The following is a 122,133-nucleotide window of genomic DNA, read 5'->3' as shown; positions in this document are numbered from 1 at the left end:
TGAAATGATATCGAAATGATATTCTCGAGTGGGTGCACATTTTTGTCTTCTTAATTTTGTTTAGTACTCTTTTATTAAAAAAAAGAAAAAATTTATTTTGTGTTCAAAGTATAATTATTTTCTTGAATATATTGTTACAAATTGATTTGTATTGGCTCATTTAAATCCGGGCTCCACCAGTATATTCATCATTGCTCATTTACTATGTGGCATAAAAAGATTTGGGTACTTTGCTCATAAAATTGTCAACACGTTAAAAAATTAAAACCATATATCATTATATCGGGAAGATTTGATTCTATGTCACTCTTGTCAAGTTGGCAGTAACAAACTTCAATTCTCCCCCTCACAAAGTGAAAAAAATGAGGGTACTGATTACACCCGTAATTCCTTTGTAATTACATACATCCCACACATCTTGATAATATTTCTCGATCTTATAAATATTGAAGATTAATTCAACAAGGTGATCTTGATTATAATCAAAGTTCACTGAAGAGCAGATTAAATGATCTACCAAGATGTTATTATCGTACATGTGCAATCACTTTATGGAGTTTCTTAAAAGATAATCATTACACTCAAGTAGAGATATACTCACTACTAAACTAGAACATAAGTAAAAAGACATTTTGTGTTAGAGCACTGCTCGGTCGAACTCGCAATCGTTGCTATCTCAAGCTTGTTGTCAAGTTTAGTTGCCAAAACTATAAGTCTTGATTTCTAGTCTACTTATAGCTAAGTCTCGGATTATCATAAAAAGTGTAGTTGAGCATTAGACTTCACGACGTTCATCGATTAAAGACGAATAACTAGTAAGGGGAACTTGTGGAACTTCATCAACAAAAGGTATGTGGAGACTTGAACTCATCTATCACTCAAAATTCTATCTATATCTCCTATTTGAGACAAAATTCGTATAGTTATATAGACTTCAATTATACACATTTGATATTTCGAGCTGAGTTTAACTCGCTTACATATTACTCGAAATATGTGTTGGTAAGATTTCGCTTTAACCAAGTTCATCTTATATTCTTGATGAAAGTCAAAAGATGATCATGTGAAAATCGCCTGGTAACATCTTACATGATTTGTGTGAGACAGTCATTTGACGTAGACTTAGAATGTTTCGTATTGATCATCCGATCACTTGGAAATTTCTTTGAAGCTAATAGTTTGTGTGAGACAGTTATTATCGTCTTCCGAGAATGTTTCAATGGTTGAAATGAGAGTTTAGAATAATTGGATATAAGCACAGTATGCCTACTTGCATATGTGTAATCCAAGTCCGGGAACCATGGTATGCATACCCGTATGCGTACTGATTGGTTTAGTCAAGGTCTCGGAACTCAGTACGCATACCGGTACGCGTACTGGCGTGAGGTTCAAATTCGGGGACTTTACTGAGTTTGTGGTATGCGCACCAGTTCGCGTACTGGCGAACCCAAACTTAGTCTGGGTACTAAGGTATGCGTGCCCATTTGCATACTTGAGTGGGTTATGTTCTAAAATCGGTTTGTTCATGAACTAAAACATTTATATAATAAGGAATGCAACCTTTTGCAAACCATGGCTATAATATTCATGACTTGATTAGAGTGAATCAAAATCTATTTTGCTTCAATTGTGTCTTGTATACTTCTATGAGAATATATACAATTGAACAACTCTAGAACTAGTTTCATTTGAGTCATTTGAACTAGTTATGGTTAAGATGAATATGGTTGATATGAAAGTATTCATATGGCCAACTTCGGTTAACTATTGTTGAGCCAACAAAGATGTACACATTTAGGTACAATTACTCATATCTAAATAAAGTCACTTTTCATTTGTGTACTAAGTTCGATCTAACAGTTGAAAGATATTAGCTTGAGTATAATCAGGTTTTAATCTAACGGTGAATATTGAATGCTTTGTTACCAAGGTAACATTGATTGCAAACCCTGATTTGAAAACTATATAAATGAGAACTCTAGCAACTGGGAAACCTAATCCCCACACCCCATGTGTTATACTAGTTGCGACTAGAGTTGATTCTCCTTTAACCTTAGGTTTTTCCAAAACCCTGTAGGTTAAAGACTTGAAGACTTCATTGGGATTGTGAAGCCAGACCCAACTATTTTCTTTGTAGTTGCGTGTTCTTATCTTGTTGTTTGCTATCGTGATTGATTACTATCTTCTCTAAGATTTGATCGAGATTTAATCTCCGATAGGCAAGATAAAAAGTAGTCACAAACGTTTTCATCTCATCGTTTGTGATTCCATAATATCTTGTTTCGCTACCATACGATTAAGATTATTGTGAGGTGATTGATATTTCTAGGATGTTCTTCGGGAATATAAGTCTGGTATATCAATTGGTTCATGTTAACCTTGATTTATCAAAATACAGAACAAAACCCATAGGTTTATCTGTGGGAGACAGATTTATCTATTCAATAGACTTTTCTGTGTGAGGCAGATTGGTTTATCAAGTCTTCGACTTTGGGTCATAGCAACTCTTAGTTGTGGGTGAGATCAGCTAATGGAATCAAGTGCGTAAAGTCCTGCTGGGATTTAGAGACGTAAGGAGCGCAACTGTACCTTGATGAGTGTGAGATTGGTTAGGGCTCAACTACATTCCAGTCTGAGGTTAACTTGGAGTAGGCTAGTGTCTGTAACGGCTTAATATAGTGTGGTGATCAAATCTGCACTAGGTCCCAGGGTTTTTCTGCATTTTCGGTTTCCTCGTTAACAAAACTTCTGGTATCTGTGTTATTTCTTTTCCGAATTATATTTGTTTATATAATTGAAACAAAACTTCTGGTATCTATGTCACTTATGATGACACTTCCTCTATATATAGATGTTGTTCCTTACATTCGATTATCTACCTCAAACACATCGTTTTCCATTTTTGCTTCTTCCCGTAGGATACTTTACTTAAATGGCTCATTCCCTTCATGGGTATGTTTTAACCTTAGCGCTTATTCCCGCGCTGGTCTCAATTTTCAAAGAGGCGGAACTGGAGCTCCTTTTGTTAGTGAAGGCCGAAGTTGAAACGCTTCGTGAACACAGATTAGCGAAAAGGGACTCCATGCGTGTCCAAATTGTGGAACGTCATGAAGCGCATCAGGCGGCTTATAGGGCCGGACACATGACATCTACCATTCGGCATGCTTTAGATGACGCTGTCACAGCTCGGTACGCTGCCAATTCGCTTCTCATGGAATCCTCACTAATGACAGCAACTATAGATCATGTTATCTTCGATTGTCGTTCGTGTACCTATGATAAAGTGACTCCGCGGCTCCCGGGGTATACCCTGTCTTTAGCGGCTGTCTCAGCGCTCGTAAACTTGCTCTATCCTAAAGATGATTTCGCGCGTCTACTAGTGTTAAGAGCAGAGGTGGAGGTACTGTGGGTTCTCAGGAGGACTCGTTTAGACAAAGCACGTAGGGAGTGTGATGAACATGAAAGCACTCTTGCGCTCGCTCGTAATGCAAGAGGTAAGGGCAAAGTTATGCGGGACATCCGCATATTAATAAGCGAGGCTAAATAGAAATTATCTCAGGCTTCCATTCAGTATGACGAGGGGCGTTTAATGGCGGAACTCATGGATATGGACATTGCCCGTTGTCGTGAGCTAATAGTCGATTAATGTTGCGTATCGTTTTGAGGCGACTTATATTGCTAGATTTTTCTTTCATGCACTATTTTTGGGATTCCGTCTCTTGTGGACTTGTTTTTGATGTTAGTACTATTTATTGCTTGTTTCTATGCTTCTCTTCCCTGTTGCTACTTCCCCTACCCTTCTTGTGTTGTGGGTATTACTCTGATGATCATTGATCTCTGAGTCCCCATGACTCATTTCAAGTTTGCCTTCCCTCTAGGGGGTACCTCGGTGCTGCATGGGAGGGGCATCATCTCCTGTACTCCATGGTCAATGTGAATTGACACGTGTCTCCATGTGTAAAGAAAGAAAATGGGGTGTGGATGGTAACTGCATCGTGAGTCACGCCCTTTACATGTATATACAGTTCTTTCTACCTAGTATGCTTACTAGTTTCTTTTTAATTTCATTTCCTCCTTCTCTTGGTCAATCGTATCTCCTGCATGGGTAACTCTCTTCATGGGTATGCGTTATCTTTGGCGCATGTTCCCATGTTGGTTTCGGTGAGATTCAAGTGTTGTGAATTGAAGCGACTTCTTCTTGTGAAGTCTGAAATCGAGGAACTTCGAAAGCATAGGAAGGTGAATAGAGATGCCAAGCGCGAGAACTTTAGGTTACAACATGAGGCGTACCATACTGCTCGACAAGCTGAACCATCAGGTCGCGTGCCATTGGAGATCCAGCGAGCGCTGGACGAGGCTACTACCGCTCTTGATGCGTCCAATCAATTATCCGCAGATTCTGTGATGCTGATGGCTATTATAGATCGCATCATTTCTGATTGCCATCTCTGGATTTCCGATCAGATAGCCTCGCCGCTTCTTGGGCATACACTGCCTTGGCGGCTACGTCTACGCTCGTACCTCACCCCTATCTTGAGGATGAGTTGGCCCGCTTATTAGTCTTAAAAGAAGAAGCGGGTTTGTTATAGAAGCTTCGATTAATTCGTCAAGATAAAGCTCGTAAAGAGTATGATGACCATGAGGACACTCTTTCGCTTGCTCGTGAAGCCGAGGCTGAGGGTGAAGTTATTCAAGACATCTATCATTTAGTGCATGAAGCTGATCAGGATCTTCGCTTGGCTACTTCCTAGTGTGATGACGGGCGTTTGATGGTAGAATCTTTGGATGCGGATATTGCTCATTGTCGGGCATTAATGGATGATTAGGTTGCGTGTCCCTCTGTAGGGTTGTCTTTTTATTTTGACGCTTGGTTACCCTTTTATGTTTGTTCTGAATCAGTATGAATAGTTTTTGCTTTTTAAGTTGGAGTATTGTTTTCTTCCCTTTCTCTCCTATTTCTTTTTCTTTTTGAATGTGCTTATTCCCTCTCTCTCATGTTCCTCTGTTTTTTTTTTGTGAGGGTATGCGTACTCCCTTCCTCTTTTATGAGGGAGTTACCACTAATAAAAGAGGGTTGATGCCCTAATAAAACGAGTTTACTTCCCCTTCTATTTATTGAAAGAGTGTTGGTTGAGGTGGGCGTTAGTGAAACACACCTACTCCCCCCTCTTTTATTGAAATGGTATTGGGTGGGGTGGGCGTTAGTGAAACGCGCCTACTCCCCCCTCTTTTTATTGAAAGGGAGTTGGGTGGGGTGGGCGTTAGTGAAACGCGCCTACTCCCTGCTATTTTTATTGAAAGGGTGTTGGGTGGGGTGGGCGCTAGTGAAACGCGCCTACTCCCCCTTGTTTTTGTTGAAAGAGTGTTGGGTGGGGTGGGCGTTAGTGAAACGCCCCAACTCCCCCCCTCTTTTTGTTGAAAGGGTGTTGGGTGGGGTGGGCGTTAGGTAAACGTGCCTACTCCTCCCTCTTTTTATTGAAAGGAGTCGGGTAGGGTGGGAGTTATGGAAACACGCCTACTCCCTCTTATTTTTGTTGAAAGGGTGTTGGGTGGGGTGGGCGTTAGTGAAACGCGCTTACTCCCCCCTCTTTTTGTTGAAAGGTGTTGGGTGGGGTAGGTAGTAGTGAAACGCGCCTACTCCTCCTCTTTTTGTTGAAAGGGTGTTGGGTGGGGTAGGTGGTAGCGAAATGCGCCTACTCCCCTATTTTTATTGGAAGGGGGTCGGGTGGGGCTTTTTGACCTTGGTTCCGTCCATGCGCCTGAGCTTATAGTATCCGCTTTCTGCTACTTTTCTTATTTTGAATGAGCCTTCTCAATTAGCGACAAATTTACTAGCACTAGCGTTTCTTTGAACGTGAGGGGGGATTTTTAGTACCAGGTCGTCTGTCTTGAAGGTTCTCTCCTTCACAGTATGGTTATAGTAGTTGGTTGCACGCTTCCTGTAAGCTTCTGCGAATCGTTCCGCACACGCTCTTCATTCTTCTATTGTATCCAGGTGGGCGAAACGACTTATCCCATCTGGCATGTTGTGGCTGGCCATCACTACTCTTGCCGATGGGATCGCTATCTCTGCCGGTAGTATCGCGTCTTCTCCGTATACTAGTGAATAGGGTGATGCCCTGGTGGAGCTACGCTTCGAGATTTTGTATGCCCAGAGTGCTAACGGTAACTATTCGTGCCAATCCCTATGGTGATCATGCACTGTCCTGCTGAGGATTCATATGAGCGTCTTGTTTGTCGCCTCATCATGCCCATTTCGCTTTGGGTAATAAGGGGTCGACGTATGAAGTCTTATATTGTATTGGCAGAGCAGATCGAGTACATACTTATTTACAAAAGACTTGGCATTATCTGCCCTGATTATTATGGGCGCGCCGATCCTATAAATGATATTCTTTTTGATGAACGCAACCACGGTTGCTCCAGCGTAGTTTTTGAGAGGTATCGCTTCTACCCATTTCGATGCGTACTCGGTAGCCGTTATTATGTATTTGTGGCGCTTTGATGACGTCGGGTTGATTGATCCTATAAGATCAAGCCCCCAGCTATGAAACGGCCACGACGTCACTATGTTGTGTAGCTGTGTGTCGGGCGCTTGGATCAGATTTCCATGCGTTTGGAAGCTCAAGCATTTGCGGACATGTTCTGCGGTATCGCTTTCCATGGTTGTCCAGTAAAACCCACCTTCATAAAGCTGGAGGAACAACTTCCACATTCCTTGATGCTCGACGTCATGTGACCGCGTCATTACGTCCACTGCTTCATGATCTGACAGGCATCGTAATATGGCCCCGCTGTAGCTTATTCGATAAAGGATACCGTCGTGTACAAAGAAACGTGCATATTTATTTTGGATATTCAGAGCCGCTTGCCTTTCACTGGGCGACTTTCCATGTTGTATGAAATCTATGTAAGGTTGTCACCAATCTACTCCCTCGGATGTATATACCTCTGTCGGTTGTGGTGGAGACTGACAGTCAGCGCAACTGTCTTGGAAGGCTGCTGCTTGTGCGGACATGCTTGGCCAGCATACCCCTAATCTCTGAAGTTTTCGATACAGGTGAACGGTGCCAGTTTGTCCACAAGTCTCTCTGTGCAATACCTGGAGTAATTTATCCGCCTCCCTCTTATTTACGCACCTTGCGAGTGATCCTCCGGCCGCTCTATAGTATAACGCCCCTTGGATCATCACAAACTGTTTCAAGGCCTGGGTGGGCATTACCCGATCTTCGTCCATCCTGGTAAGGTCTTCGATATATACTCGCTTCCAGTCGTCTGCCTCTTCGAATACCAAATCCTCTTTCCATGTGCTGGGTAGGTCTTTTCTCCATATTGTGACTGTACCCTCTTCTTCACCGTTTAATTGCACTTTGCTTGCTAAGGTTGCCAAGGCGTTTGCGTGTTTATTCCCACCTCTGCCAGTATGGTCGAGTGTTGACCCTGTTTGATTCATCAACCTTTGAGCCTCTTCTCGGTAAGGTGCTATGTGTGGTTTTTTGTCGTCGAAGTCACCATTCACTTGATTTGTCACGAGTTTTGAATCGTCTTTAACTTCCACGCTTCCAGATTGAGTTCCTTAGCCATTCGGAGTCCTAGGATTAATGCTTCATACTCGGTGACGTTATTACTACATAGGAAATCCAGTTCAAACGAATACGAGAGTAACTCGCCATGTGGGGATTCAAACACTACTCCGGCTCCCCCAACGGTGTCGTATGACGACCCATCAAAGAACATGGTCCAAGTTTTGTCAGTATTCGCGACTGCCACCTCTCCGAGTAAGTATCCATGTACCTCATCGTCCCCTTCTCTTGGAAACATAGACATTAAGTCGGCGATCGCCTGCCCTCTTACTGCTTTGCGTCGTTGATATTTGAGTTCGAATTCGGACAGTTGTAGTATCCATTTTGCAGTCCTTCCGTCTAGGACAAGTTTGGACGCCAGATAATCTATGGGGTTTGTCGCGGCTACCACGATGGTCTCATGTGTCAAGAGATATGGTCTCAGTTTCTGTGTTGCATAGATAAAGGCTAGGCATGCTTGCTCCACGGGCGGATATCTCAAATCCGCATCCCTTAGGACTCGAATGACATAATAAATAGGTGATAGCTCTTCCCCTTCCATGTCTTATGCCAGGACTGCACCTATCGCTGAATTGGTGAACACCGTGTAAAGGTAGAGGGGAGCTCCTTTAATCGGTAGCTTGAGAACCTTAGGAATGACAAGGCATTGCTTCAATTTTTCGAATACGGCGCACTGTATATCGCCCCATACAAAAGTCACTCCCTTCTTTAGTAAAGGGAGGAACACAGTCATTAGTTGCACTAAACTCGGTATGAAGCGTCGCATGTACGATATCCGCCCAATAAAGGCTTGTTGTTCCTTTGCATTTTCTGGGGGCGCCATAGCCATGATTGCCTCGACTTTACTCGGGTCATCCTGGATTCCTTTATTGGTTACCACAAAGCCTAAGAACTTTCCCAATTCCACACCGAAGGCGCACTTGAGAGGATTCATTTTGAGCTTGAACTTCCTACACCTTTCGAAAGCCGTCTTTAGGTGGGAGACGTGGTTTTCGGTTGCTTGCGTCTTGACCACGATATCATCAACGTAAACTTCTACTGTTTGATGCAGTAAATCATGGAATATGGAGGTCATAGCGCGTTGGTACGTGGCAACCGCATTTTTCAGGCCAAATGGCATTACTACGTAGTAGAAATTTCCATACGGAGTTTGGAACGCCGTCTTATTCGCGTCTGACGGATTCATTTTTATCTGGTTATACCCGCTGAAGCCATCCATGAAGGAGAATCGCCACTTGCCCCCTGTCGCGTCTAGCGTCATATCGATATTAGGAAAAGGGAAGTCGTCTTTTGGGCACGCTCGTTTTAGATCTCTATAGTCAACGCAGCACCTGATCTTTCCACTTTTCTTCGTCACAGGCACAATATTGGATAACTAGGTCGTATGTTGGATGGGTTTGATGAATTTAGACTTCAGTAAGGACTCCACCTCTTCCTTTATTGCAAGAGATGTGGCCCTGGGGAACTCCCTACTCCTTTGATTTACTGGTTTGAACTCAGGTGACACTCCGATGGTGTGAGCTACGAGATTGCTATCGAGTCCTATCATCTCATCGTAGTCGAAGGAGAAGACAACTTTGTAGTCTCTCAGTAGAGCGATTAGTGCTTCCATTTCTTCCTTGTCCAAGATTTTTCTTATCATGATAGGGTGCTTGTCTCCTTTTGTCCCTATATCAATTTCTTCTATTCCATCCATGGTTAGGTCTCTGGGCGTTCGTTCTTCTGTGGTTCTAGTAGTTGCGTCTGTAAGCTGATCTCGTAATTCCTCATCATCAACCATGTTGTAGGGTAGCTCGGCCAAGCCTTGTTTTGCACTTTCAGAGGGAGCTTCCATTTCGTTTCTTGATATTTATGCGCAATCTTGTTCATCTGCGGTCACTCCCTCAGTTAATTGATATAATCGATATACATATCCCCCATCTGGCTTAGAGAAGCGCTGGAACCTGGTCTATTCCTCTTTCTTTCGGCGGGGAATACCATCCTGGATGGGCTAAACACAGACTTTGCTGGCTTCTGTTCTTCTTCTTCTTCTCCCCATTTAGGTAGCGGGATGAGTTGCAGTTTGTGTACTTCAACTGCTTCCTTGGGTTCATCATAGAAGATCACGTCCGCCATGTAAGCTTCTCCTGGGTCAAAAGGATTGCTAGTGGATGGAATCCGGTACTGCTTTCCTCCTTTATTAGTCTTGACGCATTGGTGGTACATTGACGCCACAACCTTGTGATGGAGTAGCCAACCTCCCCTAGCAATACGTGGAACGTGGTGTCATCTTCTAGCACATAAAATGGCGTGGGCGCTCGGATAGGGCCGATCTACATGACCAGGTTAACGATCCCAATAGCTTTCTGAGCATGTCCTCCGAATCCTTTCACTGTTGTGACTCGCATTCTGATCGCGGATCTTTGCACACCTAGGATGTATAACGTATGCATAGAAATTAAATTCAGGGACGCGCCTTCATCTATAAAAGCTCTTTTTAGCGGTTGGTTATTAATGTACGGTGTCAAGTATAAGGGCCTAAGGTGCTCCCCTGGGTAGCAGATATCTTCGTCTGTGAACACGATCGCCTCTTTGGGAAGGAGACCACAGGGATTTCCTGCCGCAATAGCCCTGGATGCTTCTTTGATATGATTTTCACTGAAACCGAGGGAGTCAAATAATTGTTGAGCCAACGCTGTTTTGGCAAACTGATTAGCTATGCCTTTTGTATTCTCGAACGCTGGGCTCTCCGTCTCGGCTTCACATGCTTCCTAATTATCTTCCCAAGGACTCCAAACATCCCCGCTTGGATCATGGGAGAGCATCATGACTTGATGCTGGACCGCCTTACCATTCTCCGGGTTACCCATCTAGATCTCGCCTATATCCAGCTTTTTCTGGAACAGTCTCCGCAGATTGTAGCAGTCGATTGTAGGGTGTTGTATCCTTAGGTGGAATTGACAGTACATGGCGTCGTTTTTGTCAATGGTACTGAGGTCCGTCTTTGTTGGCGACAGTTGAGTTTCTTGATTTGCAATCCACTGCTCAAACAGACCTACGATCTGTTCCTTGCTGCATGGTAGGGGCGGATGAAACGACTGGGTACTCCAACCTTCTCAGTTATTATTGGCACGTGTGTTTCTTGGTACGGTTGATCCAGTGTTAACTGTGTTGCGCCAGATATAATCTGAGTTGTGCTCCTCAATACAATCAGCGATTCTTGCCGCTGCTTCTTCTAACTCAACGAACATGGGGAAGTGGAAATTGACCAGGCTTTTCTTAAAGGATGGAGTCATTCGCCGCACACATATTTCCACTAGAGCATCCTCCTTAACGTCTTCATGGCAATCTAGAGTGAGCAGTCAGAACCTGGTGATGTATTTTCCTATTTCCTCGCCTAGGCGCTGGTTGCATTTGCTTAGATCTATAGTCGTAACCTTTCTTTTTGTTGAATAAAACTTTCTGAGGAAAAGAGTGGACATGGTTGACCATGAGATAATGCTTCCCGACTTTAGGTTATCGTACCAGGTAAACGCTGTGTCAGTTAGCGACTTTGGAAATTCCCTTAGACATAGTTTTCCGTCGGTTGCACGGTTGTTCATGGTAGACAGAAATCGACTAAGGTGTTCCCTCGCATTTCCTTGCCCATCGTAGACTTTGAACTTTGGTGAAATATAATCCACCGGGTATTGATACTCTGTAATTTCCAAGGAGTAGGGGCTAGCCATGAAGTCATAATTATCTTGTTTGACAATTCTATAGTTCATTTCCAAGTACTTAGCCATCGCTTCTTGCACCATGGCTATAGGTTCTTCCTTTTCTTCTATAACTTCCGCCGCATCTTTAGCATTCTTCTCGGCGTTCGCTACCTTCATGAGTTTTCTCAATTCTTGCTCTCTCCGCATGTGGCTTTCCAATTCTTCCTGCATCTCTTTGAGGGAAGGTTGGGCGAGTGGTGTTTGATAGAAACATTTTTGTGTCTGATATAATCTCAATTGTATATATTGTTAGTGCTCGATTTTGTATTTATTTCGGCTTTTTATGTCTTTGTAGGTGTTTTTGGAAAACTAAGATTTTGTGGCGAAATTAGCTCGAAAAGTATTTTTTGCGTTCATGGGAGGACATTTGCTATTCGGACCCTCACTTTGGATAAGGGGTAACCTAATTACTATGGGGCATCCCATTTCCAGGCATCTGCTAATCGCACCCCTACTCTGGATTAGGGGCAACCATCTTCAACATTCAAAAATCATGTTTTGGCGGGGAAAAATGTAGTTAAAGAGCAGTTTTGGCAATCGTGATTTGGAGGAGTTTGAGGTCGATTAAACCTCTGATTTTCATAGGATAGACTCCTTATGGGTCTAGGAATCTGATATGGGTGTTTAAATCGATTAGATTGGGCTCAAACGACGAATTTTTCTCACAACAAGAAAATATGGAAAGTCACGTGTGTGACCTGTTTTAGGGAATTTTAGAATGATTAAAACGCTGTAAACCTTCCCAAAGATTTGTATCTATCTAAGGAAGAGCTTAGAATAAAAAGGAAAGCTCAGAAACGCGTAGAAATCCTAAAACAAGAAATTGTCGCAACTTGGCCGTGAAGAGAACGAAAGAGATTTTGGAAGATTTGGGAGAGATTTAATCGGTAGTTTTGATATAAATAGATGTCTTGGGTCATATAGAAGAGGTGTCGAGAGTTTGGGAACCTAAGGAGAGCCAGAAAAGAAGAAATCACAGCTTTACCAAACTCTGTTTCTGCTGCTGCTGCTGTTGAAGAAGAAGAACAGCTGAAGAACATTGACCCTCGCTAGACAGTCGCAGAAAAGTGTCACTGTTTAACAGCTGAAGAACATTAAGTTGTTCAGGGCAGTCTTAAATCAGCGACAAAGCAACCGTTTTTCTGTAACAGTTCCATTGTATCAGCTGTTTTGCAACACCAATACACTGTTGCAAACAGTCTGTGTTATTAGTTTTCACTCTTTTAATCATCTTTTGAGCAACAAACACATATTTTGAGATCGTGATTGATATGAGGAGCTAAACCCCAACACTGGGATGACGGAGGAAGCCATATTTCATACTGTGGTAACTATATTTAATTATTTTTATGACTTTTTGCATTAATTTAATCGTTTCTATGATTTTTCTTAATTAGTTGTGAAGTCGTATGATGATGTATGCTTGGTCTAAGTTCTTTTGATGCATCATGCTAGTGATTTACAGTTAATCTTTTTAAAATCTACCCTGGCAAAGAATTAGAGTCAATAAACAAGAGCTATAATTTTCTAAGAATTGATTTTTGAACCACATGGTATGAGGTTTGGTGGAATCCTGAGTCTCAGTAATCTCTCGACATTGTGACAAACCTTGTGTATATATTTTTTTTTATTTTTATTGTTTTCTATTATTAAGTCTGAAATTGAGTCTACACAAGTCCGAATTGAACGAACTTTATTTACCACTTAAAACACTACATCAATTTTTGGCGCCGCTGCCGGGAATTTGTATTTAGATTTGTTTTAGGTTTATTTTTTTTTTAATTTTTTTTTTTGTTCTTTTTTACGCGTTTTGGTATTTTTCGATACTTTTCAAATTTGGAGCGAAGCTACAAGGAAAGAAAAGTACTATAAAAGGAAAGCATCGCCACAGAAGGAAATAAAAGAGGAATCTGAAAGGAGTGAAGAAAAAGATTTTGTATATAGTTATTTTTTTTAATTTTAGAAACTGTAAATAGGGTTTTATTTTTGTAATTTTTCTTTTCCTTTTTGGACATTTTTATTTTTGGACTTGGACATTTTTATTTTTAAACCCTAAGGAAGGGTTAAAATTAAATATAAACTGTTTGCAGGGAAGGACGACAGTTACGATACTGTCTCGGCCCCTCGGGTTCGTACACTGACATAGGAGTCGGTGGCCTGAGTTGACTTCAACGGTTCATCGCCCGTCTGGGACGGGAGGTAAGACTCTATCCACCCACGAATCCCCTGTCAGTGGGTTTTATTTTGTGTGACAACTCACACCCCTGCAGTAGAATGTCGAACCATTATTACAATAGCAAATACAACGAATATCCGACTGAGTTTCAAAATGGACGTTACTACTTTGACCATAGTGTGAATAGTGGTTGGGAACATCAGCCTTTTGAAGATTATGGTCCATACCATGGTGAGCCCAATTACTATCCACATACGCACCGGTCATATGAGCAAAATTCTTATATTTCTCCTTTAGAAGAGTCTCTCAGGAAATTAGAAGAGTCGACACGTAGGATAGCTGAGATGAATAACTTAGTTTATGATGAAAGAAAACTTTCTTTAGAGGAATCCCTCAAGCTGATAGCTGAGACGAACGAAAGAATTGCTCGAAATAATCTTAATTTTCAATATAGTGTCTCCAATAATACCCTTGAAAATGAGGATAATTATTTGCATAAACAGGATGACGAGGATAAAATTGGTTACACTACTTGTTTAGATGAGGTTCAACCATTTTCATGTTATTATAATGATTATGATGAGGATAGTGTTGATGAAGAATTTGAAATAAATAGGCATAGTGATCAGGAATTTGCTACTCCAACTGAGCTTAATATTAATATTATTTCTAGTTCAAATCCAAATAATTTTAATAATTATTCACCTATTCAAAAGGACGAGGATTTGACTAGAGATACCCCCGTTTTAGATGATGTAGTATTTCCTTTTGATTACGAAGCTAATAATGGTTTAGAGGAACGAGTATATTTTGAGTCTAGCGATTTAGAAACAATAGACTTAGAAAAAGAAAATGAACTCGTCGAGATGAGTGAGGATGTACCCGACTTAGAAGAATCAATTGACCATTTTCATGAATTAGATGACCTTGAAATTAGGGAAGTTGTGACTAGTCTTTCTAGAGACACTGAAAACTCTAGGTTTGGGGGTGATTATCATTCTCCATGTGATTTAACTCTTAGAAAGATCCCTCACTTGGGACTTGACATATGTGCCTCAACCATTTTACAAGATTATCTTCATACACGTTTTCCTGAACCTAGTGATGTCTACAAGAAATTTCAGTTATTAGAAACCCATCCTCTGGTTGATGTGGTTTACCCTGGCTATGATACCCAGATTGACTTTGTTTTCCCACCAAATATTTTTCTTCCAAATGTGGGAATGTTTGATTTTCAAATGTGTCGAATATTAAGTTTTGAGACTAAACCTAATTACTTTAGGATATTAGAGTCGACATACTTGTTTAAGGAAGATCACCACTCTCATTGTGGTCACCTGTGTAAGTCAAATCTGATTGACTTAGAGGATCCTCAATTATTCAGGTTATTATTATGTGCTTCTAAGTTTTCATTTGAGTTTTTCCAGACTCTAGAACCTGAACATTTGGATCTAACCTATGAGGAAATGCAACCCATAAAAATATTTTATTTGGACCCAGTTATAGATCCTGAACCGAAACCACAACTATATGTAGCTGTCTTAAACAGGAAACTAGACAAGGGTGTGCTTTATTTGTTCATTTTCTTGGCATGTTGCAGATTCCTTTTACTTGTGATAGCTCTATTTGGTTTTGATGACCCACAGATATTTCAGCTATTACTTTATGATTTTATAAGGTGATTAATCCTTCTTAGTCTGGCTGAAGACATTAAACTTAGTACTTCTTGGGAGGTAACCCATTATCATACAACACGGTAATATCTTTCCTTATCTCTTTTGCTTCAAATGGTAACAGTTTCTCCTTGTTCATGCTTTTAATTTGATCTTTAGAACACTGAGGAAAATATTAGATTTAAGTTTGGGGGTATAGGAGAAACTTTTTAGTTGCACAATTAAACTCCAGAGCCTAGAAATTTATGCTTATTAAGGATGGCACTAACCAATCTAAGTGGATGGAAGCATTTTTGTTGTAGGAGTTGAGGAACCAATCTGACTAGATGGCAACATCTAAAGAGTCTATTCATAAAAGCACAGAGCTCAGGTGTTAGAAATAACATGATAGTTTCACCATATCTCGTTGAGTCCTTTTCACTTCTGTTTCTATTTTGTTTTGTTTTTAAACTATGTTTCTCTAAGTGATTAGGTGGGGCTCACGATTCAAGTTGTTGCCAATGCTAGGGTGAATTAGAGTGATTGAGATACAAAAAAAAAAAGAGTTGAAAAAAAAAGAAAAAAAGAAATTGAGACCAGACCATCAGACCAACTGGAATAAATTCAATAAAGTCGACCACTGGAACACTTGTATATGCCAGTTGTGTTGACCTAGAGTTAAGATTATCAATCACTGGTTCCCTTGTATATGCCAGTGTGTTGATATTAGTCAGACTAGTATCTCATTCCATTAGGATAGGTTCATTTTGGGGGAGGTCTTCAGAAAGATATGAGAAACACCGTTCACCTAGTAAACATCAAAACCATCTATGTTTTTCTATATCCATCTTCTTGATCTATCCATGTGATTAGTTTCGACTCCGGATATTGATGTCCATAGTGCAACTATCTGAGTAGAGCTCTGTCACTTCATATGAAAGTATGCTTGAGTGCAAACTCGTGTACAACAATTGGAATTTCGCATCAGGGTACTTCCTCCTGTAGTCAATAAGTATGCCAACCAAGGAGATTCTTTAGTGCCTTCCAAGGTTCTGTGTAGATAGCTAGGGTCTGGAGTAAAAAGGTTTTGTGGGTATACCTCTGGTAAGCCCTCCGGAGACAACACTTCGCCACTAGGGACACCTAGTGGTTTAAAGGCTTATTGCATACGCTAAATGCAATCGACGATGCCTGCGACAGTGAGTTAGGATTTTATTTCTATTTTATTTTTGCTCGAGGACTAGCAAATAATAGGTTTGGGGGTATTTGATAGACACATTTTTGTGTCTGATATTTGCTATTGGCTCGAAAAGTATTTTTGGAAAAATAAGATTTTGCAGCGAAATTGGCTCGAAAAGTATTTTTTGCGTTCATGGGAGGACATTTGCTATTCGGACCCTCACTTTGGATAAGGGGTAACCTAATTACTATGGGGCATCCCATTTCCAGGCATCTGCTAATCGCACCCCTACTCTGGATAAGGGGCAACCATCTTCAACATTCAAAAATCATGTTTTGGCGGGGAAAAATGTAGTTAAAGAGCAGTTTTGGCAATCGTGATTTGGAGGAGTTTGAGGTCGATTAAACCTCTGATTTTCATAGGATAGACTCCTTATGGGTCTAGGAATCTGATATGGGTGTTTAAATCGATTAGATTGGGCTCAAACGACGAATTTTTCTCACAACAAGAAAATATGGAAAGTCATGTGTGTGACCTGTTTTAGGGAATTTTAGAATGATTAAAATGCTGTAAACCTTCCCAAAGATTTGTATCTATCTAAGGAAGAGCTTAGAATAAAAAGGAAAGCTCAGAAACGCGTAGAAATCCTAAAACAAGAAATTGTCGCAACTTGGCCGTGAAGAGAACGAAAGAGATTTTGGAAGATTTGGGAGAGATTTAATCGGTAGTTTTGATATAAATAGATGTCTTGGGTCATATAGAAGAGGTGTCGAGAGTTTGGGAACCTAAGGAGAGCCAGAAAAGAAGAAATCACAGCTTTACCAAACTCTGTTTCTGCTGCTGCTGCTGTTGAAGAAGAAGAACAGCTGAAGAACATTGACCCTCGCTAGACAGTCGCAGAAAAGTGTCACTGTTTAACAGCTGAAGAACATTAAGTTGTTCAGGGCAGTCTTATTTCAGGGCATTCTTAAATCAGCGACAAAGCAACAATTTTTCTATAACAGTTCCATTGTAACAGCTGTTTTGCAACACCAATACACTGTTGCAAACAGTCTGTGTTATTACTTTTCACTCTTTTAATCATCTTTTGAGCAACAAACACATATTTTGAGATCACGATTGATATGAGGAGCTAAACCCCAACACTGGGATGACGGAGGAAGCCATATTTCATACGTGTGGTAACTATATTTAATTCTTTTTATGACTTTTTGCATTAATTTAATTGTTTTATGATTTTTCTTAATTAGTTGTGAATTCGTATGATGATGTATGCTTGGTCTAAGTGCTTTTGATGCATCATGCTAGTGATTTACAGTTAATCTTTTTAAAATCTACCCTGGCAAAGAATTAGAGTCAATAAACAAGAGTTATAATTGTCTAAGAATTGATTTTTGAACCACATGGTATGAGGTTTGGTGGAATCCTGAGTCTCAGTAATCTCTCGACATTGTGACAAACCTTGTGTATATATTTTCTTTATTTTTATTATTTTCTATTATTAAGTCTGAAATTGAGTCTACACAAGTCCGAGTTGAACGAACTTTATTTACCACTTAAAAAACTACATTAGTGTTTCCTCGACTTCTTGTTGCTTATCCTTTTCGCGCGCGTCGTCTAGCTTTCTTGCTTGTGTGATGGGCTCCGATACTATCCCTACTCTTTCTCCCTCTGTGTTAAGTGGCGGGATGTTCGGTGGACTCTCTGTCGCGATTGAGTTAACGCCTCCTGGGTGTGTCATGGTTAACTAGGCACGAGCCTCCGGGTGTGGTGGCCAAATGTTGATGGGTGAATTTAGGTTTGAGGTTCTACCCGTCCTAGCTATCCAAATGACCTCACTTTACCAAGAATAGTAAGAGAGAGAGTTGTCTTTCCATTGTACCTTGTCCTTCTTTATATAGACTTTCTAAAAGCCCATTCCTTTTATGACATCATGCCATGTGTCCTAAACTTCTTTAATTACTACTAATGTCATTCCTTCTCTAATAAAACCTCCTTCTTTCCTATTAATTCCTCCCTTGTCCTTTCCATCTAATAGACACTTTCTTGGTGGACTTGGGGTTTACTCCCTAAGTCCCCATGTCTCATATTGGGCTTGCCTCCCCTTAGTGGGCATACTAGCCCAACTAAAGGGGTAATATTTTTCATGTATGAACAAGGCTCACATATTTTTATCTGTTTGATTTGCTGATTACATTAAGAAACAGAGATATAACTCTTTGATATACTGTTCTTAAGATTGAGTCTGACTGTCTGGTTAATTCTCTTGAAAGTATATTGGAGTTAGTCCATACAGATTGTTATGCGAAATATTGGGTGTGGTTGTTAGACCCCCGCTTTTTCAATTGGTATCAGAGCAGGAAAACACTATAAACCTAATAAGTTTGTGTCTGACTGATCCCTAAAGTTTGTCCCTATGGGAAATTTCTTTGAGAAACTTGCTATTGGCATCTGTACCACACGCCAGAATTCCTTAAATATTGTTCAGAGCTTATTATCCATTAGACCTCTGGTCTCTCATGATAATCTCGTTCCATCTAAGACTTTGGAAAACTTATATGATGAGAAACAATCTAAAGGAAAAATTAAAAGTTCTTCTAAGAAAGGTTGTTTGAGAAAACGTGGTCAGCGCTCAAAGATATGGAATCTCACTAGATTAACTCTTAATCTTTTTAAGGAATACTATCGTGATGGATCAATTGACAAAGATCTATTTAGAGCTTTTGAAAGCGTTTTTAAATTCTTAGAAAATTTTAATTCCTTTAAGAATAAGAATCATTCTGATAAAAGTTTTGTACCTGTCAAATCATGTAATCATGATGTACGAACTATACTTACTAGCAATTCATGTGAAATTGATAAAAGGATGTCTGGTGAGTTTGGTGTAGGTTTTAATTGTCAGAAAAAATCTTTTCTTGGTTACAAGAAAAAGGATTCAAAAAATTCTATTAACCCTAAGTATCATCATAACTATGATTATATTTCTGGTACATTTCACAAAAATCAACCGGAAAAGTCGCATGAGAATCTCTCTGCACATCTGTCCTCTTGGTAACAAGCTTGGATTTACCTCATTTGTATATAACTTGAGATGGGGAAAGTAACGGTTTGATTTTTTTTTGTGATTTGGTTAATTTATTTTTTTAAATCCTTGTCTCTGAAAAAAAAATCCTTGACAAGTTTTTTTTCTATCCACGGTTAACTAAAGTGATATAGTTGTCTTCTACTATCATTCGGCTGCAATATATTGATCCTTTCAGTGTGCGAACCTTGGATGTTGAACACTTTAATAAATCCTGCCTCCTTTTACGGATCGCGGTTCATGAACGGGTCCAAGCCCATTTTGTTGGTGTATAAGAAGTATGGTACGCGTACCCTTCTTCTCCCCCTTCTAAGTCCGCGTACGTGAACTATTCTAGGTTTCATGTATTATCTCCATTAAAACTCTTCTTTGGAGATTCAAAAGAGACTAAAGATAGCATACCAAGTAAGTTTTTCCTTCTCCTTGTACTCTCAATTTCCAGGTCTCATGAGAAATTTCAAGGTTTCAAAGAAGGTTTCAAAAAACTTGGATTCATCATCTTCTAGCATGACTATACCTCAAAATCAAGATTCTATTAGAATTAGATTTATCAATGATTCTAGTAGTATGATCTTCGAAAGAATTTCTTCTAGTGGTTTTATTCTAGAAAAGAAATTGGATATGGTTAGTGGTCATAAAGAAGATTTGGTTTGCTTTGAAAAATTTAATCTTGGCAACATCTTTAATGGTCTTGGTGAAGGTTTTGACACTCTAACAAGAATTTTCTATGCTAACATCCATGATGTTGATCTTGTTGACATGGAATTCAAGACCATGATAAATAGAGAAGGGATTATTTTTAATAGAGAGTTTATTTAAAGAATTACCAAAATCCCTTTGGGTAATTTTCTCCTTCCTAGACCAAGGGAATAAAGACCATCCAATGAAACCATTTCTAATGGCCTTTGTGGTAAAAGTGTTGATTGGATTGATGGAAAATTTCCTACTATTATCTTAGTCTTGCCTTGATGGTCTTTGGAAAACTTGGTATATCTAATCTTTATCCCTCCACAATTGAGAATTATGGAGTCGTGAGTTTGTGGAGTTGGTCTATTTCCTTGTATTGGGTACTCAAAGTCTCGACATTTGTGGACTTTGCATTCTTCAAATTATTTCGATGACGTCTTCCAACAAGAAGTTAGGCTTTCCTTGTTTGATTGAGAAAATTTGTCGCACTTACTCCATTGATCCTATTGGAAACTCTATTGGAACTCCCAAGCTTGTTCGTCCTTGTACCTTCAAACGTATGAAGGAGAATGCCTGCAAGAGACAAAGATGTGATACTGTGGACGGTTCTTGTGATTCTACCACAAGGGTGTGTGTAAGATCAATTCCAAGGTAAAATGTGTGCAAGAACAATTATGCGTGATTGCCACCAAGTTCCCCGAAATCAAGGAAGACATGGACAAGATTCAAGCTACCTTGTTGGTTTCCGATGATGAAGATGATGCCTAAAGTTCTATTTCTCTTATCTTATCCATTTTTGTCAAGGAAACTTCTTGTGAGAATTTATTCTTTTGTTTTAAGAAGGATAACTAGGGTTTGGGATAGCCATTATTGTGAGTACACATAGCTATTTCCAACGATTTTCATCTTGCAATGTTTTTAGATTTATTTATTTAAATTCTAAAGTTTATTTGGAAGATAATTTTGCAGTATTAATCTTTATGGTTTTATATATTGAAACTTGTTATAGGATATGTGTGTTTGCGTCCGTGAACTATGATTATCCCTTATATGTCAAAAGTTAAGTCTATCATATGTCTTTATGCAAATGTTGATAAAAGATCGAATGAACTTTTGACAACAAAAGTTAAGCCTATTATGTCATTATGCAAATATTGATGGAAGATAGGATGACGTTTTGTCTACAAAGATTAAGTCTATACATGTTTATATGCAAATATTGATGAAAAATAGAAAGAATCTTTGAATATTCCGCAGTATTGGTCTTTCACTGATCCACATCTTTGTGTAAGTACTGTGTGGCTCCGTAAGTTCTCTTATGTGAGCATTTCCGATTAAATTAAGCATGGGTTATCTTGTGGTTAATTTAATTGAGTATTTTGGATACAAATTCATGTTTCATGTATTTTGTTAATGTCCAAAGAAATCCTTCTTTTCTTGTGAAAGTAAGGTCGCTCTTGTTGTTCTTTCACGAATGACATTTTATGGGGGAGAGTTCTTAATTGACCTTGTGCCTAATTGCCAAATCTTTGTGGGGAGTGAGAATATTATAGGAGTTTTCTTGTATCTTTATAAACTCCTTGATGAATGCATTTAGTTTCGGCTATATGATTGCATCTAAACAAAGTTGATATGTTCTTTTTTGGTCATGAAGTATCTCTATGGAAATTTCATTAGGATCCCACTAGTTTTCGTACCTTTGCCAATTTTTATTAACAAAAATGGGAGAATTAATGTGTAGTTCACACTACAAACACATATGGTTTAATGATCATTATGTAAGGGGGGTGGTTTTCATGTGAGATGAAGTATTGACTAAGGGGGAGTGATACATATCACCATAATATTGTTGTCAAAGTTGTGATACAATTGGACTTTGATTCTGTGTAATAATACTATGACACTGTATAACAATGTTTGAGAGCTACGGTTTTATCATTGTTATAACTACGGATCTTCAACAACTATGATGCTGAGTTGAACATATTCAGAATCACTGGAGTGCTTGGAAGTGACGAATATTTCGAGTAATGTTGAAGAACCAAGGAAATAAAGCATTTGGATTGAGAGCTACAAAGTTTATTTATTTTGTATTTTATATGTATTGATAGTTTCGTCACTAAAATTGACAAAAGGGGAGATTGTTAGAGCACTGCTTGGTCGAATTCGTAAGCGTTGCTATCTCAAGCTTGTTGTCAAGTTTAATTGCCAAAACTATAAGTCTTGATTTCTAGTCTACTTATAGCTAAGTCTTGGATTTGGATAGAAAGTGTAGTTGAGCATTAAACTTCATGGTATGATTTCAATAATGTTGTTGTAGTAAATAAATTCGAACTCTAAGACTTGTGAAGATTAAATTTAAAGATTTAAAGAAAATAATAAATGTATACAAAAATAATATAAACAAAAGCGAGAGTTACTGGGACTAGGATTCCACCGATTTCATATCATAAGGCTCAATTATTTATTCTTCAGCAATTATAGTTCAATAAATAAAAACATGGACTCTTATTTTTGCCAACGTAGATTCTCAAAATATTAGTTATAAACCGTAAGCATGGGACATCAAACATTGAAGCAAGCATGACCCATCAAATAAAATAATAACTAATTAGTTCAAATCATAAATTAATTTAAAATAAGTGCAAAAGTCATAAAAAGAATAAAATAAATTTACCCATGTATGAAATTTGGATTCCTCCGTCGACCAAGTGTTGGGGTTTAGCTCATCGTATTGTAGATACGCTCAAAATATTTATTCATCGCTCAATAATGTTTACAAGAAGTGGAAAACTAATTACACAGTGAATTTGGAACGAAAATAAGTGTTGCAGACTCTCTGTTACAAAGCAGATGTCTCAAATGTGAATAAAATATTTCAGATATAAAACTAAATGTTACAATGAAGCTATCGCAGACACTGTTGCTAAACGACAGTTCCAGTGCGTCTGTTCTTTGTGTTCTTGAGATTGACATTTCCTCCATGTCGCTGCAACTCTTATTCTTCCTGTTACTGCAGAATCACTCTGCAGTGATCTGCCGACTCTTCTAACTGCTCCCAACTCTCGATACCCCCTCTATGACTCCTCATGATCCTTTTTATACCCAGTAGCACCATCGAATCTCGTAAATAACTCAAGAATAATCCTCTTTTACTCCCCTGCCATTTACGTGAAATATTTCCTTCTTTTTCTCTGCAAGCATCTGCTGGTGATTCTCATGCGTCAGAAATTCTTCAAACACGTTTTAGAGCGTGTTAATCTTTCTGCAGCACATCATCTTCCAAGAATATCTCAACAGAATCCCATAAATATGTACATGCCATTTTTTCTTAAACCGACGAGAATATCCCTTCTCCCCCTGATTTCTCGTTGTAAACACACTCAAAACTAGTCATTAGCACGTTTTGTAAAGAGTAAAACATGATGTATCTTCATACAATTTCCGAACTAACTCAGCAACTCATGAAAGATCAACAGAAAACCAGAGATGTTGTGTGTTGTGATTTCCCTTTCTTCACGCGTATATGAGCTGCAAAAATCTATCTCAATCAATAATATAAAATCCAGAGACTATATCTTCCCTTAACTGCACAAAACTTCCCAGAATATTCAATGAAAATACGATACTTTCCTCTTCCATGTTTTCTCGAGATTGCGACAAAATCTTGTTGATTTTCAAAAATAACTTGATTACCAACCCTGTTTCATGCTAACAGGTCAATATCAATCCTAACCAACAATAAATTTCCGGAAATCTCGAATAAAAATCTTCACAAATCTTCTCAGTTTCTCAAGATAAATTCCCGCCAAAAATGCAGCTTCAAACGAAGAAGAAAAGGGGCACCCCATATCCAAATGATGGGGTGCGAATAGCAGGTGGGTGCCCCTTAGAAGTTGGAGTGCCCCTTATCCAAAACGGGGTCCCTTTAGCAGTTGTCCTTCGGGTGCCTTTCAGTATTTTCTCCCAGGATAGTAAATAACAGTTTTCGAGCAATATTCTGCACAAGAGCTAATTTCCTAGAAATGATTTAAAACAAGTTTATTAGGGATAAAATGAGTCCTAGCTAATGTAATAATGGGTGAAAATGCGTCGCACTTACGTGCTTATCAAATTCCCCCACACTTACATTTTTCTAGTCCTCGAGCAAAACAGAAATTGACCCGCTACAAAGCTGGTCATATAATAAGAGAGAGACAGAGACCCGCTTACACAGCTGGTCATATAACTTGTTTTTATTTTAATTTTAATTTTTTAATTTTTTTTACAACCCGCTACACAGCTGGTCATAACATGCAAGAAAAAAAAGAAGAAGACCCGCTACACAGCTGATCATAACCCTAACAATCATAACATATATATATATATATATATATATATATATATATTATATATTTTGTTTCCCGACACGCTCAACAACTGGTCATAACATGCAAAGAAAAACGAAAAACACCCGCTACACAGCTGGTCATAACCCTAAAAATCATTTTTTTTTTAGACCTGCTCAACAGCTGGTCATAATATATCTACAAACCTATAATAGACCCGCTCAACAGCTGATCATAATTTGCAAGGAAATTCCGTAAAAAGTAAAGTAAAAAGTTAATCGCTCCCTCACACTTAAACATTACATTGTCCTCAATGTAATCGAGTCATCCAACACAAAAATTAAGATGGGAAATGCGAAAAATAAACGAAAATATAAAAATATAAAATATAACAAATATACCTACTGGAATGTACAAAAAGGATCCCCATACTTGATAACCTGAAAATTTGGAGATCAACCCAAAATACAATATTTACAAATGACAGCTTCGCACTTTACTGAGTTTGTGGTATGCATACTAATTCACGTACTGGCGAGCCCAAACTTAGTCCGGCCACTAAGGTATGCGTGCCCGTTAGCATATTTGAGTGGGTTATGTTCTAAAATCGGTTTGTTCATGAACTAATACATTTATATAATAAGGAATGCAATATTTTTCAAACCGTGGGTATAATGTTCAGGACTTGATTCGAGTGAATCAAAATCGAGTTTTATTCAATTGTGTCTTGTATACTCCTATGAGAATATAAAAAATTTAACAACTCTAGACCTAGTTTCATTTGTATCATTTTGAACTAGTTATGGTTAAGATGAATATGGTCGATATAAAAGTGTTCATATAGATAACTTTGGTTAACTATTGTTGATCCAACAAAGATGTACAGGTTTAGGTATGGATACTCATATCTAAATGAATTCACTTTTCATTTGTGTGTAACAAGCTAAGTTCGATCCAACGGTTGGAAGATATTAGCTTGAATCTAATCAGGTTTTCATCTAACGGTGAATATTGAATGCTTTGTTACCAAGGTAACATTGATTGCAAACCCTGATTTGAAGACTATATAAAGGAGAACTCTAGCAACTGGGAAACCTAATCCACACACCTCCTGTGTGATACTAGTTGCGACTAGAGTCGATTCTCCTTTAACATTAGGTTTTTCCAAAACCCTGTAGGTTAACGAATTGAAGACTTCATTGGGATTGTGAAGCCAGACCCAACTATTTTCTATGTAATTGCGGTTCTGATCTTGTTGTTTTCTATCGTGATTGAGTATTATCTTCTCTAAGATTTGATCAAGATTTAATCTCAGATAAGCAAGATAAAAAGTAGTCACAAATATCTTCGTCTCATCGTTTGTGACTCCACAATATCTTGTTTCCCTACCATATGATTAAGATTATTGTGAGGTGATTGATGTTTCTGGGATGTTCTTCTGGAATATAAGTCCGGTATATCAATTGGTTCATGTTCACCTTGATTTATCAAAAAATGGAACAAAACCCATAGGTTTATCTGTGGGATACAGATTTATCTATTCAATAGATTTTTTTGTGTGGGACAGATTGGTTTATCAAGTCTTCGACTTTGGGTCGTAACAACTCTTAGTTGTGGGTGAGATCAGCTAAGGTAATCAAGTGCGTAGAGTCCTGTTAGGATTCAGAGACGTAAGGAGCGCAATTGTAACTTGATCAGCGTGAGATTGGTTAGGGCTCAACTACATTCCAGTCCGAAGTTAACTTGGAGTAGGCTAGTGTCTGTAGCGGCTTAATACAGTGTAGTGTTCAAATATGGACTAGGCCCCAGGGTTTTCTGCATTTTCGATTTCCTCGTTAACAAAACTTCTGGTGTCTGTGTTATTTCTTTTCCGCATTATATTTGTTGATATAGTTGAAATATCACAGGTTGTGTGTAAGTTCAATCAATTATGAATCCAACTTTTGGTTGTTGATTAAATTGATTGACACTTGGATATTGGTTTTTGATGCCGTCCAAGTTGTTTCTTATATTAATCAGGCTCACAGATTTCTATCTATTTGATTTGCTGATTACATTAAAAAACAGAGATATAAGTCTTTGATATACTTTTCTTAAGATTGAGTATGACTTTCTAGTTGATTTTCTTGAAAGTATATTGGAGTTAGTCCATACAGATTGCTAAGCGAAACACTGGGTGTGCTTGTTAGATCCCCGCTTTTTCATTTATAGGGAGAACTTGCACTTCATTGCTTGAATCTTAGAGGCTCAATTTGTAAACTTCCAATTAAAAGATTACAGACCAAGATATTGATCCAAAAGAAATATACATGTTAAAATAAATTATGATGTTCTTTTGTATATTAAGGATACCCACAATTAATTCTTATACAGTATACTACGCGGAGGGTTAATTGCAGCATGGGTTAGTTTGAATACCTTTGAATCATGTTCCCACGGCTGTAAGCTCGGACCATTATCATCCCGACCAATTTTATCTCCCAATAACGAAGAACTACTGCTATGCAATAACTTTCATTTGGGAAGATAGAAGCACAAATCTGCCGATGGATAACATTAACAAAAACATGTTTCAAAAAAAAAATGTTTATGACCATACACTTTTTTTGATCCAATTCTTTTCCAAATGAATTCGGTTCTCAAATCTAGTTCTTTCACACCCCAAGAATAATCCGATTCCTTTTCCCAATCACTGAGATTGATATGAATCCTTAATCCAAAATCAAAACCAATCCAAATTCACAAATCTGTAGTAAATGAGCCTAAAATAAGACACATGGTATTAAGTAATAAAACTAACCTTTAATTTGATTCTCACCCCGCGTTTAAACTAAAATCAGTTTGTTGTTTCTGGGTTTGATTTCTTGTATCTAATATAGTCTAAGAGATGAAGAACAATGCAAAGAAAACTTGATGACATTCTATCATTTCAATTTTCAGACCCACCATGAGAGAACGAAGAAAATCAGGGAATGATGTGTAAAATATGATTCCATCATTTTTTTTATCGAATGGGTCAAAACAAATTTGTCAGTTCCTTCATGCAACTTCAACGAAATCAAAATTCATATACCCTAGAATTCGAAATGAAATTGAGTTCCTATCATTTTAATGATAGAATGCTTTGAGATTACTTACAGTAAAATTAAAGCGACTGTAATCATCACAATCGAGCAACCATTTTTTTTTGAAGCATATCGAGCAACCCAATTGATCGAAATTCAAATACTAAATTTCAGTTCCATGAAGAAGTAATTTGGAAAAGTTAGCAGATTATTATTATTTTTCCAATAGAATCATCATGATACATTTAGAAACAATGAGTGTTTTGATCTTTTGCACATTTAATACTAATAAAGTCTATGACCTAATGAGAGTTTGAATTATGCGTTTCATTTTGTGTTTAGCATATTGAACCCTGGCCGTAGATTTATGTATTGAGTTTGAAAGGGATTAATGAGGAGAAGTAAGGTATAACAAAAGGAACTGACAAAAAAAAAAAAAAACGAAATCAAGAAATTTCGAACAAACAAAAATTAAAATTCACAGAAAAAAACGTAAAAATCCCTGATTTGTTAAGATTCCTAAGTTTATTCACAAAAAGAACAACTTACCTTGGTTGGCAGGATGAGTCATATTGGAAAATTTCTAGAGTTGGATGGTTCTTCTTTTCCCTTCGTATTATCTTAGACGTGAGGCCTATGAGAGAAATGGTTTCAATAAAAAGAAGAAAAACTGATAACTAATATCCGATCACTCAACCGCTAACTTTCCAACAGAAATCAATGCATAAAATTATCGGAGAAGTCATAATATTGAAAAATATTAGTATTCCACAAGAGGCAAATCATTGAATCATCAAAGTGGAAGAAAAAACACATTTCCGTAAGTCTAAATAAGGAAAGCAGGAAATTTAAAATATATAGATTTATTCTTCTCGGTAAGTCTGTGTTTCAAGGACTTAAATGAAAACATAAGATGATGTTGTTCTTCACAGGTCACAAACATTAATCTCCCAATATGCCATACCATCTATGTTTTGATTTCCTCCAAAACAGAAAATTAGTTTTGATTTTTGTATACACTCGATTGCCTGAAAATGGAACAATTTTAAAAGCAGCACTTCGAGATTAAGGTGATCCTTAAAATTAGATGATGCTAAGTGATAATAAGACGAATCCATTTCCAAAATAATGCCAAAAATCCTAGAATGTTAGATACCTTATCTGAACACATGAAGTCTTGAACATAGGCGATTAAAATGGATTGGCTACGATATAGATATCTTTGGGTTTTGGGTATAAATAATTATTTGAAGAAATTTCTATCTATCATCTTTCATCTCTCAAAATCTTCAATGGTAATTAATTTTTATGATTATGTAATAATATCTTATTATCCTAACTATTCGTAAATTAACACCTTTTAATTGTTATTTTACTTAAAACTGACTTTATGAGTTTCGAAAACAACATCGGTTACTAAACTTACTGATGACATCCATGATTTGGTGTAATGGAATCTCTATACTATTTTTTTTCTTAATATTATCCGAAACTTCGGATATCATTTACGAATACCTTCTCATATATTTTTCTTTGCCGCAACATATGCAATGATACCAATTTCACATAGGATCTTCATCCGATAATGTACATACAAAATAAATATTTAGTCAGAAAAATACATAAATTTTAACATTCATTAATGATTATTGTTGAAATGAAATGACGAGGTCATCGAAATTAATATGGTTAATCATTGTAAAATGCATAAACAAATAAATAAATAAACATAAACGAGGACATTGTGTGTGTTTTTTGCTTGGAATATTCAAATTATTATCAGATATTATATGAGATATTATAACCTTGTCTAGAGAAGCACATATATCAATTTTAAATATATATTGGATAATTACTGAGTATTCAAATACTCTTATCAATATGGATACAATATTGGTCGTATATCCTTTACGGTAAGTATCTTTAACACCCTTGATAAATCTGTTAGATATACCGAAAGATGTCTAATGGCCCAAGATTCTTTTTGTGATCCAAATTTTCTCACAATCTAAAGTTTGTCCTATGACTCAAAATCTACTTAATTGATGTCACGACTCAAGTTTGTTACCTAAAACGTACATTAACACTTGTAATCTACACTGACTTGGAAATTTCGGATAATACCAGAAGTTTTTTTTATAGAGATTCTACTACACTTAAATGTGCATTTTCATCAAACACTATGAAAACATTATGAAAAACCAATTTAAAATTCAAAAAATAAAAGTCGATGATACTTACTTTTCGAACAAGGTGACCAATTTTATCTGAAGTCCTAGGACCTTTTATGAATGATCGCAGATCATTTTCTTAGTATCTAAGATCTTTCACTAATGAGTTTAAATTTATCTTTACTGTTTTGTTTGTTATGAAGAAAGATTGCTTGGAATAATCTGATGACTACTCAAACAGAAAACAAATATGCAGAGAATGATGCAGAAATCTTAAACCTATATAGTGAATAATTGCAACCATTTATGAAAACATTGCAATCATTTAGAGACAGTCATGTCCTATGGAATCATGGACCTGGAGACTGGAAGAAAACTGAAGAGACGCATTTATCGAGTTTTCGCTCATCCTAACTCGAAATATTATGTTTATTTTGGAATTCATAAGACACATTGCAAAGGATGAAGTGGTGAGTCGATGGGTGACCCAATAGATTAAAGAGCGGTGTTATTTTGAGAATGAGAACATTGCACTTGCACATGAAAATATTTGGATCACTCAGTGAATCTGTGCCTATAATCATGTCTGTTGTTCTCATGAAGCTTTCTTCGTTGATAATGTCAATGCTTATGAGTTATGACGGTATCTTAATACGTACATAATGTTAACTATGAGAATGATGATGAATGCACATCTTTTGCTGTAAGATTTGTGTTTGATTTTATGTTTGTCTTTTGTTTTTGGTGTTATTATCGTACAAATCGCACCCTTTTGCACTAGTTTTTCGTCCACGGTGAACCCCTTTTCACTGTGGGTTTTTGTTTGATTTCGGATCAATGTGTTATTTTGATGTTACAATCATGTTTTTCATTCGTATTTCAACTATATCTGGCATTTGCAAATGAAGAATGAAAATTGAGTTTGCAAAAAATATGATATCTCATCCGCTCAATTCTTCTAACACCGGTTCTACCCGAATTTAAACACTCCAATTCTTTGTTGTTCTACAGTCGATACAAAATTATGTTATTTTGTTCATTTTATTTTGTGTCTCTAATATCTGAGTTTCAAAAACTACTTAACTACCTAACAGAAATATGGAATATCATCTCCCTCCTGATTCGATTTTTAAGCGTGAGGACATTGTCCTTAGCAAACAGACATTCGGTGCAGGAGGATATGGTATTATTTACAAGGGCATGTAAGTACTCAATTTTTGGGTTTAAAAAATTAGATAATCTATACAAATAATGATATAATTACTTATCATATTTTATAGGGTTAAGAAGATCCAAGAAGAAGTTGCTATCAGGTGCCTGAAAACATTTCTGATAAAAAAAAGTGCCAGAAAACACTTGATTCCGATTACAATACTAAGCACTTTTATAGAGAAGTGGAATTCTCCACAGGTCACAAGGAGAAGGAGTTGTGGAGGTAATTTAATTATTTGTGTTTATATGGTGTAGTTGAATTAATTACATCTTATTTATGATCAATATTGCAATGTAAAATGATCATTTTATGTTATTTTAATGTATTTTTATGTTTTATTCGTAAAGGTATGAAACCATAGCAAGTACTGAGTTTTGATATCGATCCAAAGAAAAAGTAAATGAGTTTTGACAGTGGTGCTTGTTTATGTTTTATATGTTTTGCAGCTAAAGGGTGTAGTTAACGATGGCAAGGGTATGTTTATCATTTTTCCATACATGTCCGGAGGTGATCTCAATCAATATCTGAAAGACTTGGACATGCAAACATGTTTATCTTTCGCATTAACTATCTCAAAGACGATGCAGCGTCTACAACTCGCAGGATATAGTTCACAGAGATTTGAAACCACGTAAGACTATCCAAATTTAAATTTTCTTACTGGTTTTGATTAGGCATTTGATTTCCTTGTTTACTAGTATATATGTGTCATATTTAATTTTGTTATGGTGCTGAATATCCTATGTGATATTGGTATCCTTGCATATGTTGCGGTAAAGAAAAATATATAAGAAAAATTTGTATTATACGAAATTTCAGATAAGAAAAATATCTAAGAAAAATACCTTGAAGTCACTTGGTGGTTCAATCATTTTTGGACTAAAAAATAAGCATACCCTTCTTTGACTCTTGGTAGATACTCGTACATCCCAAAAAGATGACAATGCTAATAAGATAATAGTACACGCAGAATCAGGTGGTGAGACTATTGCTAGGAAAATTTATCAAGGTCGTTACTACGTTATGGAAACCCCTGATGTGTCTCTTTTTAATAACATGCTTTACAAAAGGATACACGAGGAGGTAAGAGGGCACCCTAGGTTTGATTCTATTTCACTTGCTTATCGTATTCGTCATGAAATGAACGAACTAAGAGATTCTTTCTCTAAAGAAATTCTATTTAACTTGCTTACTATATTGAGTTGGGAAAAAAAATACAACATGGATGTGGGTTCGTTTTTTTTATTATTTTCCTTTTCAGTATTACAAATATGATCAGACTTTCTAGGATGTAGACGGGTATGTTGGCATGTTTCTTTATTAGCAAAGTTAAACGAATTTGGAAATACAGTTTTAACTTCCTATAAGTCAATTACAATAATATCTCTAATTACTTAAGATGAAGCATCAAAGTTTATATTCTTTCCTTCTGACGATACACGATTTTTTGAAATTAACATGTGTGATTTTTTTCTTCCAGTTCTGTGCTTCTTCGTTATTACATAAGCAAGTGAACTAAAAAAATAAATCATTCATCTTTATGAATTAAAAGAACAGATTCATTAAAAAAATACAAATTTTTATTTTCCATCGATGCTTAATTTTCATTACGCATATATCTCTTAAACTATCCAGATAACAAATCCTCAGATTGATATCGGCCATAATATATGTTATGTAAAAATTGTTGATGTTCTAATGGTTGTTTTTGTTTTAGTAGTTAATAGTGTTTAATTGATGATATGATCATAGGATCTTATACGCGATAGTACTTAAAAATGAATTACATGGATCTGTTATTTGTGTTAATGTTTTATTAATACATAATCATCAGATTTTCACTTCCCCCGAGCACTAATCAATAGTATAAGAGAGACTCGGTAGTTAGTAGTAGTAGTACTCCACCGATGATTCCCACTTTTGTTTACTAGCCATGCCTACTATTAGATCTTTAGAATAATCATCTTTTTTTTGCTTTTCGAGAGATGTAGTTTGTTTTTATCAGGTTTTGACAGCAGAAACTCAGTAGTAGTACTGCATAGACTATTGTTTTTTCGTTAGAAAAAACGAGCTTACTAACTATGCCTTTCTCATATGTTGTTCAGTATTTCATAGACAAGAACTCTGATGAAGAGAATGGATGTTTTATATTTTTTGTTACGAATCAGAAAGAGAGTGAATTTTCTCAAAAGAAAAGAGATAGGTATAGATGTGTTATAAATAAAGCTGATAGAGTTATAAACATGAATTCATTAAGATATGCATGAATTTTGGGTATAAATAGTTATTTGAAGAAATTTCCAGCTATCATCTTTTATCACTCACAATCTTCAATGGTAATTAATTTTTTTGGTTATTTATTTTAATATCTTATTATTCTAACTATTCATAAAATTTAAAAGCTTTTAGTTGTTATGTAACTTATAACTGATCTTATGAGATTCGATAACAACACCGGTTACTAAACTTATTAATAACATCTGTGATTTGGTGTAGTGGAATCTCTATAAAAAAAGACTTTGGATATTATCCGAAATTTCGTACAATACAAATTTTTCTTAGATATTTTTCTTTACCGAAACAAATGCAATGATACCAATATCACACAAGATCTTCATCCGAAAGCCGATACGATATTCTTATCAAAATGGATACAATATTGGTATCCTTTATGATAAGTATCTTCATCACCCTTGACAAATCTACAAATATACTGAAAGATGTCTAGTGGCCCAAGATTCTTTTTGCGATCCTGATTTTCTCACAACTTAAAGTTTGTCCTGTGACTCAAAGCCTACGTAATTGATATTACGACTCAAGTTTGTTGCCTAAATCTGCATTAAGACTCATAATCTATACTTACTTGGAAAATCTTAAGTGATCAAAGAATCTGCCGCTAGGTCCTAAAATTTCCACTATAATCGAAGGTCTACTTCTGTGACCTCTATGTGCTTGTGACAAAAATCTAACGTTTCGACAACTTTTTTTCTTCTTGTTACCAATATTATCATGTGACCCAAAAGTTTAGTGTCCAAGTAGCGACCTGAAATTTGTCATGATAGCCAGAATTCCTATATTGCCTTCTGGCACCAAAATCTGTATGATGGTATAAATTCTTCTACTGTGAACCAATTATATCACGTAGCGCGAAAATTTCCTACTTTATTGTCGAAAGAATAACTCCTTGACAACGTGACCGGAAAAGCTAAAATCTAAATTGTGATCCGCAGTTTCCCCCTTAACTTTAAGAGCATATTTGAATATTAGAAATAGAAGTATTTCTACTTCTTCAAGAACAAAAGTCAGTCTCAAATATCAAAAGTAAAGATATTATTTAATAGAAAATTGGATGATCAGACTAATTTCTCATCGTGTATCCAAACGCCGTATAAATTTGCCACCAATCTAGAGCCTTTCCATGACCCAAAATCGCAGTTCTGGTCCTTTTGGAGTCGAGATAGGAAACTTGGGATTGGGACAGTGCGTTCCTTTTACTACTAAGTAGAAGTAGTGCCAGTTTCAACGCGAGTAAAGAGCTATTCAACTCGTCCTCCTCACGAAAAAAGAAACTCCAGCGAAATCCCTTTGAAAGAAGAAAAGAATTTCTCCGGTCTCTAGAGGAGAGAATCCAGAGAGAAATGGAGGATGAGAAGAACAATGGTAGTAGTAGTAATAACAGTAGTATATGCAATCTGGAGATGAATAAAGCAGATAAGTCGGTCTGGTTGATGAAGTGCCCATTAGTTGTTGCTAAGTCATGGCAATCTCACTCATCTGATCCTAACCCAGTTGCCAAAGTAGTCCTCTCTGTTGATCCTCTCCTTGCTCCTGGAGATCCAGATTCTGTTCAGGTCTCTCTCTAATCCCTTTCTCTTTTCTTTGTATTACCTAATTTTTACTGAATTTCTCAAATTAGGTTTAGTTTATTTACCCATATTGAAATAGTTTAAGATAAGCGTTTTTTCAATCTTGAATTAGGGTTCGTATACGCAGATTGTAGAACTTGTTAGGATTATCCCTTTTTGTATAGTATGATTTGGGTTCTAGAAACCCTAAATTTTGGTTACTAGGAAAATCTGAAGAAGAAGAATAAGTACATATGTACAATTAAGGTTTTGATTTAGTTGGATATGATGAGGTTTTGGGATCAGATATAGTATGTATACGACGTTTAGCCGACAGGTGATTTTAGAATTAGACTTTAATCGGAATTGGATGGTAGTGTTTCTCTTACAAGGTGTTGTTCTATCTCTTTTTGAATTTCCTATTATCCTTGTTCAGTTGGGTTATACGAATGTTTGCAGTTTACGATGGAGTTGGCTGGTAGTGACAATCCAAATATGCCGAAGAATTATGCTTTGAACACGTTTAAGGATTTTGTTCCAATGTGTATTTTCTCTGAGACTAATCAAGGTGATAAGTCATTTAGTTGAAATTTTGATGCGTCGTGATTGTGAATTGCTTAAAGTCAAAACTATCTTCCTACACTCAGTTTGATGTTCCTTTTTATAAGTATTTCATTTCACACTCTGTATTGGTATTTGCAGGAAAGGTTTCGCTCGAAGGTAAAGTGGAACATAAGTTTGACATGAAACCTCATAACGATAACTTTGAGGAGTACGGTAAAATCTGTCGTGAAAGAACTAACAGATCTATGATAAAAAACAGGCAAATACAGGTTGGAGTCCTGCAACTCTTTCTCCCTGGATTACGTAGTCATGGTTCTCTGATTTTTTCCTTCGAATTTCAGTTCTATCTCATTTTGTAAAGGTGATTGACAATGATCGTGGGGCGCACATGAGGCCAATGCCTGGAATGATCGGGCTTGTATCATCCAATCCTAAGGTATTCATTTCATTCCCCTCCATGATTCATTTATGGTATGGCGTCACTACTTTTAACTTCTTCCATTTGCGCTAACTCTTTCATTTCTGGTTATCCCGTTTAAGAACAAGATTTCTACCCCCCTATGGCTAACTCTTTCATTTGCACAAACTCAAGTTTATATGCAGAAATGGCATATTTTTCTAACGTCTAATGCGGTGGATTTTTTTCTTTCTTATGACGTGTTCAGGACAACAAAAGAAAACCAGTGCCAGTCAAGCCACAAGAGATTAAAAGAACACGAAGGGATCGTGGTGAATTGGAAGATATTATGTTTAAGCTTTTTGAGAGGCAACCAAACTGGACACTGAAGCAGTTGGTCCAAGAGACTGATCAGCCTGCGGTATGTTCTTCAATTTGGTTGCATTTTCGGGAGTCTTTCACAATATGTTATACCCCAGGTCCTCTTGCATCTTCCTTAGTTAGACTGCCAAATAAATAAATGTCAGACTAACCCACTCAACTTACATAGGCTTTGGAATCTGTTAACAAGATATAATGCTGGTAGTGATCATTCTTACATCTTTGCAGCAATTTTTGAAAGAGATATTGAATGAGCTGTGCGTCTACAACAAGAGAGGAGCAAATCAAGGAACCTATGAGCTTAAGCCAGAGTATAAGAAATCTGCAGAGGATGCAGCTGACTAAATGCATCCGTTTTGCAGATCGTATTTTGTTAGAGTGTGCAGTGCAGTTGGAGTTCACTCGGTGTTTAAGTGAACAAAGTGTTGGTTTGGCCCCAATTAGAGGGCTTTATATTTTAGTTCTTAAAAGCAGTTTTTGAACACGCACCCCTTGAAGCCCCCAAGTAGAACTTCCATGAGGATAATCCCCTTGGTAATTACATCGTCCTCCGGAAAGCATGGCTGGCTCAGTCATAGTGTATTACGTATGACACTTCTAAGACTAATTGTAATTTCAATATATGGATATTACTAGAAAAATTCAACTTCTATTGTGCGTAATGTACATAGTACAAAGTTTCTGAGAAACTTCGGTAAGCTGTAACTGAAATTTCAGTAGAGATCAACTGGAAGGTAGCAGAAGGCCAAATTTGTGTCTTTTCATAGGTACTGAGCGGATCCAGGCCCCCTATAACACATGAGAAATTCGAGTGGGATTTCTGAAAGCCTAGGTCTGTCATATTAAATTCCTTGATTACTCTACCCAATTCTCTCCAATAGTGTTGAAGTTCCATTGTTGGGTACAACAACACTCGGTTGTCACTTGTCATCGCTGATCAATAAAGCAAAATATGATGCTCTAGTCAACCAGTTTGTAATGGTGCTGAAGGTCTATGCTTGTACATCTGGAGGCTTCCCACTATTTAGGAGCTAAGTAGAGGCTTCTAGCACAAATACATATACCGGCAGTAGTTACAAGTTATAGATTTTCTTGTCTCTTTATAGGTTAATGATCGACAAAGGGATTTCCTCAGTCCTTGCCTCCACTCTTTTCAAAATCTTTTATGAATAGCCACCATCACAAGACAAGAAGGTCCAGTACCAGCCATTTGGTGCACTCACTGCCGTGTCAGCACCCAAAGTGTACTACAGCTTACACGCAAGCATAGAATTTCGATTTTCTTTAGTATAATCATTCCCCTTATTCCCAGTCATCGTTTAAGTGCAGTTCTTCAATAAACTCATCAGATGCTTCTTGACTAGAACCACCTGCTCATTTGCACTGCAGACACCTGACTAGTCGCTTCCTACAGTACGCCCCCAAACAGTTATGTGCTTAACTAGGACTTCTGCCATTATCACTAGCCATATTTCTTCTTTTTCCTGCTAAAACTGATTGCGTTTTTGAAGCGGGTGAAGAATATCTTTTTGTGCAACAGGTTGATCAAGAAAGTTGAGATTGAAGATTAGACCTCCACCAAACTCGATCCCCTAATATGAAAGTTAGACCACTCAATATAATACCTAAATGGATGTTACAGATTTTTCAGTTTGAACTGAGAAAGATAATTCCCCAAAACCATTGCCATATGCCAACTGAAATTTTAATGTAGGACTATTTCACATGTCAATTTGATATCATTAGTTCAATCAATCAATCAATTTTCGTAGAAGATTGCTGGTTGTTTCTATTGGTCAGTAAAAGCATACATGTGAACCACTGGTAGGTGCATGCCTGCACCATGTTTGCGATCACATCTGTGCCCGCACTGAATTAGTGATGAAAATATATGGTTGAAAATGACTACTAGGAATATTTTTCAACAGATTCCACTACTATCTTCTGAACACCAAAAACAGATGCAAGTTGTTGTGAACTTTTATTCAGTGATGAAAGTAGCATATCATGCTCTACCATTTTGGTCAGATCCTGCTTTCTTTGATGCCATTTAGAAGTAAAAGAATGGATCTTGAGAAGTTTGCCGTCTAGTCATGTTAGAGTCATGCTCTTACACCAACCATATTTGTCGAGCTCAATTGCATGTCCTTGTAACCCAAGTGGGGCTATTAAAGGTAGTTATTTATTTATTTTTATTTTTTGAAAAGAGCCATTAGGGTAGGAATACATTAGAATACTGTGGGAGAACTGTTTCGAGAGCGAGGTTTGAAAAACGGGTCACGGTTCAGGTCACGGTCATTAGGTGTGACAGTTATAATGCGTTTCGACGGGTGTGAACACATTTCGGACAAAAAACATGTTATTTAGGAATAAAACGCGTTTTTTATACGTTATTTTAAAATAACCGGCGTTATAACGGTTAAAAAAAAATATGATGATTTGAAATTCGTATCTAACGGTTACAACGTGCGTGAAAACAGTTATAACGGGTCTAATAACGTTGTTAACGTTTTCTATATATTATTATTTTATTCTTCTATTTTTTAAATATTAGTTATAATTTTTTAATCTTTAATTTAAAATATAAAGAATTGTAAGAATATACTTTTATATTCTTTTTTATTAAAAAACGGTTATAACTGGTCTGGAAACGGGAAAAATGGTCTAAAAAACTTACGTTAAAATATTATTTAGATGGAAAAAACGTAAAATTCAATTTTAGAAAAACGGTTATAACATGTATGAAAATGGAAAAACGGTCCTAAAAAAACTGCCGTTATTTCCTATTTATCGACATTATATAGGCACGGGGTTCGGGGACCTTCACGACCGAGGTATATAAGTGTGACCGTTTTAACGACCGTTTTTCCGGGAAAAACGGTTGTTTTTCAAACCTTGTTCGAGAGTGTCCAATAGTTAAGCTGGTCACTCGTCAGACACTTCATAGTTGAACTAAATTTCTGTAATAAGGGCATTTTACTTTCCTAGTTATTCTGCATTTTTTCATATTGCCAAACATTTCAGGGACGAAGTCAGGACATATATGCTATGGGATTAAACAAATTTTGTTCTAATATTTTTTTTATTTTGATCCATGTTTGAGCTTCAAGATGAAGTGATATGTGACCAATATTATCAGCAGATCGTCTAGTCCAAAACACAATTACATTGATAAGGTCTTTTGTTTCTCAGGTTTTACTCTTTAGAAAGACATTGTCGGGTAACCAATAAATAAGATTAAGGTGAAATTACATTAAGAGGAACAACCAGATCAGTGGAATTACATCAAGAATCTTAGCTCTTCTGTTATTATACCATGGGTTCTTATAGGTGACTTAAACATAACTATGAATAGTTATGACAGACACACTAATGTTATCTCTACACCTACAGAAGTTCTAGATGCTATTAGGCAATCTGATTTGCAAGATTTAGGATTTATTGGTAATCAGTACCCTTGGACTAGTAACAAGCATGGAACATGAAAAACAAGTCTAGATTAGACAGAGCCCTAGTAAATAGTGAATGGTTAATCAGTTTTCCTAACTCTGCTCTTAAACATCTTAATCAGTTGGGGTCTGATCATGTCCCCATTATGCTATCTCTATATTCCGCTGTTGGTAGCACAAGTAGAACCTGGAAATTCTTTGAACATTGGCTTAGTAATGACTTTTGCGAAAATGAAATAAAAAATGCTTGGAGTTCTAACATTTCAGGTTCTCATGCTTATATTCTGACTGATAAACAAGCAAATACTAGACATTTACTGTCTAAATGGAGCAAGAGTACTTTTGGTCATATACAAAACAAGATTTCGGAATTGCAACAGGAACTATCTATTCTTCAAAAAGCTGGTACACAAGGAAATCTTACACCTCAAGTTTTACTGCTCGAGAAAGAAATCCATGTACTCAATGAAGCTCAAGCTAGTTTAAACAGACAGAAAGCTAGAGACAGATTCTATAATGATATGGACAGGAATGCAAAATATTTTCATATTAGAGTCAATCAGAGAAGATCAAGGAACATGATTGATTCATTACAAGATCCGACCGGTAATTGGTGTAAGGACAGAATTTCTATGGAGAACCTACTTGTTTCTCACTTTAAAAACATCAGTTCTTCCTCAAGTCCTCATGACAGTTATCAGTTCCTTCAGCATATTCCCGCAGTCATAAGTCAGCAAGATAATATTGAGCTAGTCTCCATCCCAAGTGATCAAGAAATACACTGTGCTTTCATGACAATGGAAGCATGCACTTCTCCGGGTCCAGACGGATTCCCCCTATTGTTATACCAGTCACAATGGAAAGTTGTAGGGGAAGATGTGTGCAAATGGTTAAAGCATTCTTTCATTCAGGGTTTCTTCTAAAAAAACTAAACAACACTAGAGTAACTTTGATTCCTAAAATTATGTCTCCTCAAAAGCCTGGAGATTTTCGTCCAATTGCACTGTGTAATACAGTGTACAAAATAATCTCAAAGATTATAGCGCTTAGACTGAAGAAGCACATGCGTAACATTATATTCCCGATGCAATCAGCTTACATTCCTCGGAGAATGATATCTGAGAACATCTGTATGGTACAAGAACTTGTGCAGGCGATGAAAAAGAAGAAAGGCAGAGTTGGTCATTTAGCTTTGAAAATGGATATGTCAAAGGAGTTTGATAGACTCGAACGGTCCTTCTTTATAGGCGTTCTTAAAAAATTTGGCTTCTGCAACAAATTCTGTCATCTCATTCTTGAATGTATCTCAACTACTCAAGTAGACATCATGATAAATGGTATTCCTTCAACTCCCTTCAACCCTACAAGAGGAATTCGGAAAGGAATCCCGTTGTCCCCTTACCTCTTTATTGTGGCCATGGAAGCTTTTTCAAGAGAGATATATCACCTTGAAATTACAAGACATATAACAGGCATGAAGATATCCCGATCAGCTCCAAAAATCAATCACATATTATTCTCAGACGACTGCCTATTGTTTTTTAAGGCAAATCTCACTCAGATAAGAAGATTGCTACAACTAATTGAGGATTTCAGTTTATTCTCGGGACAAATCATAAACTTTAATAAGTCTGCAGTTTACTTCAGTAAGAATATGAGTCCAAGCTGTTATCAAGTTATTTCAGGCATTCTACAAGTCAGGCGAATGAACATAAGTGAGGATAAGTACTTAGGGTTACCGTTTTTTGTAGGAAGAAACAGAAAGATTCCATTCTCAATTCTGAGAGATAAAATAGATGCAAGACTGACAAATTGGAGTTGTATTAATCTGTCGGAAGCAGGTAGATCTGTTATGGTTATAAACGTAATAAATGCAATTCCGGTTCATCATATGACAACCTTCAAGCTGCCAGATGCAACAATTCAGAAGATGAACTCTTCGCAACAAAATTTTTGGAGAAATCAAATAGGGGTAAACAACTCGTAACTTTGAAGAGTGTAAATACTCCAAAAGAAGAAGGCGGACTAGGCTTTAGAGATCTGCAGTTATTTAACAGATCTCTTTTAGCAAAATCAGCGTGGAGATTATGTACCGACAACACATCTATTTGTGCAAAATCTTTGCAAGCCAAGTATTACCCAGATGGAAATATTTTTAATCTAAAGAAGAAGGAAAATACAACCTGGTCATGGACAAGCATCAACTCAGAGCTTCCTTTCATTAATAGATACAGCTGTTGGTGCGTAGGAAACGGGAAATCAATCCTAATATGGGAGCATAAATGGATATTGAATCTGAACGAGCCACCAGTTCCTAAAGCTGGTGCTGTTGATCATCTCTAGTACAAGTACGTTCACCAACTGTTCTCTGCAAACACTGCAAACAATTGGAATTTCGATCTTGTTTACTCCCTGTTTAAAGCTCATACTACAAACCTGATTCTCCAAAATGACTATCCATTCTAGTTTTGAAGACAAAATGGTGCGTACCCTTGAGAAAAATGGTTCTTTCACAGTCAAGTCAGCCTACAAGAAGATGTTTGAAGAACAATACGTAAATTCATCTACTTCTGACAGAATGAAAGGTATTTACAAGAGATTATGGAAGCTGCCACTTTTACCAAGAATCAATCAGTTTCTTTGGAAGTGTGTAAAGGACATCCTACCTTCCAGAGACAAACTTTCTCATGTAATACTAAACGGTGATTATAGCTGCCCTTTTTGCGATCAAGGGTTAGAAACTTCGACTCACTGCATTCTGGAGTGCTCCTTTGTTAAGCCATTCTGGTTCGCAGTTCTTGGATTACACTTTCAGCAAAATATCAATCTCACGGAATGGGTTTGTAGCTCCTTTGATAATTTCCTAAAAGGCTTATTACAAGAGGAATTAATCTACAAGATGGCTATTGTCGCATGGTGTATATGGACAGAAAGATGCGAGAAGATTTTTAAATCTGCTAATTAACTCCAGATTCACTGATCCATAAATGCAAGAAGTTCATCTCTGAATTTCAAGATAGGTTTCATAGAAAAACCACTAATCCTGCTAGACAGATCAGAACGAATATCCATTGGTTCCCTCCTCCAAGAGGATCATTTACAATAAATTCTGATGGGTCTTATTTTAACCTAGATAATTCAGGTGGTATTGGACTAATATATCGTGATTTTGCAGGTTCTCACAAGGGATCAAGGTGCATCTATCTAGCGGAGTCGTTTGGACCTAAGCATGCAGAGTGTAGCGCTTTATGGGAAGCAGTAAAGTGGGCAAAGGAACTGAAGTTAAAGGATATATATTTTGAGCTAGACTCCATGCTGGTTGCAGATGCTGTCAACAAGTTTTCTTACAACATCGACTAGAGACTTCAAAATTTACTTAGAGATATTAAGGTTCTTCTTAATTATTTTAATTCATGGAATTGCACCTATGTGTCTAAGGAGAGAAATAAAGTGGCAGATATTCTATCCAAAACAACTAGAATTGATAGATTAAACAAAGTTTGGATTTCCGCACCTCCTGGTAACATTTCTAGTCAATTAGCCGAGGATGCTAGCTATGTAACCTTATAACTATCAATATATTTTTCCAGTTTCAAAAAACAAAAAAAAAAAGAAGAAGATTAAGGTGACTAAGCAGAATCTCGGTAATTTACCGGTTAACACCATTTATAATATCAATTTTAAGTTTGCTATAAAAATTTGGACCCATAAGAAATTATAATTACAACAAACTCAACCTTTTTATTACCGAAATTCAAAATCTAGTGGACTAAATAAGGTTGAAATGAGTTTTTCTTTCTAAATAAATCTTTTAATGAAATGTTAGTATAAAATTTGAATATTTTAAAAATATTAACTGATTTTTCCTAAAAAAACATATAAAAAAAAGTCCTAACTGAAGGAAAAAAAATTCAGGAGAAAGTTTAAGTGAAATGTTGTTGGCCAAAAAAAATATAATACCCAAAGATAAAAGATATGATCTTTTCTTTTTCTTTTTTTTTGCAGAGAAAAACTTTATTATCATGCAGAAAATAGTTTGACAGGACAGTTACATGCCCAAATTGGCTATCATCTTGAGGTTTATACCATGTGTTAACAATTTTAGTATGCTTAGAATTCATACTACCCACAATTTTCATAAGTTGAATTCTTGAAGAAACCCTTTTTTGCACCATCCTTTGCAGCATTTCTGGCCACACCTTCCTTGCTTCCTCTTCCCCTAAGATCAGTTACCTCTCCATCTTTATATTGAGTGCTGACATTGTTGAGAATCACATAATCAGAACCTTTCAAACCACCCTTGCTGAAACCACTATCACTGTCCATGCATGTGCTATTAAAATTATTATTACTATCTTCATCTTCTTGTTAGAAACTTGACGCAGAACTTGTTCTTACTTTGGACATATTATCCATTCTATCTAAAGTTTTAAGCCAGTTCTTCATGTTTCTCTCTTCCTTTGCTGACCAACACCAATCCTTCTCGAAAAGCAACCTAAGTCTATACATCCTTGTCAACACAACATTCACTTATAGAGTACTACATCTATTAACTTCAAAATGTTTAAAATATTTAAAAAAGTTACTGAAATTCATATCTAACATAAGATCATCCATTTTCTCCCTTCCTTCCATTTTAACCGAGTCACCATATGACTCCTTTACCTTCCAAGACATTGCAACACTTTTACGATTTATTTTAGATAACCATTGCATCACAGGTATCAAGGTCTTTTTCATGTCTTTGTTGTTTACACCATGGGGTGCACTGATGCACCTTGCTCCTCTGAACTTTCTTGTATGATTTGTAGCAAACATAATTATGTAACAATTAGGATCATTTTTGTTGTTGAAAACGGTAAAATAAGCTTTTCCATGTTTTCCTTCTTCAAACCCAAACTGTTGATGCACCTTCATCTTCTTAACTGACAGAATATGAGTCATAATCTGAAAAGTTGTATACTTGTGATTCAGTTTACTTCCATTAAACGCAGTTTCATAACTGGTTTTCCAAACAAACCATATAATGATATATATAGCACAAATATTCTCCCAGCTAACATCATCATGACAAGAGTATTTTTTTCCTTATGAAACCAAGTTCTAATCCAGTTATTTAGAGTATTACTCTTTGTTTTCATTGTATCATTTTTATGAGGCAGATGTTTCCAGACATATTTAACATACTCACAATTCATGAATATATGGTCCGCACTTTCAACAGACCCATTATAAAGCACATAAGTAGTATTGATATTAGGCAAAATTTTACAAATTCTCCCAAAGGGAGAATATCATGTAAGCATTTCCGTAGATTTTTTTTTTATTCTTGGCATAACCCCCATATTCCACATTCTTTTCCAAGTTCCATACCTAACTCCATTAGTGTTAGACAAATGTTCAGATTCCATACTAAGTTGTTTATACAGAGACTTAACAGAAAATCCCTACTTTGGGTCAAACTCCACCCGAGTCTATCTCTTTTGTTGATATTTATCTTAATTCGTAAGATTTTTTGAATTGTTTCATCATCAAAACATACCTTAAGTTTGTTTATATCCCAGTCATTTGACTCGGCATTGAAAAGGTCACAGACTTTTACAAAACTATGATTCCTAAAGGAATCTAAGAGTTGAACTAGATTATCTTCTCCTAGAAGCCAGTTATGAATCCGGATATCAATATCCTTTCCATTATTAACTTTCCAATAACTGTATTTCCTAAGATGCTGATAAATTTTCGTTATTCCTTTCCAAATCCAGGAATCAGAAACTTTTATTTCAAAATTATCATCAAGAATATCTCCATTTGCTAGGTATTTAAGCTTAAGTATGATATCCCAAAGAGACTCATGGTAAGACACCAGCCTTCACCCTATTTTAGTTATCATAGCTTCATTTATTAACTGAATGTTTCTAAACCGTAAACCTCCTTGAAGTTTAGTTTTAAAGATAGGGTGCCAAGCTTTCAAATACAACCCTTTTGATTTCCCATCCTTTTTCCCCCAGAAAAAATCACGTTGCAGAGCCGTAATTTTTTTTAAGTATATTTAGGTATCCTAAAACAATTCATTTGATAGTTAGGTATAGTTTCTATCACCATTTTTGCTAATACAACTCTACCTTCCCTAGAAAGATTAATACATTTCCATCCTTTCAGTCTACTCGCTGTTTTTTCCACTATTGGTTCAAAACAGATAATTTTAGAAGTATTGGTAAACAAAGGCGAGCCAATGTATTTATCATCCATTTTTATTTTTGAACTTTTTATGATTTTTATCATGATTCGTTGAAATTTATTAGGCACTTTACTGCTAAAAAAGATACCAGATTTCTGAAAATTAATAAGTTGACCTGAACCTTCATAGAATTTAGAGAAAATGTTGAGAATATTTTTAATCTCAGTCAAATCTGCATTGCCAAAAAATCAGACAATCATCTGCAAATAGCAGATGATTTATAGGCGGTGCATTCTTGGTAATTTTAATACCATGGATGAGCCCCTTCTTCTGAGCCGGCATGAGATAACGAGAAACTGCTTTGATACAGAGAATGAATAGGTAAGGAGATAAAGGGTCTCCTTGCCTAATTCATCTCGTAGGGAAGAAATGTTTACTCGAAAAACCATTCATAAGCACCGTAGAGCTAGTGGTTTCTATACATTGTTTTATAAGATTACACCATTCAGACCCAAACTCCATTTTTCCTAGAACAACCAATAAAAATTGTCATTCAACCCTATCAAACACCTTACACATATCTATCTTTAGACTCATATAACCTTTCTTTTTTCTTTCCTTTTTTCTTTTTCATAGTATGAATAATCTCATGAGCCACCACTATGTCGTCAGAAATTTGTCTATTAAGGATATATGCAGACTGAAAATGGGAAACATAAAGATATGTTCACTGTATGGTTTAATTCAAAGGGTCGTATGACTATTGAGAAACTATATCTCTTGCCATTGTCTTCTCAAATGTGAGTTATTCTCCTTTATATTGTTTGTATTTCTTTTAATTATAACAAAAAGTACATGTTTATAGCATAATGTCAAAACAAGAAAATATGTCTATAAAACTATAACATATTACACCATCCACTAAGTTTTCTACTATTTTATTTTGGTATATTGCATATAAAATTTGACAAAAAAAAATACTCTTTGTACATGTGTTTGAATATTAATTTACACATTTGGTAAATAAAGCTTTTTAATATGAAAAGGTTATATTTAAAGTACTAATTGGTTTTTCCTGGTAAATAAAGCTTTTTACTATGAACAATTTATATTTAAAATACTCATTAGTTTTTCCTTAAAGAAAAAAAATGAAATCCGTTAAAAAATCTAAATTTGAGAAAAAATAATGTAGGTATAGATGGCGATTTTCTGACACGAAATATTAAGGCATAAAAGTCATAATGGGTCATCCTCAATAGACTCAAGTCAATCAGACTAGCTCAGTTCTAGGATCGACCAATTCAAGTCTTCCATAGACCTTGACCAGCTAATCTCTAACACTCGACTAGTTCAATTCTGCTCAAGATCGAAAAGTTTAATTCTACTCTAGAGCTCAACCAGCTCTGCTTTACTCGACTAGATAAGATCGGCCATAAAGCTCGATTAGTTCAGCTCTGTCCTAGAGCTCGACTAGTTCAACTCTGCCCTACTAGATTCCAACTTACACCCTAGTTTACTTTGTAAACTAGGGTTTCTATATTAATCGTGCAAATCCACGAGATCCTTACCTAGGTGAGCTTTCCTCATGTGAACCTCATGATTGACTCCTAATCTGACTGACTCACTGGTAGCATCAGAAAACATGAGATATTCAGAGGCACTTACAAGCCTATTATCTGTCTCATGGGCACATCCGCGGATGACTCAATGAATCTGAGACATGCAAGTTCAACCAAAACATGCAATAATCTACGATTTTTTTTCCTCGATCTCTTGCGCTTGTCTAAAGGGGTTCACAAAAGGGAAATTCGGCCTATTCCATGTCATGGACGGACACACTCGGTTGATGCTCAAACTCAGCTCATCTTGTGTCTTACGCATGATCCACATCACTATCTTGTGTTATCTCGTGCTCTCTAGATGACACAGACTAGTCATAACACACAAATTAATAGGGAATACTCAGTTACATAGAGTATTGCTACCTTGACAACTCATCATACATGAATATTGGCTCATTCACACACATTTTAGGGTTTTAATATGGTGATCTACTACATGTGAGAATACCCAACTATATTTCTCACCACTAAAGAGAATAGTCGGCCTGGAGGTTACGATAATCAGAAAATAGTATGTATATCATTCCGCTATTCCTCGAGATTAGGTATATCTCATCGATCTATCCTTTGTTATTCATATGACCACAGAAGGAATGCTTATCGTATCATTTCATCCTTATCTCACCGATTTGAGATCAGATGGTTCATCTATAAATAAGTCATCAATCGTCCCTGCAAAATACACTTTACAGAGCTGGCGTCTCTTTTTCTTTTTGCTCCCTCCTTGATACCAGCTCTTGTTCCTCTATCATGTGGTTGATGCATTCCTCGAACGACCATAAACTAGGTCACAGAGAAGATTTTTCGTCATTAACCTTTTGCAACTCGTACTAAAACTTATATTTCATTTTTACCCCTTTATCTTAAGACCTATTTTTAGATACCTTCACCAGGATATGATTCAAGTGAAATATGACTTGGCCTGAAAATAATAACACATAAAGGTAAAAGATACGTTCACTTTGTGGTTCAATTTGAAAGGTCGTGTGACTATTAAGAAACTATATCTCATGAGTTGTCTTTTCAAGTGTGAGTTATTCTCCTTGATGTGTATTTAGTTTCCATTTTGATTAAATTCCTTCTTTTGATCATGGCGATAATTTACATGCTTATAACACCATCAGGAAAACAAACAAACATGTCTACAAGAATATAACACATTATAGCATTCACTAAGATAGTTTTCAACTCTAAGAAATTTATTTCTTTACGTTGGACTTTATTTGTGAAATATAAACCTCATAATCCATATATGCTTTTGATTTATTATTGACCAACCCAACCAAATGTTTGATTGTGTTGGGTGAGAATCAAATCCCATGCTAAAATAGCCAAACAAAAGGATCTTAAAAGAATCACTAACTACACCACTGCTGATTTTTACTTGAAAAGAGCCAACCCACATAAAGCTAAAGAAGAGTAAGGGAGTGAATTGGTTGTAATTCCTTTTGTTTGGAAGGTTCAGCTTTACTTGGTTGGATTCGCTTGTATTTTGATTGTCTAAAATAGGTGAAATAAAGATCCCCTATTAATCAATTGTTTAATAAAACCGTTGGATCATATGTGATCAGTATAAACTCAGTCTTGATAATTAAAAAGCAAGTATATAATTGAAGTAGTGTTTCCACTGAGAAAAGAAACAACTGAAAACGTCCATCCTACTCTAATAACCAAGCCCTCTCCTAGGCCCTAGCTTTGTTTCATTTCAACTGTTAATTAAACGATGATCAACAACCCATCTTTTAGATGTGTGTATTTGTATTTAACAGCAAAAGGAGTAATCATGGCAGTTGATGACACTAGTAATCCCTACATGTATCCAGGACATCAAGTTTTCGGAGCTGTCATTACGTTTTTAATTTATCTATCAATTAGTAACAATACTGATTTATTTATCTATCAATTAATAATAATACTGATTTTTGGATTCTTTAATTTCTAAAATCTAGAATTGCCATGTCATCTCGTGCCAATAAAGACTGCTTTACTGGCTTGCTGCTCACCGTCTCTACTTCGAGAGACACCAAACTAAATAACCGGATGTGCATATCTGGTTGAACGGAGCAGTGCCAGTGCAATAGCTATTCCTGACCAAGACAGTGTACATTAACATGCGCGTTGGATCATCTTGAAGATGGCTATTAAACTATGCGCTTTAAGGTACGTCAGTACTAGTCTCTTAGATTGGCATGGAGCCTGGATGGGAGACAGAAACAAACAGATATATGCGAAATAGCAAATAAATCTATGATTCTTTTAGACAGGATATGAACTGGCCTAGTCGCATCAATCCTCTGTAGTATTTATTCCACACTGGCGTGAGCACTTCTTTTAAGCATTAAAACAGAGTAAAGAGGAATAAAAATGATGGTTATTCCATTAGAAAAAGATCAATTTGTCTGTTAAAGAACGAAGCCTCCGTACAATACCACGCATTCTCCATCTTTGCAGTTCTGATAATTAGCGAGTCTAATTAATTGGCAGACATAATCCATTAGCTTCCTTATTACCTTAATCCGCACACTATAAGAAGCGTGGATGGCGAATTAACCCGAAGTCAAATCGATTCACTATTGCTTGCACATTTGATAGCAGCTAGTTTCTGCATCTTTAGAAATTTTTGCAAGAAGGGGATGCGGAATCAAGGCTTTGGGTGGGCAAGCCGTAAGCATTAGTCATCCTTTGGCACTCCAGAGTAAAAAAGTCTTAATCAAAAAATCTTAATGACATAATTAAGCCTAAATAAACATGCGAGAGAGAAAGTGAAAAGATAAAAAAAATTCAGGAAACAAAGAAAGATGGGATCTGATGAATTAATTATGTTGGGCGTGAATTTTTACTCATGATCATCAACACCATCATTTACACACTACTTTGATGAATTTGATTTGATCAGATTTTGACATATCAGCGGGTCCCAATCAGAATCCGATAATAATATTCATGTTCACTAAAGAGACTTTGACTGAAAAAGAAAATAGAATCTTTGAGTGCTGCTAGTAGTGTACGCGGGGGACCTTCGGGGGGGGGGGGGGGGGTCGCAATCGAGCAAAACACTCCTTTAAAACGTACGACCATCTTTCTTTTTTGCATAAATTAATCTAAGCTCCTAAAGGTTAAGGTTTTGAGATTTGCGCACAACCTGCTAGACATCGGGTTTGCACTTTAGCAACTTCATGTATATATATATATATATATAATTGGGCGTATCGGCCTTGCGCCATTTGTATGCAGTGGTCGGTCGAGTAGTATTTTACCTAAAAAGATGATAACGAGGTGCCTTTCGCACATGAAGCTGGTCCCATATCCCCTCGTGCGTTCATCTTAACTAATGGCGGCTTGGACCTTTACTCAAAAGAAGAATCATAACAAGAAATCAAAAGGATGGAACCAAAATAGAAGTGAATGTCCATCTCCTTTGGATGGTCCTGTTCTTCTTGTTCACTGAATTGAAATTGAACAGGGCAATTCAGGCATATGTCTTGTCTTGTCAGTTTGAGCCGGGGAGTTGGAAATTTGGACCAAAAATGGTGGGTGGCCCGTGGGGGACTAATACACTGAAGGAAAAGAAAAACTTAACGGATGGATTCTGGTTTACGACATATAAATTTGCGGAACAAGGTTGAATAGTTATATATAAATTGTTTATATGTGGCTTATACACTGACTCCTTTCTCAGCATAGAATCCTGATTTTAAGATTTTGACCAGCATAGAGTACCGGCCCTCGGTTGCTTGCATATAGGCCTAACCAGCTACATTCACAGCCCCACTAGTGAATGTGTAACATTTTAGCTCTAAGCTGATTCTCCAACTAGTATTATGTGGTGATGCTCACCTGCACTACAAGGTGGGTGCACAAAATAACAACCAGGGGAGCTGAGTCAGCTGACAATTCGTACATAACAGGAGAAAAACGGACCAATTGTGGGGGCACTCAGACTCAACACACCCACTCTCTCCCACTTCCAGAGGGTTATATTTAGAGCTCCGATTCTTCTCATTTCTCATCAAACACTTTGGGTTTCTCTTCTTATTCTGCCTTTTTAGCTCCTTAGTGATATCTCTAGCTAATTAAGATTGGCTATAGATAGATTCTTGATTAGTATCAATGGCGGATACAAGTGTTGGTAGTTGGGCTAAGAGAATATGTGTAGTTCCGACAGAAAAAACTCAACTGCACTTGGCCATGTTGGCCTTGCAGTTTGGTTACGCTGGTTTTCATGTTGTTTCTCGTGCTGCTCTTAACATGGGCATTAGCAAGCTCGTCTTCCCTGTCTATCGTAACATCATCGCCTTGCTCCTTCTCGCTCCCTTCGCTTTCTTTCTTGAAAAGTTCGTAAACTCGCACATTTATACGTTCTTTAATATATACATAACTAAGATTTCTTTGCCATAACTAAATCCTCTGTTCTGATTTTATAAATTTTGTATAGGAAGGAGAGGCCTACTATGACTCTGTCATTTCTTGTTCAGTTCTTTTTCCTTGCGCTTATCGGGTAATAATCATCGCCATCCCAATCCATAGAAACAAAAATATGTTGGAAATTTATTAAGCAATATACTTACATTTGTTTCAATGTCTTCTTGCTTTGATTAAACAGTATCACAGCAAATCAAGGATTCTACTTATTGGGTCTAGACAACACATCACCCACATTCGCTTCTGCCATTCAGAACTCTGTTCCAGCTTTAACTTTCCTCATGGCTGTTGCACTCAGGCAAAACTAATCTCTCATCTAATAATATAACGAACTTTTTAAAATAACCAAATATTGAAATTGTTTTCATTTTCAATTTGATCTTTTTCTTACAGGATTGAACAAGTAAGATTAAGTAGAAAGGATGGAGTTGCAAAAGTGTTGGGAACACTATCATGTGTAGTGGGAGCTTCAGTGATAACATTATACAAAGGACCTGCAATATTCAGTCCATCTCCACCAACACTTCGGCAAACACTGCCTGTTGTATTCCAAAATCTTGGAGATGCAAGTGGCAAGAATTGGACATTAGGATGTATTTATCTGATCGGTCATTGTTTATCATGGTCAGGATGGCTTGTACTACAAGCTCCTGTTCTTAAGAAATACCCGGCTCGTCTTTCTGTTACCTCCTACACATGTTTCTTTGGTGTTCTTCAGTTCTTAGCTATTGCTGCTGTTGTCGAGAGAGAATCACAAGCTTGGTTAATTCACTCTGGTGCTGAGTTGTTCAGTGTTTTCTATGCAGTAAGTGCTAAAATCACTGTGCCGGTTGGTAACGACCGAGTCACTGATAATATAATTATTTCGGCTACTGATATTTACAACTTCTGTCGGTGTAGGGTTTCGTGGCATCTGGTATCGCATTTGCAGTACAAATCTGGTGCATTGACAGGGGAGGTCCAGTATTTGTTGCTGTCTATCAACCAGTACAAACCTTAGTGGTTGCTATCATGGCTTCACTTGCTTTAGGCGAGGAATTCTACTTGGGAGGGTATGTTGACACCCACTGTGCAGACATTGTCATCTTTAACTTTCTTAAAGAAAAAGCACAAAATAGAAGATTCTAACAAGATATTTATGTGCAGGATAATTGGTGCGGTATTCATCATAGTTGGATTATATCTAGTTCTATGGGGGAAAAGCGAAGAGATTAAATTCAAGGCTTCTCAAAATGCTCTAATTCCCTCATCAGCTCCAGAGCACCACGGCAACAACAACCGAGCAAGCAGCCATATCAAGTCCTCGTCCCTTGCTCAGCCATTGCTCCCTCCATCTATCACCGAAGTGTGAGAAAAAACTTGCATAATCTCGTGATTTCTTGTATTACTTAAAATGTTTGATTAAACTAGTACTTAGTTTTTATTTTGCCAAGATTAGAAAACGTAATGCGTGTAGTTTTTATTTGCTTTGCAAGAATTAAAGAGTGTCAGTCTCAGTCATATTAGTGTGCTACTGTTAAGCTATATGATTACCGGCACCATATGGTGTCTATGTTTGGAACAAGAAAGTGCAGTTTCTCTTTTGTTTTTTTACACCAGAAAGGAAAAGAGAACTTTTTTCTGATGATAAAGATAAATTAGTGGGATTCTAATTACATCAAATGGTTAATGGGTTGGTAGTATTATCACACGCAACGGATCTGCAAGATAAAAATTACCTTTTCTCTTTTTGATCGGACACTTTTTCATATACTTGATGGAAATGAGTTTTTACAGATAGAGATACTTTGTCAGACAAATAATAAATTTATAATCACTAGTGTTTGTGATGATGATTAGTGTGTGCATTCTAAAAAGAAGAATACGTTCGAGTTACACAAATTCCAATTTAACATTACAGTCTACTGATCCTGTTCCCATCCGGTTCTTGTGACGGGCCAACGATGATTTCATCTCTTACATTCACGGTATTACCAGCATCATTTTTACCCTTATAGCGTGAAGCAACCCACAAGAAAATAAAGAAATTAACGATACTAATCACCATCAGTAACCAGTAAAAGTAATCGAGCCGGCTATCGTTCAATTTCTTTCTCAACCATCCATCATTATTACCACTCCCTGTTGTTCTTCCTATAATTTTAATAAGTGCAGTACTCAACCAGCCTCCAATTCCAATCTCACTCAAAAACATTGCACTACTAAGACTCCGAGTCCCGTCAGTGGCTTCGTCGTAAAAGAATTCCAGTTGACCAACATATGTAAACACTTCAGCACTGCTCATGAGCATGAATTGTGGCACCAACCAAAACACGCTCATGGACATTGGCGTCGAGTAGTGATCTCTTCTTCTTTTCTCAACAACGGCTGCAGCAATCATGGAGAAGATTGAAATGAACAGACCAACACCCATACGTTGTAAAGAAGTTATTCCGCGTATATGTCCTGTTCTACGACGTAGGGAAGGAACAATAAATTTTTCGTAAATTGGCACGAGGATCAGAGCATTGAGAACACTGAAAACAGCTACAGAACCGATAGGGATGACAAAATGGGGGCCAAGTTTTCGATCCATGATACTAGCTTGACTGATGAAAAATGTTGAAAGTTGAGCGTATGGAATGGCAAGAACTATGGTGGATGCCCAAATTGGCAGAACCCTGATAAAGGATTTGAATTCTTCAACTTGGGTGACGGTGCATAGATTCCAGCGGTTCGTAGTATCAGCTTCTTGGTTGGTTATAACAGCTGCCTTGTCCAAGAACCTGTATTGAGATGTACTTGCGAGTTTTCTAGCACCTAATATGTCGGATTCATTAGTCTTGACTTCAAATAGAACCGTATCACGCTGAACCTTAATACCTTTAAAATGGTTCTTCAATGAAGCTACACCAACTTGAAAAAACCTAGTGAATGCGCTACCCATTGGTTTCTGATACCGATAAAAAGGTATGCCAGTGACAAAGATAAGAACCGAACACATAATTGCACCCGTTGCGATACCGAAACCCCATCCTCCACCTTTCTCAGATTGAATATAAGAAACTAGTGTAATACCAGTAAGTGCACCAATGTTAATTGCAAAGAAGAACCAGTTGAAAAATGAGTACTTCCCATTAACTTCATTTTTGTCGCTCTCATCGAATTGATCAGCTCCAAATGACGATACACACGGCTTGATCCCACCAGTTCCGAGTCCGATTAAGGCTAATGCACAGTATAAGAAGGCTGTTTGACCTTTAGTTGCTTGCTCACAGTCTGGACTGTTAAGAACACAAGGTGGAGGTCTGAGACTACCAAGTGTTGACGAGACTGTCAATAGAACCATTCCCTGTAATACATGAGATTACATTAGTATGTGATCTTCTAAAGCCCAGTATATTTTTTTTAAAGCCCAGTATTTGATCTTTTAAAGCCGGGCATATGGAATTAATAGAACGATTTTTGTGGGCACCACTGTTTTTTTTCGGACAATGAATTGATTAGGCCACCTGTCCTATAGTTATAAGGAGTGTCTTAAAAGATGGAGATGACTAGTTTGCCCTTTAGCCTAATTAAAATTATAACTCTACAACTTATTCCTACAATTTTTCTTCTTTTCTTCTTCATCAATTTATGATCATCTAAAGCTGATCATATACAAATGTAACCAAAATCATCAAATTTTCATCGTTATCCATTCATTGAATTTTTATCATCGATTAATCAATATTTTGTAAACAAATCCATCCATAAGTATTTTCCCACAAACTCATTACTTCTTCGTTTTTGACTGAAAATTTTGAGTAGTAATCATCAAAATATCTTGAAAATGGAAGTTACAGTAGTAAGTTCAGTTACGTTGCAATTTTTATTCTCCTAACTGAATTCCTTATATATTTAGTTCGGTTACTCCTAATCGAACTTTTCTCTGGAAGCAAAAAACACCATTAAAACTAAGTTCGGCTACATGCGCTTTCATGAACATCAGCCGAACTACATTAGCAGATAATTTCGGCTACCTGTTCTTCAGATCTTGTAACCGAACTTGTTTGACTTAGTCCAAATCAAGCTATAAAATTTCTCATTTTCAGAAAATTTTGGCCAATTCAAGCACAGAAAACTAAATTTGAAATATGCTTGGGTGGTTTGAAGGTTCGGATTCAAAAAATAAAAAATAAAAATTGAGTTTTTCCAACTCTTATGTTCTCCTTCTTCTTCCCTCTCAATAGCTTAATTTTAAGAAAAATAATTTTGATTAAATCTTACGCTAATCACTAATTAACCTAACTTAATTACACTAACTAATCATTGCACAAACTTAATTAGGAAGGATAATTTGGTATTAACATAGATATTTGGATAAGGGGTGTCTTTGCTTTGCTTCTAAATGTCTTACTAAAAATAGAACCATGGTCCCCAAAAAGTCGTTTAATTAATAAGTGTCAATACACACTACAAACATATATTAAGCCCAGTATGTGTCTGACTTTGCAGGTGGAACAGGTTGGTGCTCTAGCTCAGAAAAAGCCGAGTCCAGAGCATGCAATGGAACAATCAAATGGATGCATGGATATAGAAATGAAAGAATAGTTTTCTAAAATGACAATTAAAATGTCATAAATAGTATGCAGAAGAAGAGCAATTTTATTGTCGGCCGGAGATCAAAAACTGATTTGCTTCAAGCTTTAAACTATGACAAAATTCTTGCTAGTTCTTCTTTCTTTTATATTAAACGAACTCGTAATAATTATGCGGATTAGTTAGCTAGGAGTTTAAATAGGTACATGGGTTTATCGGTTGATTCTAGATATTGGGATAAATCTAGAAAAGACCTGTAGATTTTTAAGCTATGTAACAAGAACTCTGTAATTTCTCCTCCTTAGTAAAAAAAAATAAATAAAAAAAAAAAAATCATGGACCTAATTTAATAAATAAAAATAAAAAAATCATGGACCTAATTTCCAAATCGGCGGACCTTAATTTAAGGGTGGCTCAATTCCAATTATCTAATATTAATCCAAAACAAGGACATATACCGAAGTAAACTCAGGTGACCTTTTAGGTCCATGCTAGCTTGTCCAATGATTGTTGTATGTATTTCCTAGTGGAAACACAAATTAGACATTTTCATTCCAATTTTTCCTTAAGTTCCTGAGAAAAAAGTTATTCATATCCAACAATATTGTTTGTGATCATTTTTTTATTAAATGTAAATTTTATTTTTAATAATTTTAAGATTTTATTAGAGCTAAAAATAGTTATTTTATTAGAGTTAAGTAAAAGCTTACTAGGATAGCTTGATATTGTTAAGGTGAATGTCTAGTTTTAGACATTCACCTAGATAATGTCTAACAAAAAGTAAGCCATATCATCTTTACATTGATTTAAGAAGTTGGAGTTGAAATATTAGGAAAAGGGAATGTCTATCATATGTGGATTTAGACATTTATTTTCACATACATTCCATTAGAGAAGCTCTTAGCGGCAACCCACCTGAAAAAATTGACACTTTATCCGAAACTGCTCTAAGAGATTCGGAAAAGATTCTTGTGTACAATTTTCCTTATGGTATTAAGTACAAAAACGAGTACATCCATGTTTTATTTTTGAAATGGTCCAAATTATCGTTGGGGCTTGCGATTAACATGTTCGTCGGGATGTAAAAACAAAAATAATTAACAGACCTAGGATAAAACATATAAAAAACATTAACACTCACAAATACTAAAAATCTCTCCTAATTTTGTGGGATGGGGATCAGGATCACCGGGACCCATTTATTATGTTTGTGAAAGTAATTTTGAAATTACGTATTTTTTTAGATGTTTTTATAGATATCTATGTAGAGTTATTGAGGAAAAAAAACCTTGTTCGACCCGTCCAGACTTTTGTCTCGAAATTTGCTAAAATCCAAGTTATCAAAATCAAAAAGATCACATTTTCAACCAAATAGAGAACTCTGTCGATTCACCGACCGGCGAACAGTGGAAAAGAGGAAATGAACTAAAAAAAAAAAAGTCAACTGTAAGTCTGAAAGTGAAAGCAAGTAGAGAAGTACAAGTGTGAAAGTGATGTGGATTCTGCACTAACACAAAAATTAGTTTTGTTTCACAAAAGATAATTTTGTAAATACAACACCGAATGGCAACAATGTACTCTTCCCTTAATTCTTAGACTAATCCTTACCAACTGGGTCTCATTAGTCAAGTGGCCTTAAACTAGAACCGGGTGGCCCTCAAACTAAAGTTCCAATTCCAAGGATAAGGCATTTAGGATCCCCTATGCAGTTTTGTAGTCAAACATTTGACTTTTGTACAAGTTCCTATTGCTGTCCTACTCCTTCGTCATTTTTCTTGTTTCTTCTGTACTTCTTTATATTTCAAAAATAAAATAATAAAAATAATGCTTACCACTGCGTATATGCAAGAGAAGACGAAAATGTTAAGAAACCGGCCCAAATAAGCATCAGCAATGAAAGCACCGAAAAGCGTTGAACCGAAAGCTAATCCAACCCAGTTGTTGACATGAGCAGCAGCATCCGGCAATGCTTGATGCATCTGTTGAACCAAATAAGTTCCTATGTTCACCGCAATCGCGTAAAACGCCAATCTCTCTGCTGCCTCGTTCACTGCGTTATTTCAAAATACCAGTTTGTAAACATTTTATATTTTTCAAAATTTCAAATTTGTATTCATAACGTCAACTTTATGTAACGTACCTACGATGATTGGCGTGGACTTCCATCCTCCAGTTTTTCGTTTATCAGCTATTCTTCCTCGAAAGTCCAAGGAACCGTTGTTTACCAGCGTTGTGTTCGGATTCTGATTATCATGATCAGTACCCTATGGTGATCAATAATCTTATCAGCTTATAATCAAGAACTAAACAATATTGTTGATTTTATCACACTTTTCTTTTCTTTTTTTTTATCATAAACTATTCAAAACAAATATATGAAAATGAAACTAAATAATGCTTACCTGCCCATTAATCTGATCCTGATGGGTTTTACTGATATCATTTTTGCCGAACGGATTTGATTTTTCTCCTCCTCGTTGATGTGGTTCAGTTGCCGGATGAATTCCTTCCATGAAAGCTCTAGCTACGTTGTTGTTGTAAAGGTAAGATGTTGAATTTGAAGAAGTATAGCTAGAAGAAGAAGAAGCTAAGATAGAGACTCATCAAAGCAGGTTCTCATTAAATTCTATTTGGAATTTTTCTTCTATATAGGTTCTTTGGCTGTTATTTCCGTATATCTGAAGGATACAGACCTGTTTTTTTGTTCTTCTGGTTTATGAGTCGTGTTTTTTTATACATTTATGACTGTAAATGTCACCCATTTTGACTTCAAAAACATTTTCGTATGTGGGAATACGACTTTTTTATATTTTTTTGAACAAAACTTTAATACAGTTGGCACTTGGCACACCGACGGCTCATTATGCGGACTTATGAGGTGCCTTCTAATCCGCATTACAAGTGGGAATTTTTAAATTCATATTTACACCCAACTAACTATTTTTCTGTTTGCATATTACACTCGTAAAATTTAATTTTGGGCGTTCCTTTATATACCCCTAAAAATATCCTGGCGTTTTTAGGAGCCATCCCAAAGGATTTAGGGGTCATCAATTTATACCCAGCCAAAGACTCTAGTTAAGGGGTATCCTATATGATATTGAAGTTACATAAATGTCCTTCTGGTAAAACTGTATAAAAACCAAATCAAAAACAATTCTACTCATTTCAACTCTTCTTCTTCCAGTTTCATATTATCTTCCGATTGTGGAAGAAAAAAAAAATTTCCTCGTTCAACCGAAACATCGCCGTGAATCGTAAAATCAAAACATCGTCAATTCGATTATAAAACAATGGATAAGAGAAATGAAACCCACAGACCTAGAACCAAAAATGTTGCTCGGGGTATCGATCCAAACATTGGAATTTTAGCAAGAAATAAAGAAATTCTTGCTGCAAATGAAGAAGAACGCGAAGAACGCGAAGAACAAGTACCCGACAATGTAGTCGGTGGTGGCGATTCCGAGACTCAAACACTTCGTCAACTTCAAATGGCCCCAATTAGGTAAGAATCTATCATTTTTGGGGTTTATTTCGCTTTAATTCGTCGAATCGAGAAAAAAAATTTCTAGGGTTTTCGGTTATTTATCCAGATTCGGACGATATGCATGCTCATTTACTTCCGAATGTAGTCGTATTCTTCATTTTTCAAGAACATCGACAGTATTCGGGAGAAAGATTTGATGATTATCTGCCGAATATTGGTGGCCATATCTTCCTGGATACAAACTGCTAATAATCGGTAGTTTAATGAATCTTTTGGCTACCGAATATATTTAAGTAGACACAAAGTATTCGGAAGAACACTCACTACCGAATGTATATATTGAAAAAATCTCAAAATTTATGATATAGGAAAAATCCCATTTTGGGGCCAGTATTTATTCGGAAGACAATATAATGTTTTATACCTCCGATTGTGTAGGATAAAATTTTAGAGTTTCTGAACTCCAGATGATGAGTATTCGGTTGTAAACGTGTTTAGTTATATTCCGATTGTTTTTCATTCGGAAAAAATATGTGTCTTCTTACTTCCGAATTTGTACATTCGGGTTATAGAGGTGCACTTTTTCTTCCGATTGTGTAGGATGAAAAATTTACAGCTTCTGAACTCCAATTGATGTATATTCGGTTGCAAATATGTTTAGTTAGCTTCCGATTGTTTTGTATTCGGGAACAATATGTGTCTTCTTACGTCCGAATGTGTACATTCGGGTTATATTTCCATACTTTGTCTTCCGATTGTATAGTTTGTAAATATTGTTCCTTTCTTTGTTGTTTAGAAAAAGTCGAGAAGGGAGGAAGAAAGTGACAGCTAGTGCTAGGAGGGAAAGGAGTGCCAAAGATAATTCAGGTGCTCAACAAAGCGAACAAGAACAAAGCAGTCAACAAGGAGTGCAACCAACTGTTGAACAACAAGGCAGTGAACAAGGGGTGCGACCAAGTGTTGAACAAGCCGCTCAACAAAGTGCAGGACCAAGTGTTGAACCAGTTGATCCAGTGGCAAGAGTATAAGAAGAAGGACAACCAAGTGGTACCCAAAAAGCCAAAAAAGAAAAAGATGTTGTAAGGAAGGATATTGCTAAGAAAGCATCACATCTTGTCCCTCAGCACTTGAAGAAGAAGGGTATTCCAGCAGGCACAATCCTTGGACTACCAGCGGATGGAGGAAAATTGCTATTTGGATACAAAGACTCATCGGCCAGAGAAATATATGAAACCGAGGTAATAAAATTACTATTTTTTATTAATGTATTGTCTATGTGTTATATCGTAATACTTGTATTAATAGGATCATCAAGATGCGGTCCATCTACTCAAACCTACCGCCGCACCAACAAAAATGCTTGCGTGGCCTTTATCCGGTGAATGTGAAAGGTTCAAGACAATTGTTGCCAACTCGGGGTTAGCTAATGCCGCCGAGAATTCATTGTTGGAACATGATCGTGTGGCCATATCGGCGTTCGTGGAGAGAATGTATCCTGAGACCGATACTTTCCATATGCCGTTTGGGGAGATGACGATCACCCCGGATGATGTTGTGCAGATTCTTAACCTTCCCGACCAAGGCACAGCTGTGAAGCTTAACTACACAAAGCAGTTAAGTTGGGCACAACTTTATTCTCTAACTAACAAGTGCTTAGGTTGGGATGAAGAGACAACAACAGCAGAGTTTAGGAGGCATGCAAGTTACAGAACAAGACAAATCAACATTACAGCTTTGATGAATATGTTTCGAGGCACCTTGGAGAAGGAAAAGAATGGAATGTTAACTGATGAGAAAGTGAACCACGCTGCCACCGCATATATCCTTTGTGTATTGGGATGTGTCATATTCCCCAATACTTCTGGCAACCGGATCGACGCCAACCTTATACAACTTTTGGATCCTCTCCATGAAGTCGGTGACTATTCTTGGGGCACGGCATGCCTAGCATTCTTGATGGAAGAGTTGAGAAAGGCTTCGAGGCTAGGAACCTGCCAAGTTGCCGGGAATGTGGCTCTATTGCAGGTTTTTTCTTTAACTCTATAACTCACTCTATAGTTATTCAGTAGACAATACATATGATGCATATCCATAACTCCAAATGACGCATATTCGGTAGGAAATTATCCATCTCTTTTCCCGAATGTTGGTTATTCGGTGGTTAAGTACTTACTTTGTTTTCCGATTATATACAATCGGAAATATTCTTTTGATATTAGAACCGAATATACAGGCCAGAAAAGCTATAGGTTACTGAACTCCAAATAACGCATATTCGGTAGGAATTGATCCATCTTATTTTCCGAATGTTGGTTATTCGGTGGCTAGGTACTTAATTGTTTTCCCGATTATATACAATCATAAATATTCTTTTGATATTAGAACCGAATATACAGGCCAGAAAAGCTATAGGTTACTGAACTCCAAATGACGCATATTCGGTAGGAAATGATCCATATATATTTTCGAATGTTGTGTATTCGGTGGATAGCTACTTAGTTTTGTTTCCGATTATATATAATCGGAAATTATGTTTGGAAATTACTACCGAATATACACAATCTATTTACTAAAACTTGGTTTCTTATGTATATAGGCATGGATCTAAGACCACTTCCCTATCCTGAAGTTGGCCGGAGAGAACCCGGGGTGGTGCAAAGGTACTCCTAGAGGAACAAAGTATATATTTGAAGACAACCGTTCTAGGACAAAGGAGCAGCAGTTGATTCGCATGAGGGAGATTTTGGACCATTTGAAGGCCTCAGACGTATGCTTTGATCCATACAAGGAAGATCGAGTCAGTGGGCATATAAATGTTCGGTCGGACTTGTCCCTTTATTTTGGACCATTGTGGCACCCCACATGATATGTGATGTATAACCCCTCTAGGGTGATGCGACAACACGGGTATATACAACATCAACCTCTGGAGAAAATGGGGGATTACTACAAATTGGAGTTGGAGTTGTGTTCTTCTAGTGGTGACAATCTCACGATTGTTCACACAGGCCCACCTACTGTTCTTGATAACTGGGATAAGAGGAATGACTTCATTATCGACACTGGTAGACGAACCATCCGAGGTGATGAAAATTCTCCAGACTATATGAGTTGGTATAACAAGGTATCACATCCTTTGGTTATCCGTGAAATCAAATCCAACACTACTGCGGCGGGTTCAAGTTATAATTGTATCATCAAAGACAAACCAGCTGGTTATGATAGACTGGTGCGTGTTCTTATATTTTTGTTCATTTTATATTATTCCTATAAATCTTAGGTAATTACCGTTTGATGTTATGTCATTACGTATAAAAAACATGTGAATAGGTTCAAGAGTGTTTCCAAAATGTTAACTGCATGCTTGAAGAGCGGAGATCCCATGCCAGCTGAGAAGATCAAAGAGGCTAGAGATCTAGTTTATAATATGGATAACGAAGATTATGCTGCCCAGTTTGGGGAGAAAGTCACGAAGAGGCATCATCCCAAGGTGGCAGTATCAAAGACGGGTAAAAGAACTCGAGCTTCATCGAGCGCTGAAACTGCTCCAACTGAAGCTGCTCCAACTGAAGGTGCTCAAACTGAAGGTGCTCAAACCCGTGGTCGTGCAGGACTGGGAGGTAGTCACGGTCGTAAAGTAAAGAAGAGCAGATAAATAACAATGATTTTTGTTGTACATTCGAAATTTGTTTGGGTAACTAAGTTAGACAAGTTCAAATGACAATGATTTGTGTGGTATATTCGGAAGTTTTGGTAACTAATTTAACTTCCGATTATTTCAAAGACAAAATTTGAAAAGTATAAGTTTTTCCAAATTCTGATTTTTGGGCCATCGTACATTCGGAACTTTATAAAAAACCTATCCTCCGAATATCACAAGTTCAAAAAAAACCACGACATGGCTCCAGGTGGTTCCAAGGGACAATATTGAAGGTTAGACATCCCATATTCGGAATTTTTGGTAACTAATTTAACTTCCGATTATTTCAAAGACAAAATTTGAAAAGTATAAGTTTTTCCAAATTCTGATTTTTGGGCCATCGTACATTCGGAACTTTATAAAAAACCTATCCTCCGAATATCACAAGTTCAAAACAAACCACGTCATGGCTCCAGGTGGTTCCAAGGGCCAATATTGAAGGTTAGACATCCCATATTCGGAAGTTTTGGTAACTAATTTAACTTTCGATTATTTCAAAGACAAAATTTGAAAAGTATAAGTTTTTCCAAATTCTGATTTTTGGGCCATCGTACATTCGGAACTTTATAAAAAACCTATCCTCCGAATATCACAAGTTCAAAACAAACCACGCCATGGATCCAGGTGGTTCCAAGGGCCCATATTGAAGGTTAGACAGCCCAAATTCGGAAGTTTTGGTAACTAATTTAACTTCCGATTATTTCAAAGACAAAATTTGAAAAGTATAAGTTTTTCCAAATTCTGATTTTTGGGCCATCGTACATTCGGAACTTTATAAAAAACCTATCCTCCGAATATCACAAGTTCAAAACAAACCACGCCATGGCTCCAGGTGGTTCCAAGGGCCAATATTGAAGGTTAGACATCCCATATTCGGAAGTTTTGGTAACTAATTTAACGTCCGATTATTTCAAAGACAAAATTTGAAAAGTATAAGTTTTTCCAAATTCTGATTTTTGGGCCATCGTACATTCGGAACTTTATAAAAAACCTATCCTCCGAATATCACAAGTTCAAAACAAACCACGCCATGGCTCCAGGTGGTTCCAAGGGCCCATATTGAAGGTTAGACATCCCATATTCGGAAGTTTTGGTAATTAATTTAACTTCCGATTATTTCAAAGACAAAATTTGAAAAGTATAAGTTTTTCCAAATTCTGATTTTTGGGCCATCGTACATTCGGAACTTTATAAAAAACCTATCCTCCGAATATCACAAGTTCAAAACAAACCACGCCATGGCTCCAGGTGGTTCCAAGGGCCAATATTGAAGGTTAGACATCCCATATTCGGAAGTTTTGGTAACTAATTTAACTTCCGATTATTTCAAAGACAAAATTTGAAAAGTATAAGTTTTTCCAAATTCTGATTTTTGGGCCATCGTACATTCGGAACTTTATAAAAAACCTATCCTCCGAATATCACAAGTTCAAAACAAACCACGCCATGGCTCCAGATGGTTCCAAGGGCCCATATTGAAGGTTAGACATCCCATATTCGGAAGTTTTGGTAACTAATTTAACGTCCGATTATTTCAAAGACAAAATTTGAAAAGTATAAGTTTTTCCAAATTCTGATTTTTGGGCCATCGTACATTCGGAACTTTACAAAAACATTATCCTCCGAATATTACAAGTTCAAAAAAAACTGTTTCCTGGAACCAAACAACACCATAATCGGAAAGAAAGTTGACTCATAAAATAACCGAATATTACAATCGGTAGGTTGTTTAACAAAATAATCTACCGATTTCGTATAATCGGCTAGTTTTTATATTAATAATACTCCGATTACATCCATTACATAAAGTTCAAACGGCCTTAACCTTACAATTTCGTCAAAAGCACCTAAATCCATACTCCTAATTGACCATAAAAGTATTAAAACAGATCATAACTTCCAGTGACCATAGAAATTGTCCCTCTTGATTTTGTAGCATCCTTCATGTTCAAATCGTTTCCCGTAGAGGTCCACATACCGGCGATCCGCAAGATTTCTCTGAAATTACGAATGAGTAACAAGTTAGTACTAACTTTTGTTAATGTGAATTGGAGTTACAGAGATACTTACTCGTTTTTCATACGTCCACCAAGGAAAAGCGTTCCTAACAAACCGTTCCTCATCTTCAAGTTTGCCATCGTACATTCGGAACTTTATAGAAAACCTATCCTCCGAATATCACAAGTTCAAAACAAACCACGCCATGGCTCCAGGTGGTTCCAAGGGCCAATATTGAAGGTTAGACAACCCAAATTCGGAAGTTTTGGTAACTAATTTAACTTCCGATTATTTCAAAGACAAAATTTGAAAAGTATAAGTTTTTCCAAATTCTGATTTTTGGGCCATCGTACATTCGGAACTTTATAAAAAACCTATCCTCCGAATATCACAAGTTCAAAACAAACCACGCCATGGCTCCAGGTGGTTCCAAGGGCCCATATTGAAGGTTAGACAGCCCAAATTCGGAAGTTTTGGTAACTAATTTAACTTCCGATTATTTCAAAGACAAAATTTGAAAAGTATAAGTTTTTCCAAATTCTCATTTTTGGGCCATCGTACATTCGGAACTTTATAAAAAACCTATCCTTCGAATATCACAAGTTCAAAACAAACCACGCCATGGCTCCAGGTGGTTCCAAGGGCCAATATTGAAGGTTAGACATCCCATATTCGGAAGTTTTGGTAACTAATTTAACGTCCGATTATTTCAAAGACAAAATTTGAAAAGTATAAGTTTTTCCAAATTCTGATTTTTGGGCCATCGTACATTCGGAACTTTATAAAAAACCTATCCTCCGAATATCACAAGTTCAAAACAAACCACGCCATGGCTCCAGGTGGTTCCAAGGGCCCATATTGAAGGTTAGACATCCCAAATTCGGAAGTTTTGGTAACTAATTTAACTTCCGATTATTTTAAAGACAAAAATTTGAAAAGTATAAGTTTTTCCAAATTCTGATTTTTGGGCCATCGTACATTCGGAACTTTATAAAAAACCTATCCTCTGAATATCACAAGTTCAAAACAAACCACGCCATGGCTCCAGGTGGTTCCAAGGGCCAATATTGAAGGTTAGACATCCCATATTCGGAAGTTTTGGTAACTAATTTAACGTCCGATTATTTCAAAGACAAAATTTGAAAAGTATAAGTTTTTCCAAATTCTGATTTTTGGGCCATCGTATATTCGAAACTTTATAAAAAACCTATCCTCCGAATATCACAAGTTCAAAACAAACCACGCCATGGCTCCAGGTGGTTCCAAGGGCCAATATTGAAGGTTAGACATCCCATATTCGGAAGTTTTGGTAACTAATTTAACGTCCGATTATTTCAAAGACAAAATTTGAAAAGTATAAGTTTTTCCAAATTCTGATTTTTGGGCCATCGTACATTCGGAACTTTATAAAAAACCTATCCTCCGAATATCACAAGTTCAAAACAAACCACTCCATGGCTCCAGGTGGTTCCAAGGGCCCATATTGAAGGTTAGACAGCCCAAATTCGGAAGTTTTGGTAACTAATTTAACTTCCGATTATTTCAAAGACAAAATTTGAAAAGTATAAGTTTTTCCAAATTCTGATTTTTGGGCCATCGTACATTCGGAACTTTATAAAAAAACCTATCCTCCGAATATCACAAGTTCAAAACAAACCACGCCATGGCTCCAGGTGGTTCCAAGGGCCCATATTGAAGGTTAGACAGCCCAAATTCGGAAGTTTTGGTAACTAATTTAACTTCCGATTATTTCAAAGACAAAATTTGAAAAGTATAAGTTTTTCCAAATTCTGATTTTTGGGCCATCGTACATTCGGAACTTTATAAAAAACCTATCCTCCGAATATCACAAGTTCAAAACAAACCACGCCATAGCTCCAGGTGGTTCCAAGGGCCCATATTGAAGGTTAGACAGCCCAAATTCGGAAGTTTTGGTAACTAATTTAACTTCCGATTATTTCAAAGACAAAATTTGAAAAGTATAAGTTTTTCCAAATTCTGATTTTTGGGCCATCGTACATTCGGAACTTTATAAAAAACCTATCCTCTGAATATCACAAGTTCAAAACAAACCACGCCATGGCTCCAGGTGGTTCCAAGGGCCCATATTGAAGGTTAGACAGCCCAAATTCGGAAGTTTTGGTAACTAATTTAACTTCCGATTATTTCAAAGACAAAATTTGAAAAGCATAAGTTTTTCCAAATTCTGATTTTTGGATCATCGTACATTCGGAACTTTATAAAAAACCTATCCTCCGAATATCACAAGTTCAAAACAAACCACGCCATGGCTCCAGGTGGTTCCAAGGGCCCATATTGAAGGTTAGACAGCCCAAATTCGGAAGTTTTGGTAACTAATTTAACTTCCGATTATTTCAAAGACAAAATTTGAAAAGTATAAGTTTTTCCAAATTCTTATTTTTGGGCCATCGTACATTCGGAACTTTATAAAAAACCTATCCTCCGAATATCACAAGTTCAAAACAAACCACGCCATGGCTCCAGGTGGTTCCAAGGGCCCATATTGAAGGTTAGACAGCCCAAATTCGGAAGTTTTGGTAACTAATTTAACTTCCGATTATTTCAAAGACAAAATTTGAAAAGTATAAGTTTTTCCAAATTCTGATTTTTGGGCCATCGTACATTCGGAACTTTATAAAAAACCTATCCTCCGAATATCACAAGTTCAAAACAAACCACGCCATGGCTCCAGGTGGTTCCAAGGGCCAATATTGAAGGTTAGACATCCCATATTCGGAAGTTTTGGTAACTAATTTAACGTCCGATTATTTCAAAGACAAAATTTGAAAAGTATAAGTTTTTCCAAATTCTGATTTTTGGGCCATCGTACATTCGGAACTTTATAAAAAACCTATCCTCCGAATATCACAAGTTCAAACAAACCACGCCATGGCTCCAGGTGGTTCCAAATGCCCATATTGAAGGTTAGACAGCCCAAATTCGGAAGTTTTGGTAACTAATTTAACTTCCGATTATTTCAAAGACAAAATTTGAAAAGTATAAGTTTTTCCAAATTCTGATTTTTGGGCCATCGTACATTCGGAACTTTATAAAAAACCTATCCTCCGAATATCACAAGTTCAAAACAAACCACGCCATGGCTCCAGGTGGTTCCAAGGGCCAATATTGAAGGTTAGACATCCCATATTCAGAAGTTTTGGTAACTAATTTAACGTCCGATTATTTCAAAGACAAAATTTGAAAAGTATAAGTTTTTCCAAATTCTGATTTTTGGGCCATCGTACATTCGGAACTTTATAAAAAACCTATCCTCTGAATATCACAAGTTCAAAACAAACCACGCCATGGCTCCAGGTGGTTCCAAGGGCCAATATTGAAGGTTAGACATCCCATATTCGGAAGTTTTGGTAACTAATTTAACTTCCGATTATTTCAAAGACAAAATTTGAAAAGTATAAGTTTTTCCAAATTATGATTTTTGGGCCATCGTACATTCGGAACTTTACAAAAAAACCTATCCTCCGAATATTACAAGTTTAAAACAAACCACGCCATGGCTCCAGGTGGTTCCAAGGGCCAATATTGAAGGTTAGACAGCCCATATTCGGAAGTTTTGGTAACTAATTTAACTTCCGATTATTTCAAAGACAAAATTTGAAAAGTATAAGTTTTTCCAAATTCTGATTTTTGGGCCATCGTACATTCGGAACTTTACAAAAAACCTATCCTCTGAATATTACAAGTTCAAAACAAACCACGACACGGCTCCAGGTGGTTCCAAGGGCCAATATTGAAGGTTAGACATCCCATATTCGGAAGTTTTGGTAACTAATTTAACTTCCGATTATTTCAAAGACAAAATTTGAAAAGTATAAGTTTTTCCAAATTCTGATTTTTGGGCCATCGTACATTCGGAACTTTACAAAAAACCTATCCTCCGAATATTACAAGTCCAAAACAAACCACGCCATGGCTCCAGGTGGTTCCAAGGGACAATATCGAAGGTTAGACAGCCCATATTCGGAAGTTTTGGTAACTAATTTAACTTCCGATTATTTCAAAGACAAAATTTGAAAAGTATAAGTTTTTCCAAATTCTGATTTTTGGGCCATCGTACATTCGGAACTTTACAAAAAACCTATCCTCCGAATATCACAAGTTCAAAACAAACCACGCCATGGCTCCAGGTGGTTCCAAGGGCCAATATTGAAGGTTAGACATCCCATATTCGGAAGTTTTGGTAACTAATTTAACTTCCGATTATTTCAAAGACAAAATTTGAAAAGTATAAGTTTTTCCAAATTCTGATTTTTGGGCCATCGTACATTCAGAACTTTACAAAAAACCTATCCTCCGAATATCACAAGTTCAAAACAAACCACGCCATGGCTCCAGGTGGTTCCAAGGGCCAATATTGAAGGTTAGACATCCCATATTCGGAAGTTTTGGTAACTAATTTAACTTCCGATTATTTCAAAGACAAAATTTGAAAAGTATAAGTTTTTCCAAATTCTGATTTTTTGGCCATCGTACATTCAGAACTTTACAAAAAACCTATCCTCCGAATATCACAAGTTCAAAACAAACCACGCCATGGCTCCAGGTGGTTCCAAGGGCCAATATTGAAGGTTAGACATCCCATATTCGGAAGTTTTGGTAACTAATTTAACTTCCGATTATTTCAAAGACAAAATTTGAAAAGTATAAGTTTTTCCAAATTCTGATTTTTGGGCCATCGTACATTCAGAACTTTACAAAAAAATTATCCTCCGAATATCACAAGTTCAAAACAAACCACGCCATGGCTCCAGGTGGTTCCAAGGGCCAATATTGAAGGTTAGACAGCCCATATTCGGAAGTTTGGGTAACTAATTTAACTTCCGATTATTTCAAAGACAAAATTTCAAAAAGTATAAGTTTTTCCAAATTCTGATTTTTGGGCCATCGTACATTCGGAACTTTATAAAAAACCTATCCTCCGAATATCACAAGTTCAAAACAAACCACGCCATGGCTCCAGGTGGTTCCAAGGGCCAATATTGAAGGTTAGACATCCCATATTCGGAAGTTTTGGTAACTAATTTAACTTCCGATTATTTCAAAGACAAAATTTGAAAAGTATAAGTTTTTCCAAATTCTGATTTTTGGGTCATCGTACATTCAGAACTTTATAAAAAACCTATCCTCCGAATATCACAAGTTCAAAACAAACCACGCCATGGCTCCAGGTGGTTCCAAGGGCCAATATTGAAGGTTAGACATCCCATATTCGGAAGTTTTGGTAACTAATTTAACTTCCGATTATTTCAAAGACAAAATTTGAAAAGTATAAGTTTTTTCAAATTCTGATTTTTGGGCCATCGTACATTCGGAACTTTATAAAAAACCTATCCTCCGAATATCACAAGTTCAAAACAAACCACGCCATGGCTCCAGGTGGTTCCAAGGGCCAATATTGAAGGTTAGACATCCCATATTCGGAAGTTTTGGTAACTAATTTAACGTCCGATTATTTCAAAGACAAAATTTGAAAAGTATAAGTTTTTCCAAATTCTGATTTTTGGGCCATCGTACATTCGGAACTTTACAAAAACATTATCCTCCGAATATCACAAGTTCATAACAAACCACGCCATGGCTCCAGGTGGTTCCAAGGGCCCATATTGAAGGTTAGACAGCCCAAATTCGGAAGTTTTGGTAACTAATTTAACTTCCGATTATTTCAAAGACAAAATTTGAAAAGTATAAGTTTTTCCAAATTCTGATTTTTGGGCCATCGTACATTCGGAACTTTATAAAAAACCTATCCTCCGAATATCAAAAGTTCAAAACAAACCACGCCATGGCTCCAGGTGGTTCCAAGGGCCCATATTGAAGGTTAGACATCCCATATTCGGAAGTTTTGGTAACTAATTTAACGTCCGATTATTTCAAAGACAAAATTTGAAAAGTATAAGTTTTTCCAAATTCTGATTTTTGGGCCATCGTACATTCGGAACTTTATAAAAAACCTATCCTCCGAATATCACAAGTTCAAAACAAACCACGTCATGGCTCCAGGTGGTTCCAAGGTCCCATATTGAAGGTTAGACATCCCATATTCGGAAGTTTTGGTAACTAATTTGACGTCCGATTATTTCAAAGACAAAATTTGAAAAGTATAAGTTTTTCCAAATTCTGATTTTTGGGCCATCGTACATTCGGAACTTTACAAAAACATTATCCTCCGAATATTACAAGTTCAAAAAAAAATGTTTCCTGGAACCAAACAACATCATAATCGGAAAGAAAGTTGACTCATAAAATAACCGAATATTACAATCGGTAGGTTGTTTAACAAAATAATCTACCGATTTCGTATAATCGGCTAGTTTTTATATTAATAATACTCCGATTACATCCATTACATAAAGTTCAAACGGCCTTAACCTTACAATTTCGTCAAAAGCACCTAAATCCAACGGCTAATTTGACGAAAGTTGAATGTGGAGAAACCAATAATCGGTAGGTATTGGATTTAGCATATCTACCGGTTATGGTGGCTTTCAAAATTTGAATTTGCGGCAACTTATAATCGGTAGGTTTTGTAATATATTTAACTCCCGATTAACGTTGAATCCAAAACACGAACCAAGAAATACTGCACCTCGTATAATCGGACGTCTGGCAAATATTTTGGCCTCCGATTGCATTCGGAGGGTAACAATGTTATCATATCCTCCGAATATATAAGGGTAATTTCGCCATTACGAATTACGCGAGATAAGGGATGGCTACATTTTCCCTTTGGGTGACCTTTTTTGTTTTATTGTTGGCCCCTAAATCCTTTTGAGTGGCCCCTAAAAACGCGAGGAAAAATATTAAGATACTCCTGTTTATTAGTTATGTTAGTTACCATTTAGTTAACATCTAAATCATCAAATTACTTAAAAAATTTGATAGCAATACCCCTCTTTTTAAAATTTACGTAAAACAGTAAAAAGAAAAAGAAAAATCGATTTCAAAATCGAACAATTAGCAGATAAAATGTACTAGTAGTACATTAAACTTATATGTTGAATGGTTTCTGGTAATAGAAACTTCGAAATCGTTGTATTTTCCCCAAATTATATCTTTGATTATTCATAATTCTTCCATTGATTATTAGATTTAAACTTATTGCAGAAACCAGGTGAGTGGTAAAACAATAGATCAGCTCATCTTTATGCTTGTATCTCTGTGTCTCTTCTAACCAGTTTGTTTTTTTAACATGTTATCTAGGGTTTAAAGGGTTTGTCCATGTTCCGTCGATAGGATATGGACAAGATAAATAAACTAACCTATTTGTTAGCTAGGGTTTTGTTTATTCTTTTCTTCTCCGAAATTAAACTTCAGACCAGTCTCTTATTTGGTGAATCTTTTCTTATGTGAAGAGTAAAAGATCAGATGAATCCTTATTGGTATTCAAAAGTTGGTGTTGCTTTTATGCTTTTCCGAAATCAAAGATAAAAAATCATTCTAATCTACAATGATCCCCAAATTGAAATTTCGGATGAAGGAGAAGATACGAGTTTGTATTTTTGTTTTTCTTGGGGGTATAGGAATTTAGCACTGATGGGGTAGGTAGATAAATTTTGTGGGTATATAGATAAAAGGGTACCATTAGTATTTCTGGGGGTTATATACAAGAACACCCATTTTTATTTGTCAAAATGATTTACGGTATGATTTTGATTTTACGAAGATTTATTTTTATTTGTCAAAATGATTTATGCTTTTGATTTTATGAATTTTGTGTAAAATAATTCATGATATTCAATGAATTTTGTATAAAATAATTCATGATATTCAATAAAATAATTCATGATATTCAATGAATTTTGTATAAAATAGTTCATGATATTCAATAAAATAATTCATGATACTATTAGAATGGAAATGACATTATAAATTTTATTTGTCAAAATGATTTGGAAAGTTGTTCTCTACTTCCTTTCTAATAGTATGTGAGCGGCAACAATTTGTTTTTATGAGCAGCAACAACTTGTTTATTTTTTATAACCATGCTGAAATCTTAATTCGTATGTTTTTTATTTTTATCTTTGAAGCACTCGAATATAAAATTATTTTAACTTTTCACATTGACAATGTTATGAACAACTCTCCTACTTGTCAAGACTATACCAATTCTTGGTCTAATTCAAGACGCAAAATTAATCAACTATGGGTTAGGCGGAGTTGTGTGGTATTGCTCATTACATGTCATGCAGACGTAACAAAATCCTTAATAAGAAGGAGAAAATAGATGGATTCATGTATCTATGTACCATATTAAAATTTATTAACTTCTTCGTGAATATGAATGAAGATTATATAACATGATACAGAGTTTGTACTAAGCTAGTGCTAGATAAGAATTTGCATATTACTAATACCAATGGTGGAAAACTAATCCTCATTTTGGTGAATAAAAGAATTAGTATAACTTTATTTATGTTTATTGACACTTGAGATTTGTTGTAGGTATGATTCTCATTGATGATGCAGGTACTATTGAAGCAAAGGAGGATGGACGGAATTCAAGAGAGCAACTAGAACTTAATGGAGTAGAAGTTGCTTTCCAGTGGACATAAATGTAAAGTTAAATTTATATAAGTTGGAGAGTTATTAATTTATATATTCGACGGGACCTATAGGAAGCTAAAAAAATTATTATTTTATAAATTTAGCGAATTATTAATTTAGCACGTTGGTCCCAACTGGGGACCGGCAAAATTTATTAATTTATTGTGATTATTAATTCATCAAGGATTAATTTATAGAAGTTCTACTGTATGTCTTGTATTTGATTCAGAAGAACCTTGTCACCGAGCTTCGAAGATTTGTTATTACAAGAAGTAACACATATTTTAGAATTTTATGAAAGATATATGAGATGACTATTATAAGTTGCTCTTTTGTATTAATATAGGTATTACCTTGGTTTATGGCCGTAATTCAACATTATATTCTAAGATTGCAAATTTCTTTCTAATAAATCTTTATCTATCATGTGGAGTATGTGGAAAGAAAAAAATACAATTTTTTTTTCCGGATAGTAGAAACAGTGCCGTGGTTGTTGTAAAACATAGCTATATAGTGCTTCTTTTCGTGGCTTTAGTTTTCAAGGAATTTGAGTCTGTAAGTCCGAATGATGTCATGGAAAATTGGTCCAATATTTACTTCAATTCCTCTCAGTGATCGGTAGTCTGTTACCATCACTCCTTTTTTCTGTTTTTCTTTTGGTGTATGGTAATATTACCCTGTTATACTTTCTCTTTTTTGATCAATAAAATCTATTCTTTACCAATCAATCAAAAAAAAAATGTCAAAAATTAATATTTGTATATTCAGGAGTGACAAAATTTATATTACCACCTCAGCTATAATGTTGTAAATGTCGTTGCAGTAAAATTGTTACAAAATTGATGATCATCGTCATTGAAACCCTTTCAGCACCTAAATTTACATTCACAAGAAACACCAAAACTTAACGTCACTACTGGTCGTTGGTGCAGTGTCAGCTTGAATCAAATAGTGAGCTAAATTTCTTCTCTATTTTTACAGGAAGCAAGAACCAAATGGGTGGAAATATCCATCCATCTATTATTTACCAAAAATATGGGACAAGAAGGTGTATAATAAAGTTTTTTAATCCTGCCGCCCAAAGTGTTTAGCCACACTCAAACATGTTAACCTTGATTATCTTAAACAAATTAAACATTTCCTAGAGAATCTTTAATTATAAGCATAAGATTTGTCCCATCTTAACTCACAAGTAGCATAATCTAATTATACTAATAATCCAACATTATCGCGTAATTGTTTTTTCATTTCAAGAAAACAAACAACACAAAAACCCTCCGCAATATCATTCTTTGGAACAATTCTTCATATTTGGATAAAATTTCCAACAATTGTATTGGAAAGTCATTCTTTGTTTTTACTTTCTAACTGTCTCGATAAAGCTTGACCGAAGTCGGTGTCAAAAGTTACCTGTTGGTCGGGTTTTTACTCAACCACCGTGGATTGGAGTTTACAGAATCTCATTTCAAATACCTTTATGATTTTAAAAGTTACCAGTAATCAAATAAGTTTAGTTTAATATGAGATGAGATGCTATTTGATGACTGATTCAATAATATGACAACATTAAGAACGTAAAATAAGATTAGTTACAGATAGTTAAGTTTTAAAATTCCTAATTTAATGCGACTAACATGGGCCATTACCCAATGGCAAATCTTCCTTGACAGAAGGCTACATAACGACAAGAAATAGAGCTGACTTTATGAAAATGATATTAAGACAGTGATGTATGCATCAACTGTTTTTGGTATAGAAAATACAGACATTATTAGTTCACCACGAAAATGTATTGTTTAGTTAATGTAAGGGCTTGTGGACAATGTGGACTCGAATGATAACTGAAGATACAAGCCCAAGAAACAATAGTAAAAACGAATTGTTTTTTTTGGAAAGAGAGTGCCTGCAACGTCAACCTGACGTGTGCGTTTTAATTCTTCCCTGAATGTGTCAAACCATTTCTTTCTTGAGAACCCAAAGCCATAATTCCTTTCACTCAATCCTCACTTGCGTTTTCATTACTAGCATTCTCTGTATTTACAAGTTCATATGCAACATTTGTAACTTCATAATCTCTAAAAACATCACCAAGAAAAAATTTCCGACTAAAACCAAGTTGTTTCATTCCATCTTCTCGTTAGAAAAGAAAATTAGCACTGCTGAAGTTCATTACAACCCCATCAATACCCAGTTGAACAACTTACATACCCATTCAAATCATTACATATTCAAAGTTCAAAATAACCAGTCCAAACATTACAACTTTGAATCAACAAAAAGAAATACCAAACTGAATTATTCATACTTGTGTACTGCTTGTCATTACCAACTGCATTACATTCACAATCATACTTACCAGCTTCAGAAACCTAGAACCTACCAGGAAAATACCCTTGATACTTCTTCATATTCACAACCACTGTATTCTCAAAGGAAAGTAAACAACACCCGAAAAGAAAGGAAAACCACTTTACAGATTACTACCACCACCTGCAGGAAGATTAAAAGGAATGGGAGAAAGTATTGGAATTACCATTGTGCAAAAAACTTGTTGACCATCTTCAAAATCTTCTCAAATTCTGAAGATTTGGCTAATTCCAATACATGTGAAGAGATGACTAATAGTCATCTTCATCAGAATCCTAATCCCCCTCTTCTCGGAACCACTCATCAGCACTTTCAGATGGCACAGGAGATGTGTCGACAGACGATGGAATACTCTCAACATCATCAGCATCAATTCCATCCTGATCCTCATCGGTTTCATCCTCTAGGGTCTCCTCACTATCACTGCTACTCTCCCCCTCACGCATTGTCCTTGCATAAGTCTTGGGATTTAACAGTTCAAATTCAAATCTCCCCTTCAATTTCCTGTCATTATATCGTTCCATCCTTGCTTTATCCGCTGCAGCATCATAGTCCAGATCACTGGTGTTCACTTCCTCAAGATCGTACTCCATCCCTTCTTCTGTGTCCTCAGAATCCACATCTGTTGCACTCCCATATCCTTTATTCCATGAATGTTTCTCTATCCATTCCTCTCCTTTCCTCTGATCATATGCCAAAAACTTTGGTTTCCATGCAGCAAACTTGCGATCATATTTTTCCTTTTCCTCTTTTCGTCTCTGCTCTTCTTCTTCCTGCTGACGAATTATATCATGCTGGCGATGATCAATCTCTGCTTGAATGTGATCTCTCAATTGCTGAAGTTCACTGGTAATCAAAGTTGGAACAAAATCTCTGGCTTGTTCAAAAGGGATTGAAAGTGGAGGATCATTCTTATTATTGGCAACACCATTGTTGGAAGAAACCTCATTACCTTGATTTGCTATTTTTTAATTCAACAAAACTCTCCCTTAATCTTCCCTTTCCTTAAATTTGCTAATGGTTTTCTTAACCTCTCCCAAAGCCCCCTTTTTAAAGGCATGAGTTTATTCATTAACTACCATTTATGGCGCTTAGTTAACATCCATGTCGCTTTGTTCTCTACGCCCATTCAAAGCCATGCGTACCCCTTTCACCTTAATGAGCATCATTACTCTATCAAAACCTATTTTCAACACCTAATCCTCATTACTACCCTTATTTCTCACAGATCTGCTATTAAGGGAGGCATTGGTAGGTCGCCAAACTTTGAGATTGCCATTTGGGGTCTAATTGATATTTTATATTTTATGCAGACTAGAAGAATGCAACATCAGTTGAGAGGCACCATTGCGGCTCGGGGTATGGATGGAAGATGCATTATTAGCTCAACATCTAAGCCAAACTATTGGACGGACCTTATACAATCAACCCATTGTCACCCATCTCAACACAATTTTTCCCTCCAATTCCCTACCATTATTCCATTTGTCCGTTTGCTTCGTATAAACGTCATCATAAGAAGGGACAAACATGATAAATATCCGACTACCACAAACTACGTCATGTATCCCCAAGCTTACCTACAACAAAAGTCCCAACAAAGTATTATTGGATTTATCCATATGTGGTCTCTTGTCCATAATGCTCACGTTAATTGTTCTACTAGGATAGTGTCTCTAAATCAAAGATATGAAAGGGACTCTCCTTATGTTAACTCTCTTCCACAAAGCATGTCTTGCAGTATAACAACAGCTACATTACACCAAATATCTCCTGAAAGTTTTACTATCCATAGTCAACAATTTTCTCATTCCCTTTTTAAGGTTCAAACCCATAAACAAACAAATTCTCCTTGTTTCTCCCTCATCCACATTGTATGTATCCATTATCAACACATTACTCATAAGAGATTCCTTTCTCTGCAATAATATTTTATATTAGTTACTTGGAAAACTGATCTCCATCAATCCATATTCATATATATCCATCTCTCTTACATGATGGAATTCCCACAATATTCTGAGAATACCCAAAGTTTAAATCAAGAAATTCAAACTCTTTTTGCTCAAATGTCTCAGAAATTAACTTTACCTTCTACACTTGCTAAACCAGTTTTCATTGATAAAAAAGTTATCCTAGCGGAAGTTGATATCAGTTGGAAATGGTTTATGGTGGGATATGTCTGTTGTGAAACTTTGATCCCAACTTCTTCAATCCGTTTCTATATATGTAATAATTGGCCTTTAGCTCAACACCCAACCATAACTACCTTCAATGGTCAGCGAAACAAAGTTCTTATCCGTTACTTATCTGAAGAGGATTTTAACAGAATCAAGTCTCAAAAACCTTAGTTTGTCTGTGGTTATCTAATGGTGCTACGAGTTGTGCCGATCGATGGTTGGCCTCCAAACCATCCACTCACTTTCGATGAGGAAATCATGTGGTTCATCTTATACAACATTGCAAATCAATGCACAGAATTCGAGGATCTTCAAAAACTCACTCTCAGCATGGGGTAACTACTTGAAGCTCAAAATGCCTTTGGAAAACACCCTATCAGGAAAAATGTCAAAGTTTGTATAAGAATCCCAGTCCAACAAGCCTTACCAACATGCATTCCTCTCTTCACAAGTGGTAGAAGAGAACCTTTTCTGATTGAATGTAGACATATCAAAGTTCCGAGGTAGTTCTGCACCTCCTGTCGCATTCTTGACCATAAAGATTGTAACTGCGCTGCTTGGCAACTAAAGCAAAAAAAGATCAAAGAAATTGCTGCATCCTGCAGCAATTATACTCTTCCAGCTGTTTCAAAGTTAATGATGCCTCCTACAATCAAGCAAGTAGTTCCTTCATCTGCTGCCATCACTGATACTATTATGCAACAATTTGAAGTTATACCAGAAACACAAATTGAATCTACTGTTATCGAAGTGTGCAACAAAGGAAAAAGCAGAAACTATTGATCAAAGAATGGAAGATTATATTCAAAAGAGCTTATCAAATACTTTTCAAATGGGCCTGTTTATCAATAGATCCACTACTCTGAAGATCTTTGATGTTGGTCCTGTTCAAAAACATCTGACCCCAGTTGGAGAATGGTCTTCCAATTGTGCTAAAACAAGTTACCACTCAAAATGTTACGGTTGCTGCTTCTATCTCTGGCACCGAGTCAACTTCTAGTGGTCCGATTCGTACCACAAATTCCTCAAGAAGATTCAAAACTTCTGCCATCCCAAATACCATCCCAATAATCACTAAAGGAACAACTAATATTAATGATCAAGAAGCTCTAGAAAATCTCAAAAGGAAGATTAACCCTAGAGCTGACTTGCGGAAACGTACGAGAGCTAATTCCAGTGTGACTAGTATAGTTGTTATACCTGATGAACAAACTTCTACTGAGCCTGGTTATGCTCAGTTATGTCCTCCAATTACCAAACTGGGAGAATTAACATCCATAGATCTTTCTACTTGCTCTTTCAATACCCAACCAGTCTTTAATTTTTTTGGGAGCTACAATGTACCTGCTGACCGTTCCCCAAGCAACAATGGTGTCTGCAATAATTCTCCTCTCAATGCTGCTAGTTCTAGTCTCGATTCCTCTTAATTTGCTTCTCAAAGTGGTGATGATTCCAGTGCTTCTCTTGGTGGTGGATCTGACTCCACCACTCAGGTAAATCAATCCCTTTCATCTCCTTTAATTGATACTGCTCATAATACCATAAATCATTTCCCTGTCAATAACATCAACATGCTTTCCTGGAACCTTAGGTTACTACACCAAATTTTGGGATTAGAAACAGAACCAAACCGTTACGAATCGGGGTTGTAACGGCCCTCGCCTGTTTCAAAAGGGCGTATTACAATTTTTTTGGCAACGACAATGGGGCCGTTACGAATTTTGTGTCGCAACGGCGTTCGTAACAGAGATGAGCCGTTACGAAATGCCACGTGGTAACAGCTGAGAGTCGTTACGACTTTTTTGTAACAGCGCAGTCGTAACATGTAGGAGCCGTTACTACGTGGCAGTTTAGTAACAGACCAGAACCGTTACGACTCAAAAAGTTGAAACAGGTTTTAGCCGTTACGAACTTTTTTGTAACATCAAAAATTACTGCCAGGCAACATTGACCAGGTCAAGGGTAACTGGCAGTTCATTTTCCGCCGGAAATAAGCCGGAATTCTAAATGCAATACCCTGCATACACCTTTCAATACATTCATCATCCACACTCAACAATCTATTCATCTCACATTCATATAACATTCATATCACATTCATATAAAAAAATAATTGAAACTTTTGTAAGTACCAAATTTTACTGAAATTTCTCTAAGTACCAATTTTTTGTTTTTTGTTTTTTTTGTTAAGTATCAGATTTCTAAGGGAATACATGGAAGGTTCCAAATTTCTAATGGAACACAGAAACTTACTTACTGCCTACAAAACTTGAATAACTGCAACTTACAAATCTTGAAGCTGCTTTGTTCTCCACCCTTTCTGATCAAATAGAGCATCATTCGATTAACCACAACTAAGCTATATATTCTTTGCAGGTTTGGTTTGTTGAAAGCTTGGGCATCAAAAAACTCGATGTAGGCAGTAGGAAATCCTGCATAATACAGCAGGTTGCATTATTATGACAAGTAAACTGGAAGAAATAATGTTCAAAATACGCAGCAAGTAAATGCAAACAAGCATAGGTGTAACAACAGATAGAAAATTTACTAACCAATGGAAAAGGTTGGAAACAAGATTCTCATTCTAGCCCATCCACTTTGAGACCAGATACTAGAAGCTTCTCATAAAAATTATCGTCAGCTTAGCCAGGAAACTCGCAAAGTCTGCAATTACAAAGACAATTACAAATAAAATGCAGACAATGAGTGCTAAAACTACAAGACGATGAGTCAATAACATAAATATAGTAAATAATTGCACAGGACAATGAGTTGCCAAATCAGTGATACAAAAGTCAATAGAAATAAAACTTAGAGAAATAAGCTATAGTTCAATTTATACTTACTCCATCTGATGCCAACCCAACTGCAGTTCACTTCCTACCAGCGCAATACCTCGCAAGTATAAACTGAGTGTCAAGATGCCAACCCAACTGCAGTTCACTTCCTACCAGCGCAATACCTCGCAAGTATAAACTGAGTGTCAAATCCACAAATTTAAACTTAATAGTACAAAATTTAACCAAGTGAAGTACTTACCAGGGATTGATATTTCCCCGGCTGGCTACTACTGCTTCAACTGACCTTGTGTGAAGTCCTTATGTATTCACATATAACATAACACAAACCACCTACAAATATATACAAAAAAATGATGAACTGACTGAAAATATCCGTTCATAAGCCGTTTTGTGTTCACATATATAGAAAAAAGTTACATTGGACCAAAAAAAGTTGCTTCAGGTAAAGCTCTTCTTATGCACAGCTGCATAAGAGTATGCGCATCAGTCAGCATACTTACAAAAGTGTGAACTACCAAAAAAATCAAAAAAAAAAAAGATTTTTTTTATGCACAGCTGCATAAGAGTATGCTTATCAGTCAGCATACGTACAAAAGTGTGAACTACCAAAAAAATCAAAAAAAAAAAAATCATTTATATGCACAACTGCATAAGAGTATGCGCATCAGTCAACATACATACAAAAGTTTGAACTGCACAAGTATAACAACAAGATCCATTTAAGTAGAGGCAGATATTACGCGATGCTCAAAAAGGCTGAGATCTATTAGCTCAGAAAGAAACAGATAGTGTGTCTTTGTTCGAGAGGCACATCTTTGGATGAAGCACATATCCTCCAATTCCAACATCTCTGAAGGTCGCTGCATACTTGTTAGCTCTCACAGTGTTTGCATATGGATTAAGAATATCATCGATACATACCTTGGAAAGATGTATAGGTATAGGATCTCCGTGAAACTGATTAGATAAAGAAGCAATACATAGATCACCAGTTGCAACTACTTCACCCTCGTAGTCCAGTAACGAACAAAGCGGAAAACCACGTAGTCTTGATGAAGCTGGTGATTGAGTATTCCCAACAGGTGAACTTGTCGCAGCTGGTGATACAGTATTCCCAACAGGTGAACTTGTCGCATCATGTGAACCTATTTGAGGTGAAGCAGAAACACCGCATGGAGTATGCGAGGCTACATCTCTTGAGGTGCTGGGCACGTTCGAGCCAACTGATATTGGAATTGCAAATTTGATTTCATCCACTACGTGGCACAATTTCACAAAGCCATCAATCAGAACACCCACCTTGCCACCTATTTCTTCCACCATCTCACCAAGACAACCCTCCTTCGCTTTCAGTTCATTAAACTTGTGACGCGCTGGAGCAGAAAGATTGATTTGCGTACGAGATATAGGACCAACAACACGAACCCGTCCTATAGAATCCGCCCCAAAAGCCTTGGTCATTGCACAAGGTTGTTCTACTGGAAGACCTGCATCCAGTTTTTCTTTGATCTCATCTTGAGCATTTTTGAGCTTCTCCTATAGTGTTGAGCATAAAAACCAATTAAATTTCAATATCTTAACTACCTAGTACATAGTTTTAAAAGAGTTAAAATAATTGTAAAGTAAACTGACTCACAGTGAATGGCGTCGCGCTAGGTAAAATAGAACCACCTTCTTGTGTATGAGCTTTAAGCCACACATCCTCAGAAGTGATCACTGCACCAGGATTTTCGGCCTCCTAAGTTTACAAATACAATGTGAATCATATACTTGTTCATAAGAGGTTGAGGTAAGTTGTCTATATAATCGAGTTTCAGGTAAGTTGTGAATATAAAAAAGTTTGAGGTAAGTTGCAAATATACGTACCAGTTCATCTCTCACCATAGCATGAGTTTTGCGACCAGTATAATGTGTGTAGCCATATTGTTCTCTTTTCCTCTTATGGTCAATTCTACTTTTCGCTGCCTTTTCTTCTCTTTCATTTTCGCAAAATTTTATCCAATCCTCTGATTTGACGCTTGGTGGAACATTTATAATCCTTTCTTCATGAGTAGGGAGAAAATCGTAGTAGGCAGAGCACAACTCAGACTTGAATCTCCTCCATGGACTAGCAACATTTTCCTTTGATGTCTCAGGTACACCAAATTCAGCCTGGAAAGACATAACAAATTAATGCCTTACTGATATGCAACAATCATAAAAGAAGTTAAGTATTGTACCTTAAGGGTTTTCCAAATATCCTCCTTATACTTTTGAGGCACAACATTCCAGCTTTTGTATGAAATAGGCACATGTGTACGAGCCAAGGGGCCTTTCCGGTGACCTAATGTTGTTGCGTTCCTGGAAACTGGTTGTCTATATTTATTGATCTCTACTTCTGCCATACCCTGTGTAATTCAAACATCAAAATAGGGAAAACCAAACAAAGCTAAAAGAGAGCATCCACGTACACCAAAGATAGCTACCTAACACCTCAAAAATAAGTGATCAGACAAATAGAGCAATTCATGAAAATAGAGCATTCATGGTGTATATTGTTGGGTAAGGTAAAACACATCGCGGCTGTTTCAGTTCAAAATATAGAATCAGTAATGAGCAGCTTTCTCAAATTCTCATTGTCATTCAGAACTGACTGAAAAGATATAGGAACTTCAAATTTATCTACTGCAGACGTTAATCGCTGTCGTGAGTGCAAAACCACAGACCATCCCTCTTCAGTAAGATCCTTCGAGTAGAACACTTGAGTAGCTTCAGATGCAAGGATAAACGGCCCATCCACCACTGTATTTATGCTTCTCATTTTCGACAAGTTGACCTTTATAACCTTGGAAACTGCATCAACTTTGCAAGCATTCTTATCTCCAACACTAACCCAATCACAATAAAAAATAGTTTCTTCAAAGTCAATATAGTTCAAGTTGATGATCTCTTTAATTACGCCATAATATATTATTTCTGCTTCTTCGGTCGACTTCGCATGAAGCCTTGCACAGCTTTCATTGACACACCGCTGTTCTGTGATACATTCTTCACCCCAGAACTGAGTTTGCTAAAAGTAAACCCATTGACTTGGTACTTCTTATATGATTGTGCCTTGAAGAGTGGTCCTTGCAGGAGTCTCCAAAGTGTTGAATCAGTTTCTTTGTTCTTTAACAACTGTAATAAAGCATGGCAGGTTCAGTATCACAACCAAAACCATAAAAAGTTGTACTCAAACCACTAGTTAAAACTTTACAGTAACATATTACCTCGTTGCGCAACCATAGATGAAAACTCTTTGAGCTATGACCATTAGACTTGTCACCGTTAACATAAACATCATACTTCCTACAGCCAAATACCAATTCAAAGACTATCAAAGTTAAGTTTCTCATAACTAATTACAAAGATGACATCATGGCATCACTTCATCGATATGCAATTCAGTTCAACGCCATTAAGTTAAGTTATGGTTATTTTCATTTATGCTAAAATGAACTAAAATGCACTAAGTCAGAACTGTGCTACTAGGCTCTCACACGGATATTTTCATTTATGCTGAGGAGGACTAAAGAAAATTCAGAATTGAATGAGGCATAAGTAAAATTTACCTTTTCCAGTCATCTATTCCAACATACTTGGATAGGATCCAGTTGCGGCATTGTTCAAATTGTGCTTGAGTAAGAGTAATCGGGGTTGCAGTACTTAGAGGCATCTCATCGGCATCATCACAGTCATCATCCAAAAAATCCTGCCGAGTATGTTTATGAGTACCATCACCATCATCAGATATGTCCTCCATAAGGTATAAGATAGCTTCTCGCAACGCATACCCTCTTGCAATGCACCCCTCAATGTACCTTTTATTGCGCACCAATCCTTTAAATCCTTTCATTAACCTACACAGAAAAGTTAAAAGATCAAAAAAGTTCAAAGATCAGGAAAGTTAAAAGATCATTAACCTACAAAATTTCAACTTAAAAATTAAACAAGAACATTAGGGGCTGTATTTACCTCTCAAAGGGGTACATCCACCTAAATCTGACCGACCCACAGATTAAAGCTTCATCGGCCAGATGAATCATCAGGTGGATACTTATAACAAAAAAAGATGGTGGAAAATATTTTTCCATAACACACATTGCTTTCACCAGACTAGATTTTGCTTGTACAAGTTCGTCACTGTTGATAACCTTTGTGCACAAAATGTTGAAAAATATACTAATACATAGAAGAGAAACTCGCAGATCTTAAGGCAATGAAGTCGCTGTATGAACTAACAATGGAAACAGAGATTTCATCATCACATGGTAGTCGTGAGACTTGAAATTCTTCAACTCTGGTGGACTAATGCTCACACAATTGCGAAGATTGGAACAGAAGCTATAAGGAACCCTTATATTCTTCAGCACTATACAAAAAGATACCTTTTCCTCTTTTGTTAAGGAAAAAGATCCATCCTCCATTGTTGTCTTACCAGTTTCACTATCCTCTTTCAACCATAACCGCTTCTTAATACCCATAGCTTCCATATATTTCCATGCATTTACACCATCTTTTGACTTACTGTTACCCATGAGAGTGTTAATGATATGCTCAGTTATATTCTTCTCTGTATGCATAACATATGTACAATGACGGACTGTGTTTGATCCACAATTCGGCAAATCATGAAGAATGGACCTTCGAGAAAAGAGTGAGTGGTCAGAAACATCTTCATCGGCTCCCTGTTGAAAACTATCACCTTCTGCTCCTCTTTTACGTTTCTTTGCTGGTGGTTTACCCTTACCCTGTTTGCTTCTCATATCCTTCACCATTATTGAATTTGCAATCCTGTTAGTGGCCATGGAGCTTTACCATGTTCTACCCCTCCACTAAAGTTTGTCTTGTCATCTCTGTACTTGTGTTTGGATGGCAGCCATCTTCGATTTCCCATATAACATATTTTCTTACTATACGGCATCCACTCAGAAACTGTTTCTTCACCACAGGTAGGACACGCATAATATCCATGAGTCACACATCCATACAGAGTCCCTAATGCCGGAAAATCATAAATGGCCCATAACAACCTTGCCTTCAACAGAAATTCAGACTTTGTGAAGCTGTTGAATGTCGTAACACCATCATTCCATAACTCTTTCAAATCCTCTATCAATGGTTGTAAGTACACATCAATGTCTTTACCTGGTGCTCTTGGGCCTGATATCAACAAACATAACATGGACAATTCGCGCTTCATACACATTTAAGGTGGAAGGTTGTACGGACACAGTATCACCGGCCAACAACTGTAATTGAGACCAAAACATCCATTTGGATTGAAGCCAACAGTTGCTATCCCAAGAGTAACATTTCGTGCTTCCTTAGAAAATTCAGGACAAAAGTTATCCGCACACCGCCAAGCTGTAGAATCAACTGGATGACGCATTATATTGACATCTTTCTGTGCTCTAGAATGCCAAAGCATCACCTCTGCTATCCATGATATACTGTAAAGTATTTTCAGCCTTGCAATTATTGGAAAATGCCTTAAAGTCTTCTGCGCAACTTGTGTAAGTTTTCTCTCATCATTAAAAACTCTTACATACCGAGGTTATTGACATACCGGACATTTCACCAATGAACTATTATCCTTCCAATAAAGTACACAGTCATTTATACAAGCATCATAAGTGACATAGTCCATCCCCAGCTCTTTAATAATCTTCTTGATATCTGGAAACTTGGATGGAAGGGTGTTACCTTCGGGAAACAACTCTTTCATCAACTCTAACATTGCTGTAACACCGTTTTCTGAAATTCCAAACTGAGTCTTTATGTTGTTCACCATAATCGCAGCGTACATTGCCGACTTTCCTTTAGGACATGAAGGATATAATGGTTCTCTTGCCTGCTCAGTCGCTGACTTCTTTTTCTGATAACACCTGTTGGTTCCAACATTCACATCAACACCTGCTTCTGCATTCTCATCAACACCTGCTTCTCCATTCTCATCCATCCCTGCCCTAACATTTTCATCCACATCTGCTGTAATACTCTCATTCAAAACTACTGTGACATCATTATCGGATACATATTCAGTTATAGTGTTACGTGCTGCTTCTAAACTTTCCCCATGAAAGCGCCATGTTGTGTACATCTCTTGCATACCATATTTCAGCAAATGGAATGATATCTCATCAGGGTAATTAAACCTTTAGCATTCATACAACGACGACAAGGGCATGAAAATAAAGTACACCCACCACCATTAATCCTGGCAAACTCTATGAATGACTTCACACCTTGTCTGTAATCTATCGACTTAGGGGAAACTTCATCCATTTCTTATCCACATCGTTTGACATATTACCCTTCAAACATCAAACAAAATCACTTAGTACTAGTGGTACAGGGTTGCCGAAGCCCTGCAAGTTAGCGACAGAAACATCCCCTCAAAGAAGAGAGAATGAGCTACAAGTAGCTTTTGCGAATATCCACTAGGACTGTTATCATATTGCCCACTGAGAATCACTCAATATCAAAACAAAACTTCCTAACTATAGTTCATTTAAACTTAAAAAACTACCTTAACATGAAACTAAAGTTCAAATCATGATGAACATATTTATGGAACAACTAGCTGGCTATGTTCTCAGTTCAAAACTTCCTAACTTTAGTTCATTTAAGCTTAAAAACTACCTTAACATAAAAACTAAAGTTCAAATCATGATGAGCATATTTATGGAACAACTAAACATGATAGTTCATAAAAACACATACTCCAGCTATGTTCTCAGTTTCAACTTGGACAAAAGTTCTTCAAAGTTCAATAGTTGATGAGCAGCAACAAAACCTGAAGTCATAAAAGAAACACCCATGTTAGAAAAATAAAACTAAAATCAGTTCATACTTTCATTTGACTTCCACTTACTAAAATCCATCAATGGACACATTAAATCAAAATCACCACCTCATACATTGTACAACTATTTAACTTGAATTGACTGTTGTTATCAATAGCATAAAAGAATCACAAATTATCCTAATTCACAAGCCCTATTACCTACCAGAAACTAGCAGTTCATTTAATGAGTTTTTACTTCAACTTTGTCAAATCAATAAGTTATTGCAGTTTATAAAAGATTTAGTACAGCCAAATAGTAAGGAATTAAGAAACCAGTAACCCAAAATCACAAATCACTGCAACAATATTAACTATTAAGTGTATAATCATGGATCAAAAAAATGTCAGTGACTTATAGTATGTAACTAATTTCAAGTGAACCTAATGATTTCAATCAGCACCCATAGCTTATAAACTAGAAATAGAAATTTTCGAAACTAACATAAAACCCTAAAATCAGTTCAATTTTTCGAATCTTATACCTTCTAAGTCTTCAAAATTCTTCAATCTTCAAGTCTTCAAAATTCTTCAAACCCTAACAGGAAATTAGAAAAAAATAATCGAATTAGATTAACAAAATATAACTCAGATCTCAACAAATCGTATCAGATTCACAGATTAAAAAATGGAAAAACTAAAAAAAAGGATGAAATGAAGCTTTAAAAATAGATCGATTAAAAAAAGATAAAACCCTAAAAATCGAAAAAACTTATAAAGATTAACACTTACGCAGATCGATGATTCAATCCTATTGAAAAGATTACGGTGATTTATGTGATGGTTTCTCGGAGGATACGATCTCTGTGATGAAACTAGGGTTTCATCGTCTGAGAGGAGGGAAAAGAGGCAGGAGCAGAGGAGAGAAAAAGAAAAATGAGAAATGAAAGTGAACGCGATCTATGCTAAGGTTATGACTCGCATGGGTGGAAAAATAATGTTACGCATGTGAATGGCACACGCACATTCTCAAGGTGTTACGATCCATGTGTGACCAAGCGTGTGACTCGCATGCCTAGTAAAAAATTCGTAACGGCTCTTCCCTATTACGAATTTTTCGTAATGGCCATTTGCAACGGCCATTTTGTAACGGCCACAAAGCCGTTACGAATCTTAGTTACGAATCCAGGAATTTGGTGTAGTGGGGGTTTTGGTAAAAAATCTGCTAATAAGAAACTTATTCTACTGTGTAAGAATGTCAACCCTAATATTATCTTCCTCTATGAGACCAAAATGAACAAATACATGGCAGCTAGGAAACTCAGAAATATGAGATTTCCTTGTACCTTTAATGTTCTAAGTATTGGGAGAAATGGTGGTCTTGCTCTTTCTTGGATGAAAGAAGTACAAGTCAACATTATATCATCCAGTCTGAGGGGCATCTATGTTACTACTACTGATATAATCCACTCTAAGACCTGCCATATTCATTTCATGTATGGTGAACCTAATAGTAGTCTAAGACAAGCCTTTTGGGAACAACAATGTCAACAGATCAACGTCCCTTTAGATGAACCTGTTTTCTTTATAGGAGATTTTAATGCCCTCATAAGAACTGAAGATAAAAATGGTGGCCTAGAAGTAGATGACCCTGATTTTGAAAATCTTAGAAATTTTTGTTCTGTCTTTAATCTGCATGATGCTGGTTTTTCTGGACCAAGGTGTACCTGGTCTAATATGCAACAAGGTCCTGATTTGATTCTTGAAAGATTAGATAGATGTCTTATTAATCAAACTGCTGAAGATCTTTTTCCTAAACTTTGTGTTAACAACATCCCTAGGGACTCTTCTGATCATTTCCCTATGCATATAGGTTTTAACTATGAGGATACTTGTATGCCTAGACCTTTCCATTTTATGGCCATGTGGATAGAGGATCCTACTTGTAGAGATATTATAGATAATTCTTGGTCTGTTAATGTGGTAGGCTCCCCTGCCTACAAACTTAAAGTTACGCTCTTAAGTACCAAGAAAGGCCTAAGAGATTGGAATAAATCTTCTTTTGGTAATATTCAAACTAATATATCCACTATTAGAAAAGAATTAGTTGACCTCCAAATTTTCAATCCAACTGATACTAGTAATACTTCTATACTTAAAGCCAGGTTGGAATATCTGTACAACCTGGAGGAGTTATATTGGAAGGAAAAATATAGAGAAGTCTGGCTCTTGGAAGGTGACAGAAATTCACCATATTTCCATAGAGTAACTCTCTTTAGAATAGAAATAAATGCCATTAGCTGGATAAAGAACTCCTTGAATGCTATTCTAATAGATAGAGATAGTATTGGAAACTCTTTCATAGATTATTTCAAAAGTTTGTATTCCTCCCATCCTCAGCAAAAAAGATGAAATTCTTGCTGACCTTCCCATTAAGTTCTCTAAAGAAGATAATGCATCCTTAAATATGCCTCTGACTCCAGAGGAAATTAAGAATGTTGTCTTCCAAATGGGGAAAAAAAGGCTCCTGGTCCTGATGGTTTTACAGGTCTTTTTTATCAAAAACATTGGGACATTGTGGGAGAAGCTGTTGTTGATATGACTCAAACCTTCTTTAGAACTGGTAACATTGCTAAGGTTTTTAATCATACCAATATAGCACTTATCTCCAAAGTCCCTCTTGCTGAATTGGTTACTCAGTATAGGCCAATAGGTCTCTGTAATTTCATCTACAAAATTCTTTCTAAAATTCTGGATAATAGGCTGAAACCCTTTATTAACAATATCATTTCTCAAAACCAAAGTGCTTTTATCCCCAAGAGAAGTATTTCTGATAACATTTTGCTAGCTAATGAGGCCATTTATGCTGTCAATCATAATGATAAGGTTGAGGGGATAACTGCCATCAAACTTGATATGTCTAAGGCCCATGACAACCTTGAATGGAAATTTTCTTGAAAAAGTATTAACTAAAATGGGTTTGTCTAACCATTGGGTTAAATTGATAAATCAGTGTGTCTCTACTGTTTCCTATTCTGTTCTTCTTAATGGTAGCCCTACTGGTTTTTTCCAACATGAGAGAGGTCTAAGGCAGGGAAATCCTCTCTCTCCCTATCTTTATATCATTTGTTCTGAGGCCCTATCTTCTTACATTGATAGCCTTCAGAAAAAGGGGACCTTAGAAGGCATTAAAGTCTGTAAGAGGCTCCTGAAATGACTCATCTTTTGTTTGCTGATGATTCTCTCTTGTTTTCTAAAGAAACTGGAAAAAAAATCATGTCATAAAAGACTATCTCCAAAAGTACTGCCTAGCTTCTGAGCAAGAAATCAATTTTGAAAAATCTGGTATTTTGTTTAGCAGGAAGATTCCTAAACATAGGAAAGCTATTTTGGCCAATATTTTGGATATCCAAAGCAGAGATTTAGGAGAAAAATATCTTGGAACTCCCACTGTTTTCCAAGCCTCTAAAATCCAGACCCATATGGGTATTCTCCAAGCTATTGATGCCAGGATTTCTATCTGGCTTCATAAGCTATTATCTCAAGCTGCCAGAACTACTCTGATCAAGCACATTGGCCAAGCTATTCCTCTTTTTTAAATGAGAGCCTTTCTTATTCCTAAACACCTCTGTAAACAAATGGATTCTCACCTCTGCAAGTTCTGGTGGGGTGAAACTTTAGATCCTAAGGATGCACCTCCTTGGTTGGGATATCTTATGCTCCCCCAAAGCTGAAGGTGGTATGGGGTTCAGAAAGGCTGAGTTAAACAACCTAGATATGTTTGCTAGGAATGCCCGGAGAATCTTATAAAATCCTAATTGCTTATTGGCCACTGTTCTTAAGGCTAAATATTTCCCTAAAACTGATTTTTTAATTGCTAAATGCACTGCCAATTGCTCTTGGACTTGGAAGTGTCTGCATGTTATCAGGGAACTTATAAAACCCTTTATTTCTTGGATTGTTGGGGATGGTCAATTCATTGACCCATGGTATGATAAATGGATCCCTTCTTTGGGTTCTGCCACACCCAACCCTCTTGTCCCTCCTGATCCTAGTATCAAAGTTGATTATTTTATTGATACCCAAACTAGAAGTTGGGATGTGTCTAGACGTAACACCCATTTTGATAATGCTTCAGTCGAGAAGATTATCTTCATTCCCTTAAGCCAGCTTTGCACACCTGACAGGAGGGCTTGGGATCTTTTAAAGAATGGCAACTTTTCTTCTAAATCTGCCTATTTGGGGCTCAGAGGCCTTAGGCCTTCCCCTTGCAAAAATCTTTGGAGATGTATTTGGAAAGTTAGAGTACCCTATAGAATTCATGTGTTTCTTTGGAGAGCAGCTAGAAATATTTTTCCCTCCAGAACTGTCCTTCACACTAGAATGCCTATGCATAGTGTGGATTTTCCTAGGTGTTCTGGATCCTCAGGAAACTATTATGCATTGTTTGGTCACTTGCCCCTTTGCTAGTAAGGTCTGGTTCATTTCTGACTTCAATATCAACACTCAATTTTTTCAGGACAATTCTTTTACTGACTGGCTTCTCTTCTGGTTAATTGATACTCAGTCTAAACTGCCTGAGGATGATCAATGTCTTTTTGTGGATATCCTATGGTCTCTCTGGACAAGTAGAAACAACCTCATTTTCCAAGGAATTAAGGAGAACTTCACTGCTGTCTTAGCTAGAGCTATGCTTCTCACTAGGAAGTCTAGGAATCCTAGTCTGACTATCCCCACTACCATGCATGTCAGTATTTATGATAAATGGATGCCCCCCTCTTTTGGTTGGATTAAATGTAATATTGATGGTGCCTTTGATATTGTCTCTGGATAAAATAATGCAGGGTATGTGATGCGAGACTTCACAAAAAAAGCAACCTTTTGTGCTTCCTTAGTTTTTAATGTTCACTCTGCTGAAGAAGCTGAAGTAAGAGCCATCTGGGCAGTCCTAAAGAAAGCTGTGGAACAACACCTATCTCACATCATCATAGAAAGTGATGTGAAAGCTTTCATCGACCAATTTTCAGATGGGAATTTCGATGGAGACACAAGGACGGATGCTATCTTTAATGACATTCTATTTTTCTCTACTAAGTTATCTGCTTTTATTTTTAGTTTTCAACCTAGAGTTTATAATTATGTAGCTTATGAGCTTGCTCTGTGGGCTAAACAAAACAATTCTACCATGTACTGGTTTAAACCCCCTGTTTGGATTCTTCCAACAGTTGAGGAGGACCATTAGCCTTGTTGAAGGCCTTTGCTTAAATAAATAAAAAAAGAAAAAAAAAAGTAGTGAAGTACATTACTACTCCACATATTCTTTCCATGGAGTATGGAGTCATAAGTCATGACTCATGACCATACTTAAAGTTTTGGTTGCTGTCATATAACATGTTCAATTATATTGTTAGGGTAAGTATTATGAATCTATGATGCACTAAGTCTTTTTTTTTTCTTTTTTTTTTTGCTATAATCTAGCAATGAGCAACCATTGTGGTAACGAAATTTGCTAGATTTTAATAGTTATTGTCATGATCATACTTTACTTGTTAGCTTCAAAAGGGTTCAATTTCCTATTTCACTTCGTAGTACGATGGTTAGTTTCTTATAATTCCTTTTTTGTAGTTATAATTAAAAGTCATGAAATAAATTTGTTAAGGTCTTATAATCTTTAAAAGGAAAAGATACGAGAAGTTATTATTTTTTAAGCCGTCACTCAACTACGAGAGTTGGGATTCAATTTAAACTCTAGTACGACTTTTCAAAATAGATTCAGGAATTAAGATATAAATTAGAAAAGTATAAGGTACAAAGTCCTTACAATCTGGCGATTGGTATTTACTTTATAATCATCCCATGATGCTCATTCATGTACCTCTATTTTCCATAGGATAATGGAAACCAACAAAACCTAAAATCATCGTGGCTCCGGCTCTCATGAGAGCAGATCGGAGAAGATCTTCTCCAAATCATCACATAAATCTTCTCCTCTCTTTCCTTACTTGCTTTAGTTTATGTTTAGCTTTTTTTTTCCTTCAATTTTTTAGCTTTTTTATAATAGATCTAGTAGTCTATAGAATAATTTCTAGTTGTTTAGGAATTTGATCTTCTGATATTCCTCTCGTTATTTGTTTTTGCTTTAATCAGATGGTATTGTAGTTTATCTTTTATTGTTGTTGTGGAATTTTATTGGGTTTCTTCATATTCTTTGTCATGGGTTTCATGATTTTTGTTTTGAAGCTGAAGTGTTGCAAATATGTTTTAGTTTTCAGAACCACATAACTAGTGTTATCATCATCAACAACAAGATCTCTAGCAACTGAACCAAGATCTCCAGAAACAGATCGAATCACCGCAAGAATGGAAGCATCCTCATCATAGACCAAGATAACAGATACCAAGACACCAGAAACCAAGATACCAGCAGTAACATCAGACACAAAGACATCGATTCAGATATTTTCTCATCGATTCAGACCGATCCATTAAATCTATGTTGCTTAACTTAGTTAGTTTAGTTTAGTTAACCGATCCATTAAATCTCTATTATAATCAATAAACCAGCTGTGTCTGAGCCTGTTCAAGGAGTCAACACCAATGTGATCATAAAGCCTAAAGTGAAGGATTTCTTTCCCAAGGGGTCGTTAAGCACGAAAAAAAAAATTCTTCTAAATATCTTACTAATCTTAGTAAGTTAAAGAAATGATCTTCTAAATCTCTTACTACTTATAATAATATTTTAATGGGTAAGATCATGAAATTTGGTTCTATAATGGGGTTAAGCTTTCCCTCTTCAAAGGTAAATCGTTAAGAAATCAGAAGAGTTTAACCCTGGAAGAGGTCGATGAAAGTCCTCCTTAATGTCGGTAGCGCTTTTACTTTAGTTCGCAAGCTACAATAGTCCTTTGGTTCTCAAGGTATGTCAAAAGCTTCCCATCTGATGCTCTTTGTTTGTTCTTGGAACTTCTTTACTATTAGTTTTTTCTTTGTTCTTTCACTTTTGTTAGGGTTGTTTTTCCCTCCTTAAGTTTTGTTCACCTGCACACGACTTGTGTCTTCTTAATACAATTCCCTTTGATTGAAAAAAATAATAATTTAGTTAATCACAAGTTGTTGAAAAACCCTGAGAAATGGTTTGATTATTTGATGATCCCTACTATACAATTTGCATAGTTTTTTTTTTGTTTCAAACAAAATATTTAAGGCTATTTAACCATTCCTATAATTACCCTGCCCTTGGAGTTATGGAATGTTAGAGTTACTATAGATGGAATCCTATAATCAGAATTTGTGGAGTCCGAAAGATGTTGTAATATTGATGTACGGTATTCTGTTAATATGTTCGATCTGTAACAGCTCTTGTATTTGTCCCGATTTTGTATTGGAGATATTAATGAATAGTTGAGGCTTGCCTCTTTTCCGGAAAAAAAAAAAGGTCTTTACTTTATGATTGAGATTCTTATATATTGATAAAAAAAATTTACAAAATGAATAACATGTAAATAAAATTTGAAGCTAATAATTCTTGCAACCACAAACAAAATTATTAGAATCCAGAATTATCATGTATTTATGTTTACAATTTTATATTATCACCAAAAAACAAAAACTACCAGAATTATATCAATCACCCAAATCTTTGTACCGCATGGTTAATCAAAGACAATATCATCTATTATCTCTGATCAGAAAAGAAAAAAAATCATTTATTATCAATCAAAGCCAATATCATCTATTATCTCTGATCAGAAAAGAAAAAAAATCATTTATTATCAATCACCTGTAATAAAAGCATTATTACTAGTGTTATTTCATCTTGGGAAACCAACAAGGAAAATTCTCACATCATCATCATGATTATTAGCATGAAGTTATTGTTGATCAATGATCACTTAGTACATGTGAGGATCAAGTAAAACGCCTAAACAAGAAGAGTCACTGATGATATATATTCATCCATTGACTCTCAGTCTCAAGGACAGAGCTATGTGTATACTAGAGGTGGCTCCCGCCACCCCTTAAATTTTGAAATTCTTCCTTAGTTACAGGTGAAATGGTTTAATCGTGATACTTTAGCCACCCCTAAATTATTTGATTACATAAAATAGATACGGAAAAAATATTTCTTGAAGTTTTTTTAGGATTCTAATTACGTGAGAGTCGTGGGACTACTTTGACCACGTCTTAGACACAGTTTTTTCTTATACACAGTTAGCAAACATGTTTTGTATTTCAAATTTTAGTTTCTCTTTTACGAAATTGATGGATATGTAATATAGTATCAAAGAAGAGAAGATATGTTACACTGTATCAAAGAAGAGAAATATATTTTACTAAATGCAAGAGACGATAAGACTATTCAACTTTACTTTATTTGAGATCAACAAGGTGACTTTAAAATTGAAGATTTTGAGGTATTTTATGTTTTTCATACATTTTTTTCACTTTACATTAAAGAATGGGAAATATATTTATCATGAACTTGATTTTTTTTCTTTCATATGTAAAATGCATAGTCTGTTAATTTCTTATTTTGATCAAATAAATAATATTATTAGGGGTTAAGATTTTTTACATTACGATATATTTTATAAGTACATGGATTTTCAAAAAGTAATTTGTTCTGTTATTATGCCTGTTAGAGCATTGCTCGGTCGAACTCGCAAGCGTTGCTATCTCAAGCTTGTTGTCAAGTTTAGTTGCCAAAACTATAAGTCTTGATTTCTACTCTACTCATAGCTAAGTCTCGGACTAGGATAGAAAGTGTAGTTGATATCTAGACTCCACGACATTCATCATGCAAAGACGAATAAGTAATCAAGGAACTGGTGGAAATTCATCGACAAAAAGGTATGTGGAGACTTGAACTTATCTATCACTCAAAAGTCTACTCTATCTCCTATCTTGAGACAAAAGTCGTATTGCTATATAGACTATGATTATACACATGTACTATTTCGAGCTGAGTTTATCTCGCTTATCTATTTCTCGAAATATGTGTTGGTAAGCTTTCGCTTTGGCCAAGTTCATCTTTACTAGTGACGAAAGTCATATTTGTTTCAATTACCTGAAAATCGCTTTGACGAAAAATAGTTTGTGAACAACAACTATATAACATCCTCTAAGAATGTTTCAGTGGTTGAAATGAGAGTTTAGAATATATAACCATGATTGAATATAAGCATTGTGTGATACCTTATACTTGTATAAGTCCAAAATCCTTGAACCAAAGTATGCGTACTTTGTTGCTCAGGATAACTGGAACTAAAGTCCGCGTACCAGTACGCGCACTTCCGGAAGTTCACATCCCGTGAATTTCTGCTGGAGTTTGTGAACTGAAAACAAACTTATTCCGGGTACTTAAGTATACGTACAAGTATGCGTACTTAAGTGGGTTATTTTCTAAAAACAGTTTAATTCGTGAACTAAGACATTTATATATTAAGGAATGCAATCTTTTCAAACCGTGGCTATAATGTTCATTAATCGATTCGAGTAAATCAAGACTGTTTTCGTTTCGATTGTGTATTGTATACTTCTATGATATCTAAGCAATTCAACAATTCTCTAACTAGTTCATTAGTCATTTGAACTAGTTGTGGTAAAGAAGAATAAGGTTGATATGAAAGTGTTCATGTGGCTAACCTATGGTTAACTACTGTTGAACCAACGGCTTGTACACGTTTAGGTACGGTTACACAAACCTAAGGGCAATTCCTATGGCAATCAACAAACTTATTGTTTTGTTGAGCCACGTGGATGAACAAACTGCATTCTCCACTATGGGTAACAAGGTAAAATGAACAAATATGATGTTTTAGGGTCCTACTAGTGATTTTATTAATAAGAGTTGGGTCCCACTAATGATTTTATTTATATAAACTAATAAGAGTTGGGTCCCACGAATGATTTTATTTATATAAACTAACAAGAGTTGGGTCCCACAGATTATTTATATAATAATAAAAAATAAACCCTAAATATAATAACCGGGTTTGGGAGAGAGAAAAGCACTGGGCAATCTTCCTTCCAACTCCAGCGATCTTCCCTCCAACTCCAGCGATCTTCCCTACAACTCTGCGTCTGTTGTACGATCGCCCGACCTATCATTAAGCGCGTGTTACATCATCCTACTCAATGAACAAACCAACAAATTTGTTAGTTTGAAAATTCATTTTTCATGTTTGTTGAGTCCATAATGGGAGTTATTGGGAATATATGTTTTAAAAATATTATTAATTTCCAATAAGTTAGTGTCTCATTTAAATGGTTTTATTGTGACATTTATTCTTCCTTTAAAGAATAAATTAATTTCATTTTTTATTTCAAAAATCGTTTTTTGTTGAATTGGTTAATGCTGCTAATTACCAACTTATTAATGCATTTCATTTAATCTTATTTCATTCTTTGACTATTAAAAATAAGATTTTGATGAAAAGAATTTAGAGAGTTGTTGAAACCTTCTTTTTTTTTTTTATATAGAGAGAGTTTTTCATTTTTATGTCTCTTGAGTTTTAAGGAAAAATGTTTTGGCTAGAAAGAAAAACAAGTGTGTGAGCATCCTTGATTTTTCTAAAAGAGTTTCTGAGCAAGAATGAAGTGTAGAAGTTTCACATCCTCTCACCGTGCAAGAGTGATTGTGTAAGAGATTGATCTTGGCTGTTTTATCCTGGAGACGACGCACCATTGAAGAACTGCTTGCATAATCTTGGGGAGAGCCGCGAAACGTCTTAAAGAAAGCGACCTAGTCAGCGACTCGGCCATAACAAAGTTTTGTTCGTTTTTTGTGATTATTTTTCCGGAATAATTCATAAATTGTTCCAACAATTTTAAGACGGTTTATTCTGCCACACGAATCGAAAGAAACGATTGTTCAAACGCGATAAGTATCATTGTTTTATTTCGTTTTATAGAATTATAATTTGTATAATTTTTCTTTACCGATTGAATATGATGCTTGAGATTTTAGGTTACTTTATACCTAAAATTAATTTTTCGTCTAATATTGATGAAGTAGGATATTAACATGGTTATGATTTTTCTTTATGAATTTTTTTTAACATAAGAAAATATTGTTGATGATAAACGAATGTTTTTTAACATGTTGTTGAATTTTATGTGAATCTCTTTAACTATAACGAATTGGGTCTAGAAATTTTTACTTGATATACTAGACATCATGAGGATCATCCATGTCGATTTCAGATTTTTTGGAGTCTGAAAAGTATTTTTAGAGTATTTTACAAAACTTCATAACGTTGCTGAAAATTTCTGACGGGTTGAAATTTAATCCTGATTAATTTCGGTTTTCTGATCTTTATGTTGATATTTTGGGTTTATGTGTAAGATGAAACTTGTAAATCATGAACTTATCTTCAAAATCCATTTTGAAATTTCCTATTTGGATTTTTAGTTTCAGAGATGTGGTGATTTCGAAATTGTTGTGTATGTGTGTCCAAAATAGGAGACATGATACTTGAGATTAGAGATTAGAGATGCAAGAAATTACATTAAAAGTCATGTTTTGATTCTAGTACTTCATACTCTTGTTTTGGTAATGAAAAATAAGATTATTGTTAGCAATCAAACTAGTGCACCACATATGTTTGATAAAATGCTTGATAGAGAGTTATAAATATATGATGTTATAACTATAGAACTTTAAATCTTTGTTTGAAATTTAAGAGAAACTTGGAGTACTATAATTTAATTGATTTTTAAGTAATTATGTAAGTGCATACCTTACTTATTTTTGGTTTCGAATGCTCACATGTGAATGATTGTGACAGGTGCATGAGAATTCACCTACTTGAGCAAGTTTCTATTTTCCAATGAAATAAAAATTGCGGAAGATTAATCGATGTGTAGAGCAATGGGGTTGCTGATTTCTTTGTTGTTGTGCAAAGAGTGGACAATGGTTTATAACCAATTGAGCTTTCAAAGCAATTGAGGTATGGTTGACGAATTATTTATAGTTATTATAGTGATCAAATAATGGCATTCTAAATTGAATAAATTGACTGTTCAATCTCAGAATAAAATTTTGGGAAACATGATATTGAGAATTATTGTGTATGACAATAAACATGTGACTCATATAAGTTTGGAACTTATGAGATAGAATTTGATGTGAAACCAAAACCGAAAGAATTAGAAACCTAGTCAAAACAAATGTGAATATCAACTCTCACCAAGAAATGAACATACTATTGTTTATGAAGTTATTTTCTATTCTTGCATGGCATTGCAAGGATATAAAATGTTATTAACAACGCCTTTCAAGCTAAGTTAATGTGAATTATGGATACAGTGAGAGGTTGGTATATATTGGTGTTTTACACCATGTTTGTTTTGATAGGTTATGGACCTATAGTTCAAAAGTTGAACCAAATCATTTTAAAGAAAGTGGTGTTGAGATATACTCACATCACTAGGATTTTTGGTATTGGTACAATCTCAAAGTTTACTTTGGGTAGAATAATCTTGTTAAAGATGTTCATACTTCCGAAATGAGAAATAATTCTGGTTTCCGCCTATCTTGTTATTAACAAGATTGAGATTAGAAATTTGTTGAGCTTGATCACTGCACTACTACAAGTGATAGGTTATGGATAAAATGTTTGAATATAATATTAAAAATTTATCATAACATGAATTGGATTTTGAATATTTGAAATATGAGTTTTTGTATGCTTTTAGAAACCAATGAGTTAGTGATGAATATGAGCATGTTATATTTTCTTATAAACTTGGTGAATTCTTTGAGTAACATGTATGTAACCTTACCTAACTCATAAAAGCATGTACATTTTCAAATCTTACGCAACTTGCAATGATATTGGATGAAATAAAATATTTGAGAATTTTATAAAGATGCTTCGAGTAACTTGTCTTGTTATCAAATATGATTATTGAGTAGTGAATTAGGTAATGTTGCTTTCACGAAAATTGTTTGAATTTTTATTCTCTATATTGTGCAAAACATTTTGGGTTTAGATCATTGGTTCATTATTTTTTCACATGGGATCTTTGGATATTGTTTTGAAATTCTTGTTTGAGTTAAAAAAATAGTGGGGGTTCCATACCCTATGTTTTTACCAACTTTGATTCAAATTAGAGGGACTAGAAAAATGAATGTGACAAGTAATTCACTAAAATGAACCTAGAAAAGCATATATATATGGTGAGATTAAATTTTAGTCATGAATATTTTGTTTCTTATATTTTATAAAATAACTTCTATAGAGAGTAACTTTGTTCTTCAAAAAAAATTAAATCTTTGGAAAAAAGGTTTTATGAGCCTATTATTTTTAGACAAGCAAACGGAAAATTGTTGACTCTTGCATTCATGTCGCTAAATAACTTACATGCTTGTTTTGTTGATGTTGTTTCTACGATGTATGATTTGTTATAGTCATAAGTAGAAATATATACTTTTGTGTAAGTTAAAGATGAGAATCTATGTAAAGCAAGCATGGAAAACTGTGTAGTTTCTACAATAAAAGAATCATATAAGTTGGATAAGTTATCATTTATATTCTGAAATCAACTTTAAAACAATAAAAAAAAATTGTTTACTTGATTCATTCGAATGATTTCAGAATTAATGAAAGTGAAATGCACAATACTCTTTGTATTGTAAGCATAAGTGATTTGATGAATTTTTGTTGTAACTTATAGGATGAAAATGAAATTGAGAACATGATTAGTTTACCATTTCATATGAAAGACTTGGACTTAACCCGTGCCATAATGGCACGGGCATAATACGGTTGCCCACTAATTGTGCATTCATACTATTAACACATATCTTCATCAACAACAGAGGCCGCTAGTTTTTGAGTTTACACCAAACTTATCCATGATTTACGTGTAGTGATGTAATGTGAGTGTAACAATGGTACTAACCAAATTGAACAATTTTGCAGTCATACTGTAAAAGGTTACTTGAATTTAAACAAACATCTGAACAAAATATTAAAAAAATCTTGGTACGAATTTATAGAGCACAAAGCCATAAATCCAGTAATAGATAAATGGTTGAAAAGGGATAACATAATATAGGATCCTGCTTCAAAGTTCTAGCAGTTCACATCTGTATTGTGGTTTCCGTATCACTAAAGATAAATTACTACAGATGAATCATACTTAACCAAAGACATACATGGATGTGTCGTCACCAACTTTTTTGCAGGGATTTCATTTTGTTGGGCTGATCTTGATCATCATCATAATGAGAGACATTTTCACGCTTGAATGTTTCACAAATCAGATGGAGGTGGTGCGTTCTGTGTTAGGTAACTTCACCACACTGATGCTAGTGAGCCTTGAATTTCCACCCCATTGACAACCTATTGTTACATTATTTTAGGAATGTAAATAAATGGTGCCACCCAATTTTAATAATAGGATTGAGGAAAAACTCACATTTTCGTCGAGAAACAGAATATCCAAGATGGTGATATAATTGTTTCCCATGAAATCCACTTCATTCCATTTTCTAAATATCCATATTTGAGTTTTCCATGGATACCCTTCACCAATTCGGGAAGCTGGTCCAAGGTCTTGTAGGTGATGCCAGCAGCCCTGAAAGCCTTTTGGAGGGATTGCAGTGAATCTGGAAACCCACTCGAAGCATCTGCATGAGCATGGAAAAATGGATAAATACCACACCATATGCTTGATAGAATAAAAATGTCAAGGCCGATCAATAGGGACACCTAAATATACCTGGAACTATGTGAACAACCAAGATAAAACCAAGAACAGATGCTTAGATTGTAAACGAAGGACGCGCTTACTTAAGGAGTAGATGCAACGTGAAAGATAATCCAGAGGTTTATATAGCCGAATTTCAAGATATCAAAAGCTCTTTGTGTAACTTAAATAATAAATGAGCAGATGGGCATATTATGGAAGATGGATGTTTTATATCAGGGTTACACTCGAGTAGAAATTACAAACCAATAAGCATACGAACCCCAATTCTTGGCATGTAAAATTTTAACGATGGACAAAAATGCATGTCAAGTGTTCCTATTTTGTGAAACACGTGTTCAAAGGGCTGAGACGAAATCTTTACACATGAATTGAATATTTTGTAATACACAACTTATTATTTCAACACTGCATGTATGGTGTTATCTTGTTTTTCATTCTAACGACGATATCTTAGTAATGGTGTAAACACATTCACAACAACAACGTTAATGACAACATATATGGATACTAATGTTTGTAGATGAATTGAGTAAACAACAAACTTTTAATTCTCGTCAGAGGTTTGCAACCTAAGAACTTGAGAAAGTGAGTATGTACATTTTGATAGACAGTGCAAGAATGGAACAACTCTATCAAAAAAAAAAAATCATCTGATGTTAGAAATCAAATCTTACCTCTACAATGCAAAGATGCTTACTGGTAAGGCTAACAACTCTTGGTTTTTCTGGATTTTAATGATACCTATGTAACATCTTTTGATTAATATTGCAGCTTAAAGTAAAAGAAACAAAGGTATGATAATATGCTACAAACCATCGCTGCCTTGCACACACCATAGATACTGGGAAGGAGCAATAAAAAGTGGTTGTTCTGGAATTGGAGCTTCCAGACTTAGTATACATTTAAGAAAATGTTTTTGCATCTCAATACATGTTGCAATACCATCTGTATTCTCAATGAGAGTGGGTCAAGAATATATACCTTTTGGATGTCAAAGTTCAGGTAGATCTCTACGATCAATTCTATTTGGTCCTAATCAGTATGATCAAACTAAACATACAACATCTATAGGATTTGTTTCTTAAAATAAAATTTCTTATATCCAAACACAAAAGGATTGCAGCGAACGCATAAGTTTCTGCAACTCACAATGTTCAAACTAAATCTTACAAAAACCAACACCAAAAGAACACCTTAAATATGTTAATAAAACTTGGGGCAAATATTTCATATGAATCCAAAAATTCCAAAAGTTATATAATCCAAAATCTAGTGGTCTTGTATAGAAGTATCCAAATAAGGTTGAGATGCATATATGTGAAACCTAGTGCAAGTACTACCCAAATAAGGTTGAGATGCATATATGTGAAACCTAAAAGGCTCATACTAACTCAAATGAGTAATTAATATTCATGACTCAAATGAAATTTGCATACCCACATCGACACAGAATCAATCGTTCTAACAGATTATGTCAAACATAAATTCAAAAATAAAAAATGAATAAGTCAGGAATGTTCTTTAGAACCCACTCCCTAAGGGGGAAAAACTTAAACCAATTACCTCTCCGATCTCACAGAAAAGAATCAATTGAAAATAAGGCAATACATATATATATATATATATATTCAATCGATTGATTCACTTAAATCTAAAACATAAAAAATAAATATGGAGAGAGAATCGATAAATGTATCTAATTCAGGTGAAGCGTGAAGGGCATGTAAACCTAGACATGCAGCAAGGAGGGAGAGGAATAGTTTGATTTGAGTAGGGAAAATGATGGCATTTCATTAGTTGGGAAGAGGGGCACTAACAGTTGATGAGAGAATAACAGTTACATTATATGGGATCAAGCATAACCGTCAATTTATCTAACATTTACATCTCCCGTCTCCCTTGGTCATAGGCACAATGCTGTCGAGTCAGACCTGATATAATGTAACACTTATTCGAATAATTGATATACAACTTACAGCAGTGATACACTCACCGAAGGAATGTACCGTGAAATGTACCGCATGGGGATCGGACGGTCCCGGCAATGCTTCTCAATATTGGGATGTGGAGTGGGGCATGAGTGGGTCCCACCACCCCACTCACACGGTACAAGTTGCGGTGCACTCCTTCGGTGTACTAATCATTTCTGTACAACTTAACCTGCAACGAACACACAACCAGAAGCGGAATGAAAATTGATCCAATAATTGTTTACAATTATAAAGCATAAGGGTCACTTACACAGGAGAGAGAAAAGTAAAACCAAACCATAATGCACCTGCGTGAACAGGAAACCATGTGAGTAGTTACCTACTTACCACCAAGTTTATCCCAAGATGGTGCGACACAACATGAAAAAACACTGAGAACAACAATCCAAATAATGAATCGAGACAATTCATACGTGAATGGAGGCACATTAAAGCGCGAGAGGCTGAAATGCCAGCATAACCACAATTTATGATCACTGACTGACCGTAAAGGTAGCAAGATCCTACATATAACAGGGTTCATGTAGTCATATTAGCTAGGTCAGAATTCAAGTTTGAAGCACCGTTGGTCAATCAACAGTCTCCATCTCTTTACCTTGGTTTAAACCTTTTATCAAACAGATTAAGTGCACTCCTAATATCCAAAATACCCAATAAATAAATGATACCCAACACAATTTTTTCCATCCTCATCATCAAGTATCACATAAAAAAAATCTCACAACTAACAAAAACGTAATCAAGAAAAAACAAAAGAAAGGAGATACCTCGTAAGATTTATCAGTACAACCCATGTAGATTTTGAAGTTGTTATGATCAAAAGTTGCTTTCATTCCCCCTGGACCAACAAATGTACAAATAGAGGACGGGAGTTAATTACATGACACAGAGAGAAATGGCTGGAAAAAAAACCTTACAAAGAGAAGAACAAACCTGATAAAATCATTTTTTTTTCAAACAAAATGGTTGAACAAAAAACTCAAGATAGATAAAATAAAGGGTGTTTCAGATGCAGCCATGGTTTCTAAATTAACTTATTGAGATTTACAAAGAGTAATAGAAAAATTCCAAGATTTTCTCCACATCCCCTTTCCCCGTTTTGTTTCTGATTTTCATTTGTTAAGAACACCCTCTGAGATATAACATATCCAAAAGAAATCTGAACAGGTTTTCGTGGAATCAACCACAACCATAGATTTATGTTTGCCAAGGACCAATCCTGACCACTCTTTAGCTAGGCAAAGTTTATCCAAACTGTGTCATGTATTCTTGACTTGACTGAAGATGTGTATATATGTTTTTGAAATAAATTTTCTATTTCTTTGGATCTATTTCATTTCAATGAAAATAGAATTTTAAATAGAGATAGAAGTATATATATAGTCTGACTCTAAACAAGCTTTCATTCTTTGTTTTAGTGCTAATGCTTTTGAAATTGTATGTGATTGCACTAGACATGAGTACGGTAAATCAGTATGTTTCTTTGCTACGTGACTGACTATATATATGTAAAATTGTTTTTGTAGTGGGGGTTTAATATATTACTTCCGCAGTGGGGGTTTTATATTCAGATTTACGAATCCTAGTATGGAAAATTGGTAAAATTTTGAGAAGGTTATGAGGTGTTTCAAACACACCTTATACCGAAAAATACACTATATAAATAGTTACTGCAATCCTTTAAGGATATTGCGAAGCTGATTGGACATCCTTTCAGATGAATCCTTTAAGGGATGGAGCGATTCGATCCTCTAATAGATAAAGGAACAGACATATCAATCCAATGCGATAGTACCGCGGCTAATGCATTAATTGAAAACGTAACGACAACTATAAGAGTTGATTTTATGAGAATATTGATTATATAGTGTCTGAAAAGAGTTTTCATTAGTCCTTTGACGAAAGGATTGATAAGAAGATGTGAGTACATCTTAGGGATGAGGTTGATGACCATTGAGATTGAGTCATCTGTGATGCATACCCAACCTAGAAATAGGTTCAAAGGGACTATACGAAGTTATAGGTAATATGGAGATGCGAGAATCATGCTTTTGAAGAATTCATCCCACGACATGATATCCTGAAGCGAGTAAGGTTGAGTTTCCTTTTTAATTTTTAACTTTTAAACTCTTAATGATGTTTATATCTCTATTTATAGTTGGGTACTTTCATGAGTACTCTTTATAAACTCACCTATGTGGATGTGAAAGTGTGGCCGCTTTCTATGAGAATATGGGCAGTTCTCTAGATCATTCATTAAACTGGGATACAAGCACATGGCCATAATGTGTTGTCTTTAGACTTTACACTAGTATAGTCGTGTGTGTTAAGCGATCTTCTTATCTTCTAGAGTTCAATACTTGTGTTCACTCTATGGTCAGATATTTAGAGAGCCTATTAACACTATTAAAGGTTCAAGTCGCGAGACATCTTTGCTTATGCACATCTCTATACGTTCATGCTCAATGTTTTGAAAAATATAAGTGGGGGATTGTTGGGAATATATGTTTTAAAAACATTATTAATTTCCAATAAATTAGTGTCTCATTTAAATGGTTTTATTGTGACATTTATTCTTCCTTTAAAGAATAAATTAATTTCATTTTTAATGTCAAAAATCGTTTTTTGTTGAAATGGTTAATGATGCTAACTACCAACTTATTAATGCATTTAATTTAATCTTATTTAATTCTTTGACTATTAAAAATAAGATTTTGATGAAAAGAATTTAGAGAGTTGTTGAAACATTTTTCTTTCTTTTTTTTTATATAGAGAGAGTTTTTCATTTTTATGTCTCTTGAGTTTTAAGGAAAAATGTTTTTGGCTAGAAAGAAAAAAAAGTGTGTGAGCACCCTTGATTTTTCTAAAAGAGTTTCTGAGCAAGAATGAAGTGTAGAAGTTTCACATCCTCTCACCGTGCAAGAGTAATTGTGTAAGAGATTGATCTCGGTTGTTTTATCCTGGGGACGACGCGCCATTGAAGAACTGCTTGCACAATCTTGGGCAGAGCCGCGAGACGTCTTAAAGAAAGTGACCTAGTCAGCGACTCGGCCATAACAAAGTTTTGTTTATTTTTTGTGATTATTTTTCCCGCATAATTCAGAAATTGTTTCAACAGGAGCAAAATGAACAAAGTTGATAGTTTTTTCACTCCATAGGAACTTCTCTAAATGAACGTGCATTTCATGTGTGTATAACAAGATAAGTTCGATATAACGGTTGAAAGATATTAACTTGAATCTAATCAGGTTTTTCATCTAACAGTGAATATTGAATGCTTTGTTACCAAGGTAACTTAGATTGGAAACCCTGATTTGAAGACTATATAAAGGAGAACTCTAACAACTGGGAAACCTAATCCCCACACCTCCTGTGTAATACTAGTTGTATACTAGAGTTGATTCTCCTTTAACCTTAGGTTTCTATCGAGACCCTGTAGGTTAACGACTTGAAGACTTCATTGGGATTGTGAAGCCAGACCCAACTATCTTCTATATAGTTGCGTGATCTGATCTTGTTGTTTCTATCGTATTTGAGTACAATCGTAAGGATTGGCTTGAGACTAATTTCTCCGATAGGAAAGATAGAAAAGTAGTCATAAACATCTTCGTCTCATCCTTTGTGATTCCACGATATCTTGTTTCGCTAGTCGATTAAGATTATTGTGAGGTGATTGATATTGAAAAAGCAGGGGTCTAACAACACCACCCAATATTTCTCTTAGCAATCTGTATGGACAAACTCGAATATACTTTTAAGAGAATCAACAAGACTCAATCAATTAAAAGTATATCAACGAGTTTATATCTCTCTTCTTGATTTGATTTACTAAAGCAAGAACTGTGAGTTCTAATCAAATACAAGGAATAACTTGGATGGTACCAAAGACCAATATCCAAGGATCAATCAATATCAATCAACAACCAAAGCTCGGATTTCCAATTGATTAATTCAAACGCACAACCTGTATTATTTCAATTATATAAACAAATAGAAATAACATAGATACCAGAAATTTTGTTAACGAGGAAACCGCAAATGCAGAAAAACCCCGGGACCTAGTCCAGATTGAACACACACTGTATGAAGCCGCTATAGACACTAGCCTACTCCAAGAGATAACTTCGGACTGGACTGTAGTTCAACCCCAATCAATCTCCCACTGATCCAAGGTACAGTTATGCCCCTACGTCTCTGATCCCACCAGGATACTGCACACTTGATTCCCTTAGCTGATCTCATCCACAACTAAGAGTTGCTACGACCCAAAATCGCAGTCTTTGACAATAAACAAATCTGTCTCCCACAGACATGTCTATCAAAGGATCAATATGTCTCCCTGGTAGCTCAAGGAATGAGACCTAAAAACTACAACCTATGTTTTACCTACAAGTATACAGGGTCTTGATGAAGATAGAATGTAAAAAGAGGTTTGTCCACAGGGACTTGGAGGATTTGCTAAAGTTTTCTAAATTTCTAAAGTTATCTGAATTCAAAAGAAGGTACTAAGGTTTTTGATTCCACTACTTGACCCTAGGCTAAGGAAATTATGATGCAATGTATGTCTTGTTCTTTCATGAAAGACTACAATGAGGATTCTACTAACTATCCTAACCAAATTACCCCTAGCATCAGTTGTCTTTAATCAGCACAACTAATCACAGGCATTTAGCTTCTCTAGCTAGTTTAGCTTAAGGCAATCTCTCTAGTGGATTGAATTCTTGGCCAAATACCTAGCTCCACTCCTAGTATCAGCTGTCTTCTAACAGCACAGGTGATCACAAGCAGGTAGCCCAAATGGTTAAGCATTCATCCTAAGGCAATTCAGCTCAATAAAGAACATACAAATACATTAACATTCCTAGCATATGATCAAGAGCTTCCTCTAAACCCTAGCAAGTGAATTAGAACATGGACATGCTTGTAATCATGATACTAACAGGTATAAACATGCTCCACATTCCACAACATACAATTCACATTCAACCTTTATGCATAAGAGAGATTCAACAAGGATGAATTGAAAATGAATTTCGAAATTAATATTGAACTGCAAATATTGCTCACTGGCTAGCCCAGAGATGCCGAATTTTACAACCCCTAACACCCTTTTATAGTTACAACAAAAAAATTCCAAAACCAAATCAGTGAAATTAGGGTTTTACAAAAAATCCTTACCTAATCTCTGAAAACGATTGATAGCTCTCACCCATGCTTCCTTGTCGTCTGCTGATGCTACCCATGCCTTCGATTTATCCTCTAACCTCACCTATTTCATCAACTCCTAACCTAGGGTTCCTGTGAGATGAAACGATTAGGAGGTGATGTAATAAGTGGCTAGAAAAGTAGGTCTTGGTTGTTAGAAGTGATGATGGCTCGAGTGGTGGTGGTTGAGTGATTTGGGGGGAGAAGATGGTGGTGATTGAGTGATTTGGGGGAGAAGATGGTGGTGATGGAGACAGCGTCGCTGTTGCAGAAGAGGGGAAGAAGGAGATGGCTCGATGGGTTTGGGCTAGGGTGTGTTTGTTTTGGGTATAGGGTTAGGTTGTTCGAGTGTCAGGCGGGTACAACAAATCTTGATGTCTTGCGAAGATGAGCCGTGGGATAATATCTTCTGGGACGGATCTAACGGCGAGATGGAGACAGATCATGAGCGACCGTTGGATGCCTGATACAACGAAACTAACGGCTCAAGATGGAGTTAGGTGATGTAGTGTTGGTCAGGTGCATCGAAATCTGATGCATGATGACGCAGCGACCGTTGGATGATGGAATGGATCCAATCTTACGGTTAAGAAGGAAAACGGGTTTGGGTTTTGAATTTTGGGTTTAGGATATGGATTTGGGTTTAGGAATTGGATTTAGGCTTAGGTAATCTTGAGCCCACTTCTTCTTTAAGAACAATTTCTTCCTTTTTAAGCCCATTTTTATCCTTGAGTCTTCCATAACACATTCTTCACTTCTTTTCCGCTAGAGTTTCCACCGGCTTTCTCCCGTGTCTTTGCTCTTTTGGCTCCGCAACTCATCTAGTCTTTATTTGGTACCTAAAAATACAAAATTAAACAATATTAAGTAATTATCCTTGAGGAGAGTAAAATACAAAATTCATTACAAATGGGGGAATTATGGTATGCAAAATGGGATAAGTGCCAATAAAACGATGATAAATAATGCAATATTTGGCGCCTATCACTCCCACAGATAAACCCGAAAGGTTTTGTTTCGTATTTTGATAATAATCAAGGTGAACAGGAACCAATTGGTAATCCGGTCTTATATTCCCGAAGAACAGCCTAGAGTTATCAATCACCTCACAACAATCTTAATCGTATGGTAGCGAAACAAGATGTTGCAGAATCACAAACAATGAGATGAAGATGTTTGTGATTACTTTTTATATCTTGCCTATCGGAGATATCAATCTCAAGCCAATCAATCTGATTGTACTCGTACAATAGAAGATGCAAGATCACATCACACAACTACGATAAAAGTAGTATCGGTCTGGCTTCACAATCCCAATGAAGTCTTTAAGTCGTTAACCTGATTTTAGAAGAAGAAAACCAAAGGTTAAAGGAGAATCGACTCTAGCACGCAAACTAGTATCACACGTAAGGTGTGGGGAATAGTTTTACACAATACTAGAAGTCTCCTTTATATAGTCTTTCAAATTAGGGTTTGCAATCAATGTTAGCTTAGTAACAAAGCATTCAATATTCACCGTTAGATGAAAACCTGATTTAGATTCAAGCTAATATTTCTCAACCGTTAGATCAAAAACTTAGCTTGTTACACACACTTGACAATGCACACTTCTAGGTTTGTTAACCGTACCCACACGTATGCACTTGTTGGTTCAACAATAGTTAACTAAAAGGTTAGCCATATGAGCATTTCATATCAACCACTTTGTTCTTCACCATAACTAGTTCAAAATGACTTCAAATGAACTAGTTAGAGAGTTGTTAAATTGCAAGGAAATCTTATGTACTACACAAGACACAATTGAAGCAAAGATGATTTGATTCACTTGAATCGGTTCATGAACTTTTATAGCCACGGTTTGAAAACTACATTCCTTAGTACTTTTAAGTTTAAGTTCAGAAATCATCTTCAAATATATAACCTTCTCAAGTTCGCAGACTAGGTTTGCGGACTTAAGTTACCGGGCAAAGTTTACAAACTCCAGCAGAAATTCTCGGGTATGAGATCTTCGCCAGTTCGCAGACTGAGTTCGTGGAATTAGCTTCACGCAAGTAGTTTGTCAACTCCAGCAGAAATTCTCGGGTTTGAGAACTTCGGCAGTTCGCGGACTGAGTTCACGGATTTGGCTCACGCCATTCTTCTGGTTCTCTTGATCAACAAAGTTTGCAAACTTTGGTTCAAGCAATAGGACTTATACATAAATGTGTTTCCACAACAATTCTTATGTCCACCATTGGTTATGTAATCTAAACTCTCATTCCAATCATTGAAACATTCTTAGAGGACGTTATATAGTTGTTACACCATTTCTCATGAAAGAAATTTTCAAGATGATTGAAACATATCATGACTTTCGTCACATGGTAAAGATAAACTTGATCGAAGCGAAAAGCTTACCAACACATATTTCGAGATATAGATAGGCGAGGTATACTCGGCTCAAAATACCAAATGTGTGTAATCCAAGTCTATATATATAGCATACGACTTCTTGTCTCAAATAGTAGGAGATAGAGTAGATAGACTTTTGAGTGACAGATAAGTTCAAGTCTTCGCATACCTTTTTGTCGATAAGTTCCACCGATTCCTTAAGTAGCTCTTCTACTTATATGATGAATCGCCATGAAGTCCTTGAGCTCAAATACACTTTCTATCCTAGTCCGAGACTTGGCTATAATAGGCTAGAAATCAAGACTTATAGTTTTGATCACTAACATTGACAAACATACTTGAGATAGCAACGCATGCGAGTTCGACCGAGCAATGCTCTAACAATCTCCCCCTTTGTCAATTTTAGTGACAAAACTATCAATACATATGGAATACAAAAAAGATAAAGAAACTTTAGTAGCTCCTATTTTACATGTCTAATCTTCAACATTCCTTGAAATCTTCGTCACTTCCAAGTACTCCAATGATCCCAAAGGTTGTAAGTTTAGCATCACCGCTGTTGATTATCCGTAGCTATAACAATGGGAAAGCATCGGTATCGATCATTGTTATACAGTATCATAGTATTATTACACAGTGTCAAAGTACAATTGTATCACAACTTCAACAATAATACTATGGTGATATGTATCACTCCCCTTTAGTCAATACTCCATCTCACATGGAAACCACTCCCACTTACACAATGATCCGAAAACCATATGTATTTGTAGTGTGAACTACATATTAATTCTCCCCCTTTTTGTCTATAAAATTGGCAAAGGAACAAGAACGGGATCATAATGAAATTTCCGAAAGAGACATTTCATGACTAAAAGATAAAATACATACCAACTAATTTAGATGCAATCATAAAGCCGATGTTAAATGCATTCATCAAGGAGTTTAAAGATACAAGATAACCCCTCTAAAATTCCACAGCCACTCACCCCTCAAGATATGACCATTAAGCAAAAGTTCAAAAGAACTCTCCCCCATTTGATGTCATTTCCGAAAGAACAACAAGAGCGACCTTAATTTCAAAAGAAAAGAAGGATTTTGGAGCAAAAATGACACTAACAAGACAAAAAAAACTCTACAGAAACTGAACTGGAGTAAACCTACTGGAGTTTCAAACTCAATTGCCCAAAAGATAGAGATAAACATAGGGGAAAGAGTTATAGAAACGTTTTAATGAACTAAAACAACACCAACAGACTTCCGCAAGTGTTGAAACGTAGCAGTGTCTGATGCTTTGGTAAGAATATCAGCCAATTGTTGTTCAGAAGGCACAAATTCCATACTTATGATACCATTTTCATAGAGATCATGAATAAAATGGTACCTTATGTCAATGTTCTTTGTTATTGAGTGCTCAACGGGATTCTAAGTGATTCGAATCGCACTAGAGTTATCACAAAAGATCTTCATTATTCCAGTATCAACTCCATAATCATCTAGCATTTGTTTCATCCATAAGAGTTGAGTACATCATGATCCAGCAGCAATATATTCTGCCTCACATGTAGACAGGGATTGAGAATTTTGCTTCTTGCTATGCCAAGCTAAAAGATTTAGTCCTACATAGTAGAAACCCCCTGATGTACTTTTTTTGTCTTCTACACATCCTGCCCAATCAGCATCTGAATAAGTAGATAGGTAAGTGTTAGTATCAAAGTGTAAGATAAACCATACCTAACAGTGTGATTAATATATCGAATGATCCTTTTTGCAGCTGCAAGATGAGATTCCTTTGGATTTTCCTGAAACCTGGCACAACAACCAACACTGAAAGAAATATCAGGTCTAGTGGTTGTAAGATACAAAAGGCTACCAATAATAGATCGATACAACTTTTGATCCACTTTTCCTCCTTTCTCATCTCTATGTAGTTTACCAGTAATGGGCATAGGTGTCAATTTTAGGGAAGACTTATCCAGACCGAAACTTGTCACAAGGTCTCGAGCATACTTCTCTTGGGATAAGTAAATTCCATCCTTATGTTGTTGAATTTGTAATTCTAAGAAGAATTTTAATTCACCAACATTGCTCATTTAAAATTCCTTAGCAAGAGAGACTTGGAAGTCCTTTGCAAATTTTTCAGAAGTTGATCCATAGATGATATCATCTACATAGATTTGAGAAATAACCACATCTTTCCCACTCCATTTAGTAAACAAATTTTTTATCAGCTCTGCCTATTGAAAAACCTTTTCTAATGAGAGAAGTGGTAAGTTTTTCAAACCAGGCTCTAGGTGCTTGTTTCAACCCATACAATGTCTTTTTGAGTTTTAGCACATGATATGGGAAATCAGGGTTTTCAAACCCCTTAGGTTGAGCGACATAGACTTCCTCCTTTAAAATTCCGTTTAGTAATGCATATTTTATATCCATTTGAAACAACTTAACCTTAAGAAAACAAGCATGAGCTAACAAAAGACGAATGGACTCAAGGCGTGCCACATGAGAAAAGGTCTCGTCAAACTCAATCCCTTCAATCTGTAAATATCCTTGAGCGACAGTTCTATCTTTGTTTCTGACAATCGTGCCAAATTCATTAGACGACTTATTCTTGAATATCCATTTGGTACCAACAATATTGATATTGGAGGGAAAAGGTACAAGTTCCCACACATCTTGTCGTTGAAATTGATTTAACTCTTCATGCATTGCATTCACCCAAAAGGGATCGTTCAGAGCTTCATCAATATTCCTTGATTCTACTTATGAAAGATAACAACAAAAATTGCACATATTTTGAAGTTGTCCTCTTGTTTTGGATGTAGAATCTCTTCCTCTAATAATACTGTTGGGATCATGATTCCTTTGAACCAAGAGATGTCGTGGAGGGACACGTTCTTGTTCGTCAGGAATGGCTTGATCAGTGCTCTTCTCCTCGTCACTAGAAGTGTCAGGATCAGTAACCGTTGGGATAACTTCGACTGATTCTGGAATTTCTTTGACTTTCTCAATTGTCTCGGTTGGAGTCAATTCAGTAGGAGGATTATCATGACGAAAGTTACTAATGTCATCGATGATAACATTAGCAGATTCCATCATGACTTGTGTTCTGAGATTAAACACTCGAAAACCACGACTATCAAAAGCATAGCCAAGAAAGATACCTTCATCACTTTTTGTGTCGAATTTCCATTTCTGTTCTCGATCTTTCAGAATATAGCACTTACTTCCAAACATCCCGAGATAGTGTAGGTTGGGTTTCCTTCCGTGCCACAACTCATACGGAGTGTTAAGGGTTTTAGACCGTAAATACACACGGTTGATCAAGTAACATGCCGTAAAAACAGCTTCTCCCCAAAATCTTAATGGTAAGTTTTTGTTATGGAGCATTACCCTGGCCATTTCCTGAATATTCCTATTCTTTCTTTCAGCAACTCCATTAGCTTGAGGAGTGATAGGTGGTGAGTATTGTTGAATGATCCCCAGTTCGTTACAGAATTCAAATACCTTGGTGTCTTTGAATTCAGTTCCACGATCGCTTCTAATTTTCTTTAGTTTGCGACCTTGTTCGTTCTGGATCCTTTTAACAATAATCTTGAATTCACCAAGAGTTTCATTCTTATGAGATAGAAATGCAACCCAAGTGAATCTGATGTAATCATCTACCATAACTAAAGAATACTTCTTACCAGCAACAATGGGTTGTTGAATTGGTCCGAAGAGATCCATATGAATTAAATCAAGTGGAGCTTTAGTAAGAATATCTCGAGATGATTTATGGTGAACTTTCGTTTGCTTACCCTTTTGACAGGCTCCACATACACCTTCAATCTTTACATTTATTTTGGGAATGCCTCTAACAAGTTCTTTGTTAATGATCTTAGTTAGAAGACGATAATCGATGTGACCAAAACGCTCATGCCAAAGATGTGTAGATTCCACCTTAGTCAAATTGCAACGCTTGCTAAACTGAGTATCAAGAAGATAACAGTTTTTTTTACCACGAGTTCCTTGAAAAATTACTTTCCCAGATTTGTCTACAATGTCACATCCATTTGCATTGAAGACAACTCGATGGCCTTTGTCATAAATTTGACTAATAGAAAGAATATTAGCAGTCATATCTTTTACGTATACTACATCATGGATTTCTAGAACACCTGGAAGTTTGATCGTTCCCTTCTTGCTGATGTAGCAACAACTCCCATCTCCAAAAATTACAGGACCTCCTTCATAGTCAATAGACGAAACAAACCATGTGAGATCACCTGTCATATTTCTACTACATCCACTATCAAGAAACCATTGAAAAGGAGACGTAGATCTTAAAGCAAAGGCACCTATACTATTAGTACTTCTCTGTTTAGAGTTTCCTGATAGTTTTGTATGTCCTTTAAGAGTAACAAAAAGTTATATAGTTTTCTTACAAAGATTACTTGCAACATTCAGACTCTTTTGAAACGACATACAAACTTGTTGAAGGTGATTGGAAGAATCACAACAACAATACGGGCCAAACCTTGAACTTTGTCTGGGTGGTTCCTAGTCATATCAGTTTTCACAACAACCGGTCGTTGATTACTATCTGATTTACGACTATTCTTTAAAGGAGAACAACTGGAGTTTCTCAGATTCACCAAGGGACTATTTCCAGATATCAAATCCTTAAGAATTGCAATTTCTTCAACAAGACCAGAGTTGATCCGGATTTGTTCATCCAACCCTTTTTGAAGAGTAACCAATTTATCAGACTTTTTTCTACGGTTGGTTTTTAAACTTGGTGAAGCGTCAATTGAGATTTTATGGTCCTGTTGATGGTGGTTTTTATCTTAGGGTTAAAATTGTAAAACCATATAACTGACATGACGTCACTATAACCATTAGCACATTTATTGAATCGATCAGCATGCCTACGTAAGAATTACCAGGGTACCTTTTTTTTATGTGTCATGTTCCACGGCAGAACCCTTAACATTGACCGACATCATCTATGCCAAACCCTAATTCTCATGCTACCGCGCCAAGGCATGCCAACCATGCCAGTCGCATCACTGTTCCAATGGCAAACCATGCCAGCCACATCTCCGCGCCAAGGCATGCCAACCATGCCAGCCACACCACTGTGCCGATGGCAAACCATGCCAGCCATATCTCCGCGACAAGGCATGCCAACCATGCAAGACGCACCACTGTGCCAATGGAATACCATGCCAGCCACATCTCCGCGCCAAGGCATGCCAACCATGCCAGCTGCACCAATGTGCCAATGGCAAACCATGCCAGCCACATCTCCGCGCCAAGGCATGCCAACCATGCCAACTGCACCACTGTGCCAACGGCGAACCATGCCATCCACATCTCCGCACCAAGGCATGCCAACCATGCCATCCGCACCACTGTGCCAATGGCAAACCATGCCAGCCACATCTCCGCGCCAAGGCATGAAAACCATGCCAGCCGCACCACTATGCCAATGGAAAACTAAGCCAGCCACGTCTACCGCGCCAAGGCATGCCAACCATGCTAGCCGCACCATGCGCCAATGGCATGCCAAACCCTTGGCCCCACAATTCCAAGCCAACCGCACCTTTTCTTTGCCCCACCATGCCAAGCCGTTCGTACCAAACCCTTGGCCTCATTATGCCAAGCCATACGCGCCATTGGCCTTGGCCCCACCATGCCGGCCTTTCATATGCGGCTACCAAAACGAAGCGTGCGACAATCAACGGCCACCCTTCCATGCTAGATGCAAATCCCAGCCGTCCAAGGTCACCAAACAACGCATGGTAACCTTTGGCCCAAAACCCTAGTTTTGGCCACGCCAAACCGCGCCAAGGCATGCCATGCCACATGTGCCAATGGCATGCCAACCACCTTGCCGCGCCATACCATGCCGGCCTTCCCCATGCGGCTACCAAAACGAAGGCGTGCGACGATCAAAGACCACCCTTCCATCCTAGATGCAAATCCTCGCCGTCCAAGGTCGTCAAACAACACATGGTAACTTTTATCCCAAAACCCTAGTTTTGGCCACGCCAAAACGCGCCAAGGCATGCCATGCCACATGTGCCAATGGCATGCCAACCACCTTGCCGCGCCATACCATGTCGTCCTTCCCCATGCGGCTACCAAAACGAAGGCGTGCGACGATCAACGATCACCCTTCCATTTTGGATGCAAATCCTAGCCGTCCAAGGTCGCCAAACAACGCATGGTAACCTTTGGCCCAAAACCCTAATTTTGGCCACGCCAAACTGCGCCAAGGCATGCCATGCCACATGTTCCAATGGCATGCCAACCACCTTGCCGCGCCATACCATGCTGGCGTTCCCCATGCGGCTACTAAAACGAAGGCGTGCGACGATCAACGACCACCCTTCCATCCTAGATGCAAATCCTAGCCGTCCAAGGTCGCCAAACAACGCATGGTAACCTTTGTCCCAAAACCCTAGTTTTGGCCACGCCAAACCGCGCCAAAGCATGCCATGCCACATGTGCCAATGGCATGCCAACCACCTTGCCGCGCCATACCATGCCGGCTTTACCTATGTGGCTACCAAAACGAAGGCCTGCAACAATCAACGACCACTTTTTAATCTAAGATGCAGATCTTAGCCGTCCAAGGCTACCAGCTAACACATGGCAACCTTTGGTCCTAGTTTGGTCGCGCCTAAACAAAGCCAAAACCCTAACTTTTGTCCGCGCCTAAACTGGGCCATATTAAAGCCATACTGATCATACTTTCATGCCACTGGATACCAAACGAAAGGTTACAATAATCAACGGCTGCATTCCTCTTAAGATGCAAAATCTCGACCGTTGAAGGTCACCACCGAGCCGGCAAGTCTCCCAAGCTCAATTTCCAGACAACAACAACATGCTACATGTTTTCCACGAAAACACTCGAGACATCAACACATGTCACAAACTGGGGGATTCTCATTGGGTATTGGTTTGGCGGTTTACAGCGTGCGGCGTACACTATGCTCGTTATAAGAAAGTGTCATAAGGATGAGGCGGTTAGTAAATACATGGAGTAATGGTGAAACACTTTCTTTTATGGAAAATCAATTCCAAGCGTTACCGGTTACCACCTCCTCCCATTTACTCACCCGTTTTCCATTTCTTAATGAGACCAGAGTACGTTTCACTTCGACTTGTATAAATAGGCATTACCTATTTCCACCGAACGACAAGTTCAGATCAGGAGGATACAACACTCAAAAAACATTTGATAGCCTTCCATCTGTAAGCTTCCCACTTTCTGATACAAGTCGTGAAATGACTACTCTTCCAGAATCAACTATTCTGGTCTCAACACTTTCTTCTCTTCCCTCCCCAAAACCAACCCTTCTCCTTCACTTTGTGGCCGAAGCAAGTATGGAACGGCCATTTCTTGGTTTCGTCCGGATTTGTACAGATTGATCTCTCGAATCTAAAGTACTCCCTTGCAGTACATTATTTAGGGTTTAAATTCGTTTCTCACCCACACACCCAAAATTACCAAAATCAGTAGAAACCGTTCTCACCCTCAAACAGGTCCATATAGTCAGATCGCTACAAACACAAACTTGTAAGGTCTTAAACGTGTTTGCCTGCTCTGATACCAATTGAAAAAGCGTGGGGTCTAACAACACCACCCAATATTTCGCTTAGCAATCTGTATGGAAAAACTCGAATATACTTTTAAGAGAATCAACAAGACTCAATCAATTAAAAGTATATCAACGAGTTTATATCTCTCTTCTTGATTTGATTTACTCAAGCAAGAACTGCGAGTTCTAATCAATTACAAGGAATAACTTGGATGGTACCAAAAACCAATATCCAAGGATCAATCAATATCAATCAACAACCAAAGTTCGGATTTCCAATTGATTAATTCAAATGCATAACCTGTATTATTTCAATTATATAAGCAAATATAATGCGGAAATAGAAATAACACAGACACCAGAAATTTTGTTAACGACGAAACCGCAAATGCAGAAAAACCCCGGGACCTAGTCCAGATTGAACACACATTGTATTAAACCGCTAAAGACATATGCTACTCTAATCTAACTTCGGACTGGACTGTAGTTGAACCCCAATCAATCTCCCATTAATCCAAGGTATAGTTATGATCCTACGCCTATGATCCCAACAGGATACTGCGCACTTGATTCCCTTAGATGATCTCACCCACAACTAAGAGTTGCTACGACCCAAAATCGCAGGCTTTGACAATAAACAAATCTGTCTACCACATACAAGTCTATCAAAGGATCAATTTGTCTCCCACTGATAAACCCTAAAAGTTTTGTTCCGTATTTTGATAATAATCAAGGTGAACAGGAACCAATTTATAATCCGATCTTATATTCTCGAAGAACAGCCTAGAGTTATCAATCACCTCACAACAATCTTAATCGTATGGTAGCGAACAAGATGTTGCGGAATCACAAACAATGAGACGAAGATGTTTGTGATTACTTTTTATATCTTGCCTATCAGAGATATCAATCTCAAGCCAATCAATATGATGGTACTCGTACGATAGAAGATGCAAGATCAGATCACACAACTATGATAAAAGTATTATCGGTCTGGCTTCACAATCCCAATGAAGTCCTTAAGTCGTTAACCTGGTTTTAGAAGAAGAAAACCAAAGGTTAAAGGAGAATCGACTCTAGCACGCAAACTAGTATCACACGTAAGGTGTGGGGATTAGTTTTGCACAATACTAGATGTCACCTTTATATAGTCTTTCAAATCAGGGTTTGCAATCAATGTTAGATTAGTAACAAAGCATTCAATATTCACCGTTAGATGAAAACCTGGTTTAGATTCAAGCTAATATTTCTCAACCGTTAGATCAAAAACTTAGCTTGTTACACACACTTGACAATGCACGCTTCTTGGTTTGTTAACCGTAAACGCATGCACTTGTTGGTTCAACAATAGTTAACCAAAAGGTTAGCCATATGAGCATTTCATATCAACCACGTTCTTCTTCACCATAACTAGTTCAAATGACTTCAAATGAACTAGTTAGAGAGTTGTTCAATTGCAAGGAAATTTGCAAACTGCATTCTTTAGTCTTTTTAAGTTTAAGTTCAGAAATCATCTTCAGATATATAACCTTCTCAAGTTCGCAGACTAGGTTCGCGGACTTAAGTTACCAGGCAGATTTTACAAACTCCAGCAGAAATTATCGTGTATGAGAACTTTGCCGGTTCGCGGACTTAGATTCATGCAAGTAGTTTGTCAACTCCAGCATAAATTCTCGAGTTTGAGAACTTCAGCAGTTTGCAGACTGAGTTCGCGGACTTGGCTCACGCCATTCTTCCAGTTCTCTTGATCAACATAGTTCGCAAACTTTGGTTCAAGGAATAGGATACATAAATGTGTTTCCACAACAATGCTTATGTCCACCATTGGTTATGTAACTCTAAACTCTCATTCCAATAATTTAAACATTTTTAGAGGACGTTATACAGTTGTTACACCATTTCTCGCAAAACAATTTTCAAGATGATTGAAACATATCATGACTTTCGTCATATGGTAAAGATAAACTTGATCGAAGTGAAAAGCTTACCAACACATATTTCGAGATATAGATAG

The 122,133-nt window shown here is 36.4% G+C and overlaps 7 protein-coding genes across 8 annotated transcripts; 4 read left to right on the top strand and 3 right to left on the bottom strand.

Moving 5' to 3' along the window:
* Positions 1-34,343: 34,343 nt before the first annotated feature.
* Positions 34,344-36,719, top strand: LOC113288741 (transcription initiation factor IIF subunit beta-like). The gene is made up of 6 exons (XM_026537863.1): positions 34,344-34,725; positions 35,179-35,287; positions 35,422-35,552; positions 35,645-35,719; positions 35,949-36,101; positions 36,290-36,719. The coding sequence occupies exons 1-6, from the start codon at positions 34,513-34,515 to the stop codon at positions 36,404-36,406; spliced, it is 798 nt and encodes a 265-aa protein (XP_026393648.1). The 5' UTR covers positions 34,344-34,512; the 3' UTR covers positions 36,407-36,719.
* Positions 36,720-51,256: 14,537 nt separating this feature from the next.
* Positions 51,257-53,356, top strand: LOC113288740 (protein WALLS ARE THIN 1-like). The gene is made up of 6 exons (XM_026537862.1): positions 51,257-51,644; positions 51,746-51,808; positions 51,914-52,030; positions 52,126-52,537; positions 52,633-52,784; positions 52,879-53,356. Exons 1-6 carry the CDS (start codon positions 51,421-51,423, stop codon positions 53,081-53,083), a joined length of 1,173 nt encoding a protein of 390 aa, XP_026393647.1. The 5' UTR covers positions 51,257-51,420; the 3' UTR covers positions 53,084-53,356.
* Positions 53,357-53,415: 59 nt separating this feature from the next.
* LOC113288739 (protein NRT1/ PTR FAMILY 8.2-like) lies at positions 53,416-58,988 on the bottom strand. Of its 2 annotated transcripts, none has more exons than XM_026537861.1 (4): positions 58,695-58,988; positions 58,433-58,535; positions 58,125-58,342; positions 53,416-55,063 (listed from the first exon to the last, which is right to left on the bottom strand). In XM_026537861.1, the coding sequence occupies exons 1-4, from the start codon at positions 58,803-58,805 to the stop codon at positions 53,627-53,629; spliced, it is 1,869 nt and encodes a 622-aa protein (XP_026393646.1). In that variant the 5' UTR covers positions 58,806-58,988; the 3' UTR covers positions 53,416-53,626. The 2 variants fall into 2 exon arrangements, with proteins under 2 accessions (XP_026393646.1, XP_026393645.1); XM_026537860.1 differs by having other exon boundaries at positions 53,417-55,063; positions 58,433-58,556.
* A 27,218-nt stretch (positions 58,989-86,206) lies between these two features.
* LOC113291256 lies at positions 86,207-87,532 on the bottom strand. Its single transcript, XM_026540809.1, has 3 exons — positions 86,999-87,532; positions 86,701-86,932; positions 86,207-86,592 (listed from the first exon to the last, which is right to left on the bottom strand). The coding sequence occupies exons 1-3, from the start codon at positions 87,530-87,532 to the stop codon at positions 86,207-86,209; spliced, it is 1,152 nt and encodes a 383-aa protein (XP_026396594.1).
* Positions 87,533-89,338: 1,806 nt separating this feature from the next.
* Positions 89,339-91,174, top strand: LOC113291255. Its single transcript, XM_026540808.1, has 3 exons — positions 89,339-89,963; positions 90,090-90,452; positions 90,765-91,174. The coding sequence occupies exons 1-3, from the start codon at positions 89,339-89,341 to the stop codon at positions 91,172-91,174; spliced, it is 1,398 nt and encodes a 465-aa protein (XP_026396593.1).
* Positions 91,175-92,426: 1,252 nt separating this feature from the next.
* LOC113291254 lies at positions 92,427-93,458 on the top strand. The gene is made up of 2 exons (XM_026540807.1): positions 92,427-92,967; positions 93,061-93,458. The coding sequence occupies exons 1-2, from the start codon at positions 92,427-92,429 to the stop codon at positions 93,456-93,458; spliced, it is 939 nt and encodes a 312-aa protein (XP_026396592.1).
* Positions 93,459-102,176: 8,718 nt separating this feature from the next.
* LOC113288738 lies at positions 102,177-106,065 on the bottom strand. The gene is made up of 5 exons (XM_026537859.1): positions 105,862-106,065; positions 105,696-105,766; positions 105,179-105,215; positions 102,644-102,854; positions 102,177-102,567 (listed from the first exon to the last, which is right to left on the bottom strand). Exons 1-5 carry the CDS (start codon positions 105,872-105,874, stop codon positions 102,534-102,536), a joined length of 366 nt encoding a protein of 121 aa, XP_026393644.1. The 5' UTR covers positions 105,875-106,065; the 3' UTR covers positions 102,177-102,533.
* Between the last annotated feature and the right edge of the window lie 16,068 nt (positions 106,066-122,133).

Source organism: Papaver somniferum, chromosome 6 (genome assembly GCF_003573695.1).
Source record: "Papaver somniferum cultivar HN1 chromosome 6, ASM357369v1, whole genome shotgun sequence".
Lineage (NCBI taxonomy): Eukaryota > Viridiplantae > Streptophyta > Magnoliopsida > Ranunculales > Papaveraceae > Papaver > Papaver somniferum.
This window is presented reverse-complemented; position numbering and strand designations above follow the sequence as displayed.

Bases quoted from the DNA above. Each gene is read 5' to 3' on its own strand.
- LOC113288741 (XM_026537863.1), top strand. From the start codon at position 34,513: ATGGAGGATGAGAAGAACAATGGTAGTAGTAGTAATAACAGTAGTATA. The intron at 34,726-35,178 runs GTCTCTCTCTAA...GAATGTTTGCAG, and splicing joins GAGATCCAGATTCTGTTCAG to TTTACGATGGAGTTGGCTGG. The intron at 36,102-36,289 runs GTATGTTCTTCA...ACATCTTTGCAG, and splicing joins AAGAGACTGATCAGCCTGCG to CAATTTTTGAAAGAGATATT.
- LOC113288740 (XM_026537862.1), top strand. From the start codon at position 51,421: ATGGCGGATACAAGTGTTGGTAGTTGGGCTAAGAGAATATGTGTAGTT. The intron at 51,645-51,745 runs GTTCGTAAACTC...AATTTTGTATAG, and splicing joins TTCGCTTTCTTTCTTGAAAA to GAAGGAGAGGCCTACTATGA. The intron at 52,031-52,125 runs GCAAAACTAATC...TTTTTCTTACAG, and splicing joins CTCATGGCTGTTGCACTCAG to GATTGAACAAGTAAGATTAA.
- LOC113288739 (XM_026537860.1), bottom strand. From the start codon at position 58,805: ATGGAAGGAATTCATCCGGCAACTGAACCACATCAACGAGGAGGAGAA. The intron at 58,557-58,694 runs GTAAGCATTATT...TGATCACCATAG, and splicing joins AGGATCAGATTAATGGGCAG to GGTACTGATCATGATAATCA. The intron at 58,343-58,432 runs GTACGTTACATA...GAAATAACGCAG, and splicing joins GTCCACGCCAATCATCGTAG to TGAACGAGGCAGCAGAGAGA.
- LOC113291256 (XM_026540809.1), bottom strand. From the start codon at position 87,532: ATGTACACAACATGGCGCTTTCATGGGGAAAGTTTAGAAGCAGCACGT. The intron at 86,933-86,998 runs GTATGTCAATAA...CAAGTTGCGCAG, and splicing joins GTTCATTGGTGAAATGTCCG to AAGACTTTAAGGCATTTTCC. The intron at 86,593-86,700 runs GTTTTGGTCTCA...TGTTGATATCAG, and splicing joins TGGCTTCAATCCAAATGGAT to GCCCAAGAGCACCAGGTAAA.
- LOC113291255 (XM_026540808.1), top strand. From the start codon at position 89,339: ATGGCCATTTGCAACGGCCATTTTGTAACGGCCACAAAGCCGTTACGA. The intron at 89,964-90,089 runs GTCCTGATTTGA...CTATGCATATAG, and splicing joins CTGGTCTAATATGCAACAAG to GTTTTAACTATGAGGATACT. The intron at 90,453-90,764 runs GTGACAGAAATT...ATGGTTTTACAG, and splicing joins AGAAGTCTGGCTCTTGGAAG to GTCTTTTTTATCAAAAACAT.
- LOC113291254 (XM_026540807.1), top strand. From the start codon at position 92,427: ATGGCAACTTTTCTTCTAAATCTGCCTATTTGGGGCTCAGAGGCCTTA. The intron at 92,968-93,060 runs GTATTTATGATA...AAAATAATGCAG, and splicing joins CCCCACTACCATGCATGTCA to GGTATGTGATGCGAGACTTC.
- LOC113288738 (XM_026537859.1), bottom strand. The intron at 105,216-105,695 runs GTATCTCCTTTC...CTGTTCACGCAG, and splicing joins GTACTGATAAATCTTACGAG to GTGCATTATGGTTTGGTTTT. The intron at 102,855-105,178 runs GTAAGTGACCCT...ATGCTCATGCAG, and splicing joins TTTACTTTTCTCTCTCCTGT to ATGCTTCGAGTGGGTTTCCA.